Source organism: Tachysurus fulvidraco, chromosome 2 (genome assembly GCF_022655615.1).
Source record: "Tachysurus fulvidraco isolate hzauxx_2018 chromosome 2, HZAU_PFXX_2.0, whole genome shotgun sequence".
Lineage (NCBI taxonomy): Eukaryota > Metazoa > Chordata > Actinopteri > Siluriformes > Bagridae > Tachysurus > Tachysurus fulvidraco.
This window is the reverse complement of record NC_062519.1, coordinates 29810177-29954355: the sequence shown is the minus strand read 5'-3', so window position 1 is coordinate 29954355 and position 144179 is coordinate 29810177. Positions and strand designations below refer to the sequence as shown.

The following is a 144179-nucleotide window of genomic DNA, read 5'->3' as shown; positions in this document are numbered from 1 at the left end:
TATTACCATCATTTGTCAGCTGCTTCTTTGTAATGAATGTGGTGACTTACTCAAGAGGTCATTGGCCCATTAGCACTGGTCATTGGTCCCTTTAGACTGTTTGACTATTAGCGTTGATCTTGATTCACTGTTGAACGACACATAACTGTATACAAGTACTTATAACACTGCGCTTTTGGATTTTCTGTAACAGCAGCTCAGGCAGTAGTTCCAGCTGTACCATGAACGATAGGTTTATAATAATTTGCTCATTCTGCTACAATATCATTTGTTTAATGTATTCATAAGAACTGCACATAACCTTATTCTAAAAAGAAATGGATTTAAGAAGTGTTTTTATTTAATGAAAAAAAGATTTTAGATCATCGACGTGGTGAAGCTTTCTGAAAAGAGACATTTATTTATGGATGGAGTCTCCAAAGTCAGCACTTTTTAAAGGTCAGTAGGTTTTCTACCATGTGATAGAATGTTCTGGTTGTGCTTTCCAGTTTTTCAGTAACATGAGAAGCTGTGTGTGTTTTTTGTTGTTCTCAATGAGGCAATGCCTTGATGATTATAGCTGCTATAACTTAAGTGATAATAGGAACCAACTTGTCTTACACACATTCCACAACATTAAATTATATTAAAAATATTATAGTATTATATTATAAATTGCAAAAATGCAGAAGGTGTTCTTCAGTAGTAAACTATTTGTAAACTGAAAGTTGCTTAAGGATGCATGTTATAGAAAAACAATTACTTCATAAACCCTCTCATGGATTATGAGCCGTTAATTTACTACAAAAGCAGACCCAGTTAATTTGTATTCCTTACATAAAGAAACAAATAAATGAATATTAATCACATTGTAATGGCAAACATTGCCTCCTGTAAGTGTGAATATTGAAAAATTAAGAGTGTTTCTAAAAATGATTGGAGTATTTGTTAATGATGGTGAGACAAATGTGTGAAAGGAATTTAGTAAATGAATGAGTCTGGTGCGAGTGTGAATATGATGGTGAACTTCATCTGTGTGCCCTGTTTAACACATACAGGGTGGCAGTGCAGCCACAGTATGCATGCCATTTCTGATTAGCCCTTGCATTTCTGATTTGGTGGCCCTGCAGCTTCTTGAGTAGTTGTGAAGTTTCAGGACAAAATGCAGGCCTGCTGCGTATCTAATTTATTCATCATGCTTGTGAGCGATGTGCTCCTATCTGTCTTACCACTGCCTTAACCGCCTTTCTCTCTGCACAAACTTAATGCTCATTATAACACATTATCTGGAACTTTAAAATTCTGCCTTGTCCGAGTAGGAGCTAATCCACTTCTGGAGGGTGACACGATTGAACAGATCCAGCCTCATGGGGAGTGGACAAATTCTTTTAGCTCCACTTCTCTCAAATCCTGCTTTGCCTGCATAGCAAAACCTCTTTGTATATCTGAATTCCATACTTCAGTTGTTTTGCTGAATTTGGGACGACGCACTTTAAGGTGATCAGCCGTGAATAACTTGTATTTCAGAGAATGCTTGAGGATTGCATTACATAAGACAGTTGCAGACAGTTGCATGTCTACGTGTCTAGAAAAAAAAATCTTGCTAAAATATTAGACACTGTGTTGTTCAGTGAATGTTAGGAAAAGTTGTGGAATTCAAAGTAATAGAAAATATTCTAAAATATTTTAGAAAAGAGCATGTAGATTACGGTAAAAAATGTCAATCTGTTAATATGTTATATTTTAGGATTAAAAGAAAAAATGACAGTTTTTACTTTAGAGATTTCTAATGGATCCATGTAGATCCATTCTGTAAGAAAAAGCAAGACATCTTGGGATAAAACTCTGTAAAACTCACAGCACAGCAACTAATATGGTGAAAGGTAAAGAAAATAGACTAATATACTGTATTTTTATTTGGTAAAGGTTTTATTGGTATCACCTTGTACAGTGTGATAAATGGGAAATAAATGATTTTAAAAGCCTTAAAACATTGAAATAATATAAATGGGAAATAAATGATTTTAAAAGCCTTAAAACATTGAATCGTAGGCTAAAAGCAGAAAAAAGAATAGACTCAAGACTGACAAAGATGTACAATTGAAATGATGAAATAAATGGGACTATTATCCACTTTGAACAGTTTTTATTTATCTACAGTATGTGCAGCAAGAAAGTCTGCCTTTCTTTTTACATCTTTCCTTCAGGTGAAGACATTTATTATTTTAAATCTGTGACTATGTCTAGCAGACAGGCCAGTTATAGTAGTGAATGTGAATCATTTCTGTTTGCTCAGATTCCTTCTAAATCACTAAATGGTTTGAAACGTACTTCTGAGAGCTCGCCATTAGAGACTGCTTGTATGGAGATCATTTTGCGGTGCAGACAGGATAGTGGCCATAATGGATGTCTTGTGCCTTATGTAATTGTAACCTGAGAGGGATTAAATGGGCTCTCTCATGAATACTTTGCGGTTGGGAACGTGAAAACAAAAGGCACACAGACGGCTATGAATTGCTGCTGACCCTTTTGTTATTTTAACAGGAAAATCTTATTTTTATCAAGCAAAGAATGAACTGAATGACAGTTTTGTAACGATATGATGATAAATGTAAATTGAGATCTGTCAGAAGCCAGCCTCTGTGCCTCAGTCGCCTGGAACAACTTAAAATGCTGATAGAAGTCATTTGTATGAGGTCCCTACTGTCCTCTCAAACCCACTACATTTGATAGAATGATAAGGTGAAACCTCAAAACTGGCTGATGATACAGCATTGCCATCAGGGATCTGAGCCGTTTATAGTCTAAAACCTGGGCTATTGTTTTTGCTTATAACATGAGATACTGCTGACTCGAATTACACCATTGCTTATGATAAATTTAGCCTAGACAGTCAAATATGAGTGTTTAATGCCCTTTTAATCCATGTCCCTTTAAAAATTGGCATTATTTATCAGAGACATAAGGAAATAGAAACAATGGTATGCACCAGTGGGGTGAAATGGACTTGTTAAAATAGGAATAATTATGAACAGCCTAATGGCCATCATATCTTGTGCTTTCTAAAGCCACAAATGGGCACTCATCAACAATTTAGTTATCTAACGATTCACTAAATGAAATGCAAATGTAAGTTTTAATTCATGATCTTTCTTTGGTGTCCCTAAACCAAAAATATTGCAGCTTTAACCCACACAGTATAATTTTGTAGCGTAAAGATAGTGTAACATTTGACGACAGTTAAACGGTTGTTGCAGGAGAAACATCCAGTATGGTGTTTTAAAATGTAACTCCTTACTGATGAAATAGTGTATAAATCACATTAAAAATGGCATTTCATCACCCTTATAATTAATGAAAGACACAGTACACACATAACATTAATTACACAGTTGAAGAGTCTGAACAGGTTAATGTTGCGTATGTGATTTAGTTCCACCTCGCTGAAGCAGGAAGTCTATGCAAGATGGCTTTCTTCTCAAAAATGTTCAATGAACAGCATTTCATTAATGCTGTATAATGACTGCTTACATGAATCAGAACAAGCACAACAACCAGATTTGAGTCATAAAAAAACAGACAGGAGCGTGGGTTTATATGTCATTAGCAGTTTTGCAATGTAGGTCTACATCAGAAAATTGATGGAATGGTGACTTTATGACCAAATACCATGTTCTGTATTTTAAGAGTATATCATATAGCTGTGTTTGCACAAAAAATTACATTTTTTAGTTAATCTTTCTGGGAAATTGGTAGAATTATTTGTTCAGATTGTTAAGTGCATAAGTCTTAAATTTCCCCATTGTGGGATGAATAAAATTATATCTTATTTAAATGTTATCAGAACTATGCTTAATGTTATCAAGCAGTAAGAAGTGTGTTACCTTCTTTTAAAAATCTTGTGTGCTAATGAGTGGGAATGAAAGAAAAATAATGAATGAATAAATCCACTTGAAGGGTTGAATGTAGGGTTTAAATATTCACCTGCAAGCAAGCAATAAATAAATAAATAAATAAATAAAATTGATTATTTGGTTACAATATAAATATAAAATAAACAAACAAACATATCTATCTATTTGCTTGTTCTGCTTATTTGTTTGGATTTTATTTTATATGTATTTATTAATTTCTTTGTTTGTTTGTTTGTCTATTTATTTATTTATTTATTTATTTATTTATTTATTTATTTATTTATTTGTTTGTTTATTTATTTATTTATTTGCCTTACTTTGTTTCTTAATTAGTTCATGGTGTTGTGTTACCAATATTAGCATTGTATCCATACCATCATATCATAACCATTACACAGTTTTTACAATAAAAACTTTAATATCCAGTAGCTGATACTCTGCGGTACTGACACAAACTCTAACAACAACAGACAGAGATGTGCTTAAGGTTTGAGTAGTACAGATACAAACGCTGAGCACTGCTACTTTGTCACGAGTGTAGAGCATGTATGAATGAAGTGGATGGCAGTGAAGGTCATATATTATGCTTTTCACGTCCTCTATCCCACAGGTAAAAATGTTTCAAACCAAGGCTAATCAAGTCAGCCAGACAGAATGTATTATCCCTGAAATATAGCAAAGCATTTCTTTCATAGAGTCTGCAGTTATGTCAAGGGATTTCATCAGCAACCACAGCAATGTTAGGCTCATTATACCAAATGCTGTTGTTTGGCTTATGTTGGTCTCAATTATGGTGTGCATAATGAACCTTTTTTAATCATTCAATCTCCACAGATGAGTGCTATGTTCATAACCGAAGTGTTAAGTGTTTTTTATATGCTTTTAGAAACCTTGAGATGCTTTCAGACTTCAGTCTGCATGTTCCTCCAATCTGAAACAGAGTGTTTCTGGTTTTACATGTAAAGGTGGTGTAGTAGTCCATCTGATCTATAAAATGTCTGGAAAATCATTATGTCTTCTGTAAAATATAGAATCACAGATAATATATCCAGTCAAACAGACATGTAGGTAAAGAACTGGTAATAATTGGTGTAAACATACACTCATAAGTGGAACGCCCATACACCTGCTCACCTGCTCACATCAGATATCAGAATGCAGAAAAAATTGTGATCTCTGTGACTTTAACCATGGCCTGGTTGCTGTAGCTTAGAAATGGCCAAAATGTGCACACAGAATGGTGAGAAATACAAAGAAAACATCAAATGATCACAGCTGGTCTTGTCTAATTGGTCTGAACTGACAGAAAATTTACAGTAAAACAAATAAGCACACTTTACAACCATGTTGAGAATAAAAGCATCAAAGAACACCAAACCTTGAGGTGGATGAGTCACAGAAGAAGACTTCATTTGGCTCCACTTCTTTCAGCCAGGAATCTGAAGCAGCCTCTGAGTAGGTCTTCATATTAAAGGGAATGTGGTGTACACTACAGTATGTTGACAATATTGCATCTCTCAAATTAATGATTAAATGTATTCCAATTGGTGTTTGGTGAAGCATGAGGTCAGATTTGCAATGCGTTCACCACCACACAGCTCATATTCTAGACACAGGTGTCAGCAGCTGCCAAAATAGCATCGAACCTCATCATTCATTTAGTCAGATCTTTTATAGTCATGAACTGGGATGGCATGAATTGTAGCCAGTGGCAATACTTTTATAAAACTAAATCTGTCTGCCCCATGACAAGATTCATTCATTATAAAGATGTATTTTCACTTCCGGCAATGGAGACAGGTTTACTGCGGAATTGATTCGATGATTAGAAGCAGACATGTCACCAGAGCCACCGGAGTCAAATCTTTGTACAACTGAACTCAAATAGCCTTTAACCCAGATAGCTGGTTAGGACTAGGAAAAGCCACAGTGAGGCTGAAAACATCAAAAATGTGGTCACCTTAACCAGCTCAGTTCATCTGAAAGCTTATGTCTAATTCCATAAATACAATACATGTGTGTTTATGCCCCAGGCTGAGGCTTGCACTATGAAGATTGATCTTCTGCTGAATGTTCAGAAGAGATAGCAGGGCTTCAAACAAAAGTGAGATGCCTCTGGCACAATGCCACTTTGAGATATCTGTCTATTTTTACCTGAGAAAGAAGGAAACTATAATTTGTATAGACATGTGAAACTTAAAATATTAATAAACAATGGTCTCTGTAAACTGGTGTTACACAGTAAGAAACCTGTAGTGTCAAGCTCTATTGTAGGATGCCAAGAAAAAAACCCTGAAATTGAATTAGCATTTTAATTCAATTTATAAAATGTACAAAAAAATATGACACAACAGGCAGAAGACAGGTTTAGGGACAAAAGATTAAAGTTTAAATTGCTGAAAAGGTCTGAAATCGGTGATGTTATATAACACTGGTATATAGTTGCGGAAAAACTTTCATATAGTCAGTGTATTTCTTTTAGGAATATTACAGGTGAAATGAAAATAATAGTAGAAAAAATAAAAATATTAACAAAATTTAATACAGTCTCACACAGACCAACAAACTGAGAAGGAAACACTTAACTGTACATTTCTACAGGAATCTCTTTATGTGTTCACCCAGAGGATCACCTGATAGACCCTTTAGGGTTCTAGATGCATTTTTTTCCATTAAATAGTATAGAGTCTTGATCCCACTTGCAATGTATTTATGAATTAATTAAAAGAAAAAGAGGAGAACAGATCATGTTCAGAGGGCTTTTAAGCTGGTTCATGCTGTATGTACAGCAAAGAATAATAGTTCAAAGAGACTGTAGAATGGCGTTTCAGAATCTGGGGTTTAAGTAGAGAAAGATCTTCTTCACACAGAGACAATTCTGGTTTTAGGAAGCTGAAGCCTGGGTGTAATGTGCATAGTGTGTGACACGACTTTGGCAAATTCATTTTTAATATACTGTTCAAGGGACTCAAAGAAATGGCAGTAAAGAGAAAAATTAAGCTCAATCTGTTCATTAAGAGAAGAGTCAGGTGAGAAATTTTTGAAATCTACATGACAGTAGATATGACAGTAGTGCTATAGTTTCAATAGCAACAACTAATTCACAATGACATGGCAGATCAAACGTGTTGTTATTTTACATAGAAAATAATAATCATTGAAATGACAAATCGTTTTAGAAGAAGATATTTGATTTATCATCTTTACCAAAGGTCTCCAGTATCAATGAGAGGCTAGTGAACAAAGCTGTTGCAAAAATTACATTTTAAATTTCATAATTGTTAGTTAGTATTTATAAAATTCTATTGAATCAAATTGCATATGTAAGCAACAGTACATGAGCAAAAGTTTTATTAAATATTCAGTACAACAACACTTGGTGTGGTTTGGTGATATTTAGTACAACAGCACTATTGGGACTTTGATATTGCTTTTCGTCGACTCTTCCATAAAGAAGAAATTAATGTCAAGTAAGTGACATTTTAAAGACAATATGGCCACATATTTTGTTTAGTTTTTCTCTGACAATAAAATAGTCCAAAGAACACACAGCTTTGTAAAGCATTGATGTTGCCATGGCAACACACAGCCTGTGGAATGGTTTCTGTTTATTGAACTATAGCTTGAATTTGATGCCATTTTATGTGAAGAACACAGAGTGATGTGAACAGTGAAATGTCCTTGTGCTGGTTTATTAAATATCATCTGATTAGTGGACAAGAAGTATAAAGTTACTACTACAACTTTAAACAAGAAGTGTAACATTTAAATTATAAAATAAATTAAAAAACGTAGTATCCTGCCTTGATGCCCGAGTATAGTTCGGATAGGCGGTAGAAAATGAATGAATGAATGAATGAATGAATGAATGAATGAATAATAATAATAATAATAATAATAATAATAATAATAATAATAATAATAATAATAATAATAATAATAACTTAAAATGAATCCAATGTGTTGTTTGATTATTATTTATAAATTTTATTCATTAACAGATTGCTGTGGTATGAAGACGAATAAAAGTACTACAGATCTTTATTGCATTTCTATACCGATATTATTTTCTTATAATGTCATGCTCCATTGTGTTTTATTCCTACATCATTTATGATAGTTTTTCTTTCTCCATAAATATTATTTATTGTAATCCAGGAAGGTATAAATAGCTGAATGAAGAGTTTTTTCATTAAAGCATCGAACATGCTGTCAGGGCAGACTGTACAGCACTCCATATTATTCCTGCTTAATCATTTTAATCCACATCTAACATCAGAATCATTGACCTGCTAGACCAGAATGTGTATTATTTTAAACAGGGTGTCTGTAGTGACACCGTACAACAATCCCATACAAAAAGTGTCTCTAACCTTAATGGAGAACACAATAATTGAAGACGTTCTCAGTTCTGCCCATTGCAACTAAAATGTATGTTAATATATGTTAATCTGTGATAATGACATGCAAATGAATACACGGCTCTCCAATATGATGGCAATTGCTATGCTGGAATTCCTGGATGTATAATACAGAGCTGACTTTAATGATTATTGTATGCTTTCAGATTCATTGTTTTGAAGCTTGAAGCATTTTTTAACACCTTCGTAATACCAGACTTGACAAGTGGACACGTTTCAACACCTGAATTTAAGGGAAGCATTTTTTTGTGCAGTAATTAGTGCCTGTATTTTCCAAAGTGACTTTGTAGAATACAGAGTGAGCTCAGAGCTGTTAAATAAGCTCCCAATTATTGATCAGAATGTGTGAGATGGCTTTGTAGTATTTTTTTGTCATGAACACACAGTTACAGCTGCTCGTTTTACTTTTCCTACTACCTCCTTTTTTTTTTTCCGTACTTAGCCCTCAAGAAACTAATCAATACAGCTACCTAGGACTGGGAGGAACCGTTTAAAACGTTAGGAGCAAGCTGTAAAAATGATAAAAATGTTATACTTGTAAATTATGTATAGAGTTATAATTAAACAAAAATTCATTCATTCATTCAATAATGAAATTTTAAATTTTTCACTTTCATTTCAATTCAATTTTATTAGCATAGGGCTTATGACAATGGACATTGTCACAAAGCAGCTTAACAGAAATAATAAGCAAATCAGGATAAAAATTATAAATTGGACAATGCTTATAACTGTAATAAGAACAGATGCAAACACCTATATACACCAAGCCACTTTAATATAGTAGACGGTTTTTCCTCTTTAAACATGAGACACTAGAATTCCTGGATGTATAATACAGACCTGACTTTAATAATTATTCTACGCTTTCAAATTCATGTTTTGAAGGTTGAATTACTTTTTAGAAATAATTACAAGACTTGACAAGTGTACGATTTTCAAGTTTTTTAGTTCTCATGAATATTCAGTATGCAAGATTCAGCACAATTTATAGGTCACAATAAGCAAATTTATGGCATTGACCATTAATTCTTTGTGCGAAAGGTGAGACTGTATTTGAGTCCCCTCTCTTGACATGCATATTCACATAACAAGCTGATGGATTTGTCAGTTTGTACACATATCAAATACTCCAATTTCTGAAGTTCAGGTAAGACTTTTCACTCAAGATGTTGTAGATAACATCAATAGTAATGAAAAATTTGTATTAAATTACTTTGTATTTCTCAGATTTTGAACTCCACTGTATAAAGCGACCTCAGGTCATTTGTAAATAGATAAAGTCTCAGGTTAAACTCTCAGCTTCTTATCCATTATTATCTTATCATCTTAAAGCATAGTATTCAGCAATGAATATGAAATATTCAAAGGAACACTTTTCCTTTGAATGACACTCAAAGGAGAGTGAAGTTGTGAGAGTCATTTTGATTTCAGGAGTTTAGGGATAAAATGATTTCATAATCTTTATTTATTTATTTATTTATTTATTTATTTATTTATTTGTTTGTTTGTTTGTTTGTTTGTTTGTTTGTTTGTTTGTGTGTTTGCTTGTTTATTTATTTATTTATTTATTTATTTATTTATTTATTTATTTATTTATTTGATTTAAATTTTTGTTTTGTCTAAGTGTCTAAGTGACTTACATGTAAAGCCGATTGTAACCAACGCTACAGAGACCAGGATGTTGCTCCAGGGTCAGCAGTGTCTTTCTAGCACTAGAGGGATTACAAGTTACAGCCTTCTGTTTATACTACTGATTCACATCTATGCAATTTTGAGATGCATATAACATTAAATTCATTCAAAGTAGATTTGCAGAAATAATTAATTTGAGAATGTAAATTTAAAATGTAAAAACTTACGTCAATTGAGCAAACCAGAGGTGACCATGAAAACCAAGGAAAAACCTGATAGGAACTAGACTCAAAAGGGACTCCATCCTCATCTGTGTGGCACCGGATAATGCCATTATAAATCATTTCACTTCTATCATTTCATTTTAGTTATAACAGAACTCTCTTCGCTTGAATTTCATCAAGCTGGCCACTAGTAAAGAGCTGAGTACAAATTTGTTCATATCGTTTGTAGTCCTAAGCCTTCATAGCAAAACTGATCACATTTACTGCAGTCCAAAGTCATCTTTATGATTATTAAGCAGTGTCATCCACAGTAATCTCATGTACCTTTAAAGCTGTTGAGAACTCCAACCAGATGTAAAGCATCAGGATGTCCAGTATCAGGGAGGTCCTGAGAGTAGAAGGAGTCAGAATCACTGGTACGTGTAAGACTCAACCACTGAATTGTATCAACACCATATTATTCCTTTACAGAAAAGCCACATACAATCCCCTTGTAATATATGAATAATGTGAAGGCGTAAGGTTTCACACTGTGACACTGTGTGAACAATATGAAAAAATAATGTCATGTGAGCAAATTACGTCAATTGAGTGAAACAAAAAATGTGGGGAAAAAATCTATTATAAGAGACATAAACAAGCAGGGTCTCTTAAACATGTGATTATTTGTTTTTGAATGAATTCACTGGAAGACAACAGACTATTGAAATATTTATCATTCCTTCATACAAGACATGAGTGACTGATGAAAAGATAAACGCTTCTCAAAGGACGAGAGTTCGGGTGTGTGTGTTTGTGGACTGAACTGATCTTAATGTGCTGTTATAAGCCAAATAAAAATAAGAATACTAATGTCTTCTTTTTCTAAAAATCAAGGTCACTATACACACAAACAAACAAACACACACACACACACACACACACACACACACACACACACACACACACACACACACACACACACACACACACACAAAAGGTAAGTAAGAAAAGAAACTGAACGTGTTGTGGAAGGCCACAATAATTGAAACAGTACGAGTTATTACTAACAGGATATAATTATAACGTTTAATGTCCATCATATTCAGCAAACAGCATCTGCATGAGGATGTACATATTAACAGTAGATGGCACTAGACAATCAGATACCAGCTGCTTGTTCTGTTTTGTTTTATTTTATAACTTTTATTAGTCTTGCACAGAGAAGTGGGTTACTTCCCTCAGTGTTCATTGCCCTACAGAGATAAAACACTCCTGGGAAATACCTGTATGTTAACTACTAAATGGCATTACAGAGAAACTGAATAGGCCACTCATGCTTCTGCTTGTGAATTTATGGCAGAACCGTAGTGAAATAACATTATGCAGCATGCATATTCTTTAAAAGCTCCCTAAAAGCAAGTGAATGTCATTATAACAGTGAGGTCATGATAACCCGTATCCATCTCTGGGTGCAGCAGGGAGAGCAAGGACACATTCACATCAAAAGAAAAAAAAAAGAAAAGAATCAATACCCCATTTAGATTGCACAAATAAAGTCACAACTTGTTCAGCCATCATTGAAGAAATAATGAGATGTAGAAAATAGATGAGCCCCCGCATCACTATGCTTAATCTGCCATTAAACACAATTTTTCAAAACATTAATCATTTATGCAAGTTTTTGGTAGAGTGTTTTTTTCCACTCTGCTTTCTGATTCAAACAACTGTCATAATCAACACACTAAAATCTGTGGAAGAATCAGCATATTACAAATGTCATAATATTTATAATGAGACTATGTGTAGTTAAGAAAAAAAATAATATGATGATGAAAGATTTGGTATCAATTATTCATGGGATTTAATGTTTGTAATCTGCACAGAGACCAAAGGCATTTTTCAATGTTGTTAGTGAAAAATTGATTGTTGTTCATGAAAAATGCATAAAGGTACAGCTAACATTGGTGACAAACAAACAAACAAACAATAAACAAACAAACAAACAAACAAACAAATAAATAATAACTATAATAAATGGTTTATTATTATTATTATTATTATTATTATTATTATTATTATTATTATTATTATTATTATTATTATTATTATTATAGTTGTTCTAGTTCAGTGTGTGGTGATGTCAGTCCCTCTTATTTTATTCTTCACAGCTTTTTTTCATGAAAACAACATGAACTAAAAACCCAAATGAAAAACTAAAGCTTTCAAGAAATTGAAAAATTGTACTTTTGCAACTAATACCATTTTACCCAGATCTATCAGCTTCCACATTTTTTACCCCGTTTCCATTTTCTTCTGTAAATGAAAATCAAAATTTCATATTTCTGAATCTGTAAAATCTTGCCAATTCCCTGCACAGCTGTAAGTCATTACTGTTCAGAGTTTTTCCATCTATGTTTTGTCCTACATATATACATCTATTTGCTGTTCTCTGAAAACAACCTCCTTCTTTGCTTCTGGATAAAAATCCTCTCCCTTCATCTGACCTTCTCACTTTGCCACACTTAGTCACCCTAAGAGTCTCTCGAATAATCTTGAGAGCTCTTGCTTTAATTCCAGCTCCTTTAGTGCCTCGCCTTTGCCCGTGTCAGCTAGTTTAGCTTTTGCGTCTGTGAACTCACACTCCAGGCTTTGTCTCCTTGTAATGGAGAGCAAGTGGTGATTTGTAGGGGGCTAATGTTGCTGATCAAACTACAGATGTTCACAACGCCAAGTCAAGTCGATGTAGCTTCCATCCAATCGCATAAGCGAGGCTCCAGAACAGCAAGATGCCTGGTGTAACTGGTTCCCAGCTCAAGGATCGCAAGCGAAGCAAATGCTCAGCTTCTTTTGTGCTGCTCAGCAAGTTCTCTTTCTGGAGAGAATATTACTAATGAGTCCTTAAATCTGTCAACAGTGTTCATCTGACCATCTGCAGCTTGCCCTTAAATGCAGAAAGGTTCAGGTGAAATTTGCAGGAGGGGACGATAAGCGAGCAGCTCTGATCTGAAGTGGTGTCCTTTGTGCATTCACACACCGAGTCACAATGAGCTACAGTAAATTGTTTATTGCTTTTTTTTTTAACAATCTCACACTTTTTGAATTACTATAGCGCTCCAGGCATCAGTGAGAATCGAAGCAGTTTTACTGTTCAAATTCTATTATACTGTGCAATCTATTATTAATCCAATATCTTATTCAGGTCAGGAATGATTTTAATCCCGAACATTATTGGGACTCTGAATAATTGAGGAAACCATTAAAAATAACACACCTTGAGCAAAGAATCTGATGACTTGGGTTTTACGAGCGTCCATTCAAAGTTCTTCAATTCCTTCTTGCAATTCAGTTTATTTACCTGCAGTAATAGAAATTCATCATGGCCACCAAAAGCCTAGGAAATCTATATTTATTCTTCAGGAGTACCAATCTTCATATTTTCTTCCTTCTTTCCTTTAACACACAGGAGAATGCAGCCACCACAAAAGCAGAAACTAATGCTTTGAAACCCAAATATCTGTGTTCCAACCGTAGAGGACAGTGAAAGTGGTCCTTCGGTAAAGAGTGCGTTTTCATGAGTGTGACCGCAACAAAAAAATAAATAATTACAAACCCCCAGAAGAGGTAACGTTACAGGTTTGATTGACAGAGTCCACAGACGGCTTGTTGCACCCTTGTCTAAGCGGATTTGGGAGGTGATATGCTCTTGGAGAGAATTTTTCCTGACAGGCTTTCACCAGCGAGCCCAGAAAAACGTTTTTGTCTTCCTTTATAGTTCTCTATCCAAAGTCCAAACTACTGAATTTCAGTAGAAACCTTTATATTGTGTGTTTACAGACATATACAGGCACCTGCAGAAAATATTCTACACTTTATTCCCTTTTAAGTCCCTAATCACACATTATGAATCCAAAAGTTCTTTCTAAAGGCTTCATGAAGAGCTTTGTATTCAAATACACACAAAAACGGCATGTGAAAACAAATGCAACTTCATCTTTTGAATTATGACATGTGTCTGAACTTCCATTATGTTTCAGCATTTTAATTCGCACAAATAATCAGCTTTTCTTTTAAAGCCATTCTTTCTTACAAACATCATCAAGGCTGTCTTCACATCGTCGCCTTGCAGAGTCGTCAAGGTACAGAGGCATAGCTACTAATTTTTTCCTTCCTTGGTGATGAGTAATGTGATTAGACAGATCGTAATGAAAATATTCCTCAGGTAAACATTAAAAGAGAAATCATAAAGGGGCCCGGTGCAATCATTTCAATATGAGGGTAATAAAGAATAAGTGGCGTGTCTGTCATAGTGATTGATTTCCACATGTGCAGGAGGTCATCTCTCATTTCAGGCTCCTTGAGATAAAGTTGTGCCGTCGGACTCGCTGGCATTAAAAGCATGAATATTTCCCTAACCTGTCCAGCATCACAGAACAGTAGAATAATCCTCCGTGGTAGCAAATTTCTCCCAGATGGAACATAAAAGCCACACTGAGGACAGCTTCGCTATCACAAAAAGAACAAACAAACAAAAAAAATTGAAGAACAGCTTCAAGCTCATATACGCATGATTTGAATTCCGTTGCTGTTTGAAGCCTTTACTTCATATGAGTGGTGAAGAAAGAAAGAAAAAAGAAAGAAAGCTTGTTTTAAGCTTTCAATTTATTATTCACCATCTTCAGTTAGATACAAAATTAATATTTAACCAGTTAAGATTCACAGCTCTAAACTGAAAGTGTAATCCAGGACATCCAAGACAGAAAAGCCACATGGTTTTTTAAGTTATGTTGTTCACATGTGATTTTTGTAACACGATTCATTTCTTTTTACACATGCTTTCACTGCTAATTAATCACTTTTACAGCTTGTGTTTATTTGTAACTTTAAATAATATTTTTCTTTATTCATGTATATAATCATTTCTTTTCACAGACTCATTTTATTCTGATTAATTTAGTCATATGTGTGTTTTTTTTTTACTTCATTTGCTGTCACATATGTTCTTTTTTCTACTTGATTCAGATATTTCTATCATTTAATAATTTGTTTTGCACAATTTTTTTTAACTGCCACATTTTTACCTATTATTATTATTATTATTATTATTATTATTATTATTATTATTATTATTATTATTATTATTGTTTAATTTGTTAATTTATTCATTAATTTATTTATTTTCTATATTATATTTCAGATGTCAGGCACATGAATTTACTTTCACATGCAATTTATTCATGATTCCTTTAGTGTCATTTGTGATTAGGCATGTGAATTTATTTTTCATGTTTTCACTTTTTTAAAACATGATTCATTGACTTTCACAGGTTAATATTTTAATTGGGTTAATCTTACCTTAAGACAGGTTAGCTTGTTCTCTTTGCATGGCATGTTTTATTTTCTTGTGGGTTTTGGACAACTCATATGTTATTATTATGGTTCAAATGCACTATTTTACATGTGATCCAAGTAAATGTTTTTGGGTTTTGGGCATTGGGTTTCATTTTTACGAGTTCATGTATGTACATTCTGAGCACAACACATAACTCATTGTGCATTTTTCCTCATGCAATCTTTAGTTTACATATTCACATGGGGAAACGTGATTTCTTCTGTAAGGGCATGCTCTAAATATGACAATAACTTTTACAGAACTTTCAGACAACCTTTTTTTTTGGCAGCCTTATGTTATACATGGCTGCAAATATTTAGAGGCAGAAGCCATATTTGGAGACTCGAGGTAGAATTGAGCCGTTGAGCTCAGCAGCAATCCAACGCTGCCTGTCACCACGCTCAGCTTCCTCTGGGCATGAAGACATGAGCTAATGGAGGCAAAGGATGGGAGGAGAGAGAGAGAGAGAGAGAGAGAGAGAGAGAGAGAGAGAGAGAGAGAGAGAGAGAGAGAGAGAGAGCTCAGTCTCTGGAGCAAAGCGTACACAGAGAGGGTGAAATAGAGGTTATAGAGGTTCGTAAATATTTAACCAGGCCACCCCTCCAACGCTGTAATTAGACAGATTACCTGTTAGCCATGGTCCTCCTGAGCAGAGATGTTTTAAAACCGATCCAACCTCCAGGCAAATGGAAAAAGAAGTCAAAAAGGATTTCACGCTGCCCGAGCAACAGCAAATCCTCAATTAATAGTAGAAAAGAGAGAGGAGGACAGAAAACTTTTATCATCTGAAGCAGTGGTTAATATTTAACTTGTTTGAGTACAAAAGGGTTTGGTTAAAAATTTAGATGCCTCGTGGCTGTCCACAGCATTCAGACCTAGAAGACTGATTGGTCTTAATAGAGGTAGCAAGGTAAATGATTGTTAGGTGATTGGGTTTTGGGGTTGATCTCATGTTTTAATTTTTTTATTTTTTTTAAAATGCTTTAAACCATAGATGGGAGTGCAGTGGTTCAGGATCACAGATAAACAGTAAAGATAAATCCCTCAGCTGAATGTTAAAACATTTAACACTAGTACAGATAATGCAACAAGACTTTCAAAACGACCTGAATGACTGCATACCTCCACACAACTCAGTGAAAACAAACAATGAAGCTCACCAGATAATCAACAAGGTCAAACTGGTTGAAGAAGAAAACCCACAAATCTCAGAGGTCTTTCACAATTTAACATAACATCCTGCTCCTTTTCGATGCAGAACTGACTTCTTTTTTCAGTGAAAAAGCCTCTAAACTCATGGCGCATTAATAGAGACAATTAAAATGCAAAAGCAAATTTAATTTTTAATTTAAGATTTTTTTAAACTGATATGATGAAATTTAAATAGAAATTTCACAATAAAAGTGAAATCAGAAATCAGATTAGATGTTTAATTTTTTATTTTTTTAATCTTAACATGCAAAAATCATATTTAAATCTTACACGTTACATTTTTTTAAAGCAAAACTTAGGATTTCTAGAGGTTTCTGGACTTTAATTAAGGTTTAATGCCCAGTATGTGCTAATAGGCTGCTGTTCTGCAAAGATGAATATACTGTAATAGGTAACACAAGTCAGTGCTGATTTTATTGTATGCTTTAAATCTATAAAGAGATGTTTTAAAGGGTAAAGGTAAAATGCACAGAAATGTGAATCATGCCCAAAAAAAACCCCCAAAGAGTCATGGGGCTGAGGTCTTACACAGAATATGTGAAAGGACTAAATAATTTGGAACCAAGTTTATTTTTATTTTTTAAGGTACAGAGTGTAAAATGTGTATTTGTTTTTTGTGGAAATATAATTAAATATGCACATTGATGTAATGAAGTAGAATATTACACTCAATTATAGAACAAAGCACAATGATTTAAAAATGTTGCATGTTGTTTTCTTTTATTCACATTTTTTTCATTGTCATGGCTGCATAACACCATTTATAATCATATAATAATGATGAATTTGTGGTAGTGATGATAATTATCACAGGATTTATTACAAAACTGTAAAATATAGAGAAAATTGGATTTTATATGCATTAAACTGAGCAATAAACCTGCTAGGTTTCATACTGAATTGGTAACACTTTAATGTGTATGATATTAGCAATGATTTTAATTAAGATAATGAGTTAATAGAATGTTAATACCATGCTGTTAGCATTATTAATGATTAGTCATATAATACTCAGGTGGATGTTAGTGTACATGTCATTATTTCTTAATGTGCTACGGATTAGTGCGTGTATTAATTCATCATTAATAAGGCATTAATTCAGTCTTAAATATATGTGTATTTTTAAACCGGATAATAACGCGTAACCTAAAATTTATTACATCAACAGTTTTAACATAAACACAGGTAATTTTATGAGCAGGTTGCACATAGTTGCAACATATTTTAGTGGGTAAGGATGATGAGGATGATGATGATCATGTAATGACTATTTAATTATCATATAATACAGTGAGGACCAAATGTCTGAGACCACATAGAAGATGGATTTTTTTTAATGAAATGTTTCAGAATAAGTAAAAGTAAAATAAATGCTCAATATCTTCAGCACTATTTCTAGCTCCCTATTTGAATGTAAGTGAAGGTGTGATATTGATTGCGGTAAGTGCTTTGCACAAAAAGGTCAGAGTTTCCTCATGTCTAATCTCTTCTACTGACTCTGGTGTTCAGACGACACTCTGATGGATTCGATCTTAAATGGAGCATAAGGTTTTCAACAAATTTGTCGAGTTCATGCCAGCTTGAGTTTGCACTCTGATTGTAGCAAAAGAATAAAAAAAAATGTTTTAAAAAAGTGTGTGCGTGGGGGGTGTTGGGGGTGGTGGTGGTGTGTGACAAAATACTCTCAATACACTGAAAGAAATTATCTCTGAAATTATTGTAGATATTTCAAAGATTCTAGCTTTCACTGAACTTTTTGTCAATAATTAAAAAATTATTGGTGATGAAAATGAAAATTTTTACATTCAATTAGAAAAAAGTGCAAAAAAGAAATATTTGACTTGCTCTCTGCTAGCTTATTGTCCTTCACTGCCAAATTTTGCAAGTGAAAATATGAATCATAGGCTTACAAAAATAGAAAACAAAATGTTTTAAACTAATTTCAAGCTTAAAATAGCCCTGATATTGTGACACATCGTTTTTTCTCATTTTAAAGATTTATTTAAAAAATTAAAATCTGTCTGCTGATAGAAAAAACATGTTAAAAGCTGGAATTGAGCAAAAGCTGAATCTAAAACAAGTTAAAGTTCTAATTTTATGCAAAAAAAATATCCAGTGCATGTATTTAAGATTATAATAGAAAGAGCGTCTTTACATTGTAGTTTATCAAATCTAAAGTCTCAGTCTTTTTTTAAATACATTTTTGCATTTTGTTTGTTTCACACTTGAGAAACTGAGAAGGAGATAAATTTAGAGTTGCAGAAAGTATTAACAGTTATTGACGTTTTCTTTTTTTATTTATTCATACATAAAAAAAAAATTGTTTGCTTGTATTTCTACATTGTTTTTTTTTAAATTGTGAACATCAAACATTTAAACCACAACCGTTACCACCGGGTAAACACAATTTGCAAACTAGAACAATCATTGATCACTTTTCTATTTGCATATCAAATTTGCATGTTTTGCTGTCATCTGTACGCGGCTTTGCTGCAAAGTATTATCAAGAGCCTGGCTAAATTTGCAAGCGAGTGCTATAACTCGAGGTTTTTGTGCTATTTAAAGTCCGATCTGACAGCAAGTCAGAAAGTTTCCCCGTCCTTGATACTTGGATGCCTTCAAGGACTTGCCTTACATTACGCATCAAGGCCTTTGGGACTATGTTTTTGTAGTGTACACTCTATGAACTTGCTCCCCCAGTGTTTTTAATTAACGGTGATCACCATTATGCCTGCATACAAATACGGTTTCGAATGCTACTAAGAAGCGCAAGTGAGCAGTTGCCATATGGCGCTGTCTGACATGAGGAAAATGGGCCACTAGTCCTGTCTGTTCTCTGTCACTGAGCACACTGAGGTGCTCACACATTTTTCCATACCTGATGGAGATGCTGCTTACTCCATCATTTCTTAATCAGTTGCTTCTTTACACGATAATAATCAGGTTATTTTAAGATATTTGTGAATATTTGAACTATTTTATTATTGTGTGTGTGGTGGGGGCCCAAATTTTTGGTGATCATTGATTGTTCATCACTTGAGGGACAAAATATTGTAGGCTAAAACACTATTGCTCAAACTGTTTGCAGCCAGAGATCCTTTCAACCAAAGAAATGCTTATTCATGCAATTACCTAATCAACCAATCATGCAGCAGCAGCACAGTGCATAAAATCATGCAGTTACAGGTCAAGAGCTTCAGATAAAGTTCACATCAAATATCAGAACGGCTGTAAACGTGGCCTTTTTGTTGCTACATAGGCTGATTTAAGTATTTCAGAAAATGCTGATCTCGGGGGATTTTCACATACACATGTCTCTAGAGTTTACTCAGAAGGGTGCAAAAAACATAAAGTGAGGAGCGACGCTGTGGGTGCAAATGCCTTGTTCAAGTCAGAGGTCAAAAGGAGAATGGCCAAACCTTACAGGATGTGTTGAGCAGAAAATCATGCTGAGCAGAAAAGCATCACAGTATACAGGATACATTCAATGTTGATGTCAGGTTTCTCACATATCAGCTGATAGGTTTTGTTTAATCTCTAAGTGTTATCATTTAGAGCGTTTTTCTTCTGCTAGGTATTGATTTATTGTATTTGACAATTTTGTTCTTTAACTGCACAATTAAACACTTATCTTATGTGTTTAAGTAGAATCAAGCTATTCAGAATGATATTATTTTATTATTATTATTTTATGATATTATTTTGACATTATTTTAAATGTCTACAAGAATATTTTGACAACTTATTCCTGAACTTTCCACTCACAGAAGACATTATTTTACATTAAAAATAAAAGTTATATAGGGTTTAACAAATTCAATTAAATTTATCTGTTAAAAGATTATCATAATTGTAACAATTCAATGAAATAATAGCTTCGATAATGATGAGCTTTGGTTTCCACTACTATAAGAAAAAAAAAAAAAAGGTGATGCATAATGGACTGCTGGAGCTCCACGGAACCCAATTTGAGTCTGCACTAGAAAATCAGAAATGTACCTAAGCCCTGAAACTACATTTATATAGAAGTGTTTCTCTTTTTTCTGTAGAAATGATATGCAAAATATTAGCTGAAAGCCATTCTGAACAGGACCAAGAGAAAACTACTTCTCAGTTCTTCTGCATTAGCAGTGTGTTCCAGCTGTGGAACAGGTGAATCACCTACAGCTTTATTATATGCATAATGCACACACATAGCATAGTAAATAGTAACAGTGTCCTGCATACTGGATTAATTTGATCCATCTGAACTGAACAAGAGAAAGCCTGGCCGGTATAAATCAGCATCGCACTGATGACCAAGCTTTGGTAGTGCACTAAAATGAGGCTGCCTTGGTCCATGGCTTTGAATTATTAATTTCTCTTCACAGTAGGAATGTTTGTTAAACAGTGGGGTCTTCAGCAGTTCACTTCTTCTGCACCACTGCTGCTGCACCCCAGGGAGGCAAAGAGTGTACCCTTTAGTGAGCCCATAAGATGGGCCTGTCTGGTTCAGAACACACTGGTTACAAATTGAAAAGCTGAACGAGAGAGAGAGAGAGAGAGAGAGAGAGAGAGAGAGAGAGAGAGAGAGAGAGAGAGAGAGAGAGAGAGAGAGAGAGAGAATGGAGAAATGGACAAGTGCCTCTTTCTGAAATATGGTGAAATTTTTAAAAAACATTTTAATATAAACATATTTTAGACATCTGAGCTAAAAAATGACTTTATAAATCAATTTCAATAATAATAAAAAAAACAATAAAAGCTTAATTTTGTCTTTTTACTGATTTTTTATGAGATTTTTTCCTTTAAAAATATTATCCCAAAATAATATTAATGATAATACCCAATAAACTGTATTTAATTTAATTTGTTTGAAAATAATTATACACAAGTTTGTAGATAGATAGATAGATAGATAGATAGATAGATAGATAGATAGATAGATAGATAGATAGATAGATAGATAGATAGATAGATAGATAGATAGATAGATAGATAGATAGATAGATAGATAGATAACCTATGTAGCACTTTATTTTCTTGGGTCCTATAGTTTTGTAGCCTTGGATGTTACTCATATCTACCAAAGCCTTTTGTTAAATGATCTTATCAACAATGTGTCTTTCTCATATTGCAAATTATTGGCTCATTCATTATGATTAATAAAATTCCACCTTTGCCATAAGAATGAATTTGGAAAGAACTGACTTTCTGGAAGATGTGGTTCATTTTATGTCTTAATTTTAGCCTTGGATATTAATCTTTAAATTTTTTTTAGACACACACACACACACACACACACACACACACACACACACACACACACACACACACACACACACACACACACACACACATACATACACACACACACACACACACACACACACACACACACACACACACACACACACACACACACACACACACACACACACACACACACACACACACACACACACACACACACAAGCATATATGATTTGAACCAGGTAAAAAATTAATATGTGTCAACATTTCAGAACTCCTTCTTATTTCTCTAGGTCTTCTCTACATCTATGTATGCCTTCTTTAATCATGCATTGAGGAAAGAATAAAATCTAGTCAGTAGACGTGGCTTGGCATCTCTCCACTGGAGGCGTGTGACAGTGACTTTGATCTCACGGCGAATGCGGTCCGAAGCTGCAGGAAAAAATTATCAATGAGGGCAAGGGGGAAAAGAAAACATTGCCCCAGCCAATTATCAAGAGTTATGTTTTATTCAGAACTTGAGCTGGGTGCCCATGAATCTCCTGTACATTTGTGGTTGGAAAAAAAAAATGAAATGAAATAAAAATGCCTCTTTTATAACCCTGAGCTATTTCATTTGTTTCAAGGATTCATCAATTGCAGGCTTTTTTTAATGCTCCTCTGCATGAGGATTGGCTGATCAGCTAAATTATGAGACATATGAGAGTCTCTTAATAGGAGCATGAATGAGAGCATGAATTTAGTACTGATGTCTTGAGTGTTAATTTTTTTCACCATTAAGATGAATTGTGAAAATATATGAATATAAACTTTCTTTCTACAGACAATTTTTTGTGCATAAACAACGAATATAGGGAAACGTCACCAGCATACTCGAGTCCCACTAGAATCTCCTGTGGTGAAGTGAGTTATAACTGGCTGAAAAGACCATTTCTAACATGTCACACAAAGTTGGTTCAGGCACCGGTACTGCAATAAGACGAAAAGAGCTGACTGTGGAAACTCAACTGGGTAAACCAATGACACAATATTCCTCTGTCATGTGTGCTGTGGAATACCTCAGGCTGAGACGCCTCAAACGTATAGTACATATCTTATGCATGCCATCGCCATAACACTGCTCATCAGTTAACACGGACGATTATATTCCTCTGAATGAGGCTAAGCAGCTTACTTATGCGCTCAGCTAGCTGTGTAACCTGATTGTGATAATGAGAACATATTTCAGCAGCAGGGAGTTCACTGCAACCGAACACTGTTGTTCTCATGAGAAAGGCCGGCTGTCAATCTAAAAAAGCTCACTGAGAGCAATATGTCTTCCGGTGCTGGAGAGGGAAGCACAAGTTTTAAGTTTTTCTCTGTGTCTCTTGAGAGGTTTATTATTGCAGGATAGAGAATCTAACGCACAGGTCGCGTTCTTACAGCTGCCACGCCATTCAGACACGAGGCACAGCAGCAGATGCATGAATCTTCTGTTACAACTATGTCTATTTATGTTCAAACACTTCAAATAGTCATAGTGTTTATTAGAATCCAGATGAATGAATTTCATTCACTCTTAGTGTTAATATAAGACTAATCAGTACTATACCACGTATTATTATAACACTAGAACACTAGCACACTCTTTACTATATCAAATATCTTAACAGACAAAATGAGCTTTAAAAAATCTTTAAAATTTGTAATTAATATGTAAAGATTTATTTTATTTCTAATCTGGATTCAGCACTGATCCGATACCCAGGATTGGGATCAGGCTGATTCCAGCAAAAGATAGTGGATCAGATATCAGAGAACATATTGGATATCATATCCCTTTTACAAAAAGCCAAGATTGGAATTGGATTTGAAATAGACATTTATATTTGGAACTGGAAATGTTTACATAAAATGTTTACATTTTTTTTTTTAGGATTTTGTTCATATTTTTTATACTTTATTATATTTATTATATTAACAATGTAAGTGATTTTTGTGCGAATGGTTATGAAATTATATAATTATGAAATGCACCGGATAAAAGAAATGAAAGCATTTTTAAAGAAAATAATATTGAGTGGGTATCAAGGTTTCAGAAATAGTATCAGAAAAGTGTTCACTTTTTTTATATTACATTTTAATTATTATTATTATTATTATTATTATTATTATTATTATTATTATTATTATTATTGTTGTTGTTGTTGTTGTTGTTGTTGTTGTTGTTTTATTGATAATAATAGAATAAAAATAACAACAGCAACAACAACAACAACAATAATAATAATAATAATAATAATAATAATAATAATAATAATAATAATAATTATTATTATTATTATTATTATTATTATTATTATTATTATTATTATTATTATTAGTTGTTTTAAACAAAAGTTCAGGCCTCTGCTGCTAGGATACTATGAAAAGCTGACACATCACACCTCTGGCATGAAGGGGGTGCTGCAACTCCTTGCTTCTTCTCTACCGTTGTTCTCCCTCACATTTCCTTCATTCAGTGGTGACACCAAAATTTAATGTAGTTGGTACAGACCAAAAATAATACATGCAAATCACTATCAAGAACTCACACATGACTAATTCATCAAAGTACTGCAGGGTCATTTTTTGGGGGGCCATCACTCCTGTCTCATTTCTGCGGTCAATGTTTAATAAAGTCGCATGGTTTTTAACCATACATAAGTATTGCAGTGTCGAGTTAAATGTAAATTACACACACACACACACACATATATATATATATATGTGTGTATTATATTATATATATATATATATAAGATTGTAACGTCAGAAATTGAAACAAATTGATTCATTTTGTTGAAGTAGTAGATCATAAAAAAAAAGACTTATTCACTAGAATAGCTTTCCACATCTGAATACATATTTTACATGTAAATTTTGTGCATGTGTGAAGGAATTAATTTGGGGACTATTTGGAAATTCCTGTGCGATGAAAGGGAAAGAATATCCACCCCAAAATGATTAATGTGCTGTTCGGGTACACAGAAGATTGAGCGATCCTGTCATCGCACCATATGGTACCAATTTATTCCAGCAAACCAAAAGGCCAGTTCACTTCACAGACTCCTGTGGCTCTGTTTTGCCTCATTCTCATGCCATGTTCTCAGAGTAACTGTGATTATACCACGGTACTGGACACTAATGCAAAACTGTAAGTCGCATGTCAAAAAACATTGTGTGTGAGTATGTGTGTGTGTGTGTGTGTGTGTGTGTGTGTGTGTGTGTGTGTGTGTGTTTGTGTGTGTGTGTGTGTGTGTGTGTGTGTGTGTGTATGTGTGTGTTAGTGAACTGAATATTTGTCAGAAGGAAGACATTATTCAAAAAGGCAGTAAGGACTAAATGTATATTTTCAAGATCAGGTTATAAATCCAATTAAAAGAGATATGTGTGTGTAAGATCAATAGCTGAAAACAGGCCATAAAAGTCACTATACTAATTTATTTCTGTACTTTTTAAAAATTATATATATTTTACATTATGACAGAGACTTTGGTTTTATCCAAATCATCGGGGCTAAGTATAGCAGGACACATTTCTCAAAAGATAAATGTAGCCGCGAATAAATAAATAATTAATGAAATTTAAATAGTTTGTCTTTTGAAACAGCATGTATGTTGTCCATGGAAATTCCATCTAAAACTGATAGACAGGTGCAAAACTCCGCATCCACTTACTTCTTTACTCTGAAACGTGAAACACTTTGTTTCTACTTTCAGTGAAATTAAAACCTCTTGGAGCACTTCTTGGTTCATGTTGGGGCAGGAACACAGGGTAACGTTTTCTACATAATGTTTCCTTAGTGTTACTGGGTTCTGTTTCTCGTTCCTTCTTAAGTATGAAGATTAGAATAAGACTTCAAGGTCAAAACAATGGTTGATGAGTGATCACTTTTCAGTTTTTATAACAATAACAAAGCTCTTTTAAAGTGCAGTAATTTAGGCCTATTTCAACTCTTTTACTATTCATTGTAAATATATTAAAGGGATTTTTTGGATATATCCTAAGTGTTCTTCTTGTTCATTATAATCTCGAATCTTGTTCTTGTGCATCTCACAAATCTCTTATTATTCCATATAAAGACTCACTGACTTCATTGAATGTCTTTGCCCTGCACTTTACCGATACTACATGTGACTCCCCTGCACATTAATATCTCACTTCCCTTCTGTAATATTTGCAAATTCTGAACCATTACTACACATAACATAGCTGCACATCATGCGATTACATATAAATGACTAGCTCCTGCATTTAATCTAACATGTAAACATATTACACATTACATTTCATTTTATTTCTGATTATTTCTATTCAATGCTTTTTAAACTTAGGTCTTAAGTGTATTCTAATAAATAAAAATCTCAAATCTATAAGGACTGCTGTAAAGTGAAAACAATGGAGCTTAGAAACTGAATTTAAAATTTTAACCAGATCACATTTAATCATTTTGTTTTGGTGGTGTATATAAAAATAGCTGATTGTTATGATCGTTAAATGAAGCAACAAATATGTACACTGAGATAAAAACCCTAAATAAAAATATTTTTAAATAAAAATAAAAAGTTTTAATCTCAATATAGATATAAAGAGATGGATTCAATTTAATATGTACAGAAAACAGATTACACAATACAATGAATTAATACAATATTTATCTGTTATTCAGCAACCTATGAAAGAATTTAAATATACACAAGACACAAAAATATATGTTACAAGGCTCAATCTAAAATATAAAAATTCAATGCTTTCAAAGTGGTCAAATAAATAAAAAAATGTTCTACTCAAATAGTTTTCTGCAGTGATGTTTAACACTCAGTGTTAAGTGTGTATTATTTTGGGTGACATTCCTACTAGTTAGTCTATGCTACTGTTAGCTTGCTGAATTTATTTACCTGGATACAAGCCAAGGGTCGCTGAATTTAGCAATTTCAGTGGAACATAACATTTTTTGACTTCACTTCACTTTACTCCACATCTCTTCGCATGACGTCATGATAGTGAAGTGCAACAGAAATTGACTAAATGATGAGATTGTCCAGACTGAAAGCATTTACTTTTCTCTGAGAATCCATGACATCACCTTTTGCCAAACTGACATGAGATTGGATTTTAGAGATTTGTATTTAAGGTTATGGTGAAATGTTTAATATGGTTTAAAGGGCAATCTAATTGCAAATTAGAAAAACAACATATTGGCAATAAATACACTACAGGAAAAAAAATGTGACTTGTATATATTCAAAGTATGAAATTCAAATTCACATACTTTTGTATATATTTTTTTTTTAGAAAATTCATAGAAATTCTTATTAAAAGTTGCTCTGAGCTTTTATAGAAATGGGATGTATAAAATCAGTTAACAATAAATGTACGTCTAGCATCAAGTTAAACACATCGTTAGAGTTTTTAGCATAGCTTTAATACTGACATTCATGGAGACACCCTGGAGAGAAACCACAGTGCTCAGAAAGCAATCTGTTAATGTTGTAATATTGCTGTTTCTGGTATTTCACTGCCTAAAGGGGTTTAGAAAAAAAATTAAATGGCAAAAAAAAAAAAAAAATCCAGAATAAGAAAAAGCAGTGCGAGTGTGTATCTCTTGGCATGTCGAATTAAGTTGAAAGGTATAATTTGCCATGTCTTGAGGTTTATCGTTTACCCTGTTTCTGGAGTCTTTCCTGAGAAATATAGATTTAGAAAAGGACACTGAGATTCGCTGCTCACTTTTAAGAATGAAAAACGGTTGCCGGGCTTCATGGACATTATTCATAGCAGCATTTTTATGGATTGTAAAATTTTTTAACTGGTCCATGTTGCAAATGTACGTCTGTCACATTTTTGTTTGCCAACTTGTCTTTCTATATAAATACCTCATCATTCTGACAAAGATGTTCAATGATATGGTTCAGCTGATGTCTGTAGTACTAATGTTTTTATGGTAATCATAATTTGTTTTTGTTTTTTTGTTTGTTTGTTTTGTTTTTTTTTAAGGAGAGATTTCGTCACTCTTCTATCTGGCAGAGCATCTTGTTTGTTGCTTGAGCCAAGCTTGATTGCTTTGATTATTTTGTTAAATTCGTAAAAAACTTTCAGGGGAAAAAACACAAAAAACACCCAAACTAATTAGGTTGCTAGAGCGAGCAAAGATCGCAGATTGCAGATTTCTTTCTTGCAGTTTTTCCAGTCAGAGGTCTCTTTAAAATTCACTTACATTCTGTACTCAATGGATATTTGTTAAAAATAAAGATAGGTATTTAAGGAAAAGTACAGATTAATAGATTTCTAACACCATTTTCCAGATTGTTAATTTTCTTGCCCCTGCAGGCTAGTATGAGTATGGAGGATAAACCTTTTTATAGGCTAGACTCAATTGGTTTTCATTATCGTAGATGTGACTTTGGTTTAAATGTTTTTTTCCTAATCCAAAGCCAATCCTTATTTGCTTTCTCTCTCTCTCTCTCTCTCTCTCTCTCTCTCTCTCTCTCTCTCTCTCTCTCTCTCTCTCTCTCTCTCTCTCTCTCTCTCTCTCTCTCTCTCTCTCTTACTCTCTCTCTTTCTCTCTCTCTTTCTCACGCACTGTCTCAGTTGCTAGGGAGAGAAAAAAGTCTGCCTCATATTGAATGGCTTGAATATCCTTTCTTAGCTAAGTCATTCTGACACTCATTGTCAGTGGATTGCAATATACAGTATCTCACTTTCTGCCATTCAGCACTGGCTTGGTTTCCACATTATCCTCTCAAAATGGCGGACAAAATGCTCTGAAGCACGGTTGTATCATGCACTTTTGGTTCCAAATGGCTGCACTTTCTACGGTCAGTGTTTTCTCACGTCTGCTCTTAAAACCAAAAGAAACATTGCACAACTTTGAGTGTTGTCAGACCAGTCAGCTGGAATAAACATTTCAATTCCAACGCAATCATCCGCACCCCTAATAATTACAGGCGCACATCTCAGAGCCTCGCTGGCTAATGAGTGTGTTCATTGGTGTCATCATGTGCTCTGCAAATACGAAAACAGGAAATAATATTGGAAGTGGAATGGAGCTTAATGACTCGATAATTCTGCCTTTATGAGGAACCATGTTTTAGCCTTTTTGCATAGCAAAGAAAACAAGACACATGACATCTGTTGACCTCAGGGTTGCTTGACGTTTGATTTTGTGTTGTGTATACATGCAAACCATTCGATCCTGTTTCTGAGCACCCAAGGACTGGCTAGAAAATTCTAACAATTTACTATCATAGAGCAAAATTGTCAACATATTTGCTGCATCAAAAAGCAATACTATTGCTGTACCACAAAAAGTGCAAGGAATGCCTGGATTTTCTGAGTTTCTGATTTTCCATCTGTTGTTTCTGATTTTCCATCTTTTTCCAAACATTGTGCTGGTGTTAACAACGTGGTCTTAAGGAAATGATTGGTGACTCATTCAGCCATGCTGTGCACTTCCTTTCACACTTGCATATTACATCTTAATCTACTGCATAAATGAAAGTCTATCACACAACATGATATTCTGGTCTCCACCATTTGTTCCATTATTCACATCTCATGGGCAAAAACAGCATTTGGAAAAATGTGTGTACATATAATTTAAACACAGCAGCTGATGTCTTTCTGTCAATCTGGATTTCTTGCTAAGTAAGAAATAACTCTGTGATGGAGTTTCCACTTGAAAGTTGATTTCAATAAGATCATACCCTGTAGAGTTTTATTCTTCTTTATACTGCAGCAATTGTCAATTTTAGATTTTTTTTAAACCAATGACACGTTGTAACTTTTGTCCATTTAGAGTTATGTATAAATAAATATATCTCAGCAAATAAAGAGGCATTAAATAATGTTCATCAAAATGAATGTAAAAAAGATCAAGTTTATTTTTAGACATATTTAGTCAGGAAATAGCCTGTAATGAATAAGAATTCCTAAAAAATTTGATCATTGTGACCCGAGAATAGTTCGGATAAGCGTTAGAAAATGAATGAAAAAAAAAATGTGATTAATGGTCTTTTATTTGTGTGTGTGTGTGTGTGTGTGTGTGTGTGTGTGTGTGTGTGTGTGTGTGTGTGTGTGTGTGTGTGTGTGTGTGTGTGTGTGTGTGTATTTACTTGCTAGTTCCTGCTATCACTTACATTACACAGCTATAAACAGTTTTCCCCTCAACATCGTCCCATTTCTTTCACTTAAAGGGACAAAATGCAACTAGTCTTAATAAAAGGACAAAAAAAAATAAGATGATAAGAGAAAAAAAATAAGTTAAGACAAAATAAGAAATAAAAGATAAAGACAAAACAATGTGATATTAAGACAAAACAATGGCATGAAAATAAGACAAAACAATAAAATAAAACAAAACAATAACTTTTCAAGACACAACAATGCAGCATGTCATGTTACTGACAAACCTTAAAGCTCTCCATCTGAAGTGCAGGAAAGAGTTAAAACTTCACCTGAAACGGTTACAAAGCACTGAAACGGGAGATTCCTTCCACAAATGTTGCATGGTCATCTCTTCGCCGAAAATTAAATCATACCAACAAATATACACATGTTCTGCAGCAAGAACTACTATCCTATCTGTGCTGTTATAGAATATGAATCAACACTTTATGACTAACCAGAATTGAGCATTCAAAAACATTTTTATTTTAAAATTTTGGGGAATAACATATGGGTTATAACTGAAAATACAAAATATGACTAGATTAAAATAAAGGGCTGTGCTATGTCAGTAGCTATAATGAATATTCTGTATTCTTTCTGCAGACTAATGAAGGCATGCATTGTTTCCCGTCTTTCAAATGTTTAAGCGCTGTGGAAAGTGGCCGGGTTTAGAAAGCCTTACTTGTCAATTGCATCTTGCTGACTCATGCTGCAACAACAACAACAACAACACAGGAAGCATGCTGTGTGTTTGATTAGGCCTCTTTAGAAAGGAAACATCCAATATTGACATTCTTGCCACCTTTTTATACACCTGATATCGACAGTCACCCATTTTAAGCATCATATCACTGCATCAGCGAGTGGCCTCAGTTATACAGAGGCTGAATGTAATACTGCATATACATCGGAACAAAGCATACACACTTTTCTTATAGCATGTTTGAAGAACAAAATAGTAAGTCTAAAAATAAGCTAAATATGCAGATGGACAACAAATGAACTCTTCCTTTAATGCATAAATTCTGAAACAATTTTAGATGGTTTTCTTTACTCAGCATTGCATGGAATTTCAAATTAATTTGCACTTTATTTTCACAAAAAAGAAAAAAGAAAGAAAGAAAGAAAGAAAGAAAGAAAGAAAGAAAGAAAGAAAGAAAGAAAGCAGTTGCAAAAGATAGACATTAAAGGACTTCAAAGGGGTAAAATGGCATTGCTTCTGAAAAATACTTGCATAATTTTAGACATAAAATTTTGTTTGTTTATTTGTTTGTTTGTCTGTTTTCCAAGTCTGATATCTAAAATAAATGAAAATAAATTTTTAACAATTATATTGATTGACATGTCTTATTTATAAAAATGAGCAAATAAACAACATATCCACATGTCTTATTTAAAACAATAATAACTATTATCATTAGTTGAAGAAGTGTTAGTATTAATATAATAATAATAATAATAATAATAATAATAATAATAATAATAATAATAATAATAATAATAATAATAATAACAGTTTTTATTATTATAAGCAAAAATATTTTATATTACAATATGACAGAATAGGCATTTTTTTGTGTAGAAGGTTTAGGCAGAAATGCTGCATCTGTTACCAGACTGGATTGGAAAGAATGGAAGAGTGCTGTTCATGAGTCTTGTACAGTTCCTGACTCTGTAGTCTCTGTAGGCTCTGTGATGCCCCAGTGCATTTCTATAACACCTCTTTTTCCTTTAATTTATCACCCATCTGTATGTGTGCAGTAGGTATATAAGCTAAAATTATACGCTGTGTTATTGATAGTTTCATTCATTCTTTTCTCTTGTGATTTCACAAGATGATGGCTGCTATGCGTTCACCCATATTGCTGAATGATGCTCAGTGTTTGTGACTATCCATCATCAAATGCAGTCTATGTTGGAAAGGTCAAGATCGCCCAGAAGCAAAGGTTCCCAAAAGCTCCATAAAGTTACATCTAACATTTAACAATCGGTTTTGTGCTGCAGTGTAGTGAAAACTTGCCCAAGTTGCAGTTACTTCCTATCAACACTTTAGAAGTTCTCTTAATGGTACATTCACATTCATGGCAATAAGAGATGTTCTTATCCAGAGTGATTTACATTTACATCGGTTCCACACAATTGAACTGAGTTACAATAAACCCAGCTTTGTTTTCTTAGCTTGAACATAATTTTATCCTGTATTTTCAAAACCCTGGAAAAAATATATAATTTCACACTTGGACCGAATCCAGGACTCTGGCATCCTGCGACAGCCACATTATCACTACATTTTATACTTCTGCACATATTTTAATCATGTTCATTTAATTGTATCCGTCTAGTTCCTGTCAGTGGCAACATCTTCACTAACGTAAGTGATTTACATTAATACTACGTGACTTGATCAGGCTCACTCTACATAATTAAATCTTGAAGTAAATGATTATAGTATGAGCAGTGATATGCTGTTTTGATGAGAAACTTTTTTCATGCAAATTATACCTAATATGTTCTTAAATAGACAGTCCACATATTCTGTTTTTTTTGTGCTATTTTTCAGTCATGTTTTATGACTTCATTTGTATGAAATTCAACCCAAACACTCTTGCTTGTTGAAACTGATCAAATTGTTTTTGAAGAGATGAAAGAGGCTGAAAGTCAAGAAGATCTTAACTGGGAGTGAGAGCGTCCAATGTGATGCAGACTGGATGCTAATTTAACAATTATCTTTGTGCTGTGATGCTTTCGGGGAACTCAACCTAGATTAGTTTCAATATATAATTAGACCACGAGTACCTACTGCACATGTTTTTTATAAAATTGAAACCCCCTGTGGTTCAGTCTTGGTATTATTTAGATGGTAAATCTATGCTTTAGTTTATAATATAGAGAGTTTCTCATACAAATAATACTGCTAAACACTAGACACATATTTTACCACCTAATATGTGCTCTCTGCTTTGGTCATTGGAAGCTACTTGAGGTTTAGATAATCCAACTGGCCTTAGCCTATGCCAAAGCCTATATTATGTCAGGAATAGCAACGACTAATTGTAAGCATTATTAAAAAGCAGCACACTGAGATACATGATAAATTGTATTTCACTGCCTATAGACAGCAGTATCGTGGGTATATGCTACAAGGTCCTGTGCAATAAGATTCAGAGAGTCATCCAAATGAGATGGTTTTGTTTGCTGGATCGACTTAATATAATGAAAAGAAAAAAAAATCTATGGTGATGCAGATAGATTAGATTACATTTTTGTATAAATTAACTTATATGAAATTATATGAGCACTAACTAGCCGGTCTCCCAACTTTACCATGACCTTAAAATGCTTTTATTAGGGTTATAACTGAATATGAATAAATTGCTGGGAATGAAAAAATGAAAAGTATGCTGTGGCACAATGCAATAACAAATAGAAAGTAACGTCTCTTACCCCCCCCCCCCTCTTATTTTTTTTAATAAAGCCTTAATAAAGTCTTCTTGAGACTCAGGATATGCATTGGGACTGTTATCATGATGCAACAACAAAAGTCATGAGTGGGAGGTTTTATTAAGACAAATCTGTTCTGTTTTAAAGAGAAGATGATTCTCTCTTTCCTTTTTCCCCCTTCCAGTGTAGACCACACCCACTTCAGGTTTAAATCCATATACAGATTTTTAGAGCAAAAAAACTGATACAAATACAAATAAAAACTGTGTTCTACCCCGGATAAGCGGTAGAAGATGGATGGATGGAACTGTGTTTTGCCATTGTGAGTCAAACTGAGTCAATTGCTATGAATTTGAAAGTTTAAAACCTTGCACTCTGACCGGTTGGATCCAGTCTCTCATCACACACAGAACTGAGAGAGAGAGAGAGAGAGAGAGAGAGAGAGAGAGAGAGAGAGAGAGAGAGAGAGAGAGAGAGAGAGAGAGAGAGCGGGGGGCATGCTGTTCATTCATATTCACACTATTAACACACTAGCACCTGAGCACGGTCCCCACTCCCCCAGTGTTATGGATGCAGCCAGTGACAGCAGGAGCTGAAGGGAGGTCAGTTGACAAGATGTCATAGCAAGCCTCTGATCATTGGGTTGTAATTAGTGCCTTGTTGCTCTCAGATGTGTCTCTAGCCGAGCAGCGTCGGCTGCGAGTAAAATAAGAGTGGTAGAGCTCTGACGGCAAACCCTGGCCCTTTTCCAGAGCCTCTCAAATCGCTTCCTTTTCTCATCGCCTTTCCTTCATGTCACATGATTGGTGAAGCAAAAATGGCAGAATTGCTTGTGGATTTGCTCCCAGAAAAAGACAGGATACTTCTTCTGAGTGTTAGAGTTCAGTCTCTTATCTCTGGACTGGGCTTGCTGGGCTCACTGGACATCGGGACATGTGAAGTACTGTTTTTTTGGCTGCAGATGTTGTGCAGTCTGTATATGTCACCGTCGCTCCTGAAGGATTGGAGTTTTCTTGCTGTTATAATGAAAAGCGTTATGTACATTATGTACGTTATGTAATTGAAAATAATTATTTTAATAGGATTTATTTTTTAATAGCATTTCATTCTGAAACTGCTTTACATTTTTTTAGAAATAGAATTGTAAATGGCGACTTAACTCAACAGGCATACATTTAGTGTATGAATTTAGTTTCTCGTCGACATCTTAAAGTACATAAAACACGTTTGTTTCTCAGATAATCAAGGTTGAAACATTTATCGAATTATTTAAATGTCCCTAGCAGTTTAGCTTAAAGCATTGCAGGTTATGTGTGTTTGTATGTGTATGTTAAAGTACTGTGCATTTGGTATTTCCCTACTAAAGGCCACATTTCTTACTTGCAGTTTATCAGCAGAATTACCATCGTATTTTACAAGTCATTTTCCAGTGGTGGAGAAGCAAAAAAAAAACTAATTAAGCCTCAATAAATTAATAGAGCAGGAATTTTCCAGCAATTTCTCTTTGTCACAAAACTCCACCACGCATTGTGCACCATGCTTTATCACTTAAGTGCCTGAGACCAATAAACACAAAATACGACGTCGGTCTGTTCCAGAATGAATGTGAAGTCTCTGTAGAGTGTGTTAAATTGCTTTCACCCCCTTAGCTGACCCTCTGAATAGACAGTTAAATTAAGTACACTGACGACTCATGCTTTGCTTTTTGATTCAAATAATTGGACATTCTAATAAGCCAAGAAGATTTTTTTATTAATTCTACAGTAGACCTTGACCACATTTTACTAGATAATACTTAATAAACCCACTTGAAAATGTACTTTGAATTGGTATAACATTTACTGTAACTTTATAAAAATCAATACAAATGAACTGAAATAAACAAATCAACCAAAACTAACACATAAATCCCAGGACCAGGTGGCTCTCAGTGTTTTAATGGCACTGTTGCTCTTTTTTGCCACTCCGGTGACACAGCTCACTTTAGGGACACTGCTTGCTGGAAGTACTTCGCTGGAGTTCTTTTCAATCAAGTGTTTAGACCACAGTGCAGGGAGCTGGGGAGGCCCCAACCTCACTCAAGAATATTACCAACTCACCCAACCTGCATCTTCACAGTTATTGCTTTCCAAACTTGCTACTCTGCAACAAAATGCCTGAAAATATTATTAGAACTGCTGGACGTCTCCCAGATGTGTGAACTAACTGATTGCTCTGTTGTTCTGTAACCATATGGTCCTGGTTCCTCTGTAGCACAATGTTGTATTTCCATTCTCTCTGGAATCTCTCTGGAATGGTTTTATGACATAGATTAAGCATAGGATCACCATTGATGGTGACGTTCAGTTCACATTCCCCACCAAGCTTCACAAACATTTTTCTTCTGGCCTTCATACCGCTATCGCCACCTGACAAGATATTCTCAGAGATGATAGCACAAAAACAGTCTTCATTGTGCGTTCTATAGAGAAGTTCTTTCTCATTTTCTCCCCAATAGGACAGCCACCAACCCGAGGCAGTGAAATGGTAACTTAGAGACACACAAAGTGACTAGTCCTGCAGCATACAGTGCAGCATGACACACTTGGTGGAAAATGCTATCTACCCTCTTCAACATACATGAAATCAGAGATAGATGTGATTGGTTAGTGTTTCTCTCACTGCGAAGGGAGAAAGAATATGCCAAGCTGGCTATGAAAATCAATTTTGCTCCATATAATCCCTCCCCACAGCTGTGGTATCATTGGAATTTCAACTTAGACATTTCTGTTGTGCCACTCAAGACCCATAAGTTCTTAGAAGAGATACGAGGTTTTTTTTTTTGCTTCCCAAAGGGGTTCAACTCAGACCTCACTCTATGGTTCTACCTTTAAAGATTCAACTAGAGCATTGGCAATCAACAAAAAATGTAAAGGTCTAGCTTCATAAAATTCCTTAAAAAGATGAGGATAAGGAGCTAACATGACTTAATGATGACAGCAATTCCCTTTTAATGATTAGTGATTGGTCCATGTCTAGAAATAAGACCAGATTTGGCCTCTGAGCAAATGAGACATCTGTTTTTAAGCTGAAGTGGAGAATAAGCATGTACTTCTCTATCCAATCTTTAAACATTCATTTTTTTGTGTCTACAGAAATCAGTGAAAACTCTTCCTTTCCTCAAAACTGCCTTCAGATCATTTGCATAAATAGATATGATTGGCTTCAGCAGAGGATCTGCTACAGAAACTGGTGGTTTTGGAAAGCTTCTTTTTTTTAAGTGCTCGTTTTGATCCTTTGACATATTTTGCTGGTTTTAGATCTTGACCACGCTCTGCCAGTTGATGACCCCTGCCCTAGAAGCACAAGCTTTAGGCCCTGAGGATTTTAAGCAGCTTGTTGTTGTCTGAATTGTTCTTTGTTCTGACTGTCTTTATTGGAACTGTCATCTGGTTCTGGTTCCATCCGTTTAGTATTTCCCAAACTGGGATGATGTCACATTTCACTCAAGGCAGCCATTAGTCATTGCTAGTCTGGCCATTATTATACTATGATATAGTGGTGCCACAATGAACATGGTGAAACACGCCAAGTGCAAAACCCTTTCCCAGCTTGGTAAGCTGATTTATGTGGATCAAAGAAACATATCATTTGTCATGCACTGTGTACTATTCTGTCCTTAGCGTCTCTACATAACAAGATGTCTAGCAATTTGTCAGTCCGTACGACACAGTCCTGTTCTAATTATTGCAGGAGTCTCACCTTCAGATACATGTATTAACTTTTCTTTCAACTTTGAGGTCTAAATTATGGGTGGAAAAGTAATTTGTTATTTGTCCGGCTTTACTTACTGACTACTTTTGAGACTATTTGAAACTGTGCTTAGATTTTTTTTTACAACCAAGAAGCAATTGTTGACTGATCAGCTGTGGCTATGATCTCTTATCCCTTACCATGGTAAAGCAGATATACTTAATTTCTACTCATTTTGATGTACAAATCTTCCCAGAATAAAAAGAGCTTCATTCTTACTATTCTCTGCCAGAGAAGCTCTTACCTAGTGCACAGCAGTGGCCATATAGTCTAACTCCATCCAGCAGATTATGATTAAGAGAAGGACATATCACTGTGCATCCCTAATGACATGTTCGAGATTGAGGAAAATGACTTAGAAGATTGGGGATCAATTCTGTTAATCGGCCGCAACATCAGCCTCATCTCATTAGGTTAAATTTCGTCCTGGCAGTAATGCTCTTACTACAGTTGGACTCCAAAACACTAGCCTTGTATGTGGTCTGAGCTCTCAGTGCCCTCTACCCTCCTGGCAGACCTTTCTGCAGACCTTTCACTGTGTATGTGGGTAGCGGTGCCAATCCTTCCTCGGCTGCCAGGTGCAGGCACAGTTTGGTCCCATTCCAGCCTCAGAGAAATCCACATTTCCCACTACAGCTCACCACATCCCATAGGATACGAACACATCTGTGTTTGCCCTTCTTTTCCAATCCCAGTACCTGTTTTTTTACTGCACAGAAATGTCATTTGGAAACACTACCACATCTTTCAAGCATTTCAGATACACTGATTTTGTTGTGCCTTCAGAAATCAGAATGAAGTTGCTGTTGTTTTCTTATATCCTCCTAATATATATTTTTTTCTCAGGAAATTATTGGTGCTGCATAATCAATTAAAGTGTAAGAAATTCTCCTTTGTTTCAACAGTTTCAAGACTCATAATGCAAGTCACTGTCATACATTTATATCAGTTGCCTTCCATCCATGCAGGCCGTAGTAAAATGAGACTAGTCAGGTCTTAATGTAACCAACAAAAGCCGGATACAAAATCCATACAAACTCAATTAGGAATCAATTTGAGTTTGTGTCAGACAGTCTGGTGCCAACAGAAAGGGTTTTCTATCAGCTTATGCGCTAGGAAAAAAAAAACCCAAACGCTTTTCATTTAAATATTTCACATGCTTTTGCTTTAGAGTATCTTAGGCGATGCTCTTTTGTTGTTTTGCCTGCATGCTGTCTTGTTATTTCGCCTCATGGGTCAATCCACATTCAGTGTTCGAAGATAAGTGCGTTGAGAACATACTGTACCTTTAGAAGAAGTGAGAATTCTGTGTCTGTTGCTGTTGCATACAAAAAATATAGACATACTGAAAGAAAAAAAAACCTTCTGTTTACAGAGAGGCCATATAAACAGAGCAATGCTGGTAGGAGGTGCTGGATATGTATGTGGTAGAAACAAGTAAGTGTAGGTTTAGCAATACGGTATTCATACATGTAAGGAAAAAAACTTTATGGGTCCAAAGCAAGCTGCCCTATGCCATAGTAAATAAAAAAGCAAAAAACAGCTCTTTTACTTTGGAAAACATCATCTTTCCATGACTTCTCATATTTATGCAGAATATATTCCCTGTACCGTTTTTAGCCTGGGCTTTATTGTAAGAATGTCTTTGGGTCGTTTTTTTTTTGGCCTGCTTAGAAGCACAGTGCGGCACTCTCGGGTGCTTTGATTCCCTGATCTTTCAAAAAACAAAAGCAACACTCCTCAAATGTTCCAATCTCAGTCCCCTCAACATCCCCCTCCTGCTCTTTTGCAAAATATGCCTTGCTTTTACTGTGTTCTCTTTTCTGCATAGCTTGTTATAAAAGCAAAGCTAATTGTCTGAGTGTCTATGACAATCATTCACTGAGAGGTTCCATTGCCGCGTCTGCCCAAGGATTCCTCAGAAACAACGACGACGGCTGTAGATGAGAGAAAGCAAAAGAACAAGAAACAAAATTGAAGACACGTTAAAAAAAAATTAAATGCATAATCGAGACTTTTGTGTGCATGTAGAAAGGAAGGTATATTATAAATATTTCTTCACACAGACTTACAGATTTTTGAACAATTTCTCACTCAAATATTAGAGATTTAGAAAAATAACAAAAAAATCTGGATCATTTAAGTTCTGCTGATGTGACAATGACATTGTTCTACTCATCGTATCTCAACAGTAGAGCAATAGCATATTAGTTCACGGCTAAACATTCAGAGCTGCATACTCTGGAGGTAATTGTGTGCAATGATGAATAATGTAGCGAGTACCTGAAGAATATCAAGTGAGGTCAGTTGAAAGAGGACAGAACCATTCTCAAAATCAGAAGTTCTCAAGTTTGTTATTCAACCAGTGATTCATTTTATTGTATAATTCAATCCACAGACACCTTCTACAGTATAAAGCTTTATTTCTTTATCATTGTTTAACTGTCTAGAAAAATATTTCACCTATTTATTAGAGTCAGAGTGCTGTTTCTTCCAGACATTTCCACCAAACAGAGCACAAATGGTCCAAGATGATATTATTTACAGACATCTTGGTTGAGAGTTATGGGAGTTCTAATGAAACCCGTTCAATCCCTGTCGAATAGGCTAATAACTTCCAGAATTTGCTAATAAATATAACTTTGCTAGTGGTGGGTTGTGAGTTACACCACTATAACTGCATACAAAAATCACTGACCCTCTGGCTATGCTTCATAGATTCTGAGAACATTACGTTCTCATGAAGAAAATGAAAAAATTTTACAGACTTCAATTCACTTGAGCTTGGCTTCAGTTTGTAATCAGGGCTTTTACTTTAAAACAGACACTCGAAGATGCAACCAGGACTTCCTACAAATCAGAATATTCTCAGAAAGCATCAATATGACCAGAGCGAGATCATAATAACAATTGTGCATAACGTCTAAGCAGTTAATTCGACCCAATTATTGGTTGGAAAATGAGCTATTATGATATGAATGATATGTTCATGTCCATGCTTAACATATGAATCGCAAACGTCGATGGAGAGCGATAGCATTGCTTTTGCGTTTATTTCCTATATTATCTCTGTGAATTCATTTCAATATTTTATTTGCTTGACGGATAACGGAGTGCGGTTGCCCTCGATCAAATCTATGGGTGAAAGTCGGTGAGTGGTTTCATTTTGAAAGCTGTTTGGTGAAGAGAGGAATAATATACTCCAGGCAAGGCACATTTCAAAAAAGGCTGTCTACACTTCAGATTTGTGTGTGAGTGTGTTGGGTGCGGAGTATTTTGGGGGGAAGGCACACACTACGAGCATTAATATTAAGATTCTCTCAGAAATTTCTCAAGGGCTACAGAGTGATGCAATTGGACCGTTCTTCTGCTCTGCCTTTCGATTGGTGCCCTACATATGGAAGCATTCCAACCAATGAATGACAAGTGACTGATGACATCACTGGCTTTATTCTACACACTACATGCGCCTCTCGATTTCTTTTTATTTCGAGCCAAAGTAGCATTGGCATGAGCTATGTGCACACAAGAGAGCCACATTAGCGTTTGAGGAGGTTTTTCCTGCATCCTAACATTTATAAATGACATCCTCAACCTTTGAAAGAAAAAAAAAACCAAAAACGCATGCTAATTGCTCCAAATGCCAGATGCCTAGTTTGTTTATTCAGGTTAACATTTAGTTCCTGCTGGTTGTTCTGTTGCAGGAGTCCCGCTGTTTCACGCATCAGCTCCTAAACAAGCAGGCCCTCTCCAGGGGCCGAACTCAATCAAATAACATACACTGTAGCCTTACGGCAGCTTACTGAGGTACTGCCACTGAACAAGCAAGCTATATTGCTTCCAGACAACTTGAATGCACGTTTACTATGTTGTAAAACAACACTGATTTTTAAATACTCATATTTTGATGTTGTGTCATTTCATATTACGACAATATGTACAGTAGTTTCAACTAGACCTTAGGCGAAAAGAGTGGGGGAAAAAAATCATCCAAGTGCACTCCGTATTCTCATGCGGTTTCTACGGGTTAACAAAGTTTGACAGGGAAATGGGCAACGATGAGAAATGTGGATTATTTCCATTCGAAAGAGGACTCCGTTACTGCATGTAGCCGTTTGAGATTTTGTTGACAAGGGTATCTCTTGTGCACTGTGTCCATTGTAGTTTTACAAAAGCAGAATTAACATTAAAATCAGAGCGGTTGAAGGAAGGCTCTGCTGCACAGTGAGCCGTTCCTATAATCCTATCTTCCTAATGGAGTCAGTGTGAAGCCTGAGCAGCAGGGATGTCTTTTGTGGCAAAAATGAATTTCGGGCTCCAAACCATACAGAGGTCATTCTCTTTTGCTTGAGTTATATCCTCTGGCTGTGTTTACAACTGCTTGCTGGTAGGTGGTATTTTTCAGGGCAAATCTCAAATTAATCGAATGCCAGTTATCGCTCTTGCTGTGGAAACACAAACGCTTCCACTCTTGTAATTCTTTTGCTTTTAAACCTGGAGGACTAATGTCGAGACAATGACCAAAAAAATCGATATTTGCTCATGTCATTCATCAGGTATAGTAAATTAATTTTTTTTTAAATTTCAGTGAAACTGTAAGCAAGTGCTATAAAACTGCTTGTGTGGTAGATTTAAAACTGGATAAAGGTGCTGCATGTGTAAGGCCTTTGACAGGGTTCAGCACAATGGCTGAATGCCAAATATTGCTGTAGAAATGTAATTTAATGCATAAATTGCTCTGTCCGTATTACAGACGTGCATATCCTCATCCTCAGATATAGTATGTGAGCCATCACATATAGCATGTGATGAGAGGTTTTTAATTTAGCATTCATACATATTATTATACATTATGCACCAAAATCTATTCACAGCATACAATTAGTGTGTGCCTCATTTTCTGGAACTGTTAATGCAAATAAAAAAAGTGTAACAATGTAATCACAAGATTCGATTTTTGCTCCACTTACCAGAATTCTTATGAGGCCAAACAATGGTAATTAAGATTAGCATAATACTCTAAAGCTGTGTATTCATTTTGGCTATTTTATGCATTGCTGAACAGCCGCTGAATATATTTATAACAAGAATGCTTTATGGAAATAACTTATATGTATTTGGAATTGCAATCGTTAATAAGAGTCCAAAGAAGTTGTTTTAAATTAGTAGAATTAATATGAATTAATAAGAACGATGCGCTGGACAGACAGTACATTACAATTATGCTTGTGTATGAAAGAATTTTTTTGTTCCTGCTCAATTAAAAAATCAGGTCATTATGTATTTCTCCAGATTATTGACCTCTGAGGAGTGGTTCCTTTTTTTTCCCCCTCCTCTTATTATCATTTTCCTTAATTAATATAAACTTATTGATTAGCTCCTCCATTATGGCTGGAGCGAAGCGCTATTTTAGTAGCATTATATTTAACAAAGTCTATTAGTTTTTAATATAAATCCATTTTTTCCCTCTCACTTCTAATCCACTTTAGGTGTTGGATAATGAGAGTGACTTTTCTGAAATCTCATAACCCACTCGACACATTTTAGGAACTGGCTAACTGTTAGCAATGTCTCCAGCTGCATCCTGTGTTGAATCATAAGGACTGTAGACCTAATATTTTCCTTGTCAGATTCCTAAGATTGATCGATTTAATTAACAAATGTGTGGAGGTGTTCTATAATCATGTCAATTTAAAACTCTAAAGGTGGTATAAGGCTAATGTGATAGATACTTGATAATTAAGGGGGTGTTTAAGGCTATAATGCTATTCTCAAGCTTAACTTGTACCGTCTAAGCTGGATTTATAAACAGATTTTCAGGGAAGTTGTGGTTTTTCTTTTCAGTGTGTTGTATAAAAAGCACAAGGGTTTTATCGCAAAAGATATTTCCTTGTTTAAACAGATCTATTACATTGTTTAGAGAAAACATTAGGATGCTCAGCTGGCTTAATGGGGGCAATACACATTGTGGTTATAGAAAGTTTTTGAGTATAAATTCAATTTGGCTGTGTAGTTTGTTGCTGATTTCACACATGGGGTTTCACGGTAAACATAAATACATGATGTTTGGAGCACAGTTGCCAATGTCTGATTTTAGTAAGCAAATAGCAACAATGCCTTAAGCTCTCAACCCATGACCTGAAATATACCAAGCCATCTGAGACTCTTATTTTGTGTTTCACATACACATTTTAGTCCAATTATGGTTTCCAACTACCCCTGTTAAAAAAAAAAAACAGATCCTGTGGGTACATTTGAAAAGGTCCTACAAAATAAACATAGTTATGAAATGAATTGTATTTATTCTTATTGTCACAGAGCACTACAATGCTCATGTTTCACTTTTAAATGGCTAGATTTACCTTAGCTGTGAGTAAAGCAAAGTGGAGTTGCTGGCTGCTGCCTTATATTAGGGGTCACCATATATCATTCTTCTTGATTGAATACAACTAAAGCACATCTGTTTCCACTTGGCTGTCGCCGTCGCCGCATCAAGCTTTTCGAGTTCAGACTTAACATCTAGTTTTAATTACAGTGACTTTAATAACAGTTGCTAAACCATTTACCTCTGCTTGGATTTGTTTCACAGTTATTTGCCTTAGCAGATATCTGATTTCAGAAAGAGAAAGGGAGAAAAGGAGACAGACGTAGAGAGAAGAGAGAGAGAGAGAGAGAGAGAGAGAGAGAGAGAGAGAGAGAGAGAGAGAGAGAGAGAGAGAGCCTCGATCTGTTAAAGAAAATAAGGCGCACCAGGAGACATTTTCTGGAACGGCATTTGTTTGCATAGACTTTTCTCTTAACGGTCAAGATATTTGACATTTGTGTAATCCAGAAACCAATGTGGTCATAAAGGCCTCTGAATGTGAGCTTCCTCTGAGGCCTTCTATTATGATTCTGTCTCAACTAGCCCAAACAGTTGTATTTATATTATATGTGAACATTTATAGCATAATATTAAATATTTTAAAATTTCGACAGACAAAATAGGCAGACTGCTTTGATTTTTTTTTATTTGACTCATTTCTTTTTGAGTTTTTATTAGAAAACTATTAGATCGATTAAAAAAAATCAGCCATGATTATTTAAAATAAATAAATAAATAAACCAACCAATGCCAATTCAATATGAACCTGAAAAAGAAATAAAAAATAAAATAGGTGGAAAATGGAGCTCATTTAACCCGCTATAACAGAGTGTAACTGCTAACCCCAGTGCTTCAATGTTTTTCACTGACAGAGAGTTATGGAATCGGAAATCACCTAAAATTTCATTTCTTATTACATGACCGAAGTCCAGATATCGCAGGCTATTTAGGTTCCAGGAATATTTTATATTAGAACTATTAGTGAAAAGGACCCTACAGAATAGAAATACCCATTAGAATTTTATTACAAAACACTATTGATTAATAATGTTATGCATACTAATTTTAATATAAAAGCTATGTGATACTGAATACTGAAAGAATAAAACCATTTCTGTGCAGTATCTGAGGTTAAAATTATGGCTTAGATATAAAATATTCATATTACATGTATGAAAATACGTATACACAATAAATAGATTTCATATACATATAAGTGTATATACATTTAAAATAAAATAAACATTGAAGTGTCTGAACACGAATTAACATGTCATCTTAAACCTGGATTAAGGTGTCGGCATCCCTGCTGCAAAGTGGCCAATAAATCTTGATGAAAATGAAAAAGTCTATAGACATCTCGTTTTTTTATTCCGTGTTTACGGCTGTGGCCATATTCCACAAGAGGATTTAAACCTGAATTCAATCAAAGTTGCTCTAAATCCTGCATTAACCTGGGAAACCAGCCCTAGAAGAAAAACACTCTAAACAAAGTTAAATAATTGCAGAAACATTCTCCTTGCGATGTTGCTGAAGAAGTATTCAACCATTGTAATTCAATAAATTAAAATAAAAAAAAAAACCTTTTAAAGTCTTAGTCTTACATAACTTGATAGAGATATAATTGATTAGTAAGGCCATTAATTACTCTAATGGTTGTCATTCACTTAATGGAGATTCATTGTTCACATGATGACACCTATGATACTATATAATATCACAGATACCTGTTCTTACTTAGAGACCCAGTAAGAGCCTATAAAAATTTCTATTACGGTATTTAACCCTTCCTGGGATCGTCTGTCTCAGAACGCTCCACATATGTTTTTACGCTAATACTAATGCATACTCATCACTTCTGCTTGGAGAAAGAATGAATATTTGCCATGGTGTGACCTTTGTTCCATCTGTTTTCTCTTTTGTTCCCTGAAAACCGATCGATTATTATGTAAAATTATGCTTACAAAAACACCAGCGTGCCCGTCACATCCTCCAGCTTTCACCTGGGAAGTGTGACTCAAATTTATATTTCTCCTGAGTGGTTAGCAGGCCTGCAATATTAAAGCCAGGTGTAGAAAAGCATTCGGTTTAACCATATTTCAGGTGCCATTTTCTCCAGGTCTGGATCGTGTGCGCCATTGAAAGAACTGTTCACTGTGCTGTGGCCTCTTTTTTATATAAGACAAGCAGTATCATTGTGGAAAGCCAGACACATCGAATAATGGAGTCTTTTCGTTTTGAAAACGCAAAACTTTACTTGATAGAGATAAGCACTAGCTTTTGTCTCTCACCATTTGGCCTGATGCAACACCGCATGGCTCCGGCTTTCCAATTTCTCATTGAGGTCAAGATAAAATCCACACGTTTTCTGCCTTATATTTTAATTGTGTGCTAGAGTTACAGCAGGAAAAATGGCTGCGGTCGTTGGCTGAATAGAGTACACTGCCTACTGTGAGAGCGATCGAGTCCCCCAAACAACACCCCCTTCTCCTCCAGACACACATCCACCATGTTAGCATGAAGAGCCATATTAGTGGGTCAAATGGAGAGGAAAATCTACGCCAAAAGTGGTGTGGATAATCTGTTTTGCCTTAAAGACACATAGATTTTTTTATTTTTTATTTTTGCTAAAAACAGCAAACTCTCACTCCGGCTCTGTTTGTGTTGCTTTTGTACTTTTTGGCCCTTAGAGAAATCGACTGAAAAAAAAAATCCTGTTCCGTCCGGTCTGTAAATCCACTTCAGGTTTTCGTTCCAACTTGCCTGTCTCGCGCAGCATCCGGCGCGCACCCCACTCTGTGCGCGTGTGAATGAGTGTGCGTGTATATGTGTGTGTGCGTGTGTGTAAGTGCGTGCGTGCGCGCGCGCGAGCTCTGCCTTCCTCACCTTTTCGGAAAGCAGCTCTAACCGCGACGGCAGCCGAACGGCAGGAATTCACTGCGAATAAAAGCCGTTGTGACTGACGCACATCACGGAGGAGCCGGTTCACTCCACACGCCGGGCTTTGCCTTGGTTTTTGTTTGTTTTATTGTTTTTTTAATACACTTATCCCCACACACACACACACACACACACACACACGGTCTTATTCTTTTACTGCGTGTGTTTAACCACAGTTGCAGTAGAGGACAGGTTACCGGTGCTGCCCCAACCCGCCCTCCCGCCCCCCACTTGTCCGCATCTTTCTCCAGACTTTCAGAAGAGCGACAAGTCAGAAGCGACTCCGGCGTCTTTACACGGACGAGTCGGAGAGCGCTCGCGTGCGCGCGGGTCTCACGGTACTCTTATCTGAGCAATGCGCCGCATCCTCGCGTTTCTTCTTACCGGAGAAGCTCCTACTGAAAGCCTCCCCTGTCCGCTCCGACACACGCTTCTGAAACTCACCCGCAGGTAAGAGTCTCTACGTGTTTTGGGTCTTTAACGCCGTGTGTTACACCGCTTTTTTCTGGCGTCTCCGAGTTCGGCACGAGCGCAAACTTTTCAGTCCAAGTGAACGCGCGAGCGCTGTTTTATTTACATACACTCACACACACACACACACACTCTCTCTCTCTCTCTCTCTCACACACACACAGTTTAGAAGTTTGGGTCACACAGCACAAACTAATCGGTGTAAATGTTTCTAGTTTAAAATATAACTAATAATAATAGTAATAATAATAATAATAATAATAATAATAATAACAGAGTTCATGTTTACATTTTTCTAACCCTAATCCCGGCTGTGTTTGGGGGTATTTAAAAGGGGTAGTTTCGTGGCTAATTGAGAAACGTCTAATGAAAACACAAGCAGATGTGGATGGATTTATTCCGTCTCGCGCTATAACGAGAGGATGAATGGAAACTATTAGCGCGTGCGGCGCGTGCGCGTGGACCTTCTGGAGCCGTTGGTTTTTAAATTATATTTACGTTTATTTATGTAAATCTGCTGCTTATTCGTTACGTGGTGTTTTGCCCTGGTGCAGATTCGGTATAAAAAACAAACACACACACACACACGTTTGGAGTTATTTACTTATTTATTTATAAAATGAAATGAAACTCTGAATTAATTTAATCTAAAGACGTTTTTTAAATAAAAAGGTTTTAAACTATAAACCGGAACAAATCAAGTTGGTTACAAACACTAGCAACATAATACAAGTAACATTTAAATATAGAAACGTGTTCAGTATTAAATCAAAGCAGATATTCATACGAAATTAAAGATTTAACTGTTTTTTTAATACATTGATTATTATGACCAACTTGTTTCACTGCATTATAGAGTTCACACACACACACACACACACACACACACACACACACACACACACACACACACACACACACACAAGGACACACTACACCATGCACTATCAGTGAAATGCATTAAAAGTTGGCAATGTTGACCTTCGGGGTTCGATACATGGCATGACTTCAAGCCCAAATTCATTCTCTGTAGTCTAGACAGCATACTGAGTGAACATGTCTGTGTCTGTCTCTCACTCAGCACTGTGGCTAACAGGGGGCCAAAAGTTTTTCATTCTTTTCATTTAATTTTTTTTTTTTTTTTTTGCTGCAGGTAAATGTAGTTATTTGCTTTTAGTGAACCTACGTAAAAGGAAGAGAGCCGGAGTAAAACGGTCCACATTTCATCTTCTGCAAAAGCCAATTAGACAAATAAGCTTATTGTCAACCCAGGCATGATTATTAATTGGTAATAGACTTGGAAATGTCTTGCGTCATAGCAATATGTTTGTATTTGCTGTACACTTAAGTGTCACCCCGTGCCATCGGTGGCGGATATATATTTTTTAAAAACGTAATGTTTCGTGCCGCTTGTATTTCACACCACTTGGCATTTTAGAGCCATGGTCTGGCCTCCCAAAAATGTTTTCAATTCATGCACGTGTGAATGCGGCCTGTTTGAAGCCGTAACATTAGCATTTCAAAGTGGCTCCTGTGCGTTTCAATAGGAGACGCTCCAGTCCTGTGCCCTTTAGTTTTAGCGGGCCCTGTGGAGCGGGTGGGTTAGGAGGCGTGCGCTCCACTTTCTCCCTTTCTTTGTGTTTCTGTGTGAAAACACTGTCCCATCCTGTTCGCTTCAGAGGAAAACTCTCACGGGCGTTCTCCTTTTCCTTTGAACTATCAGTAAGTTCTGCACACGTTGTCAAGGCAAGCAAAATAATTTATGAGCTGCATAAACAGTCGTCAGACAACATTTAACACACACGCGTTCGGTTTGGCGTTTGTGTAAATATGGCTTTCAGCATGCAACAACAATGTTATAATTTGTTAGAAAATGACCTGCCATTTTAACGAAAGGTTTTCTGCTCTGTGTTTTGAATGTTTGGGTATTTTGTTCTGACGCAGTGATCCAGAATCTAATAACTGCATCATTGTGACCATCTGCTACTGAGAAATTGCTGTTTTTCTTTTTCTAAAAGGCCTGTTGCCACTTTTCGCATCATTGTTTCACTAGCATTTACATTGGAGGGGATCAGTGAAGTTGTTGGATGTGATTATTGACACTGTGCTTTCCTGTAATACTATATTGTTATCTGTCGAGGGCATGGAGTGTTTTTTCTCCTCTCTGCAAATGCATAGGTGGAAACATAAAAAAAAACACAGTGCAATAATACCTATATGCTTCAGAGCCACAGCTTTTAGTGCACACTGAAAGCGAATATTCGGCTACAATCTAACAAAGAAAAGCATATAGATACATAAAGAGGAGAAATATTGTTTTGGTTGACAGTAAGGATGTGGGTTTACTCACAAAAAGTGAAAATGTTGTTCTGTCTAACATTTGCATTGGCAGTCCAAAAAAGCTGTAATTGGTGTATGCTGCTGATTTCATGACCATGAGCTCAATTTCTCCTTTAATATACACACATGTTAGCGTAGTAGCGAGTGAAAGTCGTACCATGTGAAATGAAATATGTGTATGAGTGGTGCTTCACCCGACTCTCTCGTAACCCTGGCCTTTCACTGCTCAAGTAAAGAGAGGGCGCAAGTGATCAAGCAGGAAAGGGAATAGCCTATACGCAGAAGTGGAGAAAAAGTGATTATACATAATCAATGCCGTTTCCTTACAGCTGAGCCACGCACGGCGCAATGTAATAATCTCAGATCAGACCGTTTCGTCCCCCAGTTTTACTCAGCCATGTGTTTGCACAGCGTTTCAAATCCATGCTGTGCTAAAGACTACTTATGGTTTTAAAGAAAATAAACAAGGTACAAATATTGTATTTTATGGGACATGCTTCAGACTGGGGCCTTTGCTGGCTTTTTTACAGCAGGGTTTATTTTTATGATTGCTAATCACTCATTTTAAGTTTGAACACTCAGGACCTGGCAGCGGCCTTTATGCTATTTTTTTTAATATATTTTTTTCTTCAAAGCATTTCCCATCTTGCCAGCTCATCTAGTGGCTTCCCAAACAGAAGAGAAACAGAGGCTCATGCCCTGCTGCTTTAATTAGCTTGAGGAGCAGTACAGATGAGAACAGATATAAAATCAAAGAACAGTGTGTGTCTGTGTTACAGTCAGCTGGGGGAAAAAACCTTAAATATATATATAAAGTTTATAATACGTACAGTATTTATGTATCACAAATATAAATGTGAATCTAATTTATTTCTATTATTATTATTATTATTATTATTATTATTATTATTATTATTATTATTATTGTATTTTTTCCACATTTATGTTGGGATCATTGTGCATACTGTATATCATTTCTTTTTTGGTTTTAAGTCAGAGATTAAACGCATTAATCTTCCGACTCGGTGCTGATTTTTATTTAAATGCAAATGAAATACACAATGACGTTCCCTTCTGTGAATTTGCAGTGACATCATGACAACTTTCTGTCTCGTCGTTTCTAAGCAAAATTAGAAAGCAAGGGGAAAAAAATCAATTCTTCTGTCATGGAAGAGAAGCAAGACGTTGAAGTAAACACTGGCTGTGGTGGCCAGACTACAACAGCACAGGTGGAGAGAGAGAGAGAGAGAGAGAGAGAGAGAGAGAGAGAGAGAGAGAGAGAGAGAGAGAGAGAGAGAGAGAGAGAAGGGGGGTGTAGGGGGGTGTAGGATGGAAAGGGAGGGAGAGAACGAGAATGAAGGAGGGAGAGAGGGAGAGGGAGGCTGGGGTGGCAGTGAGAATTTGCAGACAGCTGCCAGGGAGAAGGGGCTGTGTCTCTACCGGCTTTCACCACAGCGCATCGCATCCACACTTAAAAGCCCCATTTTCAACGAGACAGACCTGTTATTTCAGGATGGTGAGGTGAGATGGGCTGCAGCGTAATTTCCCCCCGCAAAGCTGTCCTTGACAGGTGTGAGAAAAAAGTAGGATAGAATGGAAAGAAAATGTAGGCTCCATACAGCTTTTGAAGTTTTGTATTATTGCTAGCGGGTCTATAAATTTTTATCGGAAAAGTTCTGAGAGAATAGAAAATAGCAGCTTGTAATTGGTAAAAATTTTTGCTTGGCACCCTTCATCAAGAGCTGGTTTCATTTTAAACTGGCTTTGCACAAAAAGACTTTTCGTCAGTGGCTGCCGTGACTGTTCATTATGACTGCAATGGCTGATCCTCCTGCTTGGTTCCTTTAGCACTTGTCTTGAACTATTTTGATTAGCGCTGCTGATGGAGACCCTGTCCAGTTAAATTCACCTTGCCATACAGCATTGCTTAATCCTCCGTTTATCCGAAAGCTCATGCTCTCGGTAGATAAGGCTCCTGCAAATGAGTAATCCAAGCTGTGGGAAAAGGTCTGAGCTGCGCATTGGGCACGGGCCTTGCATTCTTGGAAGCAACACCAATATTAGTAAAGGGTTTAGACAAATTTTAGCAAGTCTTTATTAAACCTTAAGTTCCTGTGATTACTAAATGAAAATGTAAATCATCCTGCATGCAAAAAGTGTTCTGTGTAGGCATTCACATTTGTGGAAGTGCTCAGGATGTGAGTGTTTGCCGCTTCATCGGAGTACTTTAATTTCAACGCTAATAAGGCATACTTGAAGCTTGCATTCTTTTCAATTTTGATGAGCAGCTTATATGATGCGTTTGCATGGTATAATGAAGGAATGAAAGAAAGACGAGCATGCTGTATCTTCTGTGAGGTTTAAGTTTTCAGTTTTTTCAGTGGTGCTAGCTATACTGTGGATCCAGAGCTCTTTCAGTGTGAAGCTGAGCCTTTATTTTTTAATGAAATAGTTCAACACGCTAAAATTCACTTAGTTTTAGCTTTTATTCTGACTGCATAGTAAAGCCAGTTCTGAGCCTTTACAGATCAGTATAGTGATAACCTCTACATGTTTGGCTTTATTTCCTTGACAGCTTAACTGTAATGTGAATTTTATAAATAACTTTTATATATAGTTCAATGTTCACTTAGTTTTAGCTTTTAGTCTATATATATACTGTGTGTATATATATATATGGTGTTGTGTGCCTTGTACCCCAAGTTGTGAGACCCTGTGTAGGATCAACGGTTTAGAAAAAGAACGGATGTTTAATATGCAGAATGGTTTATTTCAATAGAAATAATTGGAAAGCTTAATATAAGAAATACATGTTAAGCTCTCTCTAACGGTTTCATCCCACTGCAGCAGAGAGTCCATTATACATATTCAAGGCATGTAGAAGAGACTCTGCTTCATTTTTAATTATTTCATTATACATCCAGCACTACTAGCAAACATAGCATGTTCTTTGAAGCTCTGCTCCTCTTCATGTGCTATGTTTCCCGAATGCAGTCTGTGAGTGTTTGGGTAATTAGTATTTCTGAAACGTACAGGTTGAATTACAGTAGCACTGTCCTTAAAGTCTAGAAGATTCTGCTTGTGAAGTAATTTTAATTTCCTTTGTTTATAGATTTAGATTCTCCTATAATTCAGATTGCAGATCAAACTTGATATCAACACGTGCATGTATTGTTTCTGTTTTTACTAAACAAGTACAATGTTGTCTATATTTCCCCCTTTTTTTTTTACTTTGCTTTTAAATTTTGCAGTGGTATAAATAATTTGTTGTGCTTATTTTTTTTAACGTTTGAATATCTCAAATCTAGAATTTGCTTTAGTAATAAATAATAAAATAAAAGCGGTAGATTTCACAAATTATTTTTAAAAAAAAAGCTATTTGTGGGATGAATTTCTGTAGGAAGTGTAACCTTTTCTACAACTGTGTTAATATAATATATCATTTTATTAGCCTTTTAAGTTGACTTTTTAGCTGTGGTGGGAGATTTTTTTTTAGAAGGGCTTTTGTGGTAATCCTGGACAGCCCGGGGACAGCGCTAAAACGCAGTTAACAGAGCAGCAACGGTCAGCCCTAATAGTCGTGTTGTTGATCTTACCGACCCATAAGACACTTCACTCTGCAGGGACAGGACACCTGTGCCAACAACGGAGCCTTCTGTTTACTTTCATTCACCTCTCACCAAGATGGCCAGGTGTTGATAACTACAGTAGCTGCTATTACCTTTTGTGTAATTTTATTATGAGCAAGTTTGGGTTTCTGAAACATTCTTTCTCGCGGGCCTAGGGGCAAACCTCAGCAAAGCAAACAGTAAATGTTTTTATTGCGTACGCATCAGCATCAGACACTGATCTTAGAGAACCAGCATGAGCACGCCTCTTTCTGAAAGGCCAAGAACAAATCTAGTGTTAACTTTCATGACACAATAATTGCATGTTCCTTTCTGATTAGATAATAAGGAGTTTGTACAAACATCATAGGGACATTTCTAATGATCAGGTCAGGCAGAGCAATTGCACTTTACACACGATAGAAGAATTTAATTCCAGCAAATAACTCTACGTCACTCTCGGCTAATTGTGTCAAAAGAAGAGTCATTACTCCTCAGCAGAGTGCTGATCTTTCTGATAAGGACGTGTTCCGCATGTTGCACGTCCTGTCAGGCTTAACCTCCGCGTTTGACGCCATTCTGCGGAGAAACCACGTCTAATATTTATTGCTCATATTGTAGCAAGGCCAAGATTTATATTTACATGATTTTTCTCAGTGAGGCTGATTTATAAGCACAGACATGTGGGTAAGCTGGCTCAGGCAAGCTGCATTGTCTAGTGCAAGGCTATAAAGGGCTTGCAATGAATGGCCCGGGCTAGGATTCTCATCTTGACCACAGTGCAAGTGATCACAAACCGGACAACTGCCATTTCTGCACCTGCTGTTGTTCTCTTGGCAAGAGATCCTGCCCTTCTGGCAGAACGATCCGGGCAGGGCACCAAGCACCCTGGCCACTCGTAGGCATTTCTAAGAGGAAAGCACTAGGTTGTAGAAGACAGAGCGGTATTCCAAATAGAGCCGTTTAATTCAGCCTGCCACCCCTGACGTGAAACCTGCTCCCATTTGAGATGGACTGGAACATCTACTGCCAAGTATGGGATTAATCATAAACTGACAAGCACAAGCGTAGTAAGAATAGACCTTACACGGCCGTCATCGACTCCAAGTCGCATGCTGCCCCCCCTGCATGTAACTTAAGAGGTCCAATAAGTGAGAGGTGCGATTAACCTTACCGACCATGATGGCAGGAGATGAAAAGCCATCTCGGCAGCCAGGCTATTTCACAGCTTGTACCGGGCGACTACAAGAACTTGGTGCATTTCTTATCCAAGATGCTCTCCTTAATTGGTGCACGTGTACAGTTGAGGTGACACAAACTAAAAATGTAACACGTAAAATGTATATAGAAACCAAATCAAAGGCTTTAAAAAGCAATCACATTCTCCTGCCCTTGGTGCCAAATGTAATCGAGTTAGCTAAAACCATCTGCTGTTTCTTTGGGTGACAAACTTCTTACTCCACCTGAAAGTGCTCCGAGCTATTTTTAACCCCGGATTTGTCACGAAGCAGAAACCATGCAGAAATGATCTCTTTTACTTTTACATGAATTTTTAATCATTTTAATTTTAGTCAAATGCCATGATTGAAATCTCTACATGCTTTGAAATCGGAATTAAAAAGCAAGACGAAGTAAGGGTAGATTATTGTGTCACAACAGAACTTAAAAAAACAAACAAACATAAAAACCATTTCAGAGATTGATCAAAACTTTTGAATGGATCCCTCTGTTTTTATTGATGTGCTTGGTCTATCAATTAGTCCTTTATATTGTTCAATCAAAGTTTCAAAAGGTTTATTTCTTCTCTAATCATTCTGGGAGAAGTTAAATTACTCCAGACGAGCTTTCTTTGGTCATGGTGATGTTTCTCTTGAGAGCGTCTGACAGTCAGCAGCGGTCCAGACAAAGATGAAGGGGATCGCGTCCTCTCAGACTTCCCATCAGTATTCAGCGCCGGTACGTCCTGAAATCCTTTAAGCCTTCTGACTTGGGGTGTTTTGTGTTTCTCAACATGTCTAATGGATATTTGTCATTGAATTTTGAACCATGTTGTGCTACCAAAGGACCTCAATATGTTTCCTTAAAGTCTTCTCGTGATATATAAAGTAAATCTGCTTTATTCATATCTTTCAAGAGTAAAAGCTTTTTTTAATTTCATAGAAAGTGCAGATTTTTACTACAGTGGCAAAAACTACACTAGTGATTTGTGGGACATGAGAATCAAGGGCTTCTCCAAATTTGTAGGTTCAACTGGGGGATGACCTGCTGTGTAAAGTGCAGACAGAGCCATGAAGCCAACCTGAAACACAGGAAGTCTGGATAATGTTTGACTTAAACAGTCTAGTGCTCTGAATATTTGATTAGTGGCCCGGACAATTGACTACCATACGATTTTGACTGTGTAAAGGTTCCCTTTAAATTTCCCTTTTATTCGATAAAGTGAGACAAAGAATTGCCGTACATTCACTCATAAAATCTATTTTAAGAATTTTCAAAATTCTTAAAACATTCTTATATGTTTTATTCACATGATTTCAGTGGTATAGTTGTAGTGGCAGTGCAATTGTGCTTTGTTTTACCACCTTTTGCTTATAACAATTTTTTTGTCATAATAAATATATCATTTTCTAGTACAAAGATAAAATCCTTATGTTGACAAAAAAAATAATTTTTTTTTTTTTTGCTGTGCTGGTGTCTATTTTTCTTTAAAATATATTTTCTATATATTATATGTATATATTTATATTCTCTGACATCATCCTCATGAAACATTATGTGCATGTGCAAAAGCTGAAAATTCAGTTTTTAAAATATTCGTCTGAAAACACGTAAAGGAAAGTTTCAGAGGAATACGTCACTTATTTTAGTCAGTTGCTAGAAACTGTCATTACATTAGAAACACACTCGTTCATTTATAAGCAAGTGCTCATTTATTTCATTTAAGTTTTATTTTTTTTGCACAGTTCATACTATACCTAAATCATCCTCAATGCCATGTGCCAGACATGTTTTTTTGCTCATTGCGTCTGAGTGCCAGTTTCTGATGATGTTTTCATCAGTCATTACCCGGAGCTGATTAAGCAGTGAGCCTGGCCTGCGTTGGCAGGAGACAGCTCCAAATCCGAGCTCAGCAGACCCTCGGGCTGCCCAACGTAGTCCGGTCTCTGAGCCGAGCCACTTAGCCGCATTTCCGTCTGTCTTTTTTCTGTTGCGCCATGATAAGATCTCTCTGGAATGTTTCTCCCAGCTCCCGAGGTCCCTTGGTTGTGTGTCTGGTTACTTTAGTGCAATTAAGGGAGAGATGGAAACACGCTCGATAGCATCTGAGAGAAACACGGCTTTGTACCCAAACTGCACGTGTATGGTGGCATGTACGTTATAATTATTTACAGAACCTAATAAAATTTGACATTGTGCCCAGGAAATACAGTCAACCTGGGATTCTTCTCGTCTGTGTTTTTATAAGATGATGTTGAATGTTTGTTTTTACAATCGGACATGCTACCGAGTGGTGTCGTTTTTTTTTCTTTTTCTTTTTCTTGAGATGGCTCCATCTAAGCAATTACCTTAGCTAAACCCATATTAGTCTTAGAATTGGATAATCTTGTATTGCCAGAGCTTAATGCATTCTGCTGCTCCAAAATGGCTTCTTGTCCTCAGTAACATTCATGTATGCCTTAGATTTTAGCTTTGGACAAACAAAGAAGTAGGCATTCCCTCCTTCTAAATGCCACAACACACAGTTCTGTCATAATTACACAAAACTGGAATAACTATACACTTCATTATCTAAGAAAAACTTTTAGGAATAACCCGCATCAGTAATTTATCTACACATGCAGTAGAGCTTCAAATAACACTTATTTGGATAATTGGATCTATTTGGATAATTGATTAATCCAGAGTTTTTTTTTTAAATTATTATTAATTCATTGATAATGTGATTATTTTAAAATCCACTTAATTTAATTCAACTAATACTACTACAGAACTGTTACCTGGGCCTAATTAAATAACAGCTCACTAACTGCAGTACATCATTACTGAGATTTATTAGATAATCTGAAACAGCTTGAATATTATCAAGAGCTTATTACAACCAAATAACACACAGACTAACTTAAGATGATGTTATTCTGAACATTTCCCTTTCAGTTCCACACACTTTTAACTGTCTGTCTTTTCTGCATTTTAAGCCCTGCTTTTTACCGTTCAGACAAGACAAATCCAAAATAAAGTAAGAATAAATATTTGCTGAGTCTTGGGCTAACTGTAGCACGCTAATGCTAATATTTTTTTTTTGCTCGCCATGTGCCTGAGGTGAAAGATTTTCAGCGCATGGAACTGACTCCCAAGTTTTGTAGATGACTTTTAATTTTCTTTCAGTGAATCAATTCTTTTTGGGAACACCGCAGACGTGAACCGAAAGCGGGACTCGTAGAGTTCACACACAATAGCCATTCAAAATATACATTAAATATGCTGAGAGAATTAAACAGCGTAGTGTTTGTCAAGAACACAATGCTGATTCCAAAAGTTATAGCTACTCCTCTGACCATATACCTCCATTCAGGCACATGCTTCACAGAAAAAGTCACTTTTATACAATCATCAATAAGACCGCCATAGTCGAGTCGACCCAGTACTGATACACTACTGACCTTTTGTCATTATTGACTTCTATTGTAAATTTATGACAATAAATATAGCTGCTGGATAAAGCTGTGATTCAACCAGGGACACTTCACTTTTTCTCACATTCTCTCAAACAAATGATTTAAAAAATATATATTGCACACATGTAAAAAAAAAAAACAACTTTAATAAACATTTTCGTGAAGCCAGTTGTAATGTGTAGTGGAAAGAGTGGCTCTACTCCAGATATGTTGGTAATGTTGCCTCTGTCATGACGTGCTCCACCTTTTCATTCAAATGTGTTTTTAGTCTAAATCAAGTGATGCTTCATAACACAGTCCAGCAAACTGATTATGAAATTCTTTGGTTAGTTTATTTGGATGTTGACTATTTTTGGACTATTTTTTTTTTGTTCTTCTTGGGAATTTGGCATCAATTTGGTTCATTTGTTCCTTTACAGGAAAACGTCACTGCAAATCATCAAGAAGTTATTCTGACCATAAAGAAGCGTTGTTATTATTTTATTTTTTTTTGTATTATTATTATTTTTTTATATCCTGATGGCAGTGGTTTCTTTCCAGAAGAATATTTCCCCCCATCTACATGATATGAGAGCAAACTGAACGGATCATTGGCATGAAAATGATGTACGTAATATGCTAAGGACTTCACAGTGACCCGATCTCAACCCAGCTGAACATGTGTGTGAGAATTTGGAGCCACATATTAGACAGCAACATCATCAAAACACTATCTGAAGGAATATGGATTTGAATCCATTTTTTTGACATGTAGAATCTGTCAGAGACAAGGAGATTTATTTTTTTTTAATTGTTGTTGTTTTCGTCCCTCTTCATCTGTCATCCATTTGTATATGCTTGTAGAATTCACAGCATTTTAACAGGAACAGCTCATGGATCTAAATGTAGCTCGAGGCATAAAAATATTACCTGAATTTTGAATATTCAGACACTGATAGGTTCATCCCCTGCGTGTTCATGATACTCTTTGCTTAATTGCATTGAATTAAAAAAAAAATCGAAATAAAAATGTCATGATTATACAGCCAGAGTCACTCCAAGAGGCAGATTGAAGAGAAATGCGAAGGGTGTGATGAGTGATTATTGTGTCTGCGGCCCACTTGTTGTGGTAAAGGATGTTAGTGTTGCGAGCGGAATCCATTTCCATTCTGAGCGAATCCTCAGCAGCCCTCCTGCTTTAATTCCTGGCTAGACTGATGGGCTGTTGAATGGAGGTCATTACCCTGGAATGCAGGTCACTTGTGCGACTCCATTTCTCAAAGCAGTCAGATTTCTCAGCTTTTTTATATTAACAGATGTCAAGGAGTAACGCATGTTACTTGTGTGGCGATTGTGTAACAGAATCTGCAGAGTAATAAACGTTACTGAACTACAGTGACATCTGAATGATATCAGTTGCATTTAGGGAAATTGTTTTTAAATCAAAACTAATCAAGTGATAGAATTACAAACTGCATATTATATTATATTATATTATATTATATTGGAGGGAACCTTTTTTTTCTTTTATTCTTCTGCCTCATTTCATGGCTTCGGTTTGTGACGTACTTCTTGTGAAGTTGTATTTTTAGCCTACAAAGAAGCAGCAGCGCAGTGTAGTATTTCGGAAGATTGCATGCTGTGAAGCGATGAATTGCCATCCCTTCTCTCTAACAGTTAGCAGCAAATCTAGGCTGGGTCAGCTCATGCACAAATCCAGCGTGGGACCGTTTGCATCTCAATTACACCGATGGCAGCGTTGGTTAACACATGTTAATGAAGCTAACGATCCAGGGAGAAATGCTGCTCCGGCTTCTGCTCCCCCGTCCCCATCCTAAAGACCTCGGAGAGAGAGATCACCATACACAATGAAACTGGATCTCCTCTGAAAGTCTGAGTAGGCTATCTCACTGCCTGCTCCTCTAACCCACTTTCTTTAGCTGTACTGAAGTCTCAGTCTTAAAAGCTCTCTGCGTGGCATTGTTGCCTAAAGACTGAGTTTAGAGCCTTGGAGCACAGTTAAGACCCGCTCATGCCTCAGCACGTATAATCGTTCCTCGAAGGTGAAAGAATTTGTGTCTGCGAGTGATGAGACTGGATTTCATTTAAAGAAAACTACACAAGTGGCCACCATTCAGCTGTGGTGAATTATAAACAATCTCAGAACAACTGTACCATCCTTTGTTGCTGGGTTAGTGTGCCGAAGCATACACCTTCTGTGTCTGTAGCACCTCAAAATGTGCATAATACAACCTTAAAGCTTCAGAGTTAATTCTTTTGCTGTAAAACTATTTGATATGTGAAACTACACTGTATTCCGGTTCCCAGGATAAAGCTATCTGAAAAGGTACAAAATATAAGATCCATACCAGCAATGAGAATGCTACTACTGAGGTTAGTTTTCTACCTTTAATGTGTGTGTGTGTGTGTGTGTGTGTGTGAGAGAGAGAGAGAGAGAGAGAGAGAGAGAGAGAGAGAGAGAGAGAGAGAGAGAGAGAGAAAGAGAGAGAGAGTAGGTACACGGGAAGCACAGCAGCCAGAAGACATGAAGAAGGATTTAGGATTTTTAGGACACGAGAGGGTGAATGATATTTAAAGTGGTCAGAATCGCTCTATAGCAAAAGCACTAATATTTATTCCAGCGCGAGACGTTTGTTACAACACAAACAACTATAACAGAGCTTGAAAGTCTCACATTCACATTAAGCGGTGGAGTAGGACTAGCTGATATGGTGTGATGAATTAAGCAAAATTTCATTTGACTTAATTTTTTTATTTGTTTTAAATTGTGAGATTCCAAAATGTTTACAGATTTTTTTTCCTCTCTTCACCTTTTCTTCTTACGCACTGAATCTATTATCGATATAATTCTAATTAGTAAAATGTTAATTTATCTGAAATATTTGTATAAAAATATTTATTTGGGTAAATTATCATCGAATGAGTATTTTATCACAGCACTGGAAATTGTTTGCAAGCCTGCACAATACAGCACAACCTGCACTATACACCTTTTTTTAAGCAGTGCCCTGGTCCTGGAGAAGCGTTGATTCATTTCACTGTGTCCGCTATATATGGTTGAAATGACAATAAAAGCTTATTGACTTGACGACACATCGGCGAAACCTTGATAACAGAGAAATTTGAGGATTATAGAATAAACTGACAAGAGTCTGATATGTAAATAATCTAATTTCATTTAACTGGTTTTTACATTTTTTTCTAGTCCTTGTCTGCATCATACACATATTGATTGAAGGACACTAAATCAGATAGAACCGGTTCGTGTTGTAGGAGATTCAGTTTCCACAAAAATATCGAATTGTTGCCGTATGAATTGCACATTTTTTCCTGTCGGTTGGAAGCCTGAGGTTTTCACGTCATTGTTAGGCATCATTGTGATGATAAACAGTACAGGATGTGTGGTCTGTGGTGAAAGAAACCAACCCCCCTCTCTGACCCCCCGACCCCCAACAACAAGCCCATCTGAGTTTTTAACATATCCATCTCCCTGTTAACATCCAGAACTACCGAGCACTCGTTTCCTGACACGTTCATGCACTGGTTCGACTTCTTAGTAACAACAATGTTAACTTTAATTTACCAGCGTTTTAGACCCATCGGACCATTTCGGTAGCTGTGTTTCCTTAGCATACAGAAGCAGGCCTGAGTTTGAACCCGGGAGTTAATGGGCTCTGAGTTTTGCAGGAGCCTTTGAAAAAGGTCAATACGATACGGTCAGATTTAGCAAACGGCATTAACTGCTGGTTGTGTTGTCAGGAGAGATTTAGACCTGACAACTGATTTCTCTCAGGGAGCACACTACACCCTCCGTCTTTGTCTGCAGATTTTCAAATGATTTGCTGTCTATTGCTTGCTCTCCATCTCATAGCAAGACATCACCGCTTCTTTGTTCACATGGTGGAAAAAAAAAAAATCTCAGCCGAAAAATCTGCATTCAGCACAGGGTGTCGAGGATTTGCACTACGGATATCACTTACTACTTTAATGTCCTGTCTGGGGTTTACACATCATTCACTGTTTCCCTAAACAGCCAACAGCCTTCTTGTTTTTTACCCTTTTATTTTTTTCCTTCTTTTTTTTCCTCACCTCTGACCAAAATGTCATCTCTTCAACACATTGTAAAAGCTCCACTTTTTTATGTTTTGTGTTGCCTCCTGCTGTCTTAAAAAATTAATCATGCTGTTGAATAATGCCTTACGATGATGTGTGAATAATTGATGATCTGATGCTTAATAGAGGGACAGAGAAGGCTTTTCTCTCATCCAGCTGCTTGTCTGTGGCATTGAGAGAAGCATTACATGTCTGCCCAATGGAGCAATTCATTTTAAAGTACACGTATATCGCTCAGTTAATATGTGTACCTTGTATGTGTTTAGCACACATGAGCACAGCCAGGTGTGTGTGTGTGTGTGTGTGTGTGTGTGTGTGTGTGTGTGTGTGAGAGAGAGTGTTGGTGCATTCAGACAGTTATGTGTATGAATAATTGAAAGAACTTTTTAGCTCAGTGTCTGAGGAAGAACGGGACAAAATAAACGTGTAAAGAGGGCGGGCAGTGAAGCGTGACACTGGAAGGGTAGCACAAACGTATCAGGACAGATGAACACCAAACGACGGGAGTCTGAGGACACACACACACACACACACACACACACACACACACACATTTCCAACCGTTGTGTTGTTTTGACAGCGTCAGTCCTTTCATTGCTTGTGACAAAATTCAACATTGGTGTATTTTGTGGAAATTGAGTTGAAGAGCATTGGAAAGGTGCAGATTTATGATATTTTTTATGACGTCTTCAGGCGTCTTGAGTTTTGCTTGCTCTTTGATTGTGTTACAAAAACGATACAAAGGAAGGAAGTCACTTCCTGTGTAAATATATATTCCTGGCTATCAGCTCCAACTGAAGGAGAAATATAGAGCGTCAAGGACTCCTTTTATGCCGATTGACAGGCGCTATCAGCACCAGATACCTATATAATGGTGGTCCTCTGAATTTTTTTCCCCTCGATCCTTCTTATTTATCTAGCCGTATTAATGTCAGCCCATTAACGCCATAGCCGAGAAGTGCTCAGTAAAGCCACCGTTAAATGGCTGTGGCAGGAACCTCCTTATCGTCTGCAACCTGAAAGGAGGAATGTGACGCTATCAGTTAATGGAAATGACATTTCCAAATTTCATTTGGAGATAATCCACTTCTCGTCCACTAAAACATCAAAATTACTGCTAACAATATGTCAAGGCAGCGTTAAAACTTAGTTACCTTCCCATATCACGTCCGTGATAATCCCCAGAGAGAAACAGGTACGGGTACATAGGCGTTTTAATAGGATTCCCCCTGAGTTACTCAGGTGATTATTAGACTTTGCATGACATTTCTATCTCAAAAATAGAAAGGTTTATCAAAATAAGGAAGGTCTCCTAGACATTTTAGCTGATCTTACACTGTATTCTTAAGAACACAGAATATTCACTTTATTCAATGATGTAGTACCCGGAAAGTAGAATTACTCAGAGTTAAAAAAAAACAGCTTAATTGTTCTACTTAATGTGTGCATTTCGGTTTTGTGAAAAGGAACAAGTCATTCGTGTCATTTTTGTAGCTATGTAAGTTATGGTCCAATACCAATATGCTCCGAACTGCAAACACAGAGAAACACCAGTTTAAAAAACAGCCCTCACACACTTTTATTATATACTGCAGATGACTTAATGGTTGACATCCATCAGGACGTTAAGGGTTTTATTCTGTCCCATTACATTTCAACCAGCAGGAATTGCTGCATTCGATCAATGAACTGGGCAGTAAAATATATATATATATATATATATATATATATATATATATATATATATATATATATATATATATATATATGAATTAGTCTGTTCGATTCAAGCAGTTGTATTTTTTGGTATGATTTGAGATACACAAACAATGTCCAAGTAAATAGCAGACATTTTCTTATTTCTTCAGATGCATGGTATCTATTTATGTTTTAAAGTTCACCCTATCTATTTTTTGCTAATTGAGCGTCTCCGGTGCAGCAGCGGTCAGACAGAGTGATAGCCATAGCACCCTGTGTTGAGCTACATCAGCTGGCCTGTGCGGGGTCATTGATTGATTTTCCTCTCCGATATCTGGCTCAGTGGGACACTAATGTCATCTGATCACTGACCCTCACCACCAGAGAAAAAAAACCCACTTCTGCTGCCCCCACGTTTAGCTTTAATGAAGAGGACAATGCTCTGTTACGTATGGCAAATATTTAACTTCTTCAGATTAAAGATTATGCTGTGCATCATTAATCTACCTTTATTTCTTAAGATCTGCCATATTTTTTAATAGACTTGTCATTTTGTTGGACAATCAGCATCATGACTCATTCTTTAAGCTTATTGAAAGCTTGGAAGTTAATTCAGAGGTCAAGCAAGACTTGCAAGCTGTCAATCTTGTATTGTAACATCTCCCACCTTCGCCCCATGCCCCTCCTTACACTCATGTCTCCAATCCATTATGGCAGGCCTCATTGCCCTGAACGGCCCGCCCCCTTCTTTATTCTCTGGTGGCCCATGCTTGCCTGAAAGATACAACAAGGAGGTATTGGTCAAAAGAATGCGACATTCTTTCACATCTTTGCCTTGTTTCCCCATTTAAGCATTAGCATTTCAAACTGTCCTTTCAGCTTCAATTTTAATACCGCCCTTCGTTCCACTCTTGTGTACAGGAGCAACACATGGTCTTTTGAAATTCCCTCCTCTTTTTAAATGTCTTTTTTTTCCTTCTTTTTTTAAAAGCACAGCTGCATGGTGTGCACAGCTGTCTACAGCCTCTGGGTTGGTGCCCCTCTGGCTTTCCATCTTTCAAAGCATTTAAACATCTGTTTACGTTAGTTTCATACGTAGTCAACACAACATGGTGCAAGCTGTCATTTTGTATCAGACACATAAATTCTCATTGGAAAATTTGTATAAGAATGCCCCAGCGTCGAGCTTCAAAGCACAATAAGCGCTATACACGAACGCGGTGTGATTTGGTGCGATACGACAAAACGTATGCAAATGGCAACAGCAGGACTCCCCGTGACGCTCCGGCTGGGGTTCGATCACCACCGATTGTGTGAAGCACTTAACAGGTGTTGATCGGCGGTCTTCACCACAGCTTAGCAAGATAAGGCCTCCAGCTGAGAAGAGAGACTTGAGTGTGTTTAATGAGAAGAGCGGGGAGTCAGACAGACCGCCTTAGTGTGTGCCTTCGGTGTCTCAGACTGATCAGCATGTTAACCACTCTCAGCATGACACAAAGATATGAAAGTAGCGGGCTGTTGTCGTCGATTTACCCCAACACCCATCTGCCTGTTTATGGGATCAGCCCTCCTGGGTGATATATTTATTTTCTTTGCTGGCAACCTGCTGCACAACTGTTCAGTGCTTTCAGTGTCTTTTAGTATACTGTGGAATATCCTGTTCAAGTCGACGCTGATAGGCCTGAAGGAAACTATAGTCATTGTTGTCTATATATATATCACGACTAAACACAGGAGGGTGTCTTTTTTGTCCGCCAGTGTGAATAAATAATTCCAGTCGTCTATGCAGAGGTACATGCTCTAGAGTGTGTGAGGGGTGTACACAGGCTTTTAATGGGCTCCTAAGTGACTTGTTACTGGAGTGACTGGGCTCCCATGTGAGGGGTGAGCACCGAGGCACGCAGGAGGTGCCATAAACATGCAGACGAAAACAGTTAAGAAAAGAAGGATACAATACTGAGCAGTCTGGGTTTAACTCTTACGAGTCGGTTTCGCCAAACACGTCTTAGATCTTATTACCTTTTACCTGTGAACGGTGGCAAGACTGCATGCAGGCATGTGGGATGGTATGGATGGATAGATAGAGGGAAGAGGAATGTGTTTGATTTGCTGGTGAAGGTGCATCTCTACCTTAACACATATTAGAGGGGTTTCCACCTTTTTTTTTCTTTTTCAGGTTTTGTAAATATTATTTTAATTTAGCATGACATAAAAATGATAGAGGTGTGTGTGTGTTTGTGTCTAGCTGTGTGTTCTTAGAAGCCCTGAAATGTTTTTTCTTCATTGTTATGCCTGTCAGGTGCAGACCCTGAAGATGAGCGTCTTTGGGGGGAATTCTCACACGCTGTTGTGACTCCGGCGACTTTCTAGCAAGCACGAGGCGAGCGCCCAAGCCGAGCACAATGACCCGCTCAGTGTGGAGTCTCCCAAGCCTTCTTTGCCTGATGTTCTCTTTGGCTGCACTACAGTGCACTGAAGGTAAGATCTTCCATCACTGTATCACACACACTGTTTAAAGTTATCCGAGTGAAAGCGACACTATCTTTATATACGAGGATGATATTTTAGTCAGAGGCTTATATTTCAATCAGGATGTAGAACATTTAGAATGTACAACATCAAAACGTCAGGGTACTTTGTGAAAGTTTAGAAATCCCAATGTTTATGAATAGACGTTCATAACCATTGAGCAAATGTTGCTTTTTACTCTGAATGAAATTAAAAGGGAGATATTTTCTACCGCTCTATCTTGTTTGAGATAACTCGTTTTTCTGTATTTGTTCACATGTCCTGTTCTAACTAAAGGGCTAAGCTCTACAACTGTTCATTATAAACACTATCCCCGAGTAAACATGCTTCATTACACTCCGCCCTGGCTGTAATATCTTTTTAATGCATTTTATAATTGAATTAAATGGGTTACTGCCATAGCCATAAATGGCTGCAAGTTGTTTTTTTTTTATTATTATTATTTTTTTGTTTTGTTTTTTTGTTTTTTACTTTTTTGTATTTTGTAGAAGATTTGAAAGATGAATTGCTTCAGGGTTTTTCCCCCTTCCTAGCATATCTGGAGAAACTTTGCATCTCATCTTTCTTATTTAATTTTCCAGAGCTGACTGCTGTCTGTACACTTGGATGTAATTTATTTGTATATTTATTTATATATATATATATTTTTAAGCAATGATTTTCACCTTGTTTCAGCATCCTGACTCACACCAAATACACTTTCTGACTGTATACACTATATATTGGCTAATCATGACAGTTAATGATTTATAACTCTTTTAAGGTGTTTAGATATTCGTTGTCTATCTTTCCTTTTTTTTTTAGTGAAAGATGTAAAATCAGCACAGTTTTTTTAACAGATAAATGGTTGTTTACGGCATAACTCAGACTCCTGCCTTTACAGCACTGGTTTGTAAGCACTGCTGGTCTAGTGACAGGTTTTACAGCCATGAATTATTTAAGTGTTTTATATGACAGGCTTAGGACAGTCATAATTATTCAATCTTAACAACAAATGATGGGTGTGTATTTAAATGTAATTTCATGTTAATAATTCATCTTTGCCAAACATAAATGCGAATTCGGTTTGCAAACCAGTGTTTCTGATCATCTGTACAGGAGAGATATGAATCATTTCCAGGTGAAGTGTCAGTCTTTGCCTTGTAGTGAAAGAATACGTGGTGATTAACGGTAGAACATGTCAGATAGCATACATGTCGCATCCCTCTATCCCTCTGTCTCTGTCCTTGTTCTCGCTCCCGCTCTTCGCCTGCTCTCCGTGCTGGAATTTCTTATAGCGCAGACGGAATTAGAGAAGGTCTTTCTGGGCTCGGTGTCAGTGTCGGGATTGACAGGGCTGTGCCTGTATCTCCTCAGGTGGCAGGCAAATATGAAAAGATGAGGAGGGGGGCTAGCACGCTGCCAAATACAGTGTCACCATGTCATGTGCTTTTGTCATTCCCATGGGTTTTGTATGTAACATGGGAATATTCCCACTGGAGACTCAAAACACGAGACAAAATAAAAAAGAGTATATTTTTCACCATCCATCCCTGCTTCCCACTGCATATTTAGCAGATTTGTTACAGGCCATGCTGTATTACTTGTGGGAGTCAAGTTGCAATTTAGGCCTGACTGTGGAAACAAACCATTCTGTAAAACCGAATGTGCGTACACAAGCTTACAACTTTAAAAGCCTTGTACCTCTGGCATACCGTAAAATTTAGTCTATGCACAAATTAAGTATTTCAACTTGTAAAAAAGCTCCGTGTTCCAGTGTTTCTGGGAAATTTTCTGGGAAAGACCAATCAGCATAAATTTAATCTGGGCGACTTAAAGGCCTTAATGAAGTTGAGGCGAACAGTCTGGAGTCCTGCTCCCTCTGCTCATTAGTTCGAGTTAGTTGTAAACACACTTTTATTAAAACAGACACTGAGTGCAGTCCTTTTGTTCTGTCCTTCACAGTAAACAGCCTCTGTGAGTCTTCTCTCTTTCCTCTTAGTTTTTTTATTCTGCTTTCCCCTTCATGTGACAGAGGGATTTTGTATCAGGCCCTGGGATCTGCCTTCCTATAGTGCTAAGCTGCCGCTGGGTCAATATGCCATCAGTTCTCGATGTAGCCGAGGTCTTTCATCAACAGTCACTCCTCCTTGATAAAGCTGATAAGAGGACAATGGGACAGAGCTGGCCTCGGCAAGGTGCAACTGCGTCTGTGTCCCCCACCCAGCACAACACCTCAGTAGGATTTACCGTTAAGGGTGGGGCTGGAAGGATTTAAGGGATTACGGTCCATCATGTCCAGCTTTCGGTTTGTGTTTGGCATGAAAAAAAAAAGCAAAAAGCAAGACCCAACACTTGCTACTTATAACTTGGAATGTCTGTGATCGTATCCCCCAAGAGGCTATGATGATACCCAGGATCGATTCGGCCTGTATTAATGGTTTGTCTATTTTCAGTTTGTGCTGAATAGGACTTGCAGTCAGAACTGGAAAGCTTTGGCAAACAGGTTTATGGTTATAGAAACAAATGGGTATTAATGTAAACTGGCTGAAACTCTTACAACCTAGCCAAGAGTAATTTGTCGTTTATGGTCTCTTGGCAGCTTGTCCAGCAGCGGATAGCACTGTGTGTTAGATGATTAAACATAGACTTGACACTTTTTGAAATGAAAGATTTTGTTGTCATTTGCATTAAAGGCGACTCGAAGTATTCCGAGTATGGGGTAATGTATGCACGGGTGTGACTTTGTTATGAAAAGCGCTGGAGGCAGCGGTGAAGACGGGCCACAAAATGACAAGACTTTGCTGATTAGCAAGGAACAGCATCAGATTGCTAAACTTTTATTTTTTTTTTGAAAACACTTAATTATGCAGTAGCTTATTATCATATTATCATACAAATGCTTCCTAAATAGATTAGGCTACACGTTTAATTTTTTTTGGTCAGTGTATGGCAGGAACAAGTGTTTTTGCCTCACGTGATTGAGGGAAGTTAGTTTGATATTTAATTGTGTGGCACTTAAAAGCCAATGCCACTGAGGCTTCCACACATGTACTGTAACTGGGTTGTCCCTTATTATTGCCAGTCAGTAAGAGTTAGACAAGTAGCTAATGTCCCATGTGAACATTCTCTGTTCCAACAGTGGTTAATTTGACATTTATGTAACCTACATAGTTAAATCAGAAACTTAAAATAAAGGAAAAGAGCAGCAGAAGCATGAAAAAAACAACAACCGAAAGCCAGGTGTACTGATGAACCCTAAGCAGTTCTTCTCCTTCTTAATGAACATGTTAAAGCAATTTGTCTTGTCTTGCTTTAGTAAAAACCTGAAGACCTGGAAATGGATTCTGGACCCTAGCCAGAATCTAGTTACTGAAAAGTACAGAAAAAAACACCAATATATTTAAGTTAAAACAGAAACTGCAACCGAACAAAACCTCGACATAATGATGTAAATTAGTTTTGTTCATAATGATAATCTTACACTCAGTGTACAGCGTGTATTCATGCCTGTGTCTCTGAAGAGCAGATCAAAAAGAATAACTGAAACATACACAGTTTAAAACTGAAATTATATCTGAAAAAATTTAATAAGAAGAATACTAGTTATATTAATAAAATCAGACAATGCATGGCGAGAAAATCCTTCCATGTTCTGTGGTTCTTTGCTGAGGTATTTTAACATACACCATAAGAAATCATTCTTAAATGCCAGTTCAGTGGAAATAGTGTCAAGGTAAACAGTTCTGTCTGAAAAGCTACAGATTCTCCATGTATTTGTACTACTGTAATCGGGTCCATTTAGTTGATTCTTAATTCATATTAGCCTTTTCCCCGTCAGTCCCATTGCACCTAGTACTGAGTGACGCTATACCAAGCCGTACAAAAGCACAGAGTTTGCTGTGTTCGCTTTAAATGAAAGTCTAAAGTCTTATCAAACCGTAATTTGTGTTATTCAGCCGAGTTACAATGTTCTCTGGTCAAAATGTATTGTTGATATCATCCACAGTTTAGTAATAAAACTCTGTTTCAACAGGATTATTCTTTAGAATTAGCATATAAGGTTTCTTTTGCATGTCATGACATGTTAACAACAGACGAGACTTTAAGAAAGGGATTAAATCAACCATTGGAAGGAATTTAATTTGAGTATATTACAGTGAAGAGACTCCTGGTCCTGGTTACCGTTTTAGTCATATACCCACATGCTTCTTATCTCCCCTGGCTGTTTTCTCTTACAGCCTTTGTCTTGTCTAGGCATATCCCCAAATGATCAGTATCACAGTGTGAGATAGGGAAAATCACATAGTCACAAAGTCTAGGAAGATGATGATTTGTTTTATCGCCTTTTTTTTATTCTGTGGATAAGATCCCATCAGAAGTGAGCCATGAAACCTTTATTGTTTTGTTTTACTTTTTCACACACCATGTGGGCCGACTGTAATGCGGCCATAAAAGGCCTTGTTGGTAGACAGTGTGGCATCGAAAGGCATATAAAGCATGTACTGTTTATTCACCATGATAAGGATCCTCATTCCTCTTTTGTTTTTTGCTTTTGTTTGAAATCATTTCATCTCAGATTCATTTTGAAGACCCAACATACAGCAACGTACAAAAAGAAGAAAAGAAAGATCTCATTGTGCTTTCCAGCAATTGTAAGACTTTTTGGGGAACAAGTGAAAGAGACCCAGATGTGAGCCGTTTATAAAGCAAGTTCTAGGAAGAAAATGAATGTTGGGTTTTGAGGCGATTAGGGTGCTGTGCGAAAAACAGACTGTGTATTAGAGGGTCAGAGGGTAAGTAGAGCCAGGTTCCTGTTTGCTGCATTAATATTGTGGAATTTTAAAGTGATCAGGAACCTCAACATTAGGGTCACATCAGCATCTTTATTGTTTGCATGTGATTCCGTGAAGCCCGTGACTAGAATTTAATTTCTACTATTGAAGTATTTCATTTTTACAATCAAACTTCCATGATCAATAAGTGACAGTTTTGGCAGTTGAGAGTGTAATGGTGTTTAAAAAAAAAACATGATAATAAATAATAAAAAAAATGATTAGTTGAAACTAATGTACACACATATTCATCTTTCAGTTTACATATTTAACGATACAAATATTAATGCAGTTAATTAATACTGTGCCAAAACAGAAGTCTAACCCTAACCTCACTAACCAAAAAGAAATGGATTTTCTGCAGCTTAAGAAAATATATATAAATAATAAAAATAATAATAATGAAAATCTAAATAAATAAACACAGTGTTTTCTTAACGGGGCCAGCTGAATGTTCTCTCAACATCAAGGTTTTCATATATCCCTTCCTATTCACGAGCACATAAATAATAATAATTACAACAACAATTACAGCAACTGTAGCTTGGGAACCTGGGCATAGCACATTATGTGTTTGGGTTATTACATTTATTTAAGTTCAGTATGCTGCTACAAGACATACATACCAGCATCTATTATTCAGTGGGAAAAAAAAATATAAAAAATTAGATGAATGAAGATTCTGATTGAATGATTATTTAAGTTTGTACTGCATCTTCATGAAGGCAATACACTACAGTGCACACTAGTCATAAATACTCATGAATGTGGGGAAATGGATGAAACCAAGCAAAGCTAAGTGTTAAGCTTATAACTGTATTATATAAATACCGGTTCTGTGTGAGGAGAGCGCATCACATTTCATAAGCCACATGTCCACCATTGTCAAGGTTGTAAACACAGCGTGGTCCATCAGAACACTCAGAGTACATCTACTCATTCATGTCTGTTAGACTGTATTAGTTCTATGGAATTTATGGTACGACTACTACTACCACCACCACTCCCACTGTGGCATAATTATTATTATTATTATTAGTAGTAGTAGTAGTAAAAGACATAGTGGCTAGAACTACAGCCACTATTGACATTTATGGCATTTGGCAGAAGACCAAATCTTCATCCAGAGCGACTTACATTTTTTCACAGCTGAGCATTTGAGGGTTAAGGGCCTTACTAAGGGGCCCAGCAGTTGCAGCTTGGTGTACCTGGGATTCAAACTCACAACCTTCCGATTGGTAGTCAAACATTTTAACCACATCCCCACTACTACCACTTTTGCTACCACTACTGCTAATACCACCACTACTACGACTTCCCTTATCTCTACCAGGACCTCACTAATTAAAAGGCTTTTGCTTTTTATGATTTAGGCTATATGATTGAATTTATGGATGAAGTATAGAACTGGGTCCATTAAGTAAATTCATTGTGTAATCCGTAGTACATTATTTCCATTTTTTAAAGCCATTTCTCCCAATTCTAGAAATAAAGGGTTGTAGATTATTGCTAAAATTTATCCAGATGTATTGTAACACTTGAAGGACAGAGCAACAGACGGTCAGTGATACATTTCCTAACATTCCCAAACAGATCGTGTAAGGGAGCAGACGGCTTTCTTTTTTCTGTGGGTTAGAATTGTCCAAGTGTGTCGCTGATCACACAGAGAATCAGTGACCTCACACTGTGACTGAGTGCTGGTGAGTCATTTTATCTCTCTGAGCTGGAGATTGTAAAGCTGTGTTTCTGACATGCCAGTAAAAGAGGTTGAGGTTTTACACCCCACAGGGCAGCGTGCACTCAATAAACTTCACAATAGTCAGTCATTAATGCAGGATGGAAAAAAGTAGCTTGATAGGAATGTAATTTCTTATGAAAGGGATAGACCAGTGCAAGGAAAATGATCAACACCTAGATGTTGGTGGCTCGTCATTACCTCTTAAAAGATTATTATTTTCAATAGAATTACATGTGTTTTAATCTTCATAGAACATTTTGGTTTTCTCTTTAATAATAAACAACAGATCATGCTTTTTAACTGTCTGTAGTTAAATTTGATATTGTGGAATATTGTTGAGACAAGTTCATGCCTGTCGCTATCGGCACCTTCTGGCCAATCAGATTGAAGTATTCCACAGCACCGGGGTGTAATTATTAGGTTTGTACCTCAGCTTAGCAAATTCGATAACTTCACGTTCTGATGGACATCTCGAAAAACATGCGGAACTGCCTTCACAAGGCCCATGCGCGTTCTTTTATTCCAATGCAAATCTCCATCATTGTTCTCAGAGTTTTCAGAGCTCTTTAGATGTCTTTCATGACAGTGCCACAAAAGCACCTTTGCTCATTTCAGCCTGACAGCACCTTGCAGTGCTCCACACCCTACAAGATAAGTATCCTAGACAGATGATGTGCAGTCAACGAGAAATGTGCAAGATACTCATTAGCAAAATTTTTATGTCAAACAGATTTCGTTCCCAAAAAAGACTCTGTGCTACATCATAATATCTCAAACCCACAAATGTTTCAGCACCACACAATGCCGTGCTTTGCTCCTGCTGCAAAATGCAGCCGCTCCTATCTGCCATACATTTTTCAATCCAGACAAATGACTAGCCTAATACGAGGAGAAAAGACCAAAGCTGAGGTCACGTTTGGGTGAAGTATCTCCTTAATAGTTTAAATTAAACTGAATTTTTTACACGGAGCCCTCACCAGACCTTTTCAGCAGGGTCAAAAGCTTGCTTAAATGATTGAGCTTGTTCAACTACGCCGGTCAGAGCAAACACTTGCCTGGCCGGGAGTTTAAATGCCAGGTGGAGGTCAGCGAAAGTGATGTCTGAATAATGTGTCGTCGAGGCATTGACACGAAAGGGCACATTGTGTTTAGTGACAGAAGAGGCAGATGGAGAGAGAAAGAGAGAGAGAGAGGGAAACCGAGAGAGAGAGAGGGACACTGTAAGCATGCGCCTTTAACTATGGTGATGTATGTAGATCCTTCTTTATTGATTGAAGAAGCATACAATGGCTTAATGGTAGATTCATCATTAGCATTCTTACCCTGGTGATGTCATTCGGCAACTAGAAGATCTGCTCTACATCTGAAAAGACTTATGTATCTTTAAATGTGTAGATTCACACATACGAGTCAGAGGTTTTAGTACAATTTAGTAAAAGTGAAACATTTTACAGGTAAATTCCTCTCTGAAATATTTGTGATGTGTTTAGTGATTCTGGTGCTAATTTGATGTATTTTAGTTATTCCTGTAAGAAGTTTGATGTCACAGGGTAGCACTGCTTTTAATTAGAGACAATCTCAGACATAAGAGATAACGTTCAGGATTTGTTTCTAGTTCCACTGGAAGCTTCGTTTTCATTTTTTTTATGTTGCTATACGACGAGTTATGGACTCGGCTCAGCTAGCAAGCGATCTAAGCAAAGTGAAAGTGTTACAGCGAGAAAGCCTTAAGCAAAGTGAAATTGAAGCATTAGGATGACTTTCGACATACCGAAGCTCACATGTTCATTATAAAGATTAATATGCAGGTCGTTCAGGGTGGATTCTTCACGTAAGTTAAAGAGAAACCAAATGAGGAGTCATTGAATAATCATTCATTTATTAATCCCAGGATGTCTCAGGAACCACTATTTTTAGAACATCATCAAGAAGGTTCATTACATTACACAGCTATACAGATATAATCACTGTATTTTAGCAGTCAGACGCTTCCTCTGGGCTTTACAGATTTGAGACAGCATGAGAAAGCCACCATCTGCCAGTGGAGATGACACGTTGTCAATAACGTTGTAAAAGACAAATTTATGACCTTGATGTGGTACATTGTGTTTAATTAAAGCTTAAAGGCTAATTTCCATGTATGAGTGCCTGCTATCAATTGAGGTCACAGAGCCCACAGGCTCCTGGTTTACTCCGAGTGCCTCTCTGATGTTTAATATGTGCTTTTATTCCACTGCTCTCTGCGCATTTTATTATTTGAACCAGAAAAAAAGGACTTTGTTGGGTTTACACAGGTTGTTGTGCAAGCTGTTGTATTTGCATTACATTGATCATTTTATCCTACACAGAGCTTTGGAATGTCTTTCTGTCAAAACCGATAAGGCTCTTTTGATGCTCATGCAGATAGACATTGTTCCCATTATGCTGGTAATGTACACAGTAATTTGTCTTTGTGGGTTCGTGCGTATCTCCTGTGGAACACGAGGGAGCAAATCGTAGCATACAGGCGGGGGGAAGGGGGTTGCTACAGCATGCAGATAAAAAAAAAAAAATACAAAACCTGCCTCAGCAGTAAAAAGATAGAAGTCGGGGTATATATATTTTTTTATAATGTCTGTCCAAAGCTAATTGAAATACAGAGTTTTTTTTGTCCACACACCTGTATCAAAGATGCTCCTGATAGTTCACCCGCTGTTGCTATGGAAGAGAGAGATGTAAATGAACTGGGGCAAACCATGGCCATGAATACCAATGAATCTTGAATCCAGGAACTACACCAGCCTCTGTCTGCATATCAGAGACTATATGCCTTCTCACAGGATGTTACCCATACGCATTTTCTCTCTCTCTCTCTCTCTCTCTCTCTCTCTCTCTCTCTCTCTCTCTCTCTCTCTCTCTCTCTCTCTCTCTCTCTCTCTCTCTCTCTCTCTCTCTCTCTCTCTCTCTCTCTCTCTCTCTCTCTCTCTCTCTCTCTCTCTCTCTCTCTCTCTCTCTCTCTCTCTCTCTCTCTCTATGCTTCTCGCTCTGCCTTAAAGCCTGTCCATAACAGGCTCAGATGATAAGGAAAAAAGACAAGCAGTGTATTGGTTTGGTCTGCACTCTGCATCGTCTTCATGTCTGAACCATGAGTATGCGGTTCAATATGCAGAAAGATTTGATGACTTCAACTTTTCTGCTTAATAAATTCTTCATGCTAAGATTTGACCCAGAAATTCCACAGATGTTTGCACTGAAGGTCGTGTCCTCAGGTTAAACTGTCAAGCTTTAAAGGAGCACCCCCCCACTTGAACTTGAACCAGAGCAAAACCTTCTCACCAGTAGCGAATATTTGCATTAATACCCACAATATTTTCTCATCTCTTTCTTCTTCCCCCCTTGACTTCTTAAGACAACACGCCTATTGTAAAGGATATTGCTGGATTATGGAATCAGCTCCGCAGGGGGAAAGGTGACTTGAGGCGTCTTTGCTTTTCCACAGACGTCCAAAGCATTTAGCGCGAGCGGTAAACGTAAAAAGACACGGAGGACTCAAGCTGAGTTTCCTGTTGCTTCTGCCCGATTCGCTATGATATGCTTTCCTATTCCCCTCCGAAATCCCCTCAGCAAGCAGCTTTGTCAAGCGTACGAGCAGGATAATAGCAGTGCTAGCAACGCTGGATCATTTCTAAGCAGTTGTATGCTGTACTGTCGGGACAAAGCACAATCCAAGCTGTGTTAATGAGGCTTGACAGTGGTCATGAGTGTCCTGCATGTTTTGTTGAGCGTCAGTGGGAAAGAATGCACTGTCATGCTTAAATAATCTAGTTATCCCTCTATACTCTCTATACAAAAACACAAACCAAAGCTTGGAGACAACATTCCTCAACCATTTCTATGAATATTATGCCATTTCTAAGCTGTTTTAATAATAATAATAAGAAAAGAAAAATAAGATCAATAAGAATAATAAGAATATTAATAATAAAATAAACTACTAATAATAAACACAATCTCATCATCATCATCATCATTATTATTATTATTATTATTATTATTATTTAGTTTAATTATGTATTTTTTTCATGTCTTAAAAAATATTATTTAATTATACACATCGTACTTTCTCTAAACAGACATATTTTTTATTAGGTCATATGCCGATGTGACTCTCATACGTTTGTCATCTGGTATCTCAGCAGTTTTCTTGTGAGCGAGATTACGACAGGATGCTGCTGCCGATGATGACGATCTTAATCGCTCCCTGTATGTTCATTACCTCCACTCCAGTCATAGTTATGTCCTGGCAGATGGTCACTTTTCCAATTGATTTGGCTCGTTGAGGAGATTAAAATATTATCGCACCACAGAGACCATGCTCCGTTGTCATCGAATTAGCATTTTTGCCTGGCTACTGCTCTCTGAATGGGGCAATGTCACTCCAAAGGTGAAAAGTGAATTAGAGTAGAATTATGGGACTGTAGCCACTAGTGTGGAATCTACAAGCTGACATTCTCTGAGTTTGTAGCAGTGAAGGGATGTCTAAAAAATGTTTTATGTCGTTATAGTGTAGTATGATAACCAAGCGATTTTCCTCCTTTGCTTTAATCCTTCGTAATTAAAAACCCCGGTACCACAAGGCTCGTTTTACAGCGCTGAATTACCACAGCACAATAGCGCCCTGTATTTACACAAATATTTACATGAGAGCAGAGCACTGTGGAGCAAAGTGGAGACCAAGAAGTCATTTGTGCATTTGAACCTTGATTAAAAGGGCCCCCTTCCCCCTCATAAGTGGCACTGAGCATACTCACGGAGTCGTGTACAGTGTGGCGACTGATAAACCTCAACTATGAAAGGCCCCCATTGTGCGCCAGTGTGGGGCCTGCTCGCTCGAGTTCGGAGCTGGCTACCTATCTGCTTGAAAGGAATTGAAAAGCGACCCTTGTGGTGACTGACCAGAATGCCCGATAACACTCAGTGTCAACAAGGCCAGGACAGCGGGCGGAGATCACCAAGCCATGCCTGTCGCTATGGCAACGGAATTGAGCATTCCCTTTAATATATTATTTACCGCTTCTGATCCTGATGTCTGTTGATTAATTAGAAGGAGAGGAAAGAGTAGGAGGGCTGCTTGCTCACTCTCTCACTCTAGGCTCCTGGTGAGCGTGCTGTGCTTCTCTGCTTGGTTTAAACCGACTTAAACAGGAACATCTGAGCAAAACGCAAGCTAAGGTTAGTACGGACAGTGTACTTTAACTAATGGGGAAAAAAACAAACAAAACAATTCTATACGCTTTTCTATTCACAGAACCATAAAAGACAGCTTTTCTCTTAGACGTCCTGTTTATACAGTAAATACACTGAAAAACATCAAGCTGTCAGCATGAATTGTGTTTTGCTCAAACTAAAAGTCCAATTTTTCTTCCAAACAGTTTGACCCAGGTGGATTCCTCCTGCAAATCACGTCAGAACACAAAGAACAATTTATGTACCTGTCTTTTTTCTCGCATAAAGTGAAGAACAGGTGAAGGCCGGATCTAAAGTCTTCAGACCTTTGTCAATGCTGCATTTCTGTGGTCAGCACTCGTCCTTGTCCCATCACGTTGTTTATGCATTTCAGAAGACGCCTTTGTCCCCTGCTTTTCTGTCAGACCTGATTGTTGGTCCTAAGACTTATCATAAATAAAAGACATTAATAGGATTAGCGGTGGGATTTTCGTTTAAAAAAATCATGGCACAATAACAGTACTAAAGTATAGATAACTAAATGTCACTGTTTTGTTTTAATGTCACAGTAAAGTCCACCCGAACAATTAATATTAATGAAAACACACAAAATTCTTGTATACAGATTGGAGCATGTGTTCTTTTTACACGTACATTAGGTTAGCTAACGCTGGGGATATTTCCTTTGGACATTTTCTCTAATGTTATCTAACTGCACTGTTTATCAGCCATGTTGAGAATCTATTAATTTAACACAACACTAGCAGTCAAAAATTGAAATAATGAAAAAGAAGATCAATTCTTTGCTGATGTTACTGACTATAAACAAAATGAACATTTCAGTTATATCAGAGGTTCTTTTTCTTTCTTTCTTGCTTTCTTTCTTGCTTTCTTGATGGACGGGCCTATATCCGTAGTAGCTGACATCAGATATTTCTGTCAGCATAGCAGCAGGGAGTTAAATGCAAGGACAGTAAAGCTGATTTTAAATCAGAAGAGTAACAGAGCTTCTTTCCACTGCTGCAGTGCTGCTTGCAATACAATCCTATGCTAATCAGTTTAGGATTTTAAACAATCTGAAAGTGGCACAGCAGCAATCAAGTGTGCACGAACCACAGACTTATTTTCACCACTCGCTGTGAGCATCGTGCCCCTAGAAAAATGTGTATAATTTAAATCCTGCCACGAAGATGCCATTGTCAGTCATAGATGGGAAAAGGAGGAGTGAATTACTACCATTTTGCTACCTACTTACGTGAAAGTTACCCATGTAGTGTGCGAGGGAAATAGGGTTATGTATTTAAAGCTACAGTGCATAGTTTTTTTTTTTAGTTTTTTATTTTGAAATTAAAAACATGTAAATCCATGCGCATCTATATGCCATACACCAGTTCAGATACACAGCTCAGGCACAAAAGAAGTCCAGAGTGACGTGAGAGCATGAGGGTGTAAATAAATGAAAATGACAGAAGGACAGACTGATCTACTATATGATAAGAGATTTTATTTCTTTTTTCTTACTGAACAGGAAATGCATTTATTTGTACTTCATGATAATGTGTGATTTAATCACTCTTCCCTCAAGATCTGTGTCTTTTTACCCTCTTTGTAGCTGCTTTTTACCCCTCTTTCTAGCTGCTTGTTTAGGGTCAAGCTTTACAAAGATTAGATTACAAAATACACAAAGAACAAAGACAGGAAAGAAAACAAAATGATTCTCATAATAAAACTGAACACTTTTTCTCATTACTGTACATGTGTAATACTTAGTGTGCATTAAGCAGTTTGGGACACAGCATTGGGTCACATTCTGTTTGTGTTGTGGTGCAGAACAACGCAGCGCAAAACCCAAGTCATGACATGTTCTTCTGCACGTAGCTCAGAGTAGCCTTTTTTTTTGACCAGATACCTTGAAACACTTAAATCCAAAAGCCCAGAGATGAGACTTGCGCATGGGAGGCTGATGCAATACACGGATTGTTTAAAATTTGTTCTGTCTGATTGTACAGCAATACTGACTCTGTTAAATCCAAACTATTCCACATATAAGCCCTGAAAAATCCTGGGAATACTTTTTACCCAAGTCGCTAGAAAGTGTGGCTTCCAGGGTTTTTCTCTTCTTTTTAATGCACTGCGTTTAGCACCATATGTAGCTTAAGCAAAGAGAGAAATGACTCATTACAGAAAAGTGGAGAAAGCTTACAGCTTAATCTCTTTTTTATTAATGCTCACAGCTTAATCTCTTTGAAATTATTGAACAAGTAACATCTTGTTCTTAAAACGTATAGAATAATATATTTGCTTACAGAGCGCTGCAGAAACATTGCTAAATCGATGTAGTTGCTGACTGTAAACTGACAGCCGTACGTTTCATCCTCAGTCACAGAGACGGTGGTGTTCTGTTGGAGCCTTTAAACACATACCTGAATGTTTTTGTGTTCTTCTGTATGCTGTTTTGGGCGCAGAGCACTGAAAAGTATCTAAAGAGCAGTAACTGAAGGCTGGGGTTTTTTACTGAAGGTGCAGTTGTTTTTTTTCTGAAATGTTGGGCTTCTGTCAGTAAAGGAAATTTCTCCAAGTAGTCTAATTGTGGTAATATTTTAGAAATAGATTCCCATGTTGAAATTTTTTGCAGCATACATTTGTATATCATATATACATTTGACAAGCTTAGTGGATTTTGTTGCATTAATTTAGTTTATTGTTATTTTGATCTTTTGAATCCTGTCTCCAGAAAGCATGATATGACTCGCTTTCAAATATTTTGGGTCAAAAAGGGAATTGCAGGAGTAAATCAAAGTGTCAAAACATGACAAATCATGTCATAAAACCAGGACCGATCTCATAAGAGCAACAGCGGCCCGAATAGAGACGTTAGGACACATTTTATATATATAGACACGCCACAGAAAACGTGCGGCCCACAAAATCAAATCAAGACGTAATACAAGTAGCATAGAGCTGCAGGTTAATGTGCAGCGGTGCAGACACTGCTTTACTAACCCTTTCCTCCTGTTTCAGTGGCTGCAACACATTTTTTCTATTCTATTTATATGTTAAAAAGGATATTCGTTCTATTTTTGTGCCTTATTGATGAATTCAGTCGCTGTAAGACGTCAGGCCTTATCAGCGACTGTGTATGAAATAGAGCCTTCATGTGTGATGTATGGAGCAGGTTGGTGACCATGTTGAGACACATGGGCAGGAAGAGCATTACGCGTTACAGCTCAGTCGATTCAGGTCATGGAGCAATGGCGTCGTTACTCATCCGTCTGTTCTTTTCCATCCCACGCCCTCGACATGTTCTGGTTTCCTTTGAGCACGGGACAATAAAGTCCAGTACCATACAGCAAAACCGCACCGCTGTGAACTGTAAGTGTTTTAGCAGGATTCTTCAGAATAAGTGTATGAGTGGTTTTGGCAAGGCACGCCTGATCATTCTGATGTGTTTTCCCCTCAGAGGACCACATACGTTCTGCCAGCGCAATGTAGCGAGGCCAGAGCTAATGCAGCCCAGTCAGATGGACTATACTGCAATCCCATTGATTCCTGGATGGCTCATGTGCTCTCTTTACTGAGTCTGACCACAGTTCAAATACAAGCCAGAGGGGAAAAAAAGGCAATTCTCAAATGCTTCCAGAGGCAAACAAAAACAAGTTTTGTTTTCAATACTACATTGTACTGCGTTAGAATTAAAAGTTACCATTGATCGTTTAGCTGAACCTTCTTATACCTCAAGAGAACTACTCAAACTAAATTTAGCTCTGAACTGGAAACACACCAACATCAACACTGCACCGAGTCTCAAGTCCCTTCCCGGAGTTTCTTTTTTGGCAAGCCGAAAACCTTTAATAAATTGCGCTTCACCCAAAAGCGCTTTCCAGAACTCATTCCAAAAATGATCGCAGCATGACAGCTTGGGAGTGAGGTAAATACCCATCATTTCTCAACTTTTCCTGTGTCTTAATGTGTAACTGTCAAACAAGGAATGCCCAAAGTCAAAAAGCGAACAGCGCAACAGTCCACGTTCTGTCTTCTCCGATTGTTGACTCCAATCATCCAGAAACTCATTTCGATTGAGCGGACTTTTTAAAGTCATTTGAGCCCATTTTGTTGTCAGTACACTTTTGATACAGCTAAAAACATCCTGGCTTGTCAGAAAGGTGATGGCTTGATAAAATAAAGCGCTTAGGAGTTATGGGTGCTCTTTGTGTTGTGTAATTAAGATCCTGTCAGTAACTTCTAGGCCGAGGTTGTTAAAAATGGTTTGGTGCATTTCAACATGAATGAAAAGAAATGCGCTGAGATACCAGGCACCTTATATGCACTTTCATTTATATATCTACAAAAAAAATGAATGAATTTCCATCTTTATAAAGACCATCATGTTTTTATTCCAGCTTTTTTTTTTCAGATAAAGGATTTGATTGCGATAAAGATGATCTTAATTAATGTAGCCAAATGCTTTTCCCTGGTAGCCTTAACAAGGGGCAAGTACTGAGTTTATATTCAATCAGGGTGGCTGGAGAGTCAACCGGCTGTTGTTTCTGTGAGCGGAAATCCCTGAGGATATTTTTTGACTTTGTCCTCTTGGTCTATAGAAACATGCTATAATTAGATGTGATACAATTTACAGCATGAGGCATGTTTAGAGCTTAGCATTGTGTCTCATAGATTCTTGCAGTTTGTTTATAGGCATTCTGTCTCCTTTGCCTGTTTTTTTTTTTTTTCATTTTTTTTCATGGCGCCTAAAGTTCTGATGTGAAATTCAGCACGGCGTGTCTCCCACCACCCACAGGGATACGCCCAGAGTTCTGCATACTGTCCCACTGGAATTTTATTTTCAGAAAACACCAAAAGCGTCTGCTTCACATAACCACTCTACTGAGCCTCTAAGAGCAAATCCAATTTTCGCTGGATTTACTTTTCTGTTGCCACAAAATTAATAGGCTTCTGTGTTTTAGGTGAAATTCGAAATAGAGTGTTATTTTTAAGATAAGAAATTAGCCTTTAATGTTTAGCATGGAACAGTGCTGAAAGCAAAATGTTCTTTAAATGATTTGTTGGGAGTAGGACCCCCCCACCCCTTTGCACAGTTATTTGGCACTGCTTGCATTTGCAGAACTCAAGTATTGATTTTTTTCTCTCCCCATGCTCAGACAGCCTTCATGTTTTTTTTTTTTATTCAGCTACGCACATGTCTACTATCATACTGTCAGAGATAGCCATTCATGTTGTTGATGCTTGTTTGGCTGTATCATTTATATATTAAAGCTCTAAAATATTATATCGAAATATTTTTCCTAGATTTGTCATTAATTTAAGTCTAATAAAAAAATATAAAAAAATTCTAAAAAGAAATCTAATGTCAGCACTTGAATAGCACAGTGAAAGACTGTACACTACCAAGCACACTTATTAATTACCATAGATATTAAGTATTGATTCGTTTACTTTGACTTCCCATCGGTGATGTTTTTTTTTCACAAACTGATATCATGCTTCACGTATAGCTCAGAACGTCCCATTCGTCTTAAGGCCGCTCGGCAGCCTTTGAAATAATGTCCAGCGTGTTTCTCAAGATACCCCCGCCACATTTCCTCCTGATACATCTTGTCAGAGTAGTTATATTTCTGTCTTTGATTTATTTTTCTGCTTTTTCTCTTTCTCTCCGTCCAGGCTTCAGCCGGGCAGCACTGCCCTTTGGTTTGGTCAGGCGGGAGCTGTCTTGCGAGGGCTACCCAATTGACCTGCGCTGTCCAGGAAGTGATGTCATCATGATCGAGAGCGCTAATTACGGGCGCACAGATGACAAGATCTGCGATGCCGACCCCTTCCAGATGGAAAATATCAACTGCTACCTCCCTGATGCCTACAAGATAATGTCCCAAAGGTAGGTAGAAGTTATTCTGTGCTGTGTATGCAATATAAGTCTGACACGCAATACTATATGTCAGTCTACAATACTATATGACATCCTGCAATACTATATAATTTTCTACAACACTATCTGACGTCCTGCATTACTACATGACGTCCTGCATTACTACATGACATTCTACAACACTATCTGACATCCTGCATTACTACGTGACATTCTACAACACTGTATGACATCCTGCATTACTACATGACATTCTACAACACTATATGACATCCTGCATTACTACATGACATGCTTAAACACTGTATGACATCCTGCACAACTACATGACTTCTACAACACTATCTGACATCCTGCATTACTACATTACATTCTACAACACTGTATGACATCCTGCATTACTACATGACATTCTACAACACTGTATGACATCCTGCATTACATGACATGACATTAAACATTAAGCAAACTAATCTGCTTATATATATCTGTAAAGCTGCATAGTACCAAAGTCTGTTGTTATGCTAGAATGTAGAAGTGGTGCACATGCTTTGTCTTTGGCTGCTGGCATTACAGGTTGTGAGTTACAGCTATCACACATTCAGAAATTGTGGAAATGGAGTGTGGAGAAATGTCTTATTTCCTTCTTTTGGTGTTTGCAGAATTATTCATTAAACATAAATTGTTGTGTGTTTGATCTGAATTTACTATTATGTTTCTCCATCTTCAATACTTCCATGATTCTGCTAAAATTAATGGCAATTTTAAGTATTTGTCATGAAATAACAAATTAGTGAATTTTTTGAATGACAGAAAAGAGCAAAACACCAGAAATCACTTTTGAGCATTTACAGATGTTAAACAGGCGTTTATATGAAAATATGATTTGGGACAGCATGAAAAGTTAGCAGATATAACCCTAGAATGAAGAAAATCTGGAGCACAAAGCACTTATTCAACTGCACTATACACACTAAGCACTCATGGCCATCACATTACATTTAAACATACTGACCAAAAGCCAGTCTCTGAAAACATTTTCGAAAACTGTGACATCAAACCCCTCCTCCTTCCATTCCTTTGGAATGTGAGTACAACTCAGTCACTTTCTCTGTGTAATACTCAGTTAAATGACCGAAATTCACCTCTCAGATTTCCTTTTGCTTGCATTCGATAATCCACGCTTTTTTCTCTCATCTGCTCCATTTATAATCAGGGCTCCTGTTTGCATGGCAGAGAACCTCCCCCTCAAAAATTTTCGACAATCATTTCAAACGTGCTTTTAACAAACCAAACAAAATCTCGTTTTTCATGTATCCGCTTGCCAATTGATTGACTAACATACATCTGGAGCCATGCAATTCCTCTTTTTTAGCAATGCTCTAGCAAACAGGAAGTTGTGCGTGACATGGCCTTTGATGTGTTTTGTAGGTCTAGGCAGCGTGGGTTGTTTGTATTTCCGCTTGGCTTATTATACATGTGCCATGATTTGTATGAAAATAGGCCTGAAACTGCAGCGGCTCAATTAGGCCCTTCAGCTGCAGGCAATTAGCCGTCTCAAGTGGGTGCTAATCTACATGGGGAAACTTTTCAAAGGGATGTGCCTCCTTAGGTTTGCACAAGCCCAGATGTGAAATTGCATTGTTTTGCACTTTTCATGTTGTTATATCTTTTGGCCAAGTAATGAATCACCACCAACATCATAATCATCCATCATGACGCTTGATTAGCGCGCATTAATAAAAGATGGGCTAATTTTTAGAACCCAATGCTTCATTTCAGTGGAGATAAAACTTGCAATCGCTGTGGGAGCTCTGGTGGAATGGCCAAGTATGGATTCAGGTCTCTGAGACCAAATATAGTCTCAGCACCTAAAAAATCTATGTAAGCTAAATTTATCAATCTAGACTTGTTAAAGAGAAGATAAAAGTGTATCAGAAATGTTCATCTTAGTTCTGACATAGTTCACTTGAATTGTCTGCTATCAGATTACTCTTTTTTCATTGCCTCCTGCTAGGAAGTGTTCAGGAAACAGTTGAACACAACGAAACACGATAAAATTCGAACCGCTAAGCCGTGTAAAGCGTATTAAGTGGCTAAGAAAACTAGTTTGGAAATCTGATTTCTTGGTCAGAATGCTTGGTGTTTTTATGTGTCCTCCTGTCAGTCAGTGTTTTTTTTTAAACATTCATATCTACAAGCCAATGTAAAAACAAGGAGAAGGTATGTGTGTAAAAAAAAACGAGTCAAATGTTGAATCTGCCTGCTAAACTTTTAGAGACCTAATCTTACATAATGCATTTAAAAAAAAAAAAGTCTTCCATATCTCACTTTATGCAAACATCTGAAGACAGAAAATAACCCAGCACTTGTTTGTGAAATCAAGGAGCACACTGAGACACTTCCCTGATTTCTAATCACTAGAGGTGGTTGATTACTGTAGAGAAAGCATAAAGTCCTCAAGTCTGTTTTAGACTTCTCTTATGTTATATATGGAAGAGGGTGGAAGTATACGACTTCTACTGCCTTGACTACAGAAACACAGGGATAGAGCCTCACCTAAGCTAACATACAGTACACTGATGTTTTGCTTAAAGAGTTATGCATTCACTTTCAGTTATTAGTATTTTCTGTCAGCTACACCCTTGTTTGACAGGCAGTCTGCAAACAGCTAGGAACATGTTTTGGGGGGAAAAACATGAATGTTTCAAGAAACAATTAAACAATTTTATCAGAAACAATTCTGAACAATCGTAAAGCAACTTCCACTCAGTGTGAAATGTTTGTGTGAGGCACTGTAGCATGGAGGAAAGAATTTAAAAAAAAAAAAAGACAAATTACTTTTCATATTAGTAATTTTTTAGTCTTTTAGTTGCTTCATTTAAAGATATTCAACGTGATTGGTCCATTTGAGCGCAAGTTTATGTTGCATTAATTGCCTCCTAGCGTGCACCAAGAAGAGCATGATTATTTAGTTGTTTCGTCTTGGTTCATTGTAATTACCCCAGGCATATGACAATAATTAGCAATTGCAGGTTTAACGACGACGTCGATTTGTTGCCTTTCACACCCACAATAGTGGCTGCAAAGGAAATGGCTTTTACACACTGCTTCTACTACAGAGAATTGCCGTGGCATTTCTAGTGACCTTCTCTCCTCTTCAGGCTTACACAGGGTCGACAGAAGTGGGAAAATGAAGTGGGAAACTATGCTGCAAGTCTCTACAAATCTCTGCAACTGGAAGGATGAACACCATTTCTCTACTGCGGGTGTAGCGCTCTTGCAAACCCGCCAGTCTAAAATCTCTCGTAGATTTTTGTTTGGTTTGAGATCTGGTTACGGTGAAGATCGTAGCACACGGCTTTCATCCTCATCAAAACCATTCCGTGAGCCCTCGTGCCCTGTGGATAGGGGCAGGAAGAAAGCGCTATCATCAGGAGACAAATGTTTCATCAAAGGATAAAGGTGATCAGTCAGAAGAACTTTGTATTGATTTGTTGTACTAGGACCAGTCTCTTGGTGTACAGCACACATTCGCTCACCCACTTGTCAGGAATAAGGTGAAGGATCACTTTTCAAATAACATTTTTTTCCCACATTTTTGTGCTTCTTGCACCACTGAATTAATGATGAAATAATGTAATGTAACTCTACTATAATATCCTTCTCTCTGTGGCTGTGGACAAACTGTTCTTGCCGAAGGTCTGATCACATCCTGCATTGACATTCTCATTTACCTAAAGAACTGCCACGTTCTGTTTCGGCTTATATTCTGGAACATCTTACTGCTTCTGTGCTGCCGGGTATGGTTTTGAAACCCTATTTACTGATACGGTTCCTGACAATCCAAATGTAGATGCCATACTGAAACATTTACAACTTCTGTTCCACGGTATTTGTAACAACTATTCATGAACCCCTTTTCAAAGTCACTTAGATCTTTTCCTTTCGCTATGTTCCTACAGAATGGAGGTTTGCTCAGCACAATAATAAACACTACAAAGCATGGTGTAGGAGTCGCCACGGAATAGTATCACGCACTACACCAGTCTGGAAGTTTCCCCTTTCATTTCTCATCATAAATACAGACAAGACAATGTCTGAGTGGTCTTTTCTATCACCCACTTTTGTGGAAGTGTAGCGAGGAGTCATTTCATTATCATGATGCACTACGAGCAGTGTGTAAGGAGTCGAATTATACTGCTTTTCAGTGACGTTTTATACAACTCTGCAGTGTGACACCTAAACAACTACAATAATGTATGTGTGTGTGCATGCATGTTTGTGTGTAGATGGATAGTTTGTGTATAGATAGATAAATGACAACATTACGGACGGAAAAAAAAAAACAGTGCTCACACTATCAGTATCGTGAAAAAAAGCATGCCACTCACTACTTTTAAACAGATCATGATCTTTACTTTTAATTGTTACAAATACAATTAATAGTTCAAAAAGAAATATTCATTCATTCATTTTCTACCGCTTATTTGAACTACCTCGGGTCACGGGGAGCATCGGGTCTCAGGCGTCATCGGGCATCAAGGCAGGATACACCCTGGACGGAGTGCCAACCCATTGCAGGGCACACACGCTCTCTCATTCACTCACACAATCACACACTACGGACAATTTTCCAGAGATGCCAATCAACCTACCATGCATGTCTTTGGACCGGGGGGGGAGGAAACCGGAGTACCCGGAGGAAACCCCCGAGGCACGGGGAGAACATGCAAACTCCACACACACAAGGCGGGGGAATCGAACCCCCAACCCTGGAGGTGTGAGGCAAACATGCTAACCACTAAGCCACCGTGCCCCCCAATATGAAATATTAAAATGTTCAAATCAAATAAATTTTATTTTTCACATACATACAGAGTACGACATGCAGTGAAATGCTTTTTGCATCTGTCCGGTATTCAAACATAAGGAATGCAATTTGGGATAAAAAAAAATGTAAACAAAAGGAGGTAGATAAATAAAAAAAAGTATAAACTATATAAAATATGAAAATATGAAAATGTAAGCGAAAAATATTTGTATATACATAAATATACATAAATGCATATGGTTTTATGTTAGCGTTTATTACATTTTAATTTAGTATTAATTGTTTTTTCTACTTTTCTGGAATATATTTAAATCTAAAAAAAATCAAATAAATATGAAAAATAACATAGTTATTTGTTTATACATGTTATAAATTGAATGATTTCATGATGTAAAAAATGTGTGGATGTGCATGATAGACATGTGCAGTTCACATCATGCAAATCAGCATTGTGTTATGGGTTTAATGCAGGTGCATCAGTTTCCCAAAGTCAGACACCATTTATGTGTGACAGCATTCCACAACAATGTTATCATACTGCTGGCAATTCTATACATTGTGATACTCTGTGTATCATAGAAATGCCTTTAAGAATGGCCTGTGATATTTTTATGGCATGCCACTAATTTTCTAATCTCTAAACCTCACAAAATTTTGATAGAGTTTGGAGCATAAACCATTTATACGGTTCTTAAATGCTTACATTTGTGTGTGTGTGTGTGTGTGTGTGTGTGTGTGTGTGTGTATGTGTGTGTGTGTGTGTGTGTGTGTTAGATGTGTCATCTGTAAAACAGTCTCATCTTCTCTGTAAACACCTTTGCTGTCAGCCGTGGGTCTATTTTAGAAGGAGATTTTAATCAACGCTGTGCTGCTCTTGTGGGATGCTCAGGCAGAGGTGATGTTTAACTCTACTCAAAGGTCAAATATGGGAGGATTAGCTTCTGAATATGTGATGAAACATTAGACGTGTTCTTCAGTCCATTGGAACAATGCCATCAAGTTGCTATAACTGTATATTATAGATTATTTCCACATTTCTCATGCCTTCATAACTGAGTGGGGGTGTCAGCCTGTTCTCAGGTTGTCTGTCCGGCCGTCCATCTGTTCATCCATCTGAGGTTCTCGTTAGCTCTATAATTTAAGAAGGACTTTTATGGAACATAAACATCATTATCACCAGCAGCTGAAATGATTAGATTTTGGATTTGGTCCAAACAGGGACAAGGTGACAACAAAAGGTCAAATGTCTGAAATGTACAGATTTTTCTTCAGTAGCTTCCTTTAGGTTTGAAGTATATTTTGAGGGTATATTTGTATACTGTATAACTATTTAACAAGCAGGACGAGACTTGGTGGTGAAGTCATCCCCACTGATGCAGTTGACATCGAATTTATCTTGTTTTCCCACACTAACATTGTTGTATTTATTAAAAATTCTACATTATAGCTATTGTGGAATAACTGGGAAGTCCGTTTCTGTTATCTTTATCTCATAAGCTTCTTTTTCTCACAAGTCAATTAGCCAAAAAACAAACAAACAACAAAAAAGTAATCAGCTGTACCTGAGACACTCGACAACCCTTCCATAAATGTTGAATAGACATCTCCTTACAGAAAGCATCACCATAGCAACAATCATTGTATGAGAAATAGCATTTTTTCTGCCCCTGTGCTGTAACTATAGAAACAATAATTTATCAGAATAAGCACAAAAGCCGTTATTTACAAAGCAGAGCCACTTTCATCCAAAAGGAATCAACACCTTCCGACCAAACAGAATTAAATTTAGACATGACAAAGCAGAGGTTTATTTTATACAGTATGTATTATATACTCAGCAAATGAGACTCATTGCCCTTTTCATCGGTGTGCATTGTGAAGTCATCACGTTATGAGAAATATCCTTGTAAAACCTTTACCTTTGCAGTTTCAGGCACCACACTGCAAATTCTTCCTGTCCAACAACATAAACAGCTATAATTTACCCTCATATTCCATTATGTAAATGTATAGTGTGTTAGTAAAGGAAATATATCACACACCGTCTTCTACGACTCTCATTAACAGCCCCACAAATAAAAAGAGCCAACTGGCTCATTAATGCAGCAGCTAAAGGTGTGTTACAACTTCTGGCAGCACTGTAATTCATTTTTATGAGCAACAGGCCCTGTGCTCTCGTCTGTTATCACACATGTGGTGTGTTAATAAAGTTCAAATCCATGTGAGGGACAGTTTTCGCACCACAGTTTGCGTCTGTTTACTGTCCTCGCTTCTCAATATGACCAACTCGAATGCACAGCTGTGCTTCAGGATCCGCATAAACAATATTGCGTTGCCGTACACAGCAATCCATCTCAAATAACGTCGTCTCTATGTTTGTATTAAAAACACAGAAAACAAGATTGTTCTAGCTAGTGGCTGAGCAAAGTGCAGAGAAATAAATGGCCAGAAAAAAGTGCTTGAGCCATTTCTAGGCCTTCATTCCAGAGCTGGGGAAAGCATCAAGTCTGTTCAGATTGTGGTGTTTCATCTTTCACTGTCATACTCCATGTCCCATAATTCAACACGGCAGAAGAAAACACCAGTGAGGAATGGGAGCTGCTTGTGGCTATTTGTAGCAATTATTTATTTTTATTATTATTTTTTGAGAAATGACTGATGTAAGCACAGAATATCCATGCTCTTTTCTCCCATAATGCTTTATTCTGTCTTACCTAGAGCTGGCTGCTACGGCGATGCTGATATGATAAGAAATTTTGTGATATCATGGATATTATTTTTTAATTATAACATGATTGGAAGCAGCTGTTGAAGTCTTGGAGTTACATTTTGAAACTGTAAAATAGATAAATTCTCTCTTTCATATATTTAAATATTATATAAAGATATTCTAACACAATCCTTTATTGTATTAAACCTGATAGGATATTTATATCATCCATCCCAAATCTCTCCTGCAGACTGTATTAGAGAACATTAGCGTATGTTAGTATCCTGACAACGTGTTGATGCATGCTGCCTCCGAAAACCTCTCCTAACATTTTCTTTCAGATACCTTATTATATGATGAAGCGCTGCCTTGTAAGACAGCTGACTTTGGACACTGCTTTGTTTGGAAATGTACTTTTTCTTCTGTCACAGCTTGAGGACCATTTAGTCCACAGGACTGTTCAGATTTAGGAATCAATTTGCCTTTTAGCAACTACCCTTTTTTCTTTTATAAAATGTTGTCTACTTGCAGGGAAGGCACATCTGTTCTCTCTACTAAAAATAACACACACATACACATACACACGCGCACACACACACACGCACACACACACAGTGCAGAAATTGTACAGCATTAGCCGATGTACTGTAGATAGATTTTCAGCGATCAATTGAAATAGTAGGCACTCGCACATGGACAGGGATATTGATTAAAGGCTACAGACGACAGATAAAATGCTAAGCCTCATCAGGGCGGTGAGCTGCCCAATGTGGTTGTGTAGGTTTGTGGTAGCTGTCTGAGACATCAGTGGGGCCGCAGTGAGAGGAACGCTTAAAGTTATTTAAAAAAAAAAAAAAAACACAAGTCCAACAACAAAAAGAAATAACCAAGACAGTCCCACTGAGCACCCAGCATGATTCAGTCTGTATCATTAATATTCTAGAGAGGGATCTACTTTTAAAACGGCAGGCTCTATGATTAATCAATCATAATTTACATTGCAACTAAGCTGCTCAGATCCCTAATTATGATGTTTTTGTTTTTCCTTTCTGTAAGATGTTGTTTAACAAATCAAACCGGACAAGCCCACAATACGCCGTTTGAAACTGAGCAGAAAATACTTTATAAGAATTGTTCTCTCTGACTAATCAGCTCGTGAAGCACACGCAAAATCTCACTGATTTAATCATGAACACTTTTTAGATTGGATTGCTCATTTTGTCTGAGACAGCTGCTATGGCGTCAGTGCCCTCTGCTAATGTTTGGTCTTGTTCTTTTCATCCCAAACAAAGCCATTCTTTTCTGAATACGCTGGCCTTTTGCTCAGATGACGCTGTTTGTTTCATATTGACCCGAACACGACAAGACCAATTGCATTACTGGCAGTTGAGCATGCACACACTAAAGGTGCACACACACTAAAGTCCCCAGCTGATTTTCTCCCTCTTTTTGCTAACTCACTCCCATTCTGTCTTTTCTCCCTCCCTCCCTCCCTCCCTCTCTCTCTCTCTCTCTCTCTCTCTCTCTCTCTCTCTCTCTCTCTCTCTCTCTCTCTCTCTCTCTCTCTCTCTATCCCTTCCTCCCTTAGGTGCAATAATCGAACCCAGTGTATTGTCATTACGGGAACGGATGTCTTCCCTGACCCTTGCCCAGGAACATACAAATACCTTGAGGTCCAGTATGAATGTGTCCCTTATAGTAAGTATGAACATTTTGTTTATGCTGAAAGTAAACATTGTGTTTACTGACATGTCACTCATTTATAGTTTCTTTAAAGAGCTTAGAAATGGGCTTAGAAATGTGTCCCTCACAAGGGATCTAAATTCTCCAGTTATTTTGTTCAGTAAAATATCTTTCTTATTTATTTATTTATTTGTTTGTTTGTTTGTTTGTTTAAAAATCATTTTGGGAAGTATTTTCTTTATTAAATGTTTGCTTTTGTTACTTTCACCAAAATTTGTCTTGGTATAGAATAAGAAATACATTGTACATACACTAGTGGCTAAAAGTTTGTGAACACCTGATCATCACACTACACTCTTGAGCATCACTTTCCAGATGTATTCACTCTTTTGCTAGTGATGTCAAGTACTGATGTTGGGTGATGTCTGACACTTGAGTTCTATCACATCAGTCTTACCTAACTGTGTCTTTATAGAGCTTATTTAGAGACATTGTGATGCTGAAACAGGTTTGAGACTCTCGGTTCTACTGAAGGAATGAATTGCAATGCAACAGCACACAAACACCTTCTATACGTTAAGAGAAGAACCATTTACATGTGTGATGGTCAGGCTTTCTCAAATTTTTGTCCCGTTTATGTGACTACCAGCTCTTTTTGTTTGTCTCTTTATTTTTTAGATGTCAAATGTTCCTCCTCATTAGTCAGATGATATTCAGAACTATACTGTTTATTTACCATTATTTAGTCACCTTAATATGTGCAAGCAATCAATATCATTATGTAGAAACTCTGCACAGATTCCTCCCTCCAGAATGATAAACTTTAGAGAACCATTATTATTGGTTAAATAATACCCAGAAATTGGACCTTTTGTTAACTTATTTATTATAGCTACGGAGCTTTTCATTTCCTAAAACCATCCACCAACAAAGCACATGGTCAAAACAAATTAAGCCCAAGTTGACAAGTTTTTGCATCATTGAGGTTTGTAATAAATTCTCTGTAATAAATAGAAAAAACATTCATACAAATATGAAAACTTTGATAGAAGCACGGACCCCTTGTCTGTGCTTCACGGACCCCGCTATGAGATGCTCTGCTCTAAAGAATATCAGATGACCCAGAAAAGCTGTGCAGTCTGATGATTAAATCAAATCTAATGCTTGTTATAGATTCACAGGTTACCGAACTCCCAGTAGTGTCTGTACTCTAGGTGTTAGGCTTGTGTGATATTGATTGCTCGCGTTTTTCCATTTTAAAATATCGCGATAAACTATTTAATCGTCTAGAACCACTAGCCTAAAAAAAGACAGGACAAGCATTTCCACCAATTCCACGTTTCAGAAGAGTAGGGGAGGCGTAATGATATTACAAGCTGTGCAGACGAGAGCTGCGGCAATCATAAAAATGCAGCTGGATGGTAGAATTTTAGGGTGTTTCAGGGTGTAGTATTGCACAGTAAACATTAATAAATAGAACATTTTTAACATAATCTTTTAAAAATCACTCATCTAATGTCTACATATTAACATTTTTCTCAGTGAGGTTGATATTCGATTGCCTTCTAACGATCATCAGCTTTAAAATGATTTTTAAAGTGTTTGATTGGATCATTTGTTGTAGACCGATTTATCTTTTTGTATTTAAATCCTAATAAGTATTCAAATGTTAAATATTCACTTGTCTAATCACTTTAATGAATTAAAAACATTCTCCGTTTACACCAACAGAGAGCACGTTTAGAGGGCGGGGCTTCTATGCTGTGTCAGTTCCTATTGGAGAATTAAAAAAAAAACACTTGCATGAAAATCATTCCAATTTTTTTTGTTAATTGGCTCATCAATTTTTTGTGGGAAGAAAATGACAGATCTTTAAGCATATTTTCCAGTGATACCTCAACCACAGTAACTGTGTCGTTCGTAAACAATAAGCATAAAGTTTGGAAGGTCTGGTAATGTATAGCAATAATACTAACAGTAAATGTCACTCGATGTTATTGCAATGTAATATCAGGTAGGGACGATAAAATCATTAGATCAGTTCAGCAGGGAAAAGAACTGACACTGTTGTAAAACAAACAAATTCAAACTAAACAAGCGCTCTCTATTTTGAGATTTTCTATTACATTACCTGTGCAGATTGTTTTGGTCCATTAGGCATCTGGATGGTTATATTATTATCCAACTCACTTGTCCCATCTAGCAGGAGAGTATCTGTGCTAGAACTCTAGTGAGGAGTGCAAAAGACATCTAACAAATAAAATCAGTCTGACAGTAAATCCCATTTCTCTGTCTTTGTTGTTATCATGACAACTTTGTCCTCTTAATAAACAGATTCAAAGGAATGTAGTGAAAATAGCTGTACACCAAGTCTGTAATTATGCCAGATATTGTATAAGTGTATAGTATGAATATATTGTATATCATTATATTTAGAACTATATGTGGATTTGCTTCTAATTTCTGCTCATGTGCCAATTTTCTTTTTAATCTTCTGATGAAACCATTTTTTCCCCCTTTTAACTCAATGCTTTAATGTTCTTCTTTTCCAGTTTTCTTTGTTTACTTGCCCTCCACAGCACTGTCCATTTATTTAACACCACTACACTTTGTTTGAAATTATAGGAAGCTCGAGTTGTCCTGCCCACAAATATCAACTTGGATAATGTATTTGATTTATTATTGAATAGTTTCCTAATAGTGTTTTTGTTTCCCCACTTCTTCCTAGGTTTACTCAGATAAATGTTTTGCACTTACGCAATTTACACAGTGGCTCTGACTCAATTATAATGCAAACTTTCTGTCAACACTGTCAGCAAAGACATTGACGTCATGTACATTTAAACTGTTCAGCTTATTAATTTATTTATTTATCTATCTATTTTATATTTATGTGTAACTACCTACTAAATAATGCACTGTACCAAATAATGCACTGCAAAACCATTTTAGCAAGTAAAAATATACATATAAATTTATTAAACAAATAAAACATAATCGTGTCATCTATCGACAGATCATTTTTCCCAATGATTTCTGCATTTATTTCTAGAAAGAATCAAAACGATCTACTCAGGGATTTGAAGCTTGATATTAACTATTAATCAGTATGACTAGAAATAGGCTTAATGGTCTTCTATTTGTTATAGAATCTCATATATTCTGGAAAATAGTAACGTTGTCTGCATTCAAGATCTCTTCATGTGCTAAAATGTCATTATTTTGCAGTGTAAATCTTATACTATTAGATTCCTTATTAGATTTGATGTTTTAGAGGTTTGTTTATTTCTGAGGTTGATTGTTTTTTAAATGATTTCCACAAGAACTCAACTCAGACTGATTTTAAAAGTAAATATGTCTTCAAACATTAGATATATTATAGAAATTGTGCTAAATTACTTTTTTTATTTGAGCATTTTAAACAAGAAAACACATGTATTAATTACAGTGGTGTCTCTAATGAGTTCTTTTGGAAATTGACTTTTTATTGTGCCAGGCTATTAGTCTACTGATCCTTTTCAAAGAACAACAGCTATTACACTTTTTTTTTTACCGCTCGAATACTAACAATCTTTTTCTGTGATTAGGGGCGTGAGGATCCCGTGTGAGTGACACTAAATTAACTAAATAAGCTCTCCTCTCTCTCTCTCTCTCTCTCTCTCTCTCTCTCTCTCTCTCTCTCTCTCTCTCTCTCTGACTAGGTGTACATCTGTAAATGATGTCCTTTAACTCATGACATGTTAACTGCATGTGTTCATGGACATGATAGTTAATTCATGTTAATCTCTTTTTCCCCTTGCACCCCTTTCATTCTCTCTTCCCACGCTTAAAATAGAAGTGGAGCAAAAAGGTAAATAACTGACATAATCTAAAGTCCCTGTAGCTCCTTTTTTTTCCTTTCTTTTTTTCTTTGTGGCATATGGTTGTAAAACCTTCCTATCCCCACTTTTGCCTTTCTGATCCTAGCAGGCTGTAAGAAAAAAAATCCTCTTGATTCAGTAAAGGTCAGTAAAAATGCAGCATTGGGAGGAGGACTCATTATAAAGATATGATAAGACACTTGCAACTTAAATGTTAGCTGCGATGTGTCAGCCGAGAGGCTGGAGTCTGTCGTGGCCCGGTCCCCCCCCCCCCCCACCTCTCTCCTCCCCTTTACCCTTGGGTGCTCTATCTGTCTTTCTGTTTGGCTCGGTCTCTTATTGCCTGGCTTTCCAACCCCCCATAGCATGCCATGGTAACAGGTTTTCTCTTAGCCTATTAAATTCACTGCCTTAACTGCCGTTCTCTTCCTTCTATCTCTCCATCTCTCTGTCTTTTTCTCTATCTTTTCCTGTCTCTTCCTTTGTCTGTCTCGCTGTCTCTGTCTCTCTTGCTCTCTCTCGCACTCTCTCACTATTTGACTGTCTGTCTGTCTGATGCTCTCTATTCTTGTCTGTCTTACTCTACCTGGCTGTTTCTGGCTGTCTATCACTTTGTCTAACTCTCTCTTTGTATCATTCCCCATCTCTCTCTTCGACAATCTCTCTCTCTCTCTCTCTCTCTCTCTCTCTCTCTCTCTCTCTCTCTCTCTCTCTCTCTCTCTCCATTTATCTGTCTGACACTGGCTTTCTTTGTCCATCTGTATCCCTGTCCATGTCTGTCAATCTATCTGTCTTTCTGTCTCACTCTCTTTCTCTGTCAATCTATCCGTCTGTCTGTCTTCCCCTTTGTGTATCGATCTCTCCACCCCACAACCTCTCTCTCAACCCTGCCACTTGCTGCTGTTTTCACATTTGATTATTGTGTCTGTGTTCAGGGAAGAAATAAAATCGTAACACCGCAAAAAAAAAAAAAAAAAAAAAAAAAAAAAGGCAATGCTGCTTTAAATCTTAATAGTTGTGACATTTGCACTATTTAGTCAGAAAGAAAGCCTCTCTTAGGTATAGCATAAAGGCCACATAAATGCCAAATGTCTCAGTGTACACATTTGCAGTCATGTTGTATGGTGCTGTTGAAAATCTCCCTGTCATTTTAGTTACCTTGGTTTATTTACAGGACAGGTTGGTTGCTTTATTTTCCTTTCTTTTCTTTGACTTTCGGTTGCTGCTTAATATCCCTCATTCCCCTTCGGTGTACAGTATATCCAGAGCAGCAGTGAGCCTTTGGTCTCAGACACATAATACTACTTTTATTTTCTGCTTTAGCTTCAATTACTTTCAGATCCAGATTCGTCACACTAAAATAAACTCCCTCTTATTTCATTTAAATGCTGAATAGCTTTAGCTTCTTAGCCACTCCAGTGTGTGTGATTTTTGTCCCTGTCCTCTCAGACCACCCAATTATCAAGCTGATGTAGTGCCAGACTGGCAACTTGGCCTTCTAATTGCAATACACCTGGCCTGTGTTTGCTTACACTTGACTGTCTTCTGTTCTGCTCTTCTCTGCCACTAGTTTTTGTTTGTCCTGGAACTCTGAAAGCTGTCGGAGATCCTTCCTTTCTGTACGAGGCGGAGCAGCAAGCTGGTGCCTGGTGCAAAGACCCTCTTCAAGCAGGCGACAAAGTTTATTTCATGCCCTGGACACCATACCGCACTGACACACTGATCGAGTATTCATCGCTCGACGATTTTCAGAACTCCAAACAAACCCTAACCTACAAACTTCCTCACCGAGTGGACGGCACCGGATTTGTGGTGTACGACGGTGCTGTGTTCTTTAACAAGGAGAGAACACGCAACATTGTGAAGTTTGACTTGCGCACACGCATTAAGAGCGGCGAAGCCATCATCAACAACGCCAACTACCATGACACATCGCCGTACAAGTGGGGCGGGAAGACCGACATTGACCTGGCCGTGGACGAGAACGGCCTGTGGGTGATTTATGCCACCGAGCAGAACAACGGCATGATGGTGCTGAGCCAGCTGAATCCGTACACTCTGCGCTTCGAAGCAACGTGGGACACGGCGTACGACAAGCGCTCGGCCTCGAACGCCTTCATGATCTGCGGTGTGCTGTACGTTGTTAGGTCCACGTACGAGGACAACGAGAGTGAAGTCAGCAAAGGCGTCATCGACTACATGTACAACACCAAGCAGGGCCGTGGTGAGTACATGGACATTCACTTCCCCAACCAGTACCAGTACATCACCGCCGTGGAGTACAACCCCAGGGACAACCAGCTCTACGTGTGGAATAACTTTTATGTCCTGCGCTACAACCTGGCCTTCGGACCACCCGATCCAGCTCATGGTAAGTCAGACCAGATTTTGATTTAATTTCACATATATACCACGTGTGAAATAGGGTTCCAGGTTCAGTCCTTTTCTGTTCTCCCAGTGTTTATGGTGGTTTACTTCTGGTTCTCCTGTTTCTTTCCAAAGCATGCCTTGTTTAATTGGCTACTCTATAAATTGGTTTTGGTGTAATATTTTTGTGGGTGTCTTGCTCGCATCTCATCACTGGTGAATTCCAATCAGCCTCACTTCTGAGATTCACTGAAAACCCAAACAGGCTAAAGCCGCTACTGAAAATGAATAAGCCACTGATAGCTCTTACCTCCAGTATCAGAGTATGGCATGCGCAGCAACACATGTGAAAACGTATACAGTGCGACAAGTGTAGAAAACGATCAGTGTACCAAACGAAATCCATATACACAGGTAAGCACTTCATGCTGATGATGTACAGGTCCAAACAGCAATCAGTTTAGCGTGTTCCTATTTCTCTAGTATTCCCCGGTCGGTGTGTCGAATGTCACGGGTGAGTGATTTTAATTTTAGACCTAATCTGTGTTTGATGTGTTTCGGAAGTGGTACACAGAGAAGCAAAGCTACTGGGCTCAACAGTAAACAACATCACAGGCTCAGTTAGCATATGATAAGACATCTGTGTCGGGAGATTTTCTTCAGATGCTCCCTCCTGCACTCATACATAAGCTCAAGGGACCAATGTAACCGGCGCTTTTCCCAAAAGATCTGCCCTTGCCGGAGCATTCGGTAGAGACACACCTGTCTGAACAGGTACACAGGCACCTTCGGTGCAACAATAGATCTCTCCCAATGGCACAAAATCCCAGTTGACTATCAGCTCTTAAACAAACAGTTTGCTTGCTGAGGTGTTAAGAAAGAAAGAGCTGAGTCTCAGAGGTCACGACACGTCGGCAAGGCATGCTCCTAATTTATCAGCCAAGTGCAGAAACGATGCTTCACAGATTACAGTGTCAAAGAGACTTTTAACGACAAACATATAATAATCCTAATCACCATAATCCCACTCATCCTCCCTGCTAAGACCCGAGTAAGACTCCAGATAGATTTATACGAAACCTGCAGGTCAAGCAACTTTATACAGATTACTCCGACTCGAGGGTTTTTAAAATGTATTCAGTGTCCTCAATACTGACAGACTGGAGTGTTTAACTGAGCAGCGCAGTGTGCTGTGCAGCTGGAGTTTACTGTAACTAAATCGCATATGCAGCTGGGTTTCGTTCCCCATGGACGGCGATCAGTATGCACGTTAGGTTAGATTTGAATAATGAAGGGAAGGATGACTACTCTCTCTGTAGCCTTTTTTCCCCCCCTCTTCTTCACCCATGAGCAAATTGTTTCAAGTAGCGTCTTTGCCAGCGTGAGACATGCCGAGATATAATTGCTGCATTGCGATGCGAAGGAGAAAGTTTGATATTTATAGATGTTTTGTTCTGCACTTGAGCAGGGATTGAAGTGGTTCCACACTGCTATTATTAGAAAGACTCGAGGTAATAATTGTGAAGAGAAAACGTTTGTGGAGTCTATATCTTTTTAATGAATGAAAGATTATTGAGAGAGAGAGAGAGAGGATCATGAAGTAAAGAAAGAAAAATGTGCAGACTTAAGCAGTCTTTGCATATTTGATGCTTGTGTGACTGAATTGATACGCAAAAGATGGAAAAACTGTTAAATATCAGCTATGGTGCAGATTTAATGTCCAGGCTATAAGTCCAGTTCAACTAGAAAAAGAAAACAAAAATGTAATCCTTGTTAACTTGAGCAAAACAAAAGTAGCTATATGTAAACTTTCTGTGCTTCACGGTGATCACACATCTCGCTGCCTCACTGCTGTAACTATAGCACAGGCTCCTCAACACATCCTGAAGTCTGCTGCACTGCACATGTCTGATCTCTGTACAATTTTTCTAGGTAGCTACACTACAAATAATGACATCATGAAGACAAAATAATGTCAGTTAGTGAAAAGATTTTGCATATAGTAATATCTATCTAACAGTCATTACACGATTCTAGGAAAACTATCACAAGATTATTATTGCAGCGATTTCTGCACAGATTTGAATCATTTCAAGCATGAAATAATCTTGTTCTGTCAGCAGATCATTTTTTGCAGCTCTTATTTGCTCGTGTATTTCTAGAATAAAAAAACGCCTTTTGTAAAAGACAATGTTTTTGTAAACATTAGTAGTAAGTCTACTGTAGAAATCAATTGAATCTTCTGTCCGATTGTTTTTCTATAACATAGTATTATGTAATACTAAATAAATTCAAATTGAAATCATTTTCATTTGCTAAGATATAATGCCAAAGTTTACATCCAGCACTGACTGTACAACTGCCCTTCTAACACAAAGACAGCAGCCAGGCCCAAATAATCATTTATATGAGATGTGATGATGAACTCATAGCTAAAACACTCAAAGCATTTCTTCATCATTTTTTTTCATCATTGTTAGAAATCCTCAACTTTAGTTTTTCTTGTCCGTATTTGATACGAATAACCAAGGTGGAAGTACTGCACGAATAAAATAAATGCTCAAACTAAATCAAACAAGAGTTTATTTTGATTGTTTGGTTCTCCGGGCTCGCAGCGGGCTCCAGAGCATGTGGGTGGCGTCTCTACAGCCGCTGACAGTTCACCTCAGCGTGACCAGCAGTAAACAGCTCTTCCTCTCTCACTCCCACAGGACACAAATCCAGCCGGGGAGATTTCTGTCTGAGACTCACACGGCATTGATTAAACTCAGCCCACACTCCAGTTTGAGGTTCCAGTTCCAGTTTGTTATAGGTGATTGTGAGCACAGGCCACAGGAATCCTTCGCCCTGTTGTTGTTGTTGTTGTTGTTGTTTGTCGTTTTTTTTTTGCTCTGACGAGTGGTAAAGATTACTTTTCTTAATAGAGTCCCGACAATAATCATTTTCGTTCTACAAGAGAAATATGGCCATTCATTTACTCTACAGTCAGTGCTGTTGAAGTAAGAAATTGTCTATTTTATGGTACATTTGTGCACAAGTGATTTTCAAACTATTTGACTCCAGCCTGCCGTGAGTTTTATAGGCATACTAATGAGTGTTTATTTATCACAGCCTCTGCAATTGGCTCATAAACTCTGGTAATCACCTAATTGAGATGAGAGCCATAGTTTCTGTTCAAGTGTTTTCACCTGATATAATGCTGCGTGCTGTTGGTTGCACCTCAAGCATCAGAAAGAGTAGTCGATTCAAAAACTATTGCTTCACCGTGTTTGGGTAAACGTCTAAATAAGATGGACGGGGAAAAAAACACTTTACTGTTAGATCAGTGGCAATGCCGTGTCATGTGATTTATGGGGTAGTTAAATCATTAACTGTTCTCCTAGAGCTAAAACGAGCTCTGAATGTATGATCAAACTTTTAGTTTGATATATTACCCCTCGCTAATTGATGTGCTGGAGTCGAGCCGCAATTTCACGGATGGCTGGGTTTCCGTAGTACATGGCAAGAATCAGTGTTTCATCTGACTATTATTATGATATGAGTCCAGTAGTGTCCATGTCTGTGTGAGTTCAGAAATCGACATCTGGTTGGTGTCTAATCTTATATATATATATATATATATATATATATATATATATATAATTTGATTTTGAAGGTCGTCAACTGTCAGTTGTACTGTTTCTGCCAAATAAGGCTCCTGTAATGACCAGGGTAAGATTCAGTTCAATTTTATTTGTATTGAGCTTTTAACAATGGATACTGTTGCAAAGGAATATTTAAAAAGATGAGTATAGATCACCTATCAGTCAGAATGTTTTTAAATGCATTTCTTAACAATAATGGATATTAAATAAGTTTGAATCTGGTCTTTTGTGGGTTTGTTTAATTCATTTCTTTGTTTAAGGTCAACGAATTCCAAATGACACGTACTTGAGTTGGGTTATAAAAAAGCTTGATCAACCAGGCGTGACCAGTGCTCTAGTTAAGGCCAAGTAGTTGTACATTGGGGAGTCATTTACACACACACACACACACACACACACACACACACACACACACACACACACACACACACACACACACACACACACACACACACACACAAGACCTCTGTTCAACCTAGCAAAAGAGTGTCTGATGTCTTTCTTCTATTCTTCATTTCGCCATAATTTAATCTTGGCAGATTTACACCTATTAGCCAGCTCTCCCTTATCATACACAACTACCCACCAGGGAGAGTGAAGCCTATCACACGTGTTCTCTTTGACATAGCCAACTGCATGCCCATGGTCACAGGGCATTGTGAGCTACTCAGAGGAGTGCAATCCGCCACCTTCCGCATACCTGTGCTCACAGATGTCTACGACTGACAACGTGATGGAGTATCATCCATCTCACCCAAAGGGCAGATTTGCTCCCTTGCTTCCTATCCGCGGACAGCTCTGGTGTCATACGGGTGATGAGGTGATCGCTATTCTGTTGCGCCACTCCACACTGTGGTTTTACGTAATCATGCGATACAGCGTCACACAAAACCTAAAGCTTTGTTACTGACTATTTAGAGTATCAGCATTGGCTGTAGACTCAGCGCAAACAATCTCTTGCAGGTCTTGGACTGTTTTTGCTTCAAAGGATAAATGAGACATAGCCTAAAGTATTGGGAGACACTTAACAATATGAATGAGTGAGTGTATGAGTGGTATGTGTGCAGCTTTTTCAGGAAACCCAGTGTTCTTGGCAAGTGAGACCCAAAGAGGGCGGGCACACACACACACACACACACACACACACACACACACACACACACACACACACACACACACACACACACACACACACACACACACACACACACACACACACACACACTCTCACACCACGCCTAGTCAACTGCAGATTTTTCACTTAAGGAAAACCAATGAGATAGTGTCTAAGATGTGCTTTGTGACGTTTATGATATATCAGGAAATGTACTGCCAAAGACATTATCATAAAGTAGGTTCATGGAAAGAGGGACAGAGCTCTGAGGATCTGAGTAACTCTGTTACAGTCAGAGCAGAGCTAATTTGAGGGCAGTAAAAATGTACACAAATGCGCAAAACAAAACTAATTAGATGCAATGCATGGTAATATTGTGTATCATGCTTTTTGTGTAGTGTCTTTAAAATTGCTTGTTTATTGTAGTTCTAGGAGCACTATTAAACAGCTACAAACTAAGCTTCTTTAATTATTGCTGAAGGATTATACACATCCTGCTGTGATTTTTAAGTAGTTTTTCAGAGGATGAACTTTAATTTTTGACACCCCTATCCACCTCCTTCCCAAATGCCTGTAATTGTTTGAGCTGTGTTTTTGGACTCCCTTGTTTCCTGTTGCACTCTCCATTAGTGGCTGATTACCACCTGGGAGCAATGTTTCATTCGTGATGAAGATCAGTGTTTAACACGCTCACTCGTTGTAGTGTAGAAGAGGCACTAATCAGAGCGGGCGTCCTAGGCTTCGGCTTGGAGCTTGATAATCTACTCAGCAGTGCGCTGAAGGACCCCCGCGCCACTCCCGTAGATCCGTACGACTTCTTCACAAATTAGTCCGGGCATTGATCTCGCAGCCACACAGCCGTTAGCTACAGTTACTCAACACAGCCAGGAGCAGCTAACAGGCAACGCATTACTCATGTGAACAAGCGAGCTCTGCACATCTGAGTGTGGCTATTAAACGTAATATAGAATATACACTGGCTGTCACTTTTCATTTTTCACCACACTGTCTGTGTGCATGGACAGTGAGAGCTCTAGCAACATAGCTCCCACACTCATCCCTCTCTGTTTTTGTACTGACAACACATGACAACATTCCCCTTTTCCCACAGATCATAGATTATTGCCTTTATATTCCCAATGAATCTCTTATACCCTGCGGTGATCCCCGACTTATTATAAGAAGTTTAGGTGGTTTAAGGGGTAGAGAGTGAGGGCCTGTCATCATTGCAGCTTATGAATATACCTGTTATAAGTCTTCGCTTTCTTCCCTTAATATTTCTTTCCTGTCCTCTTCCTTGACAGCTAATTGAAGGCTCCCTTTGGGCTTGCTGTTCGACAGACATATTAATTTCAGGTTTGCTGGTCTGTTGAGCTTAAGAAAAATGGTCCTTGTTGTAGCAGAGGGCGAATTAATATCAGAGAATGCCTGGGTGCTGTGTGAATAGTGGTCGAGTGAACAATCGCTGCCATAGCTTACAGCAACCAGTGCTAGAAGAGGAGTGACAAAAATCTCATACCAGAGTGGGGTCTTGATATAATTACTACCTTTTTTTCTGGAAGGTTCTGGAATGCTTGGGAACTGACCGTATCTCTATTTCCACCACCAAGAGAGCCCCGCTTACCGTACTCGGCTCACATGGTACCTAGATAATAATTTGGCTACCCTTTTAACATAGGTACCACATGAGCAAAGCTAAAAATAGTGCTATTGATTGATCAGTCACACAGGCATCCAGATTAATGTCGTTGGCATGAATCGCACAAAAAACTTGAGCAGTAAGACAGTGTAGTGTCTGCGAATGTTTCTTCTTCTTCATCATTCATTCAAGTCAATTTAATGCCTATTTAAGAAGCCAAGCATTTTAACTGTTTAAGCACATTTAAACAACAATTTAATTCATATTCATTGTTCACTAATTCATATTCATTTGAATTTATATACTCACAGTAGCATTTCTTCAGTAACACTGAGCACCACATCTTTCCTGTGGTTCAAGCAGCAGCATGCTGGTGTATTTAATCCTTGTATGATAAGGTGTGCACTCAAAATCTTCTGCATTTCTTCTGTTTTTTTTTTTAAGTAAAGATTAAAATTGTCATACCCCTGTTTAGGCGCGTAGGCGGCCACTGAGTGAGCTTCCTTTTCTTTATTTTCACTTAGCACAGGAGAGACACGCGGCATGCATTTTGACACGAAATGAGATATGCTTGGTTTTCATTGCGAAATTGCTTCTTTGAATTTTGAGTATTTCACTACAGCTGCCTAACAAACCCAACACTACCTGATAAGCCTTTAGAAAAACTGTCAACGGTGATGAGTAGCACACACACACACACACACACACACACACACACACACACACACACACACACACACACACACACACACACACTGATTATTATTATTATTTTTTTAGAATACTACACCTATTCACTGTAACAGTGATATTTATGAGGTACAAACGCCTTATGTATGAATCGTTTTCCCCAATAGACTAATTTTATTAACACTTAGGACAATTTGAGTCTGATTGAAATCCCTTGTTAACAAGAATTAAACAGATTGGTGTCAGGGGAAGAGTATCTATGCTCCAGATTCACAAACTGTCCATTAAAGAGAGAGAGAGAGAGAGAGAGAGAGAGAGAGAGAGAGAGAGAGAGAGAGAGAGAGATTAATCTAGGAAGGCAAAAACATCATTCAAATATTTTTATGTGTTCATCTTCTGAATTTACAAACCTTGGGTCAATATGAATGTTTTTCACAACCAGCGGGCCATCAGGAAATGTACAAATAAATGCTGAAAACAAACTTTTTTGCCGTTCCAAATTATAGAGCAGCTGCACAGCGCTGGAAGTTATTATGCAATTCTGAGGTGGTGTCTACAGAACAATACGGAGGTGAATATAAAACATCGTCATCTCTGCATCACTCACTCAGCATGTGAAATTAGCCGTGACGCACAAAAAATCTGAGCTAGAAAGGTTGTTACTTCCCTTCCACCACAGCCTCGATTGCTAGGCGACCATCAGCAGCACTGCAAAGAAATCCACATGGATATACTGTATGCTCTCGAAATCTAATCATAAAGTCCTTATTTTTTACAGAACCAAAGAATCACAGACCTGACAAGGTGACACCGACTCCTGTGTATTTTTCCTTTCTCTTCGACGTGTAGCAAAATTGTAATGAGCTCAATTGGAATTGTTACTCAGATACAAGTACATTTATGGCATTTGGCAGACACCCTTATCCAGATTGACTTAGATTTTATCTTATTTTTGTACACCTGGGCAATTGAGGCTTAAGGGCCTTACTCAGGGGCCCAGCAGTGGCAGCTTGGTGGACCTGGGATTTAAACTCACAACCTTCCAGTTGGTAGTCCAAGACCTTAACCACTAGGCCACTACATTAGCAAGTAGGCTTCATGCAGTAAATGGTGGATGTAGAAATAAAAGGCTGTGTGTATTCTTAACTGTAATCAAATGCGAATTTGCAATGTATATGTGTAAACACCATCGCATGCAGTATTTCCTCTATCGCCATTCTGCATTTAATGGGTGTGTAAGAGCTGTATACATGATTTACACCTTGTCAGCCGTGCTGTTTCATGTTCTCTGCTTTCAAATACAATAATATATATTTGCAGTACCATTTTATAGAATTCGGTTAAACTCGTGCAAGAAAGCGTTTAGATCGTATGGCTGAAACTTTGATTTAGAAAACTTTAAGATGTTCACGTTCACGTTTGTTGGCTATGAGAGTAAGGATGAAGGTTACAGTAAGTAAATGAAAAGGGTAATGTGTTTTTTTTACTCTGTGTTTATAATCCTTTCTGTTTTGTATGTCTAGTGAGGTAGGTCGCACCCAAATTGCCTGATATCAAGTTGAGTTATAGTGTGCCGAGCATTTTCACAGCGCTAAATAAACACCAGTAGGGATCAGAGGAGGTTATTCTGTTTTTCCAAGTTGCCTGAATTGGATTCAGCAAAGATTCCTTTCCAAAAAAATGTTGGCAGGTATTACGGTGGGCATGGATATCACTTACACCCATTAATGTGGGTGTAAGTATTACTGACAACTCAAAACAAGGGAACGAGCAATTTACTTACCCCAAGCAGAGGCTCTGAAGACATGTGTTTTCATTTTATGTCACACTTTATTTGGTCTAATACAAGGGGCTATTTAAGCCGATGGCTACATACGTTTACAGTTTTGTACTGTTAGCCTTAAATTAAACTTCACATTTACTACAATAGTAAAATTTGATGGTAACATATCTGGATTTGCAATGGCAGATATAGTGAATGAAAGCCACATGACCTTTCAGTCAAATGCTGATATGTCCTCATTTCTTCTAGTCGCTTTCTCATGCAGCACAACCAAGCTAGGATTCAAATCAAAACCCCAGGGGTGGCACTCAGGCTAGAATTAAACCGCACCCAGCCTCAAGAAAGGTTTGTGCTGTAAAGATGCAGCGTGTTTTCTTTCCAAAGACAAACATGGAAGTTTATTGAGCGATCATTTATCTGTGAACGAGCATCAAGAGCATGTTTGTCAGTGGCACACATCAACAAAAGTAATGTCACCATGTTGGTAATGGTAAGCAGAATAGACACTGGACTTTTAGAACAAAGTTATTTCACCACACACGTTCCATCTGTCTACTCCTTGTTACACCCGTTGCTCTTTCAGCATGCATCGCATGCACTCGGGGCTTAATGAACACTGTGAATACTGTAATCCAGCACTGTAGTACTTCCCCCAGCACTAAAAAAACAGAGTCTATACACATGTTGAGAGTCAGGAAGAAGAAAAAAATGGATTAGGAGTAATGAACATTTGAGCATGGCAGAGTGTCAGAAAAAAGCTGATCAGGGGAAACATCAAGCTTTTCAGGGTGGAGTGTCTAGAGCAGTTTACTGCAGGCAGAATCGAACCAGAGCTCTCCACCCGGTCAGTTGAGACTAATTCACAGTAGGTCATGACCAATCTCACAGAGAAAGCTCTTCTGCACACACACTGGACCGGAATCTCTCACACACTCTCTGGGGCTATTATCAGCAGGCTACCAGACTAAGCTGTTTCCATCCAGCTGGAAGGAAGAGATATTGGTCAGTATTTATTTAGATTTAAACATGGTGTGATTTAACAGGTCTGTGTTTTTTATTGTACACTATTTATGCACTTCAGCCAGCTTAGTTTATTATTTATTTATTATTTATTTATTTATTTTTAGGAAGTGTGCTTTATATAACTAATGACATGTGGGCAGTGATTCATGAGCACGAATTGGCCGCAACAAAGCAGACTCTGACATTTATGAAAGCAGGGATGGCTTTATTGACGTTTTTTGCTTTCCTGATAGGATGGAAACTTAACTATTTATTTCGTGACAGAAACCTTTATTTTCCAGCCCAGTATTAAAGAAGAGATGCAGGGAATGCATGAGTGCATTTCAAAACCAATGAGTGTTTTTTGTCTATCATCTGCTGTCTTCTATGTGGATGTGCAATATAAAAATGTTTCTTTGTTGAAAGCTAATTGCGCATGCATGAAATAGGAGTCATGGACATTTTTGTTCCATCATTAATGCTTCTGCCATGTGCCTGGAATAAAATGTAGGTCATAAAAAAAAATACTATTGCTCTCTTTCTCAATTCGGAATCAAAGATTATCTGGATGAGGAACCTGCATTACCTATTTTTTTTTTAAAAAAAAGATGTACTAAATTTATCTTTCTTTCTTTCAGCCCCGCCTATCTCAGATGCCACCTCAGTTTCAGCACCTCCCCGAATGACAACCACCACAATGACAACAACAACAGCACAGCATAGAGGCCTAACAACAACCATAAACACTACAGGGACCAGGGTCGGCAACAAGCCCCCTAAACCCCCAGTGGCTCCGTCACAAACTACAACGCCTCCATCCCTGGAGTCATTCCCTTTGCCCAAGCGCTTCTGTGACAGTGTAGAGCGAAGGGACATCCTGTGGCCTCAGACACAGAGGGGCATGCTTGTGGAACGACCATGTCCCACAGGAACCAGAGGTAAGTGTGTTTGCTTCACCATATGCAATTCATTTACAAAAGCCATTAAGCAGAACACTTCTGAGGACAGGGGGGCTTTTACTTTACCTTTGAGGGTATTGTATGTTTTAGAGAGAGGGTTTGTCATAAGTTTGTGAGCACATAAAAACCTGAAATAGCTCTGTGATATGCACATATATAAATATTGTATGATGTATTTTCAGGCACCGCCTCCTACCTGTGCGTCCTCTCCACCGGGGCCTGGCACCCAAAAGGCCCTGATCTAAGCAACTGCACCTCTCACTGGGTCAATCAAGTGGCTCAGAAGGTTTGTATTAGTCCAACTGCATGACAACAGACATACAAATATCCCTAATAGCTCAGAGAGTTTGCTGAGCTCACCGTCATGAATATAAAACAGTCCCCAGTGCTAAATTTTGAGTACACGCTTCTTACTATCATTGGCTGAGATTGAGAAACGTAGCCTGGAGCTACCCAATAGGGCGCCCCGCTGCTCAATCTGATAACGCATCTTCTGAATGTTGGCTCTTAAAGGGCTAATGTGCTCTGCAAGCTGAAGTTCGAATGGGCTGCCATTAGACACAATGGACTGCCCACACCTCACGCAGCAGCAAAATTAACTTTTTTTTTTTTCCAAAGGAGAAAAAAAAAACTCTGTCTAATGCGCACAGGATGTGTTATCAGTTTTTAATTACTAAGCGATGGCTCGTGGGTGCTGTTAGCGAAGCATATTTCCTCACAGCGTGAAGATGTCATAATTAGGGGCGAGAGGCCTGCAGACGCAGAATGATATTTCTCAGCTCCTGCTGCGCGGCTAATTTGCACAATCTTTCAGATCCGGAGTGGGGAGAATGCGGCCAACCTGGCCAACGAGCTAGCTAAGCACACCAAAGGGCCCATCTTCCCCGGCGACATCAGCTCTACCATGAGGCTCATGGAGCAGCTGGTGGACATCCTGGATGCCCAGCTGCAGGAGCTGAAGCCAAAAGAAAAGGACTCTACCGGACGGAGCTTCAACAAGGTATAAGAGAATTTATCTTTGTCTCATAACTTTTATTTCTATTTGAGATTTCGGCCCATGGAGCTGATTCAGCAACTTCCTGACATTACCCTCTGTTGTCGCACTTAGTCCTGGAAATAATGTTAGAGGGAAAAAAAACACTACAGTATATCATTTTTACTTAAAGGTCATAGAAATGATCAGAGGAATTCCTTTCTGTACTTTTTTCGATGCCGGGGCTAATCAAAAGCGGCGAAGACTGCATTAGTGAGGGGTTTAAGTCAAAATAAATTCCTATTCACTGCACGATTTTTTGTTTGTTGTTGCTTTACAGCCTGTTTTTATAAGCTATTGTGGAGAGATAATTAATATAATATTATTTCAGCTATTACCAGTGATAACTGTGACTTCAGAGGGTTAAATCCTCATTAAGCATTAGAAATTTGGCATACTACTGGCGTAATAGTCTGCAGTATATTGATTCAGATTTTTTGGCCAGACACCACCTTTCAAATTTGGCCTTAATGCACATAAGAGAATGAGCAATCGAAACAGCTCATTATTGTTGCTGAAGTCCATGTGGAACAGTTATGTGAGTCTGAGGGCCAGTGTTTTCTAATGCATTTCTTTCTTTCATCTGTCTTTTTGTCTTCTTTCTAATAATAAAAAGCTTCAAAAGCGAGAACGGACATGCAGGGCATATATGAAGGTATACTTGTGCCAACGGTACTATTTTTCTTTTCTCTACACGTCCCTCCTCCCACTCCTCCTTCTTTCCCTGCCACTGCTCAGCGGCATGTTTCACTGCCATGCAGCCTCTCATTCTCTCCATCATTTGATGAATTCTTGATCGACCAGTGCCCTCCAAACTCATGCCAGCTATACTGTGGCTTGGAACCATTAGCGCTTACTAATCAGTGCAGTTTGTATCCTGCTATGGTACATGATGGTATGTGTCAGCCTTTGATTTGCAACTTGGCTGTTCATTGTTTCTTTGCTAGATCAAGAATATAAAAGATTTTTCAATTTTCAAAAAAAAAAAAAATCCCTTGATCCACTTAGGGTCCAGTGATAGTTAGTGAGGAAATGATCTGGCGAAATCAGCAGATTATTTCGGTCGGGTGAACTTTTATTTATTTATTTATTTTTGCAAAGTCAGCTATTTGCATACCTCTTTTTTACAGCAGCATGTTGGAAGGGAATTAAGGCATGATAACAGTGCAGTATTTAACTGGACAGTGACACAGTTGTTGGTTAGGCTTTCTATTCCAGCACATATTGCCATGTAAAGGAAACATTGGCTGTTATTTAAGCAATGTAACCAGGCTTAAAGTTTCATTCCTTTTACTGACATCTGAATTTTAATTTCAAATAAAGATATTCCTTATTTCAAACCACAGCCTTCAGATGTGCAGCAGGATTATCTCTCTGTCAGCAAATTCTCCATTCACTGCATTTAATGAAATGTTAATTAATGAAATATTTCAGTTTATTAAGCCTATTATTAAGGCTATTCAATCTGTTGTACAGCGTGGAAAGTAAAAAAAAAAGATGGAGGAGGGTTTGGCTGGAGGAAAAGGGCAGTAATGGACTATTTTGTACATGCTGTCACAAAGTAAATTAACTGAATACATCTGTGTGAAAAAAGGAATATCATTAACGGCTGACGTAGCATAATAAAACATAGCTAATCCCACAAAGGCCAGGCCCCTTGAATGTTTGCTAAAATGTCTTATTGACAGATGAATTTTGGCCTGGATTGAGTGAAGAACACCACACTGCAATGTTTACCAGCTGAAGAGCGAAACTTGGTGGCTGCTGTTGAGAGACTTGACCTGAACCTCATTGAGCATTACAGGCTTGACAGGGCTTTTGAGCAAGCGTTAAACAAGACCATTTTATTTAAGATTGGCACGTTATCCAGTGACTTATGATACTATGAATTGGGCCAACTATGAATAAAAAGAAGTGCAATTCCTATTTGTTTCATTCACTGTAGGTGTGTTGTGCCTGCTTTGGCATTCACAATCACATAAAGAGATGATGGATGCTTTTGAACAAACACAAAAATGACCTCATTGTGCAGTTAATGCAAATTGGATGGCTGTGCAATCTTGGGGTAAGCAGCCCTTTATACTTTGTCCCAAATATGCTTTATTGGGTTGAGACGTGGAGGCTAAACAGACCACTGAAGCCATGAAAGAAAAAGCTGTTATGCTCCTGCAACCATTCAGTGACAATACATGCCTTGAGATATGGTGTATTATGATGCTTTATGTGCAATGTGGATAAACTGTAACCATGTAGAGGGATAAATGTGTGCCAGGAAAACATTTCCCACCCCATAGGCGCTGGCTCTCTTTTGGAGGAAATGAGAGTTTCAGAGCGAGAGCTGCACAATTCCAGAACAAGTTACTGTGCTGCTTTTTTTCCAACACACAACAGGGAACATTACCATTATGTAAAATAACAGGAGTAAAACAAATTACATAACGATTGCCATTTTAGCATATAACAAAGGTAGAAAAAAGCAAACGTGCATGAGGTTGAGCTTTTTAAGCCTGCTAACATTTACATTTAATGTGGCTGTTTTAAAAAGCTTTTTAAGTGCTATAGCAGCACTCACACAGTCACAAGGTTCAGTTTCACACCTCAAGTTTATTTTTTGCCATTGTCACAGACGGCATTTGACTAGAAGCATGTCTGACATTCAGCATAGCATGCTCCTGGCCTGCAGATGAGTTTCAACTCATCATGGTGCTGGAAATAAAAAAAAAGGTTCCTGGTGGAACTTTCCTCAACACATTTCTTAACAAATTCCAATATTTCCATCGGCTCGATGCAAAAGAAATGTTTCTCGGCCAAGGCGACTTTCCCATGTTTCCCATCCCCTATGTTGTGGCCCATTTGAGACAGCGTCCCATAAGAGCTTCTGAGATGGCATTTAGCACAGCAGTCTTCAGCTCGGATGTGATTAGCCTAGTTGTGGCCCGGCTGCTTTCTTACACGATTATTGCCATCCTCTTTTGACCTCCCTGACAAGCTGTTTTCATGCACAGCGCTGGCTGAACTATTCTTTTTGTTCCGTTGTTAATAATGGTTTTGTGTGAAAAGCTCAGGACAGCTATTTGGGAGATACTAGCCTAAATATCACACCACATTAAAAATCAGTGAGGTCACTTCAGATGCATAAGTGAATAATAATTGATGCTAGACATGTGCACCCGACTGATTTATACCCGATGCTGTAACTTTGTTTATATACATACGTTATACATTTGTTGGGGAGAAATAAATAGGCAAATGAGTATAAATGTAATATCCTGCGAAAGGATCGTATATGCTGTATAGAATTTATTGAAAAAAATTCATTTGTGTTTTAGAGCAGTTTGTGTTACTTGCTCATTTCCATGATGCAAGGTGTAAATCAGATTCATAATCACTTTGTCAATTTACCATTTCCTAAAGAATCAAGCGGAATTGATGGGACTACAGATGCTACAAAGGCTTTTAAAGGAAAGTCACAGGAAACTGGAAACCCTGTTACTCAGAGTAACAAGCTGTTGATAGTCAGACACCAGTGTCAACAACAGCTAGCGGCAGTAGCCTGCAGGTATGAGTAAGAAAGATAGATGAAGAGCAGGAGTTTGGAGCCACACAGAAAATTGCAACATCACAAGTAGATGGCAGGAGACAGGCCTGCATTGTGAAGTATTTTGGATAAACAGACGAGTTCTTTTGCACTGTGATATTGTGCACTTATAATGTTGTTTTGTAAAAGTAAGGATTTTTGCATATATTTGCATATTATTAGCACATAGGAGAGCTGGATGTGGATAAGTCTGCTTGGGTTTTTTTTATTTTGGAATATTTAATGATGGATTGTGCAGTCGACATCTCCTGACCCCCCACAGTTTGTGTCAGTACCCCCTGCTAGAACCATCTTATCACTGCAAGCCTTAAGCATATTAAAACTACATGCCCTAGGACTATGTCACAGCACTGAACACTAGCATCCTATGTTAGGCAGTGAACTAGTTACGTTCTGATATCTGATGATCTATTAAATCATTGCCTCCCAAACTGACATTGTCAATTGGCGATTGTGTCCACGACGATGGGAAGCAGGGCACATCTTATTTTTGAAGCAAAGCTTCTTCTTCTTTTTTTTTTTTTTTGAGACACACAGTATAACTTTTAGTGAAACAGGTCAGTGTGAATAGTGCCTTGGATTTGGCAAGTTACTGACATCTTAACTGTGGATGATGTGACTACTAGCTGGTCATTTCATAGTAGATTAAACTGTGATTGATTGACAGATTGTTTAGTAGCTATGGTGATGCCGTTGTAAGGCCCATCTGTGTTGGGTAGATGTGCTATGATATATTTACATTTACATTTGTTCATTTAGCAGACGCTTTCATTCAAACCGACAGCTAGAGTGTGTCTAAAAGAGGCATTGAGCGGTCAAGCATGTATTTGGATTGATTGTGATGTGCTGCTTGTTCAGAAAGCTGTTTTTTGTCAATACATGTCTGAGTTATTTGTTAAACTACATTGTTTATCACTATGCGGGAAGCTTTGTGCTCTCACTGCTGGAATGCTATGGCTGGTGCCTGTCTGCACAGTGGTGGCCAGGGAGCTTTGTGCTACATGCTACATTTCTGCTACATTTGGTGTTTTGGTGTATTGGATGTAAATACCTTCAAAATGTACCCTGGCATTCGGCACTTTCTACATAGTGTCATAATTTAAATTCAATTATGATAAAATTTCTGTGCTGAAATACAGGTCCAAAATGCTAAAAACTGTATTACTGTCCAGTTTCTTACAAACATTATTATTTTTTTCCTCTGTCTTTTCTTTAATGATTGTGCTTATGGTGGATGGAATGTGCTTTCAGGCAGATCAATTAAAAAAATTGATTAAGAAAACATGGTGGTCATGGTGTTAAAGCATGTATGTTTGTTTTAGTTGCCATAGGCTATCTAGCACTAGTATAAAGCAAAAAAGTTTGGCCTTTGACCTCATTGTCATAAGTGCTAACCTGATCGTTTCTTTTTTTATTTGGTTGTAGGCTATTGTGGATACCGTGGACAACCTGCTTCGTCCAGAAGCACTGAAGTCTTGGAGAGGCATGAATATCACAGAGCAGACTCATGCTGCCACCATGTTACTGGACACTCTCGAGGAAGGAGCTTTCGTACTCGCAGACAATCTAATGGAACCGGCGATTGTGAAAGTGCCAGCTAGCAATATAAGTGAGTACTGCCAATAAATGTGGCTAATCTAAAATTTGGCTTACCTGCCACAATGGGATTTTGAGTCTTGACATTTAAGAGTGCATTTGCTTTATGTGTCAACTTGTGTCTGTTCCACTGAATAAATAAGCAGCGCTAAAAATCCGTGTTTCATTTAATTAAATGCAAGTCAGTCATTTGGGATGTGACCTTAGAACTACAGACACTGAAGCAGACTGTTGTGTTCAAGCTACTGAGGACACTGTACAAAAAAAAACAAAGAATGACCAGGAGCTTTGACAGTGCATGACTTCAAAACTACTTTTGGTTAAAATCTCTTCCATTAAAGATATAAAGAAGTGATTTAGCAAGCAGTACATCAACAAAAAGATTTTGTCCATCACTGAAAACAAATTAGTGCATTTTCAAAAACGATGCAGCCTGCCGGTTGTTGACGTCTCATCTGCACAATAACTTTTCCAGCTTTTCAAGGGCATGAAACGCTCCTGCTATCACAAAGTCAGTAATTACTATCAGCTTTGATGAATGGAAATAGGTGGTTACAATCAGAGGGTAATTGCTTGTACCCAACATTTTGTGCTTTGAGAGCGAATTTCACAACAAAAGGCATCTAAAAAGAGATGATAATTTTGATATTTGATTTTATTATATGTGACAAAATTCTCAAACGCCTCTTTAGTCCATTTTAATTAATAAAAAAAAAAGTGTGATTGGCCAAATATTTGTCCTTAGACATGTAATCCATTTTGCTGGTTGTTTTTTGTTCTTTTCTATGGGCCCCATTTTGAATGTAGGAATAGTGAGATAAAAATAAATGCCTCCATACAAACTGCTTTTCTTTTCTCTTTCTTTATCTAGTCCTGGATGTTTATGTGTTGAGCACAGATGGCCAGGTGCAGGACTTCAAATTTCCCCAAAGCAGCAAGGGTGGTATATCTATCCAGCTGACAGCCAATACGGTCAAACTGAACAGTCGGAATGGTAAAAACAAACACACACACACACACACACACACACACACACACACACACACACACACACACACACACACACACACACACACACACTACACCCCCCCCACACACAGCAGTGTTAATTGCCGCTGCATGTTTTTTTTTTTTTTGCCTGTAACCATGGAGAAGGTGAAAACTGTCAGGTTTTTATTTATTTTGCTTTTTTTTTTACCTTCACCAGTCTACATAAATGCACCTGCACATCTGATTTAGGTAACTTGTTTCAGGTGCCTTTATTTGAAAGATCTGCCTACTGCAAAAACATGACATTTGAACATTGCCTATTTTGGGCTGGTCTGAAAATAGATGTGTAATAACTGTGCATGCTGAAAACTCATCACTGAAATATTAAGTGAGTTTTCTGGAGAAACAAACAATCTGGTCGAAGGAGCCTGGGCAAAAGAAACTATCGTTAGATAAAGTGTGTGTGTGTGCATTTGTGTGTGTGTGTGTGTGTGTGTGTGTGTGTGTGTGTGTGTGTGTGTGTGTGTGTGTGTGTGTGTGTGTGTGTGTGTGTGTGTGTGTGTGATATTTCCACAGTTAAATTAGGTAAAACTCACTTGGAAGCCTAAGTCTTAACAGAACTGAGTGTATTCTATACAGTGAATGACCAGATTAAATGTCTCTATTGATTATTCTTATATGACATATGGATGTTTGAAAAGACACAAGGTCTTTATTAGAGGTCTTGGTCTTTATTTATTTTTTTTCTGATGGCAGTTGAATGCATTGGTTCTGTGGTGGGTGCGCAGGGCAATATGTTTCTTTTCCTTCAGGAGCACAGCACACCAACTTATTGATTTCAGACTTATAACACAGCACTGACGCCATCCCTTAGGCGAGACTGTCTAAAGACTTTTAGTCGTATTAATAACGCTGGAACGGTGGGCATGACTCGGCATATCTAGGGAGCTCCTGGATATCAGCAGTTTTAGCTCAGATATTGCATCTCTGTCTGAAGCTGTTCATCTCACCACTTCTCTTGTACACACTTTTCTTTAAAAAAAAATTCCTGAACGTTAGCTTTCTGTCTCTTATTGCTGGCTTCTTCTCACTTTGTTTATAGTTATACAAAGCAGCAAGTGGAATTCTGTGTAATCACAGTCTGTCTCCATATACATTAATGCATACCTGTTGTGGGCTACAGAAACCTAATCTTCATAAATCACCGTATGACCTCTTTCATGTTGTTTTCATTACCTTTTATGTACAGGTGTTGCCAAGTTGGTGTTTGCTCTGTACAAAAACCTGGGCCAGTTTCTGAGCACAGAGAACGCAACAATCAAACTGGGCAGTGAGGCGAATGGGCACAACCTCAGCGTGGCCGTAAACTCAGATGTCATCTCTGCCTCAATCAACAAGGAATCCAGTCGAGTCTATATAACCGAGCCAGTGATTTTTACCCTGGAACACATTGATGTGAGTCCCACAGCTAAACAAACACACAAGTCTTGAGTGCAGTGGGAAGGCAGAGAGAAAAGCTGAGGAGATTATAAGCTTTTCCTTGTTTTTAAATACCCAGTGGGGTCAGAGTGGAGTTTGTTAAAACCATTGAACATGAAATTAACTAAGAATGAACTGTTGATTATTAGGGGGTCTTGACGAAATTCCTAATGAATACTAATTTGTTTGTCGACATTAGGACGTAAATGATACAATTTCCCTTTTTTTTTCCGATTGGAAAATTAACTCCCAGATTAGCCAGACAATGTGGGATGAAATTACCAGAAGACCAATTATCATTTGTCTTTTAAAGTGGTCAGAAGTGCTCCCAGAGGAAGCCTCTGCTGCTTGATTTTTCCTCTCTATCAAAGTAATTGTGTGATTTTCACAGACATGCCTTAAAACCATTATGCTCTCTATTAGAAGCTCATATAATCAATGGTCCCATGCTCAATTTCGCACTTGTTTTGCAATGGCACTGCACACCGAGTGGTTTACTTTCTTAAGCTTTTTGATGATTTTTAAGGAGTCGAATTAATGCTTTACAATTTAGGTGTACAACAACACAAATAATTTGTCTTCTGTTTTGTCAGATGCAACACTATTTCAACTCAAACTGCTCCTTTTGGAATTACTCAGAAAGGAGCATGATGGGATACTGGTCCACACAAGGCTGCAAGCTGGTTAAGTCTAACAAAACCCACACGACCTGCTCGTGCAGCCATTTGACAAATTTCGCCGTCCTTATGGCCCATCAGGAAATACTGGTAAGATCAGATCGGAAGGACTCAATGGTCCAGTAACCCTCACCCTCTTATGTGTTTCGAATGTATACAATACAGGCTGTGTTTGTAGCTCTTAGGAAGCTAGAACAGATGGTTGTGACACACATGATCTATCATTGCCTTGGCAAAACATTTTATTCATCTCTTCTCCCTATATGTCCTCTCCCTCCATCCTGTCGTTCTCCAGGGCCCAGGCAGAGAGCACAAGCTGCTGCTGACGGTCATCACTCGTGTGGGCATTGTGGTCTCACTCGTCTGCTTGGCCATGTGCATCTTCACATTCTGCTTCTTCCGTGGCCTGCAGAGTGACAGGAACACCATCCACAAGAACCTTTGCATTAACCTCTTCATCGCTGAACTCGTCTTTCTAATTGGTCACAGTGTGACAGAACTCAGGGTAAGCTCTGTGGGCGAACCATTAATTCTGTGATTCAGTTATTTCTGTCATATGACATGTCACACCAAGTTGCCGCTTCCTCCAAACGAAAAATTTAAACAATTACATTTTTCAGCTGTAGATGTAGAAGAAGCAGCCAGACATGTTTCATTTGTACTTTTAAGTCATTTGTTTATTTAGTTTCTGTTAAACACAACTGTATGAGTTAATAGGGAGTTGGTTTCTCAATAAGAAATAATAGCAGAAGTATCTGAGTAACTGCATTATGCAGACCATTTATTGTTTTTATATATTCTTCATAGCTTCATGTCTGATGGTGCAAAGCTCCATTTTGGGACTGTTAATCTATACTTTTTTAAATATTGTCGAACACAAGCACTACATAATAATTTTGCCATCAGCCGTTTTTTATGTTAGGGCAGAATATATTTTTGAATCTGTTTAATAGTAGAGACCATGTTTATCATGCTATGCTCTTTGTGTGTCTCGCAGATTGGTTGTGCGATCATTGCTGGTGTCCTGCATTATTTCTTCTTATCCTCTTTTGCTTGGATGTGTTTGGAGGGAGTTCATCTCTATCTCATGCTCGTAGACATCTTTGAAAGTGAATATTCACGAAAGAAATATTACTACATTTCGGGCTACCTGTTTCCTGCCATCGTTGTAGGAGTGTCTGCGGCTGTGGATTACGGGAGCTATGGAACAGAAAAGGCGTAAGTCAATGCAAAGGTTTGCTTATTTCCAGTGTTTGCGGAAGTCTGCTGAGGACTGGTAACTTTACAACTTTCTGTACATTGCAGCATTGATGAGCCAAACACACACACACACACACACACACACACACACACACACACACACACACACACACACAAACAGAGTAAATCTTTAAGAGGACATCTGAAGTGACTGTGGTTTTTATCGGCTCAAAAAGCCTCTAGCGAGTGCTTGTTTGTAAAACACTCTCTAACAAAGACAAGTGCTGCATGAGAAGGCTTTTACACAGATTAATGATAGTGTTTTAGCTCAGGCTAGAGGTACTAAGGGCTCCTCTTTGTGTGTGTGCGTGTGTGTGTGTGTGTGTGTGTGTGTGTGTGTGTGTGTGTGTGTGTGTGTGTGTGTGTGTGTGTGTTAATGTGTGTGTTAATGTGTGTGTTAATGTGTGCCTGATGCAGGTCACACTGCCTTGTCTAGGCTTTTTCTTTATCATGGCTAAAGACAGAAATTTATGTCATACAGAGTTCTACAAAGAAATATATAGTAAATAATGGCTTATCATTTTAACTTTTGTGTGCTCTGTGTGTGTGTGTGTGTGTGTGTTGCCATGTTTCTATATATTTGTCGAAATTGTCAGATGTACAATCGATAGAAAAAGTTTACACACCTCAGTTAAAATGGCAGGTTTTTGTCACGCAAGACAATCAAACCAGGATGTTTGAATCATCTCAGAAGTTACATAAATAGGTTATTGTTGCTTTTTTATTTTATATATTTTGTCGTTTTTTTAAACGTTGTCCTTTTTTTTCTTTTTTTATACGTTTTTCCATTGAGGGTAGAAAAAGTTTTGACATGATTTATCTTGGTTTTATTTTTGGTTTTCATTACATCACAGAAACCAAACATTTTAACAGGGGTGTGTAGACTTTTTATTTGTAGATGTCATTGTGGGCACATTTGGCTGGTCCCAAAGAGGAAAGCTGCTTTATTCAGCTGCATTAATGCTGATGTCAGTGGAAGTCCTCACAACTTATGATCGCAAGTCAAAATGTGTGAGTGTGTGTGTGTGTGTGTGTGTGTGTGTGTGTGTGTGTGTGTGTGTGTGTGTGTGTGTGTGTGTGTGTAATGTCTTCTGTGGTTTCTATTAGCATAGTGTAAGTTTGCACTAATTTAGGTAATCAATATTTCCTGCCGGAGGTCACAGACAAGAGCACCTAGATACTTTTACAGACAATTACAATCTTTGAGCTGCATTTAACAGTAATGTATACACTGGCTTGCCAAGCCTACAACATCGTAATGTGATCCACACCAGACAGTGTGCTGTCTTAGTGAGGAATAGCTTTCTCTTTTTTTCCACCCATTAATCTTATCAAGGGATGACATTGCTTTCAAAATAAATGCTAGTTTATATATAAACTATATATATTTCCTAAATTAGGTTTTTAATAGGTCTGGTCTGTTCCTCTGTGTAGATGCTGGCTGAGATTGGACAACCACTTCATTTGGAGTTTTATTGGACCTGTTACCTTCATCATTATGGTATGTTCACAATTATTCTTGGCTTTGTGTGCATGTGTGTCTGCACTGGAAAGTGTGTGCATACCAAATGCGAAGAAAAGAAAGGAATCAGAGGGAAAAAACTAGGTATTTGCCTCCAGACCTGGCCAGAATGATACACCTCATAGTTTAAGCAATAATTGACTTCTCCAAGCCAATGACAGATGCTGCGACAAGAAGCGCCATGGTGTGAAAACATCAAGCCAAGCTGCCTTTTGTTATTTCCTTGGCTTGATTCAGCCGATCGTAGCGCTTCGATTTCTGTGCAGATCAGTTCAGTCTCAGCAAACCCAGTCAATGCAACCCACTGTAGGAGAGAAGCACTCTGAAAAGCTGGTGTGAAAGGCCTGAGTAATGTTTTTGTGGGAATAATTGTGCCATGATGCAGAGAGGCTTTCACAACAGAGCATTAAAGTATAATTTTATCCTCAAAAAATGCTCAGCATGCCAGTAAAGGGCCAATATTAAATGGCACTGAGATTTTCTTTTCTTTCTTTTTTCTGCAGCATGACTTTTCAAAAAGTAGGTGATAACTTTCTCTTATGGTACAGTGCTCCCAGCAGCATTTCTGTAGCTGGTTTTGTGGAACATTCAGGCGAAGGGCATATATGACATATCATATTGACACAGCTGCTGTTCAAGCATGCAGTTATTTACTGGTTATGACTTCGCTGCCTCCAAGTAGATTGGTGAAGCACTGAAGCAATAGGCCTGTGGGGAGCTGAAAAATAGAAGTCTATAGAAAAAGAGAGAGGGGAAAAGGGAGAGAGAGCGAGAGATTCTAGCAGGTGGTATTTACATGAGCTGTTTGGCTTTAGACTTCTGCTATCTATTGATTCTCCCTCTCCAATCTTTGTCCTGGGTCAAACCTTGTCATCCTGAAAATGAAGACAGGGGGTGGCAAAGGTTGAGAAATGTTTGACCAAGGCCAAGTTCATTATGCACAGACGACATGACCTCCTCAAACACTGTCAAACGCTGAGATTACAGGACTGGAAAGTGCTGTTTGTCTTACAGTAGTAGGAGAGAATCTGGTCCATGTGACAGGACACGTGAAAAGTTATCAAACGTTTAAAAAGAACAAAGCAGCAGTGACCGCTAAAGAATACGCTGCACTTACAGGTTGCAGATTAGACATCAGCCTGAGTTGAAAGCTCTACAAAGGGCTCTTTGCAGAGGCATGTGAGAGACTCTCATTTAGCCACTTCTCTGCCAGGAACCATATGCCGGTTTGATGTATGTGTTTGCAGCAGCTCTGATTACCAGAATCCGTGTTCTAGTCATCTTCAACACAAGGCTTGTGCCCCTTATGAAGCTGATTTATTGTTGAGGACTCAAGCAGCAGGACTCACAGTTCTCAGGCAGTTGTCGCAGCCCATTTTCCCAATTGACAATGTGAGATGAGGCACAATGGCTGCAAGTTCTCTGGGGAATCACTGGGGCCAAGGTTTCCCCTAAACCCATGACCCTATTTCTATTAGCACAGTGTACGTTTATACTAATAGAAATAGGGTTTCTCAGCAAATTGGCTTTGTCCTTGTCAAGTAAGAAAAGCGTTTTGGGAGGGGGAAGGGAAAAAGCACACAAAGACAATCTCATTATTCAACGTGCAACACTCGCAGCAGCCTGATTTTAGAAAACGGGGAAAAATAGAACAGTTTTGCTGAATCGAGCATGAAAGGCCTAGGGTGGTCTTGTAACTTTGAAAAACACTGCTCTGCTTTCATTGCTCTTTATAAAGTGGTTGTTCCTGGAAGCTTTTGGAAGCATGCAGGCAGCCAGAGGTTGGTCTGCTCTGGGACACAAAGGGGCATTAGATCTATGTAAAGAAGTACATGGAAGTAATGAGTGGTCTCGAGGCATCGGATCATGACGCGTCGTGAGCTGTTTGCATCATCCGGACAGCTCCATCTGCACTTTTAATATTTCATCCGGTTCATGCAGAGTTCACTGGGCACACATGCCGACTCCCACAGCGCGGTAAAAAGCTCTCTCCACAGTACAGCTCAGGGCCTTCTATATGTAGAGAGAAAGAAAGTGACAGAGAGAGAGAGAGAGAGAGAGAGAGAGAGAGAGGAGCTAAGTCAGGAGCAGCTCTTACAAAGGTAACAGAAGCCTGTGGGAGGGCAGCAGGGAAAGTGAGTTGGTGGTGTGTGCTGGCTGAGGGGGTCGAGAGTGTATGCTTTCCTTGCTCCCCACACATGCACTCCCTCTTCACCTGTCTCATCAGATCCATGTCACCACTCCAGGCAGTGTGAGAGTGTATGAAGGGCATTTCGGTACACTGGAGTCAGGCCAGTGGCACCAACAAACACGACATCACAGCGGCATCACGGCAATCTGCCAAAAGGACCGTTACATTGGAATTTTTTTTTTTCCGTTCTCATCTTATCCCTTCCTTCATTCTCTCATTGGCATTTGTGTCCTGTCACTGACTCCTGTGTAACAGCTGCTGATGTGAGGGAGGAGGTATATTGATTATCTCTGCTGTTTGAGGGCAGTGCACAAATCAATTAGATTGTGTGGCACCGAAAAGCAAGTTGCCGTGCTGACGCTTATTTCACACCAGCTAGTGGTGTTGTTCATGAGCGATGCTATGAATATGCTATTTTTTTTTTCAGCGTTCACAGCACATACCATGCCACATTAAAAAAAGATCATGAAACCTCAGCAGTTTTTGTGTATGTGTGTGTTTGTGTGTGCGGACATGAGTGTGGAAGTAAAAGAGCGCAAGCTACACAGAGACATACTATTCATTCATTCATGTCTTTTTAAGTGTGGCTCCATTTCCATACCCCTGTCATTTTTGTCTACTGCTGTTCTGTATTTTCACTTCTCTCTTAACAGTGCTTGTGTTTATCTTGCAGTGTGCCGTTGTTTGATTCATTTTTCACAGCCTTATCAATATAGAATCTCCCAGCAGTTGGCTCCAGCAGTTTCCACTCGGGCTGCAGAGACATTTAGCCGTCTTTTTTCCCCCGAGAGTGCCACAGATGAAACTTTTCTGTCTTTTCATTTTCAAGTGTACCATGATTTATTAACACAGGCATTAACTTTTTTCCAACAGCTTAATCTCATCTTCCTGGTCATCACTATGTACAAAATGGTGAAGCACTCTACTTCATTGAAACCAGACTCCAGCAGGTTGGAGAACATAAAGTAAGTGAAGCTGTTCCGAGTTTTGATATTTCTTCAGTCCAAAACTATTTTTCTATGTAGTTCTTGTAATGAACGATTATATAGAAAGAAGGACAGAAGAAACTCATTTAATAAATTTTTTTTAATGTCTGGACTATCCCTGAATGATGATGTCATGGCATGAAACCTAACTGCATAATAAAAAAAACAAGATAATTATCATTATGTAACTCTCATTGGTGATGTCTCCTTGTAAAATGAAGGGGTGTGTGGGTGTGTGTGTGTGTCCGTGTGTGTGAGTCTGTGTATGTGTGTGTGCGTGTGTGTGTCCGTGTGTGTCTGTGTGTGTCCGTGTGTGTGAGTCTGTGTATGTGTGTGTTCGTGTGTGTGTCCGTGTGTGTCTGCGTGTGCGTGTGTGTGTGTGTGTGTGGGTCTCTGTGTGTGTGTGTGTGTGTGTGGGTCTGCGTGTGTGTGTGTGTGTGTGTGTGTGTGTGTGTGTGTGTGTGTGTGTGTGTGTGTGTGTGTGTGTGTGTGTGTGTGTGTGTCCATGTGTGTGTGTGTGTGTGTGTGTGTGTGTGTGTGTGTGTGTGTGTGTGTGTGTGTGTGTGTCCATGTGTGTCCATGTGTGTGTGTGTCCGTGTCCGTGTGGCAGGATTTAGCAGAAAGAATAACAGCATTTCCATGTGTTTCATTTGGAAAAATCACTGAACATATTTTAATATTAGAAAAGAGAATATGTATGCTAAGGTCATTTTATGGTCCTGCAAGTGAGGTTATTATTTTGTTTAAAGTTTAGTAATAACATATAAGTATATACATGTCTTCCGTTTCTATCTGTCTGCCTCTTTTACTCAAACAAAATATTGAGTTTCATCAGAATTGAACGACAAGGTTTTACAGTGCAGTGAATAATGAAAAAAAAGAAGAAGAAAAAAACCCAAATGAATAAACTAAATGAGCACTATCAGGATTTCTCAGAAGTATGTTGCACAGTGTTATACATTTGATTGTACCCTGTCAGAAATCTATTTATTTGAGCTTGCAGGGCCAAGGATCGTAGCCTACATGGCACTGGAAGCACTATTTGCATGCTGCATGTGGAGAGAGCTAATCTGTGGCATCTCCTTTCTTTTCTCTTCTCGTTTTTCCACACCCCCCCCTCCCCTTTTCTGTCTATATGCTTTTGCTCTCTCTTACTCTGTCCTCTCTCTCTGTCTTTCTCTCTCTCTCTCTCTCTCTCTCCCTCTCTTGCTCTCTCTCTCTCACCCTCCTCTTACCCAAACCAGTAATTATCGTGTTTGTGATGGCTACTATAATACCGATTTGCCTGGGTAAGCTCTTACCATATATCACAACCTATGATGGCCACTCATAAAACGTTAGCGCCATAGTAAATTTTTCATGGCATAAATATATACGGGCACATTTCCAATGAAATTTCACTAGATCCCTCTTGTCACAAGGAGCTGTTTTAACCGTTATTGTTTGTATAGCTGTGCTCATATATTACATGTTGAATAAATCAAATGTTTCTGGTTCGCTGTTTATGTGAAAAAAGGCAGTAGAGATGTTAAATAAGAAAGTCCACTATAGCTGTAAATCTTTATTACAGTACTGCTTTTGACTGACTCGCTTTAAAGCATATGTTCCACATTTGTACTGTATCTTACTCTACTTAAGTGAATTGGCTCAGCACAATATCCAGCTTCATTTTAACATACAGAACGATAATGACCATCACCGTGCCTCTGACCCTGCCAGCTTCATCTCTTTTACAATTTCCAGCTTCACAGTTTGCTTTTGTTCTATTTTAAACTGGACTGTGATCTGTCTGACCCGATTTTGTCTCTCTTCCCTGCTTACCACGCTCTCTAGCTATGAAGATAATAAACCATTTATCAAGTAAGACTGTCAGCTAGACATTTCTTTCTCAGCCTCCTAGTTTCCCTTTCATCACTCTGCCACTCTCGTCAGTTCCTCTGACCTTCCAGCTCCCTCATCCTCAGTTTAAAATGCCCATCCTCCATGTTTGTCAATGCTCTTATCCGTCAGCAAGGGTGTCTGAAGGTTCCCTTGAATCTTCACACACCACTCCTCCTTTCTCCTTTTTCAGTTTCTTTCTTTCCTCTAACTCTATCTCTTTGGTTCCTTAGCTAGCCAAGATGTGTTGTCAGCGCCTCCTCAAGTGTAATGGACCTATTTGAAATGATTGCAGTCCTCAAGTGCAATATTCCTTCTCTCCTCCTTCTAAATGCAGCTCAAAATGACATGTTTCTTCACGTAGTAGTGTGACATTCACCAAATTTCCACACCTAAGTATGGTAATATTTTAATGAGAACCAGACTGATACATGTGCATATTTATTCATTTCTTCTTTATTCAAATCTCGGTTTTGTTCCCTCACATTTCTCATTTCTCCCAGCCCCAGGTCAAATGATAAGGACCTGTTTTTAAAACTTTATTGCACCATATATGTTTTCCCCCTTTTTTTCTTTGGTGTTTTAGTAGATGTCTTACTTTAGAGCCATCACCAGAGCCTATTTTAAAGCCTCACAAATTACGTTGCTCTGCAGACTGACAGTTGGTGTTATGTGTCTGCGTTCGCAGGTCCTGGGTTCTAGGAGCGTTTGCCTTGCTATGTCTGCTGGCTCTTACCTGGACCTTCGGTCTGTTATTTATCAATAGCGAGTCTGTGGTGCTGGCATATCTTTTTACCATTTTCAACACCTTCCAGGGCATGTTCATCCTTATCTTCCACTGTCTGCTTCAGAAAAAAGTGAGCTTTACTTGTTTCTTATAAAAACCGTTTATTTAATAATAAAAGCATTTATTATTTTTATATTTAAACAGTGATGTGAGATATATATATATATATATATATATATATACATAAATACACACATTTATTACCCAAGGCTGTCTAATGTATCTGTAAATCAAGAGTGCATCATTATATGTTGCCCCAGGTTGATAAAATCGTTTCTAAGAGCTGTTGAGTTGTTAACAGAAACATACATTCAGGAACTGAAAGGACACAAACGGCTTTTGAATTGCAGGTTCGTAGAGAGTACAGCAAATGCCTCCGCCACACATCTTGCTGCAGCAGCTTGCCAAGTGAGAGCTCCCACAGTTGCACAAAGACAGCAACAACAAGGACAAGTGCTCGCTACTCCTCTGGCACTCAGGTAAGCTCAGCACACTGTGCCGAGAAGAACCGAGCTGACCCAGTTTCCTCTAACTTTCAGGAAGTGATAAGGCACAACGTGAATAGAAAGGAAGGTTGTAAATTAAAAGCTGAAAGCGTCATATAAAATGCATCCTAGGATGATTCTACTACAGCATACATTGAAGTATTGCTTCATGTTCTTTTGATGATGTTTTTTTTTGTACATGCTCCTGAATATCAAACTGTATCTGAATTGTTTTACATTTGGTAGGATAATTTAGGAAATATGTAATAGGATCCGTAAAAGGGAATGGTTTGCTAGAACAACTCTTCTTGGATTTCAGGGTTATGATTATGATGCTGTTAAGAAGTTAGTTAAAAGGATTTTGTTATAAGAGAGAGAGAGAGGTTATAGAGATATCTTTCTCTTACTGCCAAACAAAGTGAGTCAATGCTTAATTACTGTCTTTGTTAATCAAACAGAGTCGAATCAGAAGAATGTGGAATGACACAGTAAGAAAACAATCTGAATCCTCCTTCATCTCAGGGGACATCAACAGCACATCAACCCTCAACCAAGGTCAGTCAGACACCATTGTTGCCACATTAGAAGCATTTAAGTTTCTTAAGCTCTTTCGTGAACTAAAATGTCACTTATTAATTCAGAGCTAGTGGAGTTAGATTGTAGTTGCTTTGCTAGTAAATGAGCAATTATCAATGGACTCTGTATTGAAGTACCAAACTACAGACTCCTGACAAATTAAAGGAAAAACAATTTAACTGTAGGACGTATAGTTCTGTTAGAGACCACTCTAATCAGGTATTACAGTCACAATCAAGTAAGAAAATCGTTGTATTGATTTGGATTGACCTTTCCCTTTAAGGACACATGGCTGCAGCATATCTGAGCACTGTTTTTTCCTTTAATTTGTCAGCCATCTGTGCATGCTGTAAGGTCTAGAAGTTAGCCTTGTGCAGTGCGCGTGTACAATAAAAGCACCATCCCACAGAAGAACTGCACATTTTAAGTTCATAAGCTCCTCTGCTCCTAACACACACCCAGGCACATCAATTAATCAAGATGTACAATGACCTAGTGGATGCTATTTGAAGGACTTAGAAAAAATGTCATTTATTATTTAGCCAGGGCACAAATGTATGATGATGAGAAGATGATGTTCAACTCTAGCTGACCCGAGTGGTAAGGTTGTGTTCCTCAGTCATTGCTTTGGCTTGCTCAAAAACGCTAAAGCAGTCCTTCATGCATGCATAAGTCAGGAGGGGCTGACATCCTTTTCCTCTCTTCATGCTTCTGTTCTGTTGCACTGACCGAGACAACAAATATATATATATATATATATATATATATATATATATATATATATATATATATATATATATATATATATTTTTTTTTTTTTTATTTAGAAATGAAAATTAAATTCCAAATGAATACAGTCACTCATGAAATGAGATGCTTACCAATTGCTATCATCTGTCCAGATAAGTGTCAGGATCCTTTCTAGATGGTAGATTTTTTTTTCCACTTACAACATGAACTGGCTTGTGATATTAATATTATTTTATATTGTTAATATGATGGTAACAAATGCTTGCTATACTAAGCAGCTCAGTAATAATTATCCTATCATCATACCTAGTAAGAAAATCGAAATAAAACACTGATTCTGCAAATGTCATATGTGTAATAATAACGGAAATATAATGGACCCCTGAGCTTACTTTTAGTCGTCATAAAATATTATGAGTGCTCATATTCTTCTGCTCTGAACTTCTGCATCTTCTTCTCTGTCTTGCTCATCCAGGAATGACGGCCAATTATCTACTAACAAACCCTCTACTACGACCCCAAGGCACTAACAACCCGTACAATACCTTACTGGCCGAAACGGTCGTATGTAACACTCCTACGGCTCCTGTCTTTAACTCTCCAGGTGCGCTTACTAAACTACTGCATTCCTCTACTGTACTGGTGCCTTGTAGTATCATTCTCTCTCTCTTCTCTCTTTCTCTCTCTGTCTCTCTGTTCTCTAATATACAGATATATATGAATTCGAGATCGAAGGCATAAACCAAACGTTTGGTTTAGACAGAACTGAAATGTATGTTACCCTGGACACATTTCAGTATCGTCGTCTCTGATACACTGTATACAATTCCTCATTTTAAGGCTCAGCTTTTTATTCATTATTTTATTTTTTATTTCTTTCACAATTCAGTACATTCCTCCCCAGTTATTCATATTGATTTCTGATCGTTTGATGGATATGATTGTATTTCAGTTCATAATATTATGAATATTATGAAGCAAGCTGAAGCTCATCCTTCAAAATGTGGAGTGAAACCGATCCCTTTATTTATTTATTTTTTTTTCCGTTTATTTCATTGGAATTAAAGCCAATTATACATAATCAAGTTGAAATTGATTGGAGTCCATTCCAATAGCTTCAGCCTAAAACACAATTAAAGCATATGCGACTGTGATTTACAAGCGTGCCCCAGGGTGTGACATTCAAGTGCTGTGACATTTTGGAAATTGATGTGAAACCTTAATATCTATTTGCTCTGCTTTTTCCCTCTTGCTGCATGCCTCTAGCGACCTACAGAGAGACAAGTATGGGAGTAAAACTTAACTTTGCCTATCAAATGTAAATTTTTTTTTTCAGCATGATTTTTTTTCTAAAAAGGCACAATCACTGGTTTAGCCTCAGACCATCGATATTCAGTGAGCAAGTGGTTCAGATATCTTAAAGATGTTTTAAAGAAATATGGCCATTATCTGGACTGACTTGTTTATGAAGTGGGGGAGAAATATGCAATTTGGATTTTAGATTTTTAGATTCATTTAGTAAAAACAAAGCTACTATAAAAATAACACTACGAAAAGGAGGGAAAATTCTAATAACTGTAATAACTGTAACTCACAAATAATAAGTGATCGGGCAATTGTTTTGCTAAACAAAATAAACTGTTTTACAAATGTGGTGTTGGAAATGACATATTCATCGTAGAATGAGATACAATAATACAAGTTCAATATTTTAAAATATATCCTATCATGGATATCGGAGATGATAATTGGTTAAAAAAAATAATAATAATATGTTGATGACATGACCGGTATGGAAGTTTATATTGGGTGTATCATCACCACAGATTAGTTCAAGCATTAGGAAGTAAACTAATATATTTAATAATGTATTCAATTAATATGTTTTAAATAGCCTTAAATGTTAAATATCTTCATTATTTGGATAAATTTAGCAACTTCTACATTTAAAGTAATTAAATATGTAAATAAGTATTAAATAAAAATTACAATTAAAATGGTTAGCTATAAACTAAAGAGCATGCATGTAGCATTCCTATGAATATATATTTTTTTTATTTATATGAAAATTGCATTATCAACCCCAGGGACACTTGCAACACACCCCATCCAGATAATGAACTATAAATAAATGTTGTAGAGTCACTACAGTAAACACATTTGCCACTATTCTGTGAATAATTGGACTTAAGTTATAAGATGCAGTATCCTATCTTCACTCCTCATTAAATTATTATTATCAAAAATGCAAGATGATCATCTGGATCAGTCTTATTAACTTCTGCAGGTAATTTAAACCAGGATACCCATGTGGTAAAAAAAAAAAAAGAGCTTTACTTTTTTATAGCAGCTCCTGTAATTTTCCTTGTTGTACATCTCCATTTCAGATTGCATTTCCACTTATTATCAGGTTTTCTACGTGCAAATTATTTTGGCCGTTATCAGCGAGGAACTATTTCACAATAAAACACATAGTTCTATTCGTTTTCACACATATCATATTTGCAAGGTTTACCAGAATGTTTTCTTTTACTCCCCTTTCTCTCGATCCCAAACCCCCGCTAGGCATTACAAATGTTCGTCTCTTTGTCTGCTTCATTCTTTCATTCCCTTTTTTTTTTTTTTTTATTTCCAAGACGTCCATTTGAGGAGATGCCAATAACTGCTGACCCAGTGTAGTAAAACAGAAAAGGGGCGGGAAAAAAAAACCTTTGTCATTGCAAGCTGTGAGAAGAGCGCAGTGCTGTGATCGACCTTTACCTGCCCAAGGCAACAACGCTCACATACCCACTCAATTAACTGCAGACTTAACGGCCCAGCTCGCAAAAACAAACTGAATGGTGACATTTAATGAGGAGAGAAGCCTTTAATTGTCTATTAGATTTAATTTGCTGAACCCTTGCTCACGTTGATTTTGTCAGTGATTACATCATGTTTTACAATAAAATCATTTGGTTTTTTGTTTGTTTGTTTTTTTTATTTCTTTTGTCCATCAGCTACTCTTAGGCCAGATAGCCTGAACAGACAGACATGATGTGAGTTGTCTCAAGTTAGTCATTTCCACTTGCCTGTCTGTCGTGCTGTTGGATGGTTGCTTGCTGGCTTCATCATAGTGAGAGACTTGGCTGTCTGTGTTTCTCTTCTTTTTGGTCCCTTTTCTGGCCATGTGCTTTTTTCATTTCCTTTTTCTCATATCCACCCACCTCCCCACACAACTCCATTCTCACTCCCCCTCCCAAAATAAGCTGGAAGACTGATGAATTATGTTAATATTCTAACTTGCCCATCTGTGGCTCCACTTTGGCAGTGTCCTTTAAAATGTGTTTGTGATGTTTGTGCTATTTCTTTTTTTTTTTTTCTTCATGTTGTTTAGGATATCGTAATTATCATGCTAGCAATCTAATGAGTATGCATCATAATACATCATAATAATTGCTTTAGATTTAGGTTTTATGCTTAAAATCTAAAGCCAGTCCTAAACAACATTCATTATATAAATTTTTTTTAACCTTTTCTATCGTTACAGGGCCAGTAGTGACTAATGTACATCCCTCCTCACATGTTCTGTTGTTGTAGGACAGTCAATGAACAATGCCAGGGATACAAGTGCAATGGATACTCTACCGCTAAATGGTAACTTCAATAATAGCTACTCGCTTCAGAATGGGGACTACGGCAACGGTGGCATCGGCCTAGACGAAGCTGCCTTCGAGAAGATGATTATCTCGGACCTGGTACAAAGCAACCTGAGGACATGCGCCAAAAAACAGCGGCACGAGCCTCATATCTCCACTAGAAATGCAGCCAGTGGAGGGACCAGTCGCAAAGATGACACCACTGTAGTTGAGACTACATCCTTGGTGCCCGTGGACAGCGAGAGCAGCCATTTAATGGTGGGGAGTCTGAGCTTGCACCATCAGCACCACCACCAGCATCACCTGGATGCCCCTCTCATCCCCCAGCGGACTCACTCGCTCCTGTATTACACTCAGGCGAGAGTGAGAACCGAGCCCACAGCTACAAAACACAGTCTGCCGCCACCCACTACGGACTCCATGTACTCCAGAGAGCTGAACCTGAGAGACTCGCCCTTAACCGAGGGCGGTCTCCAGACAGAGCAACTCTCGCCCTCCAAAAACAGCGGGGACGAGGACGCCTACTACAAGAGCATGCCCGATTTAGGAGCCGGCCAACAGATGAACAGCTACTATCAAATGAGCAGGGGAAGCAGTGACGGTTATATAATCCCCATCCCCCAATCCCCTAAAGAGGAGTGCGAGCCAGAGGTGGACGTACTGGAAGGACAGATGCAGCTCATCACGAGCCTTTAATATGTTCTTTTTTTCTTTTCTTTTTTCTTTCTTTTTTTTTTCTTTTGCAAAACAATCAGCACCGGTTGCCACAAGGACGCGGGGTAGTAGGGGAGGGTTTAGAACAAGGTTCATACTTCATCTCTCTTTGTCTTTCACTACTTTCCCCTCAGAAATATAGCTCTCCACTGTTTCGCTGACATCCCCAAAGACGTGTAGACCTGTGTGGCTGCATTGCAGTGAGATTCCACTTGTCTAAAATGGCGCCGTTTTTCTTGTAAAAACAATCAGACGTGGGAAACGTTGGACAAGCAAAGTCTTAGAGCTGCCGAAGTTGACTGACTCAGAACAATGGAATGATTTCACATAAAAAAAAAAAAAAAAGATAAAAAATATACCAAATAATAGTATTTCCTGTTTCAGCTTGTACAATGTTTTGTCAGAGGTTGTACATAGGGTCACATATTTTAAATCCAGTTTTGTATTATATACAAAAATGGAGTTTCCAGCACGTAAGCAGAGATGTGTACGAAGATATTCCTAATGGGACTGTTTATTTAGAAAATTCAGTAGTCTGGATCTACGGCCCCATCTTTACGATGAAGATCAGATTGTGCTGTATAACCACTAGCAATCAAACCCCAGGCCTTATCTTTTCTTGGTTGTACAGTAAACCCATCAAGGATAATGGCATAAAATATATATTTTGTTGTATTTCAGGTGCATAATAAGAAGGCAACCTTAACTATAAGAAAGAAACTTGTTAATTAAGACATTAAATAAGACATCCAGAAGAGAATTGTGTGGAGAGAAAAAAAAATTGCACATGTTATAAGAAAATGATTTGTTCTTGCAGTTTATTCCTCATGGTGTGTTTGGATGAGGATTAAGATGAAATGAGTGGACACAGAGCTTAGAGGGGTTGCTGACATTAAATTCTATCTTGTTCAGGAAAATGAGTTTGCTGCACCAAAGCATCAGGCTTTAGGAGGAAATTAGGATTTTTCTTGCCTTTATTTAAAAGATTCTCACAGAATCTGTCCAGGCTTGAAAGTCACTCAAGTCCACAGTCAAACACGAGGCTTTCCAGACACATTCTTCTAAATAGATTTCTGATATTTATTTATTAAATTATTCTCAATGATACTTTTGAACTCTTTTGTGAATACATTACAGCACTGGTTTATTCTTTGCATTAACATGTTAGTAAGGAGCCCATACAAATAATGTAAAGTTCAACACTTGTTTAACAATAAATAAATGTGAATTTTTGGCTATTATATCATGTTTTATTTCCATGATTTCAAATGCTTTGTGTGAGTGTGCGGTGTGTGTGTGTGTGTGTGTGTGTGTGTGTGTGTGTGTGTGTGTGTGTGTGTGTGTGTGTGTGTGTGTGTGTGTCCATGAAAAAAGAAGGTGCGTTACTTCAAATTAATTAACGTTTCCATTATTTTGACAACTTTCTGAGTGCTTATCTGCAAGCTCTTTTCAATTGGACTCCAAGGCAGTTTGCATCACATTCAGCAATCACTGAAAGAGCTTTTCACTGTATTATGTAAACGTAAGCAAATGGAAGACGGTTTAAAACATCATTATACAGCAACACCATCGAATTAACGTTTCTGATAGGTCAGAAGGTGCTGATGAATTTTTTATTTTTTTTTACATTAGCACACATGGCTGAAAGGTTTATTCAGTATTAATCTTAATCAGCTTAGTGATTTGCGTAGAGGTGCTACATGAACAAATTCAAAATTGTGTATTTGTTGAGTTGATGAAGTTTTCTATAAGGAGGTTTAAGAAGTCTTCTAAATGTGTTTTTGTTATTTGGTTGGTGGGGAGTTGCTGCTTTAGTAATTTCAAGAGAGAAAAAAAAAATAGAGGCTGGTTTATAGCTGCTATAACAAAAGTAGTAACAGGATCTTGTTTTGTGAACGCTCCACAACATTTAATGAAACTATAAAAGGGTATAAAAGTACAATGTGCACACCCCTTCGTGTTTTATTCCTTATTTACCAATTGAGCAGTGATGAGAAATCTCCTTGTTCACATCCACTCAACACTCGAATGTACCACTTTCCTTTTGACGAGCTCTGTAAAACCGTTTGGTTTAAAAAAAAAAATAAAAATCACCACCTCACAGTGTCATCCATGTCTCCTGTCCAATGACCCGAAACTCTCTTTCTTGGATCCATCTGTGGTTTTCCTTCCATCATACACTGTCATGTCTGTCACAGTGCTCTGTCCTGCTGTAACCCTAAAGTCTGAAGCTTGTTTGACAGGTACAGATCACACAGCAGAAAGAAAAATGTACTTTCTCTCGTATCCTTTACACAGCTCTTATTTTGTATTATGTACGTTATTAAAAAACAAACCAGGAGTGAAAAATCTCACAGAATCTGTGTTTATTAATTGATCGGGTTTGGTACACGTTTCAACCTTTGATGTAAGTGAGCATTGATTGTATGCTACCTTGCTGATAGCAGGAATGTTGCGTGATGGAAAGAAGCAGCAATAAATATAATAAATGTCTCTGATGTATTGTTGATTCTCATTAAGATTCCATATGAATGCTGGGACAGAAATTGTCATACAACTCCTGTCCATAACGCCTCAGGAGCTGTTGGCTGCGTTGTGATTGGGATATAAGTCACATTAGATCAGTTTCAAATATTCATCTGCCTTACAATGCGGATGTTTGTGCTGGTAAGGTCTATATAAATGCCATACTTATTTCTCCTTCACTTGCTTTTCGGTGTACTCTTTCTTTAATAAAGAAAAATCTGCTAGTCGAGTGCTTACAATCATACCCAGCAATAACAAAGTGTCTAATCTTACATAAGCAATATCTCCTCTGACAAATATCCAATCATGACAGGTCACCTTCTGATGTGAATTTAATACTTCCATGTGTCATTTATATTATTTCTCTGCAAGTCATCATCAGGGTGCAGCTCATCCTTTAAAATGTAATATCTACTGGACCCAGGATCAGTGTTAATAAAGCACGAGTCCTACAGAAATTAATTTGTGGCTGAATGTGTTGTTCATGTGTACTGGCTAATGCAGGTTTTCACAAATAATTGGCGATGGGATGCAGAGAAAAAAACGCAATTCGTTAACCAAAGCCCAATTATTCTTGTGCAGAAATTCCCAATCGGATTTTCTATGTTAAATTCTACATTTCAGAAAAGTAGTCAGATGACTAGTTATCATTTCTATAGTAAAAAAAGGGGGGGGACAATATTATTTAGAGCAAAGAATCTGTGCTTTAATAAACAGTCATACCCAGTTTCATATCAATGACATTTTCAGCTTCAGTTCTTTTCATTCTATACAAGTTAGAGAAGAAAATAATTGGTGCCATAAATGTGCAAAATAGTAAATCTTTGTATTATAATGCTCTGGCATCTCTAAATCCATATTATGTAAATGAGTGTGTGTTTGTGTGCAAATGTGCCCTCCCGTGACTTGGCACCCTGTCCCCTGCCTTGTGTCTCGAGTGCCCTAAGTCTCCAGGCTCCCTGCCACCCTGTGTATGATTAGTGGTACAGAAAATGGACGGACGATATAGGATCCTGTGGCACACAACAAAAAAGTCATGGGGATGTTGGTGGGAAAGTGGGTTCGATATAAAGCTTGTGAGACAAAGGCCATTAAATGATTAACGGATTTTGTACGTCACAAAGCGTCTGGTGTAAATCTGGATTTCCTCATTCATTCTGTTCCCATTAGTGAGTGCTTTATGCTAGTTAGGGCCCCTGTGGTTTAAATTCTTTATTTGTTTTGTAAATGCTATGTTCAGTAGAAAATATGTGCAGGTACAAAGAAAAATAACTGGGAGTGAAGAGCTCAGTCACAATTCCTTCAGGGGCAGGCAATAGAGGTGGTTACAAAAAAAAGGGTTCCGTGTACACCCCTACACTTAACCATACAATATCAACAATAATATAGTGATGACATTCCATTAAAGAAAAAAAAGAAAATTATAAAAAGGATATTTTCCCAGTGCATTAGCCTGTAGAATTAGCTTTGTCTTGTCTGAAATATTTCCTGCATTCTTTGCAGGAAATATCTCACTACCGTTTTTTCACCATCTCAATTAATGGACAGTCCCCATCAGTGTTGGCAGCTCTTTTCAGTGCAATGTGGCCAATGCAGGCTCGAAAGTCAGAGAAACCAACAAAATTTAATTAGCATATTTATTAATTATTTACCTCAAAGTATGTTACATGAAGAATTAAGCTATTTTGAAGACAGAATATAGTTATCAGAAAATAATTGTTTTTTGAGTAACAATGATGATCACTGATTGGTTGTTGGGGGAAACATTGGTGATCACTGATTGGTTGTTGGGGAAACTTTGGTGATCAGTGATTGGTTGTCGGGGAAACATTGGTGATCACTGATTGGTTGTTGGGGAAACTTTGGTGATCAGTGATTGGTTGTCGGGGAAACATTGGTGATCACTGATTGGTTGTTGGGGAAACTTTGGTGATCAGTGATTGGTTGTCGGGGAAACATTGGTGATCAGTGATTGGTTGTTGGGGAAACATCAGTGATCAGTGATTTGTTGTTGGGGAAACATCAGTGATCAGTGATTTGGAACATTACCCTGCATACGTGTAACTCAGTTAGGATTTACAATCTGGTGGTGAGGTGGCCAAACCTGCACTCTCAACTTCATAACAGCATCATTGATGTGAGCAGGACAGCTATGTAAGTTTAAGACAGTCACTTGTCTATAAAGTCTCCAAATTAAGTAATAGAGTCACAAATTTGGTAACATTTGTCCCTACAGAAGTGACTAGTTAATGTAATTTTGACTCATTAGCTAGTCTGTACAACCCTGAGCTGTGAGGCTTCACCTGTCTGCTGGCTGTATTGGTCTCAGGTAGAAAGATTTCCTTGGTGATAGTGGTGTCTAATTAGTCTGTAAAGAGCAGAACACATACAGTAGAATGACCTCATTACTGCAAAGTAACACAACCTGAAAGCTCAGGGGTGCATGTTGTTTTATTTAACCAACAGATCATATTTTCTTTGTTCAGTTTATAGCTCAAACTATTTATTTACTTTTGAAAGTCTGCTCAGTTCAAACTGAGTTTCAGTGCACATTAGAGCAAAACACAATAAATGACCAGTATTCAACAAAAGAAGCTGTATTCCTATCATGTTAAAAACTAAAACATCTTCACTGAGAATGGATAAATGGTCAATGCTACTAGCAGCTTAAAATTTATAGTGCAAACAAATAATAAAAGCCACAACAATACATAATCATTTCATAAGTAATCACATCTGTTCTGTATAGACTGTATAGCAATGTTCAGACCGTTTGACATCTCCAAACATGAAAGTGAGCATTTCTGACATTTTTATTAATCCTCTATTTTTCTCTCTCACTTCACTAGAAACCAATTCCCAGTAAAGGTTTGTTCACTAAAACATGATTCCCCCAATGGATATAAAACCTAGCACTGCATCTTTCTGAGCTGCTCTTCCTGCAGCATTAGCAAGCACCTCAACCCAAACAAAAAGGAACGGGTGTATCCTCAGGAGGGAGGTTGGGAATGAATGTTCTTAATTCAAATTTATTTCAATAAATGCTGTAGGACAAAGTGGCCCCAAGTGGCAGCTTGTTTTAGTTTATTTCCTGCACGTTGTGTCCTGGTGCCATGCTGGACTGCATTTTAATGAAAAGAGAGGCTCCCAATGTTTTGGCAAAAGCTGCAGCTCTTCCTCTTCATCTGTAGCAGTGTTTTTACAACAGCAATGTCATTCAAATCCATTCTGTTTCAAACAAAAGTGTGATAATCTAATGATATGGAAATTGAACGGTGATTACAGGTAGCTGCTATATTGAATGACATGCTTTGCTATGTTAAGTTTAATATTGTTGAACATAAATGGAAAAATCTTTTACCACTTACATTAAAGCAGCTAGAAACATTTGCTCCCTCATCAGCCTCACGTTTCCTCTCTTAAAGTTAATAAGAATCCAGAACACAAACTGTCCTGTAGTGGAACATTTTGAAAAAGTGCTCACACCATAAATGTCAAATAAAACATCTCTTAAAAGAAATCCTATCGAGTATATGCTTTTCTTTGTTAATTAATAACACTTGGTTAAAATCAGTTTATCAGACAGTATATCAGTTATTGTACTTAATTTATCCTCCATACAAGTCCTGGTGAATGGTGAGTGATTTCTATAGAAAAGCGTGATTTGTATTGAGCTTCTGTTTTGGAAAAGAAAATCTCTGTCCAATCAAATGGGGATGTCAGTTAGGGGATGTCTTCTAGCTGATTCTCTTACTAGAAGCTGTGTAAATTTATATTTATATTTTCTATGCTTATAAAAATTTACAGTTTATACTCTTTTAATATACAGTACTTACTAGGCACATCTTTAAAGGACTCAACTGCACCTTTTTATATTATTTACATTTTTATCTTTTTACTCTTTTAGTCTATAATTTTTTTCTCTCTCCATGTTTATTTTTGTCTTTATGTATACATATTTAGTAGAGCTCCTGTAACCAAAACAAATTTTGTGTGTGTGTGTGTGTGTGTGTGTGTGTGTGTGTGTGTGTGTGTGTGTGTGTGTGTGTGTGTGTGTGTGTGTGTGGACACTTGGCGAAAAAAGGTGATTCTGAAACATAATAAGATGCTGTTTAAAGTAGGTAAATATAAACATATTCCACTACTCAGATATTAAAAAATATATCTTCACCTTAAAGATTTAAAATATTAATAATGCATCTTCACTGCATTTCTCCTGGTGTTATGGTGGCACAGCAGGTAGCATTGCTGTCTCACAGCTCCTGTCTTCCTCATTCAATCCTGAGATCAGGTTTCTTCTTGATTCTCCGGTTTCTTCCACCTTCAAAAAAAAGTTGGGAGTTACTGGAGGTTGAAATGGTTGTGCTAAAATGAACAGAAACACGTGTCCGTGCACTGTGTCCTGCAATGGAACGGCTTCAAATACAGTGTGTTTTCCCAGCTCCACCCTGTGATACAGGGATAGCCTCCAGATCACTGGATCTCTGACCCCGATCAGGATTACATCATAACATCTGATCAAATGAAATAAAACCTAATTGACATCTGTGATTAAAAAGAAATTCTTCTCTTTAATTTAAACTCCTATATATTCACTTTTTAATGTACAAAACTCATCTCAACAAACACTTGAGAGAACACATGTAAGTGGCTTTTCTAACTAGTATTTACAAGTGTCTTCAGAAGAGAAATAAACTATGTGCAATTTGTACTAATTAAAAAGCCAATGTGTGACAAATTTATACTTTACTATTACACAATTTCACAGAATTCAGGAAACATTTCACTGGCTTCAGAATTTCCTAAACACACACTTGATCATCATATTTTATTTATCATTACATGTATTATTTGTGAAGTATTCCAGTATTGCAAGCTATAAACACTGCATGTAATATTTATTATTAAATATTAATATATTCATATTTTTCAATTATTAAGATCTCAGGGTTTGTTATGTTGTTTTAATAAAGGAAATGTAACAACTGCTAACAATAATTGAATTAATTAATGGATTGCATAATGATGATCAGAGTTCAAATTTCATGTAATGAATAATAACAACAACAATAATAATAATAATAATAATAATAATAATAATAATAATAATAATAGTATTAGTAATTGTAATAATAATAATAATAATAATAATAATAATAATAATAATAATAATAATAAATGCACACTGTCACTCATTTCTGTTTTTATCTCATCACTGTCATGCTTTTGTCTGAAAATGATTCATTTTCTTTTGGGGTTGCTGATCTGGATACACACTGCTGAAAAGAAGATGTAGCAATTAAAGGTCCCTGATTAATCAGTGGTGAATAAACACACAACTTCTTCCACTGTCATTATCTGATTACGATCTCTGGAGGAAATCCCTCAGGATTTGTTGTGTAATTAGAAGAGACCATTTTTGTTAAACTCAAATAAATAAATAAATAAATAAATAAATAATAGCACAATTGTCTGATTATTGTGCTCTGATGATGCAGCCGGAGAAAAATGCAGCCTGGACTGTGATGGAGAAAACATTTGAATGCAAACAGTGTAAGAGAGTAAATCTAAGCTGATTTGCACTAAAAAAAAACAAAACAAAAAAAACATACACACATCTGCTTTCTCTCAGTGTTCACATTTGGGCTAAAATATTCGAATAAGTCTGGTTTGAGTTGAAACACCATATCTGATCAGTCCTCTGGCAAATGTTACTGTGTGTGTGTGTGTGTGTGTGTGTGTGTGTGTGTGTGTGTGTGTGTGTGTGTGTGTGTGTGTGTGTGTGTGTGTGTGTGTGTGTGTGTGTGTATATGTGTGTGTGTGTGTGTGTGTGTGTGTGTGTGTGTGTGTGTGTGTGTGTGTGTGTGTGTGTGTGTGTGTGTGTGCACCTATCACTATTACAGTACCCAATTACATTTTTACATTTTTTATGTTTTATTTATATAGAGAGAGTAAAAGTTATGCAAAGTGCACACAATTTCCAGAGAAGCTAGAGGTTTTTTTTAACAAAAGTCCATCTGCATCAGACCAAACTTCTTCTAATGCGGTAGGAGACAAAGCCAGTGGATATGAAGGACCAAAGTGTCCAAGGACCAAAGTGTCTTATTGCTTAAGTAACTTTGTGTCCTTTGTGTCCTTCTCTGAACTTTTACTATAGTAACCAGAGTGCTGAATGAAACTACAACTAAAAAAATGGGGGGAAAAAATTTCCCCTGGTCTTTTTCCAGTCTCCAACCACAAAGTTTCTTCATCTATAGCCTCAAAAAGATTAAAATATGAATATAGGTTCAAATTCATATTTTATTTCTCACATACACAATCACACACATACAGTAGTAAAATGCTTGAAATAAAAGCTGCCAATAGGAATAAAGAAAGAAAAAATATTCCTGTCTTGTCTGACAGGAGGAGAACGTGTTGTTTAGTAGCCCATCCACCCCAAGGTGCAAAGTGGTGTGAGTTCTGATACGCTTCTCTGCTCAGATTATAAAGAGCAGTTATTTGAGTATCATATCCTTCCAATGAGCTCACACCAGTCTTATTCAGAACATATTTTGTCTGCAAAACAGCAGAGTTTTTTTTTTTTTCTCACACCATTCTGTTTAAACTCTTGATATTGTTTTGAAAATCCCCCAAATACTCAAACCGGCCAATCAGACACCCACGTTGTTTCACAAGCTTATGTTTGATGTGGAGACTAACTGAAGTGCTTAACCTGTATCTGGCTGCCAGATGGCTGGCCAACTGGATCATCTCATGAATATAAAATAATTATTATGTATATATATAGATGGCTAACAAATAAAAGAAAAACCCAAGCGAAATTGTTCAGTAAAATGTTTGGCCACCACAAAGCCTTACTAACTTGGTACAGATTCGACCCAGCGATGGTGGTGACGTGACTCCAAAATCCCCTTCATTCTGGTTGAGATTTGCTGACAGTGACGACCAGACATAACAAATGATTTACACAAATTTTATCCTCATTCAACCATTCAGTGAGCCTCAGTTGAATCCCCCTGTGGATTATTGGTGGGGTCATGCTGGAGTAGCCCACGCCCATCAGCACAGAAACCTCTCATTGATCAGTCAGAGGAAAAGCATTCCCAAAGAAATCTTACTAAACTTGAGCTCAGCATAACAGAGCCACTGTTTTATCCATTTCGCCTCGTTTGAGTATTGACAGAGCAAACCAGTGTAATTTAAGCTGCTTTATGTGAAGGAAAACAAGCAAACAAACCTGAGCTTGTGTGCATGTTCACAAGAAAAGGTCAAGCTAAACATTTATTTTGAATGTCTGAAACATTTTTTTTCTTTTTATTGAGCATTGCTTTATAAACCAAATGAATATTTGCTATAATATAAATGGTTAGTGGATGCAGTGAGCCAGTTTACTTACTTCAACTACCTTTAATGTCCC

The 144179-nt window shown here is 37.7% G+C and overlaps 1 protein-coding gene across 26 annotated transcripts; it reads left to right on the top strand.

Moving 5' to 3' along the window:
• Positions 1 to 46542: 46542 nt before the first annotated feature.
• On the top strand, positions 46543 to 136584 carry adgrl2a (adhesion G protein-coupled receptor L2a). 26 transcript variants are annotated; one of them, XM_047810328.1, is made up of 27 exons: positions 46543 to 47165; positions 65921 to 66099; positions 83587 to 83800; positions 92924 to 93033; positions 96854 to 96868; positions 98449 to 99249; positions 109756 to 110055; positions 110259 to 110362; positions 110891 to 111076; positions 111726 to 111764; positions 116133 to 116316; positions 117175 to 117297; positions 118543 to 118748; positions 119366 to 119539; positions 119745 to 119954; positions 120447 to 120667; positions 122144 to 122210; positions 125296 to 125387; positions 126653 to 126697; positions 127242 to 127268; positions 127975 to 128143; positions 128424 to 128552; positions 129017 to 129113; positions 130360 to 130488; positions 131151 to 131202; positions 132881 to 132919; positions 133461 to 133569. In XM_047810328.1, exons 2-26 carry the CDS (start codon positions 66024 to 66026, stop codon positions 132888 to 132890), a joined length of 3780 nt encoding a protein of 1259 aa, XP_047666284.1. In that variant the 5' UTR covers positions 46543 to 47165; positions 65921 to 66023; the 3' UTR covers positions 132891 to 132919; positions 133461 to 133569. The 26 variants fall into 26 exon arrangements, with proteins under 26 accessions (XP_047666284.1, XP_047666283.1, XP_047666292.1 ...); XM_047810332.1 differs by having other exon boundaries at positions 46544 to 47165; positions 131161 to 131168; positions 133461 to 133598; XM_047810329.1 differs by having other exon boundaries at positions 46544 to 47165; positions 131151 to 131168; positions 133461 to 133598.
• Positions 136585 to 144179: the final 7595 nt, after the last annotated feature.

Bases quoted from the DNA above. Each gene is read 5' to 3' on its own strand.
- adgrl2a (XM_047810317.1), top strand. From the start codon at position 66,024: ATGACCCGCTCAGTGTGGAGTCTCCCAAGCCTTCTTTGCCTGATGTTC. The intron at 110,056-110,258 runs GTAAGTGTGTTT...ATGTATTTTCAG, and splicing joins ATGTCCCACAGGAACCAGAG to GCACCGCCTCCTACCTGTGC. The intron at 128,553-129,016 runs GTAAGCTCAGCA...TTAATCAAACAG, and splicing joins GCTACTCCTCTGGCACTCAG to AGTCGAATCAGAAGAATGTG.